General features: G+C 39.8%; 11 protein-coding genes and 3 long non-coding RNA genes across 21 annotated transcripts; 7 read left to right on the forward strand and 7 right to left on the reverse strand.

Annotated features, from left to right (window-relative positions):
- Nucleotides 1-3349: 3349 nt before the first annotated feature.
- On the reverse strand, nt 3350-3700 carry LOC121972207 (AP2/ERF and B3 domain-containing transcription repressor RAV2-like). The gene has a single exon (XM_042523902.1). It carries the CDS (start codon nt 3698-3700, stop codon nt 3350-3352), a length of 351 nt encoding a protein of 116 aa, XP_042379836.1.
- Nucleotides 3701-6896: 3196 nt separating this feature from the next.
- LOC121973097 (uncharacterized protein At2g34160-like) lies at nt 6897-8446 on the forward strand. Its single transcript, XM_042524682.1, has 5 exons — nt 6897-7043; nt 7656-7704; nt 7809-7871; nt 7950-8014; nt 8082-8446. The coding sequence occupies exons 1-5, from the start codon at nt 6921-6923 to the stop codon at nt 8331-8333; spliced, it is 552 nt and encodes a 183-aa protein (XP_042380616.1). The 5' UTR covers nt 6897-6920; the 3' UTR covers nt 8334-8446.
- Nucleotides 8447-12552: 4106 nt separating this feature from the next.
- Nucleotides 12553-14594, forward strand: LOC121969436. The gene is made up of 3 exons (XR_006108562.1): nt 12553-12728; nt 12879-12939; nt 14008-14594. It is a non-coding gene; the product is annotated as an uncharacterized LOC121969436 (long non-coding RNA).
- A 63-nt stretch (nt 14595-14657) lies between these two features.
- On the forward strand, nt 14658-16388 carry LOC121969435 (AP2/ERF and B3 domain-containing protein Os05g0549800-like). Its single transcript, XM_042519542.1, has 2 exons — nt 14658-15001; nt 15088-16388. Exon 2 carries the CDS (start codon nt 15273-15275, stop codon nt 16275-16277), a length of 1005 nt encoding a protein of 334 aa, XP_042375476.1. The 5' UTR covers nt 14658-15001; nt 15088-15272; the 3' UTR covers nt 16278-16388.
- Nucleotides 16389-17158: 770 nt separating this feature from the next.
- On the reverse strand, nt 17159-27031 carry LOC121969437 (transcription factor HHO1-like). The gene is made up of 5 exons (XM_042519543.1): nt 26947-27031; nt 26734-26870; nt 26369-26614; nt 26197-26273; nt 17159-17579 (listed from the first exon to the last, which is right to left on the reverse strand). The coding sequence occupies exons 2-5, from the start codon at nt 26861-26863 to the stop codon at nt 17358-17360; spliced, it is 675 nt and encodes a 224-aa protein (XP_042375477.1). The 5' UTR covers nt 26864-26870; nt 26947-27031; the 3' UTR covers nt 17159-17357.
- Nucleotides 27032-38115: 11084 nt separating this feature from the next.
- On the reverse strand, nt 38116-41225 carry LOC121969439 (LEAF RUST 10 DISEASE-RESISTANCE LOCUS RECEPTOR-LIKE PROTEIN KINASE-like 2.1). 3 transcript variants are annotated; one of them, XM_042519546.1, is made up of 3 exons: nt 40393-41225; nt 39937-39984; nt 38116-39282 (listed from the first exon to the last, which is right to left on the reverse strand). In XM_042519546.1, the coding sequence occupies exons 1-3, from the start codon at nt 41138-41140 to the stop codon at nt 38246-38248; spliced, it is 1833 nt and encodes a 610-aa protein (XP_042375480.1). In that variant the 5' UTR covers nt 41141-41225; the 3' UTR covers nt 38116-38245. The 3 variants fall into 3 exon arrangements, with proteins under 3 accessions (XP_042375480.1, XP_042375479.1, XP_042375481.1); XM_042519545.1 differs by having other exon boundaries at nt 38116-39288; XM_042519547.1 differs by lacking the exon at nt 39937-39984 and having other exon boundaries at nt 38116-39288.
- Nucleotides 41226-43697: 2472 nt separating this feature from the next.
- LOC121969440 (LEAF RUST 10 DISEASE-RESISTANCE LOCUS RECEPTOR-LIKE PROTEIN KINASE-like 1.2) lies at nt 43698-52807 on the forward strand. Of its 4 annotated transcripts, none has more exons than XM_042519548.1 (5): nt 43698-44579; nt 45191-45256; nt 50783-50830; nt 51351-51599; nt 51673-52807. In XM_042519548.1, exons 1-5 carry the CDS (start codon nt 43781-43783, stop codon nt 52608-52610), a joined length of 2100 nt encoding a protein of 699 aa, XP_042375482.1. In that variant the 5' UTR covers nt 43698-43780; the 3' UTR covers nt 52611-52807. The 4 variants fall into 4 exon arrangements, with proteins under 4 accessions (XP_042375482.1, XP_042375483.1, XP_042375484.1 ...); XM_042519549.1 differs by having other exon boundaries at nt 51354-51599; XM_042519550.1 differs by lacking the exon at nt 45191-45256.
- A 1109-nt stretch (nt 52808-53916) lies between these two features.
- Nucleotides 53917-60762, forward strand: LOC121969441 (vacuolar protein-sorting-associated protein 11 homolog). The gene is made up of 5 exons (XM_042519552.1): nt 53917-54366; nt 56256-56429; nt 56598-56921; nt 57030-58805; nt 60095-60762. Exons 1-5 carry the CDS (start codon nt 54145-54147, stop codon nt 60464-60466), a joined length of 2868 nt encoding a protein of 955 aa, XP_042375486.1. The 5' UTR covers nt 53917-54144; the 3' UTR covers nt 60467-60762.
- A 528-nt stretch (nt 60763-61290) lies between these two features.
- Nucleotides 61291-61848, forward strand: LOC121972208 (zinc finger protein 6-like). The gene has a single exon (XM_042523903.1). The coding sequence runs from the start codon at nt 61291-61293 to the stop codon at nt 61846-61848; it is 558 nt and encodes a 185-aa protein (XP_042379837.1).
- A 13825-nt stretch (nt 61849-75673) lies between these two features.
- LOC121969443 lies at nt 75674-84027 on the forward strand. Of its 3 annotated transcripts, none has more exons than XR_006108563.1 (12): nt 75674-75874; nt 77721-77913; nt 78012-78097; nt 78682-78766; nt 79662-79740; nt 79940-80067; nt 80324-80410; nt 80526-80638; nt 81468-81598; nt 82580-82693; nt 83299-83494; nt 83758-84027. XR_006108563.1 is itself a non-coding variant. In XM_042519553.1 (12 exons), the coding sequence occupies exons 2-11, from the start codon at nt 75819-75821 to the stop codon at nt 82690-82692; spliced, it is 1071 nt and encodes a 356-aa protein (XP_042375487.1). In that variant the 5' UTR covers nt 75685-75725; nt 75804-75818; the 3' UTR covers nt 82693; nt 83299-83687. The 3 variants fall into 3 exon arrangements, 2 of the variants coding, with proteins under 2 accessions (XP_042375488.1, XP_042375487.1); XM_042519553.1 differs by lacking the exon at nt 83758-84027 and having other exon boundaries at nt 75685-75725; nt 75804-75874; nt 83299-83687; XM_042519554.1 differs by lacking the exon at nt 83758-84027 and having other exon boundaries at nt 77737-77913; nt 83299-83687.
- A 1101-nt stretch (nt 84028-85128) lies between these two features.
- Nucleotides 85129-90573, reverse strand: LOC121969444. The gene is made up of 3 exons (XR_006108564.1): nt 90447-90573; nt 86305-86365; nt 85129-85178 (listed from the first exon to the last, which is right to left on the reverse strand). It is a non-coding gene; the product is annotated as an uncharacterized LOC121969444 (long non-coding RNA).
- A 350-nt stretch (nt 90574-90923) lies between these two features.
- Nucleotides 90924-91752, reverse strand: LOC121972209. The gene is made up of 2 exons (XM_042523904.1): nt 91039-91752; nt 90924-90950 (listed from the first exon to the last, which is right to left on the reverse strand). The coding sequence occupies exons 1-2, from the start codon at nt 91750-91752 to the stop codon at nt 90924-90926; spliced, it is 741 nt and encodes a 246-aa protein (XP_042379838.1).
- Nucleotides 91753-91889: 137 nt separating this feature from the next.
- LOC121969445 lies at nt 91890-93996 on the reverse strand. Its single transcript, XR_006108565.1, has 4 exons — nt 93904-93996; nt 93736-93796; nt 92519-92608; nt 91890-92028 (listed from the first exon to the last, which is right to left on the reverse strand). It is a non-coding gene; the product is annotated as an uncharacterized LOC121969445 (long non-coding RNA).
- Nucleotides 93997-110525: 16529 nt separating this feature from the next.
- On the reverse strand, nt 110526-111856 carry LOC121973098 (adenylate isopentenyltransferase-like). The gene has a single exon (XM_042524683.1). It carries the CDS (start codon nt 111805-111807, stop codon nt 110701-110703), a length of 1107 nt encoding a protein of 368 aa, XP_042380617.1. The 5' UTR covers nt 111808-111856; the 3' UTR covers nt 110526-110700.
- Between the last annotated feature and the right edge of the window lie 1514 nt (nt 111857-113370).

The raw sequence follows: 113370 nt of genomic DNA on the forward strand, positions 1-113370 counted from the left end.
ACTCATATATTCGTCGGATCTGCCTCGAGTATCGGGGTACCGGGGGCCGGGTCAACCCGGTCGCTGGCTGCATGTAGCGTTGACTAGAGGACTTCTGAAGACTCGGTCAACACGGGAGCCATCTCAGCACACCCCCCTCCGGGACGTCGCGACTTCGTCAACATTCTCGACACCTCACCCGACAGTCCATCCGACTCAGCTTCCGGATCGGATCACTCATACTCCTAAACCAAACGTCATCTAGGTATTTATTTTATTATGGTGATGATTTTTTTTGCCATGGAGAATGATCGGGTCTGAGATCGAGACGTTGGATCATCTCTATTGACTTTTGCTGTGTCAGCCACTACTGAATAAATCTCTAGAGGAGCAGCTTCAGTTGGGCAAGCTTCTAATTGTTCAACTTAAAGTTGGTTTGCGTTTAGTAGGTTGGTGTTAGATAGACATAATCCTAATGAGTCGTAATTAGAGATTGGAGGTTAAGGCGCACCTTGGTATTACCCCTCCGACGCTTAAGTTAGATTTAGAGAGAAGAAAATGGAGAATAATAGAACTATAGTGTCAAGTATATTTGTGTATGCCTCTGCCTTACTAAAATTGCTACCATATATAGATAAACTACCATATATAGATAAAAATAAGAAGAAGCTTTGGATCAATAAAGAATTTTCTCTTTCGAATAGTTGCACCCCTCCCTTTAATTTGGAGTCATCATTGCGGACGGCTACGTGACTTTATGTGTTTGTAATTGATGACACACCTTTCCCGCCAATGCTTGACAAGATAACCAACAATCCTTTTGATCTGGTGTCTTTCCCACAATAGACGCGTTTTTGCTTTGCCATACTTGAAACCTTACCTTATTAATTTGTTGGACCAAACCTTCTACTAACTCGGCCTAAACTTTGTTAGATTCGGCAAAGTTACTAAGCTCTGATTAATACCGAATTCTCCCAAGTACAACTGACCTAATCCAAGGTAATTTTAACCTAATCCGACTAAATCAAGTGCAGTGGAGACTCCAAGTGACTCAGATCTATGCTGATCAGATCAAAGTATAACCGCGTGGAGTTTATATTGACCGAGTTAAGGACCTGCCATACATCCATGTTAGAGAAAATTTAAATCCACAAATATAAATTTGTCAAACAACATATGGATTATAGTTAATTTCAGATGTCCAACATCCAAAGAAGTGAGTGTGATGATCTTAACCTTGCAGCATAGTGATCGCCTAGAACAATGATCTAGAGGATTGCAAGGCAGGCAAGGCCAACTCGATGAAAAAGTGAAAGAAGGAAGAATAACAAGTATTGGGAGGGAAGGAAACTCATGCATGTAACTTCCCCTTGATGATCATCTCTTAAGCGGATATGCAAGAATCGGTACATATGACATAGCATTATTGTTAAAGTCACCATTAATCTTCATCTAATTAATCCTCTCAAGATGCATGGAGGGGCTGCAAAGAAGTTGCGATCTTCTATGTTCATCAACTTGAATTCCCATAAAGAACTTCACACCTTGAAATACAAACTGACATGGACTGCTAACTAATTGAATCCCATCTGTCCAAGAATTAAGTTGATCTTCTTGATGTTTTAACTTATTTTCTTTAAGCAAACACGCGCACCACAAAGATAACGATCAAGATTAATTAATGACTGCGACCCACCCTCAACCAGGACTGGCAAGAAGAGGTCAAGAACAGTTTGCGTAGAAGAATTGACACCGACTTTGATTTAAATTAACGTGAATATTGCTAGAGAACCCGTCGCTGATGATGCCAACATCTGAGAGTGAGATCTTTGCTACCTCTTATTGCGAGATATATTGAAGTCATTTTTCTCTGTTTTCCATGAGATCGACGTGTTGGTTTGGGAACCTACGATCTTTCTTTCTGAAAGAATGGGTGTAAATTTATCACACGCTGCTTGTGTGGGAAAAGAATGGTTATCAGATTGGGAAGTCTTTCTTCCATTCATAAGCAAATATACTCATTGAAAAGACTGTTAATACAGATTGTATTAATTTGATTGCTTGTTTCATTTACGTGTTTCAGAAATTCCGGAATCATGAAAGGAGAAGAAGAATGAGAAGCCCAGTGGTTCGTCAGAGCAGCAGTCCTCAGCCGGCCACCACTATAGTGGCGGCGGCAAAGATTACCGGAAATAATCTTGCACCGTTTCTAACTCTGAGCTCCTCATTGCTGCTCCAGGATCAAAATTCCAAACTTACCAAACAGGCTGGGTCAACAGAAGTCATTTCACGAGTGTCTTTTCTGAATGATACATGTCTTGTTGGAGCATGGGCTCAACTAGTGAAATGGGAGAGCTTGTAGAATTCAAAGCTTTTGAGTTTATTAGGCACGCCCAACCTTTGACTACTGTAAATCAAGTCTCATTACTTCTGGCTTTGATTTTTCTCACGTCGGCCATGAGATTGACAAATTTCTTATAAATATATCTGTAGAGATGCATGGAAGACTTGGTCTCAGTGATTTATGAAGGCTTATCGTCAAAGGTTTGCATCAATGGCAGCAGTTCATCAGCTTAAATTAATGCGTATGAACATGAAGCATATATATATATATATCATGAGAATTGACCTTGACTAGTTCATCCAACTGCAACCTCCTTCTTCTAACATGATCGTTCAGGTCTCTGATGCCATCAAACTGATAATGACTGAAAATCAAATTGGAGTGGAGTTTATTTTGGGTTTAAAACAAATGTCAAGGTGTTCTTTCCGAAGTGGTCGGTCATTACTAACTTTAAGCCCAAAGAATTAATTGTATAATTAAACAAAGGAGTGTTTTTTTTTTCTTTTTGACTGACGGATAAAAGTAAAGTGAGTTTACAAAACTAAATAACCTGATAGAAAAATTAGGTGCAACATCTATTTGCGCTTTGGCCATTGACGATAGCCAGCTGCAATTGTCTCATTCTTCTGTCAAGCAACAGTAAAACGTGAAATAAGATTGCTAGTGTAACGTCTAAAGCCTAAATATTCTAAGTTAGATCCTGGCAGAGGGGTCGTCTTTGTTCTTTGTCAGTTGTTGGCTGCTTCGTCTAGATACCACTTTGAGTATTTATTACTGATATCAAAGTATTTCTTAGTATCATCTGCATCAGATTCATCCATTTTCTGATTCTTGATGAGGGGTGAAGTAGGTGAAGAACAGTGCAGTTATACGAAGTACTTGACGATCGAAAGGCAAAATTTGTGATGCTATGAATTTCGTTCTTCGAGACTCGAATTTTCCGTTTCTGCTTTGTTATAGACAAGATCTCGAAATGAAACGCTTGGGAAAGGAGCGAAATTTCTAGCCTAATTAAGCAAAATATTGCTAGAAAGCTTCTACGCGCTGTTTCTTAATCGGCGGCGTTGGCGTCGGCGGCGGCGAGGGGATTAGCTCCGCGTTCTCATTGTTCCTCTTTCCTGTTCCAGCATGCAGCGGAGGCATAATGCTTGCGATCTTGACGCCGAAAAGTCTCACGACTTGGGACTGTGGGATTGCCGCGCTGCGGCGGCGGCCGGAGGCGGCGACGGCATCGATGAATAGTTGTTTTTCGAGGCCGGTGGACCGCTCGAAGGAGACGACGTCGCCGGCCTCGAGGCCCTTCTCCTTCACGAAACGGCTCCAGCCTTTGATCAGCACGTAGCTCTGGCTGCAGTATGAATTCCGGAAGCGCCACATCTAACCGGCGGCGTTCTCGAAGTTCAACGGAATATTAAAATACGGAATATTAAAATTTGATCTTAGGAATGGAATATTAAAATTTCATCTATAATTTATGACGTAATTTTAATATTATTCCGTCTATAATTTACGATGGAATTTTAATATTCCGTTTCTAATTGAAAATGTAATACTAGAATTCGGTTTATAATTGGAGACAAAACATTAATATTTCGTGATTAGATATTGTTATACTAGTAATTTCTTGGGATAAATTAGCGATGGACCCTTAATATTCAGTCGCAAATTAGAGACAAAATATTAAAATTCCTTCTCTAATACCTAGAAATTCCAACCGTCAAATTTTGTTTTTGTATTCGTCTATGTTTACATTTCATATTAATCTAAATCATCACATATGATAGTTTTCAAACAACACAATACGTTCACAATTAGACAAACACAATACAAAATAACATATGAATGTGAATATCGATCCAACCATAAATATAATATTACAACATCTTCAACAACAATAATCCAAGCAGAAAACTAAAACTAAATATCCAATCAAAAAACAAAGATAAATATCCAAATATCTTCAACCATAAACATCTGAATGTATAATACTACAACATTTGAAATTTAAAAACACAATACAACACATTCGAGCAAAGAAAATCCAATCCTAAGCTAGTGAATAGAAATCAATCTTGTAAAAATTTTAATATGCTAGATTATTAATAAAACTCTGGTACAAACTAATACATAATTATGAGTAACATATTAAATTTAATATTATGAATTTATTTTACACACCTGAATGTTAGTTTCGATTTATGATGATGGTGTTGTATAGATATCAAAGTTCCTGAAAAGATATAATACAATGTTAGAGATAGTTTTATTAGTGAACAAAAAAAAAAAGTTAAACGTCAAGATACCTATGGCAATTTATTGATTGGAAAGGGGGGGGGGGGACGTCAAGATACCTATGACAATCTATTGATTGGAAGGAGGGGGGCGGTTATTTGGGTCTTGTGTCTCCTGAGAGACAAAACAATATAGTATTGTACTCATCTGAGCCAAGAAGACCTGCTAAAATTCTACAACTAGCTAAATTAGGTTAAAATGAACCAGAATAGAATCATATGTATACTTGGTCCAATAGAAATTAATAATTGATTAAAAATGTCTATAGGACCTTTTTGTAGTAGCTAAACTGGTTTTGTGTTTACAAGAAAGACCATCTTATGAATCCCTAAGATAAGGTATGCCATTTTCAAAGTCCTTGGTCCATTTTCATAATCTTTAAGTTTTGTAAGAATTTTGAGCAAAATCACTCCACATTAGAATAATTTTGGTCAAAATTATTACACTATTAGCCGAAAATGAATATTTTCACTATGTGGCACTAAACAAAGAAGAAGAGATGATATTTGAGCATTTTGAAGATGATTACTCAAACAAGGAAGAAGAGATAGTACAACTATTATAGACAATTCCTACGATCCTAAATCAATAAAAGCATGATGATAAACAAGCTAAAATTTTCAATATCTGAATCCCCCAATAGATCTGAATCTCTTGCTAGAATTACCCATCAATTCAATAAGATATGTAATCAAACATTGTGTAATCCCGAACATAACAATAGAGCATCATAAAACACACCAGATCTACCATTCTAGTAGTTTGTAGACATAGAAACAACAATTACACTGACCTTATTCCAACCTAAATAATCGAATCGACCAAAAATGATGACGACAAGGGAGGAATACATAGATATGTGAGGCACTATATATTAGACGTCGAGAATTGTTCAAACAACGATGTCAACTATCACTAAGGCGTCGATTTAGGAGAAAACAAAACGTATCAAATAAAATGACAAGAGAAGCATGAAAATAACATTAGACTCAATACAGATCTCTTAATATAGTCAAAATAGAAAGTCAAATAAGAATAGAAGAAAAAAAATCCTGCCCACAAGAGCGCTGGCCAGAGCTCAGTGCCACCCACAGTCGCTAGCGGAGGTGGTCGCAGAGGAGAGGGAAAGAGAAGAGTGTACCGAGAGGTAGAAAGTGTCGAAGACGGAGAGGACGCCGAAGTGGAGCGATAGAAGACGGGATCCCAAACCTAACGATCACTTCTGTTAGACCACGCATGAGAGAGAACCTCTCCTCATACATTTGTTCACATCATTAAACCATGTGAATCAATATAAACTAACCAAAATGCCTTAAAACTCTCAATGTGGGACTAAATTCTCATTCACAATGGAGCTTCTTTCCTCTTCCACCTCATCTCCATTCACATATATCCAACAGGCGGCAAGCATTGATTGTGGACGGCGTCGAAGTCGGTGGCATATGTCAAGAAGTGTTCACAAGAGTGAGACGGTCTTCGTCAACATGAGGCAGCAGTACTTGAGAAACACAAAGAACTCCTCTCCTCTCCTCTCCATCAACAATGCCCTAAATCAAAGGGCTACAGTAAAATGCCCTAAATCACCCTCTTGCCTACGTGTCATCTCCATCTCACCGTATCAATACTAATATACTGATTCTAGTTAAATGATATTGAATTTAATATAATAATGAGTTATTCTATTTTATAAAAGTAATGATATAATTTCTTTTGAATTTTATATCATTTAAATAGAATCGAGTATAGACAGAAAAGAGGCGTACTCAATGTGATAAAAAAATATATTAGATTCTATTTTAAATGAGCTGAATTTAAAAGAAATTATATCTTATTTTTAGACTTTTTATATATATATATATATATATGAGAATTGAATAGAAGAAAAGTTTAGCTGATGTATAAATTGAGGAGAAAGTTGAATTCGCATGTAAGAAGTTTAAGATACTTATCTTAACTAATTAATTTATATATACAGATTAATCGGATAAAAATTGAATACTCTTCGATCCTCCACCACACACCTTTGAAGCTAAGGTGGGGGGCTGCCTTTCAATCTCCTTCTATTGCGTAGCGCTGTGCAACAATAAATACGTTGAACCGGATCGGGTTCGGAGTTCGAACCGCCATCCGATTTCATTGGGCCGTTGCGGAAAGGACAATTTAGTCATGTTGAGAGTTGCAACTACGAACCGTGGCGACCCCTGGTTCATCTGTCCACGTGGCGGCATATCTTTGGTTGGCCGAACGCTATATAACACTTGAGCGAGCGAGCGACCTATCGAGATTCGAGAGTATAGAGAGCGGGATGGAAACGACGACAGCGGCGGCCGGCGACGGAGCAGTGGTGGCGGTGGGGCGTGGCAAGAAGAACCGGATCCAGGTGTCCACCAACAAGAAGCCGCTCTTCTTCTACGTCAATCTCGCAAAGGTATCGCCTCGTTCCCTCTTCGTACGTCTCCCAAATTAGGAATTAGGGTGGGTTTCCTCTTTAATCGTATGCGATCTGTTTTTTTTTTTCCTTTTCACGGAAATCTCTTCTTGCGTAATGCAGCTTGGGATTGGTCTTGGAATTCCATTGCCCACCTTATGTTTTTCTTGTTTAAATTCATGAAATTAAACTAGACTTGCAAGATTCTTTCTGCGAAATTTTGGATACTTGCTTCTTTCATGGGCGTCTGTGCCTGGATAGTTTGCTTCATCTTAGTTGGTGAGTAATTGTGCCCTTGTCAAGGCGTCATTGGATCTGTTCTCTTTAATGCTGCATTTGGGTTCTGTGAATTCCCAAATTTGATTTTTTTTTTTTTTTTTTTTGAAATTTACATCAGCATAAATGATGTAAAAAACCAGATCTGGTAGTTTCCAGGGATCATTCCATTTGATCTTTTATTTATTCTTTACAATGGAAACAGGAAATGGTTTAGTATGATTGTTTGTCCTTCATTCATGAACGGATCTTTCATCTTTGTTTACCTGCCACCGTTATGATTTTCTTGATTGTTCATTCTTTATTACTAGTTGCGCTTGATATAATTAAATGCAGAGGTACATGCAGCAACACAATGAGATTGAGCTCTCAGCTTTGGGAATGGGTAATCAATCATTCCCTTTCTTTGGATCTTTAATTAATGCTGGTAAAATGAAACAAGGAGCATTTGAGGAACTGATAGTGTTTTTAATTTTCTTTCGGCGATAGCTATTGGCACCGTAGTCACTGTTGCTGAGATTTTGAAGAACAACGGACTCGCTACTGCGAAGAGTAAGCACTACACTGTACATGCATCTCATTACACATCTTCCATGGACTAAACTCACAAAATCGTCGTGATGAAAACAGAGATCCAGACATCTACAGTCGGCACAAAAGACGAAGCAAAGGGACGATTGATTCGGAAGGCAAAGGTTTCTCACATCTGCAGCCATTCCTTTTTAACACCACTACTTTTTTAACACAATTCTCTCTATGCAGATCGAGATCTTACTCGGGAAGACAGACAACTTCAACGACATCGTGGCTGCTGATAATAGAACGAAAGACTGCTCCAAGGACATCAATAATTCTGCTGGCAAAGTGTCTCACGGCGCAGCTGGAAATGAAAAACCTGACAACTCCAATGGCATTGCGTTTGCTGACAAAGTAGCTCAAGATGCAGTCGAGGATGTCATCGTTTCTGCTGATCAAGCAGCTCGTGAGGCAGCTGAAGATGAAAAAAAGAAGTGATGGGTTGGATCATGGATGTGCCTTTGGATGTTCTGTAAATATAGCTCTTACTGCTTAAGAAATATGTGTTCTTTGCCCAAAAGATAAGTGAAATAAATAAACATTTAAATGTGTCTATTTTTCAAGTTATTTATCATAATTTTTTCCCCTTTTAATAAATATGATAATACAGAATTAATTATATAATTTATCATGTTTTAAGAAATAAAAACAATTACGAGTCAGAAGTATTTCTTATCAATGTAAAAGTAAGGAGAAGGCCCAAAGTTTTACTACATGAATCGAACATTCTCTACTGCTCCTCTCGATCTTGCATCTCTCATGGCTTCCTTTTCCAATCTCTTCCTCCAATTCTGACCTAATTAGGATCGCCAAAATCTTTGCTTTCCCCTGCAACGACTATGACCCCCGCAAGATGCCCACTCCCGGTGGGCAGTCGGGCGTCAAAGTCTCCACCTTTGAGCTCCAATCGCAATCCCTCTTCGTGCCTGTCTGCCTCCTCCAATTACTCTCCCTCTTCCGACGACTCCTCGAGCCGCTGCGAGGGGCTCGACCTTCTGGTGCTCGCTGCGATCGAAGTCTTCGGGGACAGAGTTTTCGAGGAGGAGGAGCACGCTGGAAGAGGCGGAAACGGCGAGGCGGGGGCGAAGCAGGAGAGGAAGGAGGTGAGGGAGGAAGGAGTGGGCGGCGGAGTTGCAGAAGGATTGAAGCGGAAAGGGAATCGAAGAGAATCGGCAATGCCTTCTAGGTTCAGGGATTCTGTGCTGCAGCCATGGAAGCGGAGCACGCGGCAACGGCGGCGGCTGAGCGCGGGTAAACGATTGGATTCGGGATAAAAAAAAAAGTCGATTTGATCACTGGCTTTGCAAGTTGCGAAGATCGGATTAAGTTGAGCGATATGGTTAATGTGTTTATGAGATTGGCAACAATGTCCTCTTTCCTTCATTATCGTCAATGACTTTGCTATTTATTGTCAAAGTTTGGATGATTGAAACTTGAAGGGATCAGAAAATTCAGGTAGATATGGAACTTTGTTCCTTCATGTCTTCCTTTACTTGGATATCTGACTCCTCCTTTCTTCTTCAGACAATATACTTCTCAATTATCAAGCTCAATCAATGGAATACATTTGCATCTTTTGATTTTGGGATAACATACAGTTGCATATATATCATCACCCTTTTTATTCAGTAACTCAGATTGTGAGAAGCTGTAACAAACCAGTTAAGCTTTGCTGGGAAAAAACATTCTTTTATGATCCTTCTAATAACAATTGTGCGTTAATCTCTCTCTCTCTTTTCTGCATATTCCATTGTAAATCTGTGTCTGATGCTTTCAGAAGGATGAATGAGAGGTTGATCGACGAGATCTTCATTGCTTCTTCAATCTTTCTTTGTGTGAATGCAGTCTATAAGCAGAAAAATGGAGATTTCTATTGTTTTAAACAGGCTTTTCTCATCGGTTACTTCTCAATGAATCAATCAGTTTATTACCTTCCAATTCTCCACAAACCTAGTCGTATAGTAGCTTCTTTTCAAGAAAGATTGTCAGTTTGAAGTTTTTTTTTCTCGATCAGTGTCGTCCATCGTTGAGACCTTCAAAAGTGTTAGAATAAACTGAGAATATTAACACACAATAATATTTTTCTAGTATGATTTACTGGAAAACTACAATCTTTTTTAACATCAATTGTTTTACTTTGATTGATTGATTGTTTGCTTGCAAATGGTAAGCATCTTTAAAATCATATTTAACATAATCATACTTACAAATTGCTTTTACAAAATGTTAGTATAAATTATTATGCTCATTTGTGCAAATGTTAAAGAAAATTATCAAATTTATTCATTCATCTTATATGCCAAATGAATATGTTGTCAATCAACTTAAGGATGATATAATGGAGCACGGATTCTCTGGTCTGTAAATTATGGATCAGAGGATGATCTACTCTACGAAATGGTCCATTTTAATGGATCCCATTACTTAAATAGATAGAGTCCACCATAATCCATCAATCACAAGTAGTGGAGCATCCTCTGATCTGTAAATTACGGATCAGAGGATCCCATCCGGATATAATGGGCTCGTTTGACAATTAATTTTTAAATTTATTTTGAGCTTATAATTTTAAAAATAAAATAAAATAAGTAAATATTAAAAAGAAAAGTTTGTTGGCTGGATCAGGAAAATAGATGCCTTTATTGGGCTTTTTCGAATTGAGCCGGATAATTATTCGGAATAAATTGGATGGTTTGAATGAACCGGTTCGATTGAATCTGAATTGTAGGAAGTTGGGCTTATATAAGGAGGCGGAGCGTGCTGGATCCTTGTGGCCCGAGAAAAACAAAGGCGGATCGGCGGCAACTTCCGGCGCTTCTTGAACGAGCAGAGTGGCAATGCGAGGGACGCGGGTGGTGGAAGCGATGATCTTTTTCGCTTGGCGGCGTCGAGTTCCGCGTAGCTGAGGACATGCGATCGAGAGAGGCGCGGAAGAAGCTCTCATAGAGTTCAATTCCAGAGTGCATTTGTACGTTCAAGTTATTTTTTTTGCCCTTTTTTCCCCCGGTGGATTGGAAGATTTGGCATTTATCTGTGTGTTTTGTGTTGGTTTGGTTATCTTTAGATAATTTTAATGACGGATGATTGATCGATCAACAGTGTGATCGATTGTTGTTTCCGGCGTCGAGAACTCTGTTGGTGAGTGCTCAGATCGAGTTACTCTGTATTTTTTTCTTTTGCAATTAGGTCTTATCTTGTGAATGCTCCGCGCGGGGTCAATTATTGCCACGTTTAGGCTGCGGCCTGGGGCTCTTGACTACTTTAGTGAGCGTGATGGAGTAATGCAGCGACTATGCTACGGTTTTTGTGCTTCAGCGAGAATAGTTGACCGGTTGGATGCGAGGATGGTCGGCTTCAAGTCCGAATCAATAGCTCAGTGAGTGTTAATGATCGTAATCGACTGGGTTAAACTCTTGGCAAGTAATGTGAGAGAAGAGTTTGTCCTGTTGTATGCATATCAGAGAGTGAAACAAAGGAGTAGCAGTTTGCTGTAAAACTTTAAGAGATAATATGGGAATGAAATCGTTAGCATGGGGGAACTAGGTAGGAGAGAGGGATTTTGTAGGATGCAGAGAAACCTTGAAAATATTTCTTCTTTATTTTTTTTTTCGGTATGCTCTTTTCAGTTATACTCTTGTTGCTGTTGTTTATAGATTGTACTCGTTATATTTCGTTTTTGGTATTTTGTTTTAGTCATGGCTATTGATTTTTGCCTTTGTTGCACAGTTGATATCATGTTTATTCTTACGCTATATATATATTATGAAAGTCATGTTGTCCTCGTATGTGGTGGTTATTTATTCTAGTAGGATAATGTTCATGCTGCCATCGTCGTACGACACTGTTGTTGCTAGCTATTGTATATATGAACCTAGACATATAGTTCGTCGCAAGCACGGGCATTTTACAAGTGATGCATTCTAGTTGTTAATTCTGGGTGTTGGAGGCATACTGTCATCCTCTGAGTAGGCATTTGGTACCAATTACATGTTGGTAGCAGTGTATAGGAAAATCCAATGGTCAAAATACGCTCTCGATTATCTGATTGATTTGGGATTGCATTATTAGTACTGAGCTGACATTTTTTCACTTGTAGTTGTGGATAGTTACATATACTAAAATATTATGCATGCATTAATACTTTCCTTTATTGTTTTACTTTGATTGATTGATTTGTTTCTCTAGTGTCAAAATTGAGCTGGTCTATGTGCTGGTTCGGGAGATGAATAACAACCTTGATTGGATTGTGAATGACAGGAGGTACTGATATTTTACAATGTCTGCTGCTACAGGCTTCTCATATTGCAGTCATGTTTAAACTCCCATTACGATGGGTTTAGTTATTTAATTCATCTTTCCTTGTTCTGAATCCTATCTTCCTGTGTGAAATTCAGTAACCTGTATTACCAACAATTAATATTTTCACAAATTTGTTGGGAAGTGAGGATTCGATGATCTTAATTCTCTATATGTTTTGACAAAATTGAGTTATTCTTTTGATATGTGATGCTTGCAACTTCTCAGATCTCATTGCAGGAAAGCCTCAATTTTGTCTACTAGAATTAGTGTTCATTGGCAAATCAGACCCCAACAAATTATGCATCTCTTAACTGGAAATATAGTAGATGGTATGCTGTGTCAGGAAGATTTCCTATTATAGTGTCTCATTTGTGTTTGTTCATGATGTATAAAAGAAATTTCTTTCTAGATATTACAGTCCAAGCATGACTACAAAGGAAAAGGTCAACTGTTCCTGTCGTTAAGGAAATACCCGGAGGGGCTGCAAGTTGTGGATGTCAAAGATGCATATCTTCTGTCCTTCAAGACTTGCAGGTAGCTTTCTACTATTTCTCACCATTTCTCTTAAATGTATCAAAGAATGCCATGAAGCCTGCTACCGACACTTCCAAGAGGGGAGCAGTAGCGGAGGTTCATGGCTTTGACTCCGACTCAAATCCATAGAATAATCATGAGATTTCGCAGAGGACCAAGTCAAACAATGCCCATCTCCCTGAGCTATTCCAGAACACCAATTCAAGAGGAGGTATGTATACTCACTACATTCATGTTTAGTAGAGGCTAGAGAGCAAGTATTAATTCCTATGTGCTATTGCTACTTCAACTTGTTGATATTTTTAATGGGGAAAAAAATTCATATAATGAATTGGTCCATGATAGAACATTGACTGAAATCACCAATAGTCATCCCATGCACACTAGACCTTTTTGTGGCCAGCAATTAAGTTCCACTGCAAGTTGCAAAGTGTGACATTTTGACCATTACCTTGTTTTTAGCAATCAATTTGTTGTCCCAAGTAGAAGCAAACTATTCCGATCGAAGTATTAGTTTATTAGAGTAAAAAAAGTCAAGTTGCAACTTCGGCCAGGTTTCTGTTGACTTGGAGCACGCAACCAAAATTCTTATGGCGAATTGATGAACGCCGTACAATGAAAATTATGGCGACGGTACCACGCGATTTGAGCCCTGGCTGAATTCAAACAGTTGGAAGCTCGAATTTTGCTTGATTGGGGATGAGAAATACTATGCAAATGGAAACACGGGCAAATAGCAAATAAAGTAATGACAGGGATGACTGGAGGGACACATGAAACACCAGCTTAATTGTTGATAGTATCAACCAGTTAGCCAGTGGAGAAAGGGACCAAATGAAAAGGGCAGAAGGCACAAATAAAACCACGTTGCACCACTGTTTCATAGTTGGAAATTGGAACTGGTTAGGAGAGAATTTGGTGGACGAAAAGGATCGGTTCCGTCGCGAGGTAGGCCAAGAGCGAACTGGTTCAATTAATTCCCATTTGTGAGTGCCACACAAAAATGCACTGAAAATCTAAAAGAAAAATACGATATGTTTAGAAACCGTCAACAGTGTGTCTTCTTCGGGGTGATTATACGTACATTTAGGTTGTCTTATGGTCCATGTTGCTGTTCATATATTGTTTCTTTTCTTAAATGAAATTGTTCTGCCTATTTACATTTGTTTCTGTCTGATATCTGCCTCAAATTCTAGAAAACTAACTTTCTTCAGAAGCAACATACAACTTTTGACCAGATGATGCTGTTGTTTTTTTCTTTTGGAAACCTGTGGTTCAGAATAACGTAGACAATTCTAACCATGCACGAGGAACATGGAATCAGTCAATCAGTTCTTTCACTGCCTGCCCACGTGGATGTGAAGGATATCTAACCAAGGACAAGATTAAAGTGCCCCCAAAAGATTCCCAAGAAACTTATGTTTCTCTATCAACGTTGGAAAGCATGTCACATTCATCATTCACAACTCATCAAGATAAGCTTCGTCAGTACGTCCTAAGAGATCGAAAAGAAAGCAAGCAGCCGTGAGCAAACAGGACAGAAATCAATTTACTTTCATTTCCCCCACATAATTCAGGAAGAACAATATCAAGCTCATGGATTTGCAATCTATGGACACTCTTTTCTGTACGAAAAGATTGAAGAGTAGTATGTAGTTCTAACAAAGCCATGCTTTAATTATTCCTGAAAAGGGTTCTTTTTCTTCCATCACTGCCATTTTCTCCCCTTTTTTTGCTGCTTATTCTTTTTCCTCAATGGTCAGCATTTTGTCATACTTTTCTTTTCTGAATAATCTACTGCGCAGGCCCACTCGATCTATTGCTATCATGGAAATTATGCAGAAACACAAGTTGGTACCTACCCGATCGAAGTTCCTCTACATGTGACGGATGAGAGGATGTCCGAGTTTATCCCCTTCCATGCCACAGCATGTTTATTTTGTGGCAATTTCATGTGACCTGAAGAACCTTGCCCCTCTTATTTTTCCTGTTTGTTTGTTTAATCCTCCGATGATTTCTTAATCTAGTGGAAGTACAAGTGGCGCAGGAGAACCCAACATAATGAGATAGGCCCTCATTCAGATTCAGTGCTGCTGAAATATGTGGAATGGAGATCACTAGCCACTTCAGCAGCAGCAGCAGCCATGTCTGGAGCTCAGGGGGGATGAACTTTAAATAGATAAAGAGAAGCTTCTAGCAGCATGATGGTCCACACTTTTTCTCCACCATTTGCTCAGCAACTTGCCACCACCGGCCCCATGCAAACTATTAATGTAAGTTGTCCTTCGCCATTGTGTATAAAGATTTGAAACTCAGCCACCAAAATTAATGTGATGAAAGACGCTTCTTCTCACCATAGATGAGTTCGAGTTGACCCACAGAAGCAGTATATATCCCACCAAAGCCACTGCACCACAAGATCCACAAGAAGCTGCCTGGCTATACATTATATTCATTATATTTACTACACAGGGAAGCTCCTATGATCTTAAAAGCAGTGTTCGTGTTTCCGGTCTTTCGTAGGGGCCTTGTAGTCTCCACGGGATGGAATTCATGGAAGTAGCCGGAAGCGGCGCGAGCGTCGTGATCGATCCGGAGGCGGGCATGGAGGCGCATTCGTCGCGCGGGAAGCTGCCGTCGTCGCGGTACAAGGGCGTGGTGCCGCAGCCCAACGGGCGGTGGGGCTCGCAGATCTACGAGAAGCACCAGCGCGTGTGGCTCGGCACCTTCAACGAGGAGGCGGAGGCGGCGCGGGCCTACGACGCCGCCGCGCAGCGGTTCCGCGGCCGAGACGCGGTGACCAACTTCCGGCCGCTGAGCGAGGCCGAGGAGGAGGACGCGGCGGAGCTCGGCTTCCTCTCCTCGCGCTCCAAGGCCGAGGTCGTCGACATGCTCCGCAAGCACACCTACCTCGACGAGCTGAGGCAGAGCAAGCGCTCGGTGGGCGGTCGTGGCGAGAAGGAGGTGGTCGCTCGCGGTGAGAAGATGGCGGCGCCGGGAGCCTCGGGGGCGGAGAGGCGGCAGCGGCTATTCGACAAGGCGGTGACGCCGAGCGACGTGGGGAAGTTGAACCGGTTGGTGATACCGAAGCAGCACGCGGAGAAGTACCTGCCGCTCCCCAGGACCGGCGGCGGCGGCGGCGGCGGCGGGAGCGAGGACGGGAAGGGCTTGCTGTTGAACTTCGAGGACGCCGCCGGTAAGATGTGGCGCTTCCGGTATTCATACTGGAACAGCAGCCAGAGCTACGTGCTGACCAAAGGCTGGAGCCGTTTCGTGAAGGAGAAGGGCCTCGAGGCCGGCGACGTCGTCTCCTTCGAGCGGTCCACCGGCCCCGAAAAACAATTATTCATCGACGCCGTCGCCGCCTCCGGCCGCCGCCGCAGCGCGGCAATCCCACCGTCCCAAGTCGTGAGACTTTTCGGCGTCGAGATCGCAAGCATTATGCCTCCGCCGCATGCTGGAACAGGAAAGAGGAACAATGAGAACGCGGAGCTAATCCCCTCGCCGCCGCCGCCGCCGATTAAGAAACAGCGCGTAGAAGCTTTCTAGCAATATTTTGCTTAATTAGGCTAGAAATTTCGCTCCTTTCCCAAGCGTTTCATTTCGAGATCTTGTCTATAACAAAGCAGAAACGGAAAATTCGAGTCTCGAAGAACGAAATTCATAGCATCACAAATTTTGCCTTTTGATCGTCAAGACTTCCTATAACTGCACTGTTCTTCACCTACTTCACCACTCATCAAGAATCAGAAAATGGACGAATCTGATGCAGATGATACTAAGAAATACTTTGATATCATTAATAAATACTCAAAGTGGTATCTAGACGAAGCAGCCAACAACTGACAAAGAACAAAGACGACCCCTCTGCCAGGATCGAACTTAGAATATTTAGGCTTTAGACGTTCCACTAGCAACCTTATTTCACGTTTTACTGTTGTTTGACGGAAGAATGAGACAACTGCAGCTGGCTACCGTCAATGGGCAAAGCGCAAATAGATGTTGCACCTAATTTTTCTATCAGATTTAGTTTTGTAAACTCACTTTACTTTTATCCGTCAGTCAAAAAGAAAAAAAAAACACCCCTTTGTTTAATTATACAATAAATTCTTTGGGCTTAAAGTTATTTATGACCGACTACTTCGGAAAGAACACCTTTGACATTTATTTTAAACCCAAAATAAACTCCACTCCAATGATTAAAAAAGTCGCCTCTTTGATTTTCAGTCATTATCAGTTTGCTGGCATCAGAGACCTGAACGATCATGTTAGAAGAAGTAGGTTGCAGTTGGATGAACTCGTCAAGGTCAATTCTCATGATATATATATATATACGTTTCATGTTCATACGCATTAATTTAAGCTGATGAACTGCTGCCATTGATGCAAACCTTTGACGATAAGCCTTCATAAATCACTGAGACCAAGTCTTCCATGCATCTCTACAGATATATTTATAAGAAATTTGTCAATCTCATGGCCGACGTGAGAAAAATCAAAGCCAGAAGTAATGAGACTTGATTTACAGTAGTCAAAGGTTGGGCGTGCCTAATAAACTCAAAAGCTTTGAATTCTACAAGCTCTCCCATTTCACTAGTTGAGCCCATGCTCCAACAAGACATGTATCATTCAGAAAAGACACCCGTGAAATGACTTCTGTTGACCCAGCCTGTTTGGTAAGTTGGAATTTTGATCCTGGAGCAGCAATGAGGAGCTCAGAGTTAGAAACGGTGCAAGATTATTTCCGGTAATCTTTGCCGCCGCCACTATAGTGGTGGCCGGCTGAGGACTGCTGCTCTGACGAACCACTGGGCTTCTCATTCTTCTTCTCCTTTCATGATTCCGGAATTTCTGAAACACGTACATGAAACAAGCAATCAATTAGTTAATACAATCTGTTTTTAACAGTCTTTTCAATGAGTATATTTGCTTATGAATGGAAGAAAGACTTCCCAATCTGATAACCATTCTTTTCCCACACAAGCAGCGTGTGATAAATTTACACCCATTCTTTCAGAAAGAAATATCGTAGGTTCCCAAACCAACACGTCCATCTCATGGAAAACAGAGAAAAATGACTTCAATATATCTCGCAGAAAGAGGTAGCAAAGATCTCACTCTCAGATGTTAGCATCTTCAGCGACGGGTTCTCTAGCAATATTCACGTTAATTTAAATCAAACTCAGTGTCAATTCTTCTACGCAAACTGTTCTTGACCTCTTCTTGCCGGTCCTGGTTGAGGGTGGGTCGCGGTCATTAATTAATCTTGATCGTTATCTTTGTAGTGTGCGTGTTTGCTTAAAGAAAATAAGTTAAAACATCAAGAAGATCAACTTAATTCTTGGACAGATGGGATTCAATTAGTTAGCAATCCATATCAGTTTGTATTTCAAGGTGTGAAGTTCTTTGGGAATTCAAGTTGATGAACATAGAAGATCTCAACTTCTTTGCATATCAGTTTGTATTTCAAGGTGTGAAGTTCTTTATGGGAATTCAAGTTGATGAACATAGAAGATCTCAACTTCTTTGCAGCCCCTCCATGCATATTGAGAGGATTAGATGAAGATTAATGGTGATTTTAATAATGGTGGCAAAAGGTGAATACGTTCGTCTCCAGTTCCCCCGCCAACCGACCCCAGGGCCTAGCCTTTGGAATAATGACTAGCATATAAAGGAAACATTTACCTCAATTTTACCGAGATTCAAACTTCAGATCTCATGATGACAACACCTCATATGCTAACCACTAGACCATCCCAAGAGAATTGACTTTATTAACAATAATGCTATGTCATATGTACCGATTCTTGCATATCCGCTTAAGAGATGATCATCAAGGGGAAGCTACATGCATGAGTTTCCTTCCCTCCCAATACTTATTATTCTTCTTTCACTTTTTCATCGAGTTGGCCTTGCCTGCCTGGCAATCCTCTAGATCATTGTTCTAGGCGATCACTAGGCCAAGGTTGAGATCATCACACCCACTTCTTTGGATGTTGGACATCTGAAATTAACTATAATCCATATGTTGTTTAACAAATTTATATTTGTGGATTTAAATTTTCTCTAACATGGATGTATGGCAGGTCCTTACCTCAGTCAATATAAACTCCATGTGGTATATCTTTGATCCGATCAACATAGATTTGAGTCACTTGGAGTCTCCACTGCAGTTGGATTTAGTCGGATTTGGCCAAAATTACCTTGGATTAGGTCAGTTGTAGTTGGGGGAACTCGGGATTAATCATAGTAACTTTGTCGAGTCCAACAAAGTTTAGGCCGAGTCAGTAGAAGGTTTGGTCTAACAAATTAACAAGGTTAGGTTTCAAGTATGGTAAAGCAAAAGACGTGTCAATTGTCGGAAAGACATCAGATCAAAAGGCTTGTTGGTTATCTTGTCAGTAGTAATGAGCATTGGCGAGAAAGGTGCGTCGATTACAAACACATAATGTTATGTAGCCGTTCGGGATGATGACTCCAAATTAAAGGGAGGGGCACAATTATTCTAAAGAGAAAATACTTTATTGATCCAAAATTTCTTCTTGTTTTTATCTATATATGGTAGCAATTTTAGTAAGGCAGAGGTATGCGCAAATATACTTGACCCTATAATTCTCCTATTATTCTACATTTTCTTCTCCATTCTTCTCTCCAAATTTGACTTAGGTGTTAGAGGGGTCACACCAAGGTACACCTTGACCCCTTCTAATCTCTTGTTTGTCTCATTAGGATTCTGTCTATCTGACGTCAACCCACTAAACGTAAACCCGCTTTAAGTTGAACCATTAGAAGCTGACCCAATTGAAGCCACTCCTCCATATAGTGGCTGACACAACAAAAGTTAATAGAGAATGATCTGACATCTCGATCTCAGACCGGATCATTCTCCATGGCAAAAAAATTTATCACCGTAACAAAACAAATACTTATATTTTTAAGAATCAATTTCTAGATTTGTATAGTGACGACTAATGCAAAGTGTTAACTTTGAAGATGTCTCGTATTTGCCCTACATGGGATACGACCATGCCAAGAGGCACGGCTAGGCCGTGTCAGCTACTAAAGGCACGGGTACGGAATTGCCAGGAACCATAGTCGAGTCGTGTCAGTCGCTGAGGGCACAGGCACGACACAATCATGCTAAGAAGCATAGCTGAGTCATGTCAGCCATCGAAGGGATGGGCACGACCTTACCATCGAATACGACTTGGCCATGTCCGGATCTGAGGGGAAAAATACGGTCGGGCCACCAGACATGACCTAGCTGTGTCTGAATCTAGAGGAGAGGGTGCACCCATGGCATGGGCATGCCTGGGAAATAACCTGGTTGTGCCCTGTGCTGGAAGCGCTAAGAGTTTTGAGTTTTTAGGTTTACATGGTATTTTAGTCTAAAATACCATGTACTGCTTGGGTCGTATAAATATGATCATTGTAACTCTAAACATAATTCTAAGAGAGAGTTATTGGTTGTTTGTGGAGTAGGCATATCGCCGAACAACGATAAATCTTTTCTTAGTCTTTCTTCTTCTCTTCTCCCAATTACTTTTCGTCTTCTTCTTCGAATTTTTTCTTGATGGTTCTTCACTATTATTGTAGTATGATATCAACAATTGTTATCAAAGCAAGACATTATATATAGGATCTCTTCTACAAAGTTGGTTATTCTAAAGTTCGACAGAACTGAAAATTTTAGATTGGGGTAAAAGAGGGTTAAGGATAGGGGTGCAAACTGTTGGTGTAGTTTCGATCATACACAAATGAATCGAATCGAGCCAAAAATATGAAAACATTGATATTTGAATTCGAGCTCGAAAAATATATATGATATTCGAAACTTGAAAGTATACATAATTTTGGTTCAAGCTCGATTGTTCGAACCTTGATTCAGGCATATTAATGACTTAAATTTGAATTCAGTTCAAATTATTGAAACCTTACTTTTAATATATTTAAATTAAAATTATATATAAATAATTAAAATTCCATTTGAAAAAAAAATGTGGAACCGCCACATCAGCGGCCCCCCTAGAGCCGATCCCACGGATATGGAGGGAGGTAAATGCAGGTATACAGGTGGAAAGTGCATGACGGAGATGTTAACCCCAGGCAGTGACACCCCGGGGATCGACCCCTGGACCTTTCAGCCACAGAACCATGCACTCCCCATCTGTGCTACGCCCTGGGGACATTAAAATTCCATTTGAGTTTGGCTTGCAAGTGGCTTGTAAACAATTGAATAAAATATTATAGGTTCGAATTTGACTCGAAAAAAATATCGAACATGTTTGAGTTCAGCTTGAATTCAATAATTTTTAGTATGAATCAAATATTTTCCGAGTTTGCTAAAAAACTCACGAACTGACTCAATTTATTTGCACCCCTAGTTAAGGATTTACTAGTGCAACAAGACATGGTGAAGGCGCTATGTGAAAATAAACTGAAAGCGATGGAATGAACTATAATGGATGACGTGATGTATCATATTATGGATGGGTAATCACCAGTGGCAGTTTGACAGAAACTGGAAAGCCTTTACATGTTTAAGTCGTTGACAAGCAAGTTTTATTTTAAGCAAAATTTGTTTGGGCTTAAGATGACAAAGAACACATATATGAGCCAACATATCAACATTTTCAATCAAATCATAAATGATCTGAAACGGATTGATGTGAAGATCGAAGATGAAAACAAGGCGATGATGTTGCTAAATTCTCTAATGTCGTCTCTCACATATGAGAATTTAGTTATGACTCTTATGTAGGGCAAGGAAACTCTCAAGCTACGACAAGTCACAGGTGCTCTTTTGGAATTTCATCAGTAGAAAAAAGCTAATTATGAGATATTTAAAGGAGAAGGTCTCATGATGAGAGGTAACCAGGAAGGGTGTTGGGGAAAAACTTGATATGGGTCAGACAATGATAATAATGCTTGATCTAAATCGAGGAAGAAGAAGGTCACATGCTACCAGTGCAAAGTAAAGGCATTTTAAGAGAGATTATCCAGAGAAAAAGAAAGTCATTGTAGAGGTTAAAGATATTTCATCGAAGTCTACAAACATAGCAGAAGATGAAAATTCAGAGAGTGACAATGGTAATATACGTTTAATTTCATCTAGTTCAAAGCAATTGATAGATTCTTAGATCATTGATTCAACATTTTTTTTTATCACATGACGTCTAATAAGTATGGGTTCGACACCTATAAATTGGTGAATTATGAGTCTATTATGATGGATAACAATGTATCCTATAGAGTCATTAGAATAAGGAATGTCTGAATCAAGATATTTGATAGTGTGAGTAGAATATTAGGTGATGTTAGACATGTATCAAATATGAGGAAGAATCTGATTTCATTGGATATGCTGGATAGTAGCGGTTGTTAGGGATGACAATGGGGTGGGGCGGGCGCGGGTTTGCCATTCTCATCCCTGCTCCGTCCTCATCTTTTCGGGTTCGGGGATTCCCTGAACCCGAACCCACGGGGATCAAACCCCCATCCCCGCCCCATCCCCATATTTAATTATTATTTTATCATTATTATTAATGATAATGTTAATATCAATATTATTAATAATAATATTATTAATACTTTAAAAAAAACCTTATTATTATTTAATAATAATAATAATAATATTCGGGGTGGGTTCGGGGATGGGGATAGTATTCCCATACCCCCCCCATTCCCATTTCGGATTTTTCCCGCGGGGCCCCGAACCCACGGGAAAAATTGTCATCCCTAGCGGTTGTTACTACAAATCTACGAGTGGAGTAATGAAAGTCAATAAAGGTGCTCTGACGGTGATGAAAGGATAAACACTAGCAGAGAACATTTACAGGTTGATAGATACTATAGTTGTAGGTGAAGTTGTCACTCTGAAATTTCAATCAGATAAAACAGACTTGTGGCATATGCAGCTAGGTCATATGAGTGAGCGTGGGTGCTAGAGTTTTATAAAAGAAATTTATTGAAGAGTGTCAAGATATGCAAGCTCGAATTCTACAAGTATTGTGTTCTTGGAAACAAAGCAAAGTGTAGTTCAAGACAACCACACACAAGATGAAAAAAAGTCTAGACTATGTTCATACGAATATTTAGGGACCGATCAGTGTTGAATCATATAGAGGACAGGTGTACTTTGTGAGTTTCATCGACAATTATTCACAGAAAGTTTAGGTATGCTTCTTCCGTTGCAAGTCAGAAATTTTCTCAAAGTTCAAGATGCAAAAAATTGAAGTAGAGATCCAGACTTGAAAAAGATCAAATGTCTTAAATAGGATAATGGTATTGAGTATATGAGTTCAAAGTTTCAAGAATTTTACGAGCAGCATGGAATCAAGAGACACTTCATGGTTCGCAAGACATCACAACAAAATGGTGTAGCCAAAAGGAATGAACATGACAATAATCAAGAGAGAGGTTGAATGTTGGGCTTGTGAAGAACTTTTGGATAGAGACAGTAAACATGAGTGTTTCTTGATAAATCGATCACTGAGGGCAGCACTAGTTGGCAAAGTTTCAGAGAAGGTGTGGACAAGAAATCCGGTTGATTTCTCAAGTCTAAGAGTATTTGAGTGTCCAGCCTATATGTATGTTTCTAGTGAAGACAGATCAAAGCTGGATGTGAAGTCTATATAGTGTATTTTTCTGGATTATCAAAAAGGAGTAAAAAACTTCAAGCTTTGGGATCCAAGACTAACAAGGTGATGTTTAGTAGAGACATGGTATTTGATGAAAGAGTTATGTTACATCGTACACAAAGGGGAAGAGAAACAAATGCTAGAAAATAACAACAACAAGGATGTTATGCAGGTGGAGCTAGAGATCTATGTTTCTAATGGGGATAGCTCAAAGCACATGGAGTATCATACTGTAGTCAGAAATAGTACCAAACATACAATCAAACCACCTATGAGGTATGGTTTTAAGGACTTGGTTTCTTATGCATTCATCACTAGCAACGGAGATCTTGCCACTTTTCAAGAGGCAGTACAAAACTCAAAAAATGACAAGTGGATAGGTACTATGACTGAGGAGATAGGGTCTTTGCATACAAATTAAACATAGAATCTGGTGGAACTTCTTGAAGGAAAGAGGGATATAGGATGCAAGTGAGTGTACAAGAAGAAAAAATCCATCTAAAAAAGGAGTAAAAGTTCAAAGCTCGGTTAGTAGCAAAGAGTTTCTCACATAGGAAAGTGATTGGCTATAATAAGGTATTTTCTCCGATGGTTAGACATACATCTATCAGGCGCGGTGTTGGCTTTAGTAGTGCATCATGATTTACAATTGAATCAAATGGATGCAAAAATAATATTTCTTCATGGTGACTTGGAGGAGCAGATTTTTATGTTATAATCAGAAGGATTTAATCAGGTCGGGTAGGAGCATTTAGTCTATAAATTGAAGAAGTTATTTTATGGGCTAAAGTAATTTCTAAGATAGTGGTATAAACATTTTGACTTATACATGATTCAAAATGGGTATAAGAGATGTGAGTATGACTGTTACATTTATATGAGAAGCCTTAATGATGATTCACTTATCTTCTTAATACTTTATGTTAATGATATGCTGACTAGTGCGAAGAGTTTAAACTAAGGTCAACAAGTTAAAGAAGATCCTGAGTAAAGAATTTGAAATGAAGGACTTGCATGCGGCCAAGAAAATTCTTGAGATGGAGATACATAGAGATCAGGTCTCTAGAAGATTATGGCTATCTTAGTAGAGTTATATTGAGAAGATGTTACATATATTCAACATGGGAAATGCGAAGTCTGTATGTACACCTCTGCACATCATTTCAAATTATTTCTTGCACAGTACCCAAGGATGGATGAAAAGATCCAATACATGTTTAAGGTTCCCTATGGCACTGCAATTAGTTGTTTGATGTCTATCATGGTATGCACAAGACCTATTTTGGCACATGTTGTTAGTAAGCAAATTTCTTTCAAATCTTGATCGACAATATTGTGATGAGGTCAAGTAGGTTTTCAGATACTTGAGAAATAGGATAGATTATGTCATTATGTTCAGTAAACAACAAGGTGATTCTTTAGTTACAAGATATGTAGATGTAGACTATGCAGAGGATATAGATGGCAGACGATCTACTACAAGTTATGTGTTCACTGTAGCAGGAGGACCTATTTGTTGGAAGTTCATGATACAACCTATAGTTGTATTGTCCACTACTAAGTCAGAGTATAAGGCAGTAGCTGAAGCAACCAATGAAATGTTGCGGCTTACAGTGTTAGTCAAAGAACTAGGTGTTCAACAAGGTGGAGTCAAATGTATTCTGATAGCCAGAGTACTATCTATTTTGTGAATAATTAGTTGTATCTTGCGATGGCCAAGCATATTATTGTGAGATTTCATAAAATTAAAGAGCTAATTTCTTCCACAGAAATACTATTTGTGAAAGATCATACTTCTGAAAACATTGTAGATATGTTGACAAAGCCAATTACTGAAGAGACGTTCAAGTATTATTTGAACTTGATCCATTTCTCTAGTGGTAGAGGAGGCATCCCAAACTCAACGTTCTAGATAGATTTCTTCTCAGATGATCTTAGTTCTCTTAAGAGGTGGTTACTTGTCAAAATGAAGATTATTGAAGATGACTCATATTTAGCTACACGGGACACAACCATATCAGAAGGTACAATCAGATCATGTCAGCCGCTAAGGGCACGAGAACAACCATACCAAGAAGCACAACCGAGTCGTGTCAACCGTTGAGGGCATGGATGCGACCATGCCAGGAAGCAAGATTGAGTTGTGTGATCAATCGATGAGGGCATGGGTACAATTGTGCTACCCGCCACGGCTTGGCCGTGTCCAAGTATGAGCGGAAGAGTATGGTCGTGGCATCGGGCACGACCTAGCCGTGTCCGGGTCTAGAGGAGCGAGCAAGCCTTGGTACGGTCGCACGGGCATGCCCAAGGGCACGACCTAGTGGTGCCTTGTGCTGGAAACATCGAGAGTTGTGAATTTTGAGGTTTACATGATATTTTTTTTATCTGAAATATCATGTATTACTTGGTCAGTATAAATCAGATCATTGTAACTCTAAACCTAATTCTAATAGAGAGTTGTTGGTCGTTTACCGTGTAGGCACCTCGTCAAACCACAACAAACCTTTCTTCATCTCTCTTCTTCTCTTCTCCCGATTCCTCTTCGTTTTCTTCTTCAGTTTCTCCTTGATGGTTCTTTGATATTGTTGTAGTGAGATCTCAAGGGTGAACTCCATTTATACTTCATAATTATCCCTCATGTATCTTACTAATCAACAAACAGCATACAACAAAGATCTTCAAAATGCAATGGATTATTGAAAAGCATTCTGAAAATTAACCATCGAAGCACCACTAAAGCTATAAGTGAATTAGTAAAATTAAATAAAATCATTAACTCTGAATGCTTTACTTTCTTTCATCGAATAAACTTTGGATCGTATAATTACCTGCAAATGGCTCTTGATCTCATCGCTGGTGAGCTCTTCCACCTTCATCAGTTTCCGGATTTTCTTCGGCGTCGCAACTGCAATAACACAACTCAATAATCGCACAGTTCGCAGTTTCTAAAAAAGGAAAAAAAAAATTGAAAAACGCTTAAATATTTTTTTATATATTTACCATGGCATCCACCGAGCTTGTCAAGTGCATGCAAGAATCTCTCATGCAGTTCTTCCGACCAATATCGTTTCATTTTCCTCTTCCTATGAGGTTTATGGCCATTTCTATCCTCTCCAGCAGCTGAACCCTCTTCATCTTTCTCATCCAAATCCTGATCTCCAACTGGCTTTCCCAGAAGATTAATCACATTATTATTTTTATTATTCAGATCAGCACTGGCCATCAACTTCCTGTAGCTCTCGATCGCTGTTCATTTCGTATTTTGTATAAATTCAGTGACTAATTAGAGAATAAGTAAAAGGGGCAAACACTATCCATGGTTATAATTAAGATGAACAATGATAAAAATTGTTCTTTTTCTTTACTTTGGTTGAGGAGATGGAGGCTCAAAGGAAGCTCTCTTTGGAAGACCTCCACCTTCTGCCTTTCCTCCTCCAGAGCCCGGATCAGTTCCCGGAACCAGCAACTGAGTCCACCACTGCTCTCCATGCACATCGATCACCTGATCAGAAGAACTCGATCGATCTCAATTTAAACGATGAAATTAAAATAAAAACAAGGGACGGAGAGGAAAGAACAAAGTCGAGGCGTCGCATAATTAATTGCTTTTGTTTTCATTTTCAGGAGTGAAGTCAGCCATTGCGAAGAGATAAGATCGAGGATGACTTTTGGATTTTTCTTTTGATTTTTTTGTAGGGGATTTGGTCGTTTTGGAAGAGGGTGGATTTTCATTATTTTTTTTCTACATTTTTAAAAGAAAGAAATGAGTAAAAAATGCGTGGAGATTCAATGGATATGTTAATTTATTTGGGCAGCCAATTACTGTTTTGTTTTTTTGTTATCCATTGCATGCAGGGAGACAACTGGCGTTGTCCTTATTTATTATTTATTAAACTAACTCGAATTGAGATGGAGTAAAATAAAATGAGCTCATTTACAAAATCTAGTTGATAAATTGAATGTTAATTTAAATCTGAAAAAGATACTGATCCTATTCAATGAATGGAGCCATGATTAGGTACTCGATGAACGTAGCCACTAGGAAATGTGGGATTGCTAAACTGATTGTATCTAGCGATGTATCTGGTCCTTTTCTTTGGCTCTATGCGCAATGTTAAGTTCGAGGAAGCGTACGTAATTGGATAAAAATTAAAAGAGCTTTTTTTATTTATTAGAATTGTCAAATAACGTTTTTTTATTATCGAAACAACAACTCATTCTGTCTCAATACATTTTTATTTTCAAAAATATTTTATTTTTGAAACGGTTGTAGTAAGTACCGGAGTATAATTGCTACAGGATCAAAACTTCAACTTTGATTAATATTAATCAAAGACAGAGTTAGAAATTTCATATTGGAAAGACGAAAGATGTGTGTTTGTTTACGAGGATGATCGTGTCATTCACCTTCCATTTATATACCTCTACACTTCTTTCACTTAAAAATAAGGGGTGATCATCTCCGTCACCTATGGTTACCTCTTTGATATTAATAATACTATACTGTAGTAACTACAATCCATAGTTGTTATAATATGAGTACTTTATATTTGATTAACCTAATCAATATTATTTTATAGCAACTAATTACTATATGATAGACATTTTATTTTTATCAACATTGATCAGTATTATATTGCAGCAATCATAGCTACTCCATAGTTATGACAGTTACTCATCTTACGATCTCCTCCTCCTCCTCCTCCTCCTCCTCCTCCTCCTCAATCTCAGTGTGATGCAAGAAGATCATCGAGGAGCGGATCTATTTCCTTTTGAAGGGCTAAGGTGAGGTGGTGAGGGCATAAATGTTAGATAAAATTGGGAGGAGGATAAGAGGACAAGATAGACAAGTGGAACACAATAATTTTTCCACTTCAAAATTTATAAAACACGTTGCCTATTTATAAACTACTTACATAACTCATGAAAAATCACTAACTCCATAAGTCTACCCCCACTAACTCAATATTCTACCCCACTAACATAACTAATGAAGATACATTGAACATAGATATTTTTCTTTAACCACTACGTAACACTACTTCCCCTAATTGTCATCTCATCACCCCCACTAACTCCAATATTAATTTTGAGTCATTTTATCAACACTCCCCCTTGATTTAAAATTATAAACACCAAGACATGATCTAAAATAAATAAATTTGTCTCTTGGAAGTGACTTCGTCAAGCTATCTGTCACTTATTCATGTGTGTTGTAGTGCTCCGATGTAATTTCATTATTTGCAACTAAGTCTCGGATGAAATGTAGATAAATATCAATATGTTTAGTTCTCACATTGAACCGGATTTTTTGTCATTACAATTGTTGCCTTGCTATAACAAAATAATAGTTGCATCTTTTTATTGTTGGTGAAGATATGCAAGTGCTTGACATGCTGCTGAAGGTGCTGCTACATATTCTGCTTTTGAAGAGGATAAGGCTGCAGTAGCTTGCTTCTTTGAACTCCATGAAATTTACTCCTAATCCAAGATTAAAAATACTGGCTGAGGTGCTCTTTCGATCATCCACTGAACTTGCCCAATCACTATCAGTGAATCCAGAAAAATCAAATTTTGAAACGCTAGTGTACCAAATTCCATGATTCACGATTCTAGCAATATAGCGTAAAATCCTTTTAGCTACTCCAAGATGATGCTTGTAGGATTTTGCATAAATCGGGAAATTACACCAATAGGAAAAGTAAGATTTAGTCTAGTATGAATTAAATAAATTAAACCTCCAACCAAGTTTCTGAAATTTTTTCCATTAGCTTTCTTTGAACAATCTTCCAATTGCAACTTCTCATTTATATTTATGTGCATAGTAGTTAGATTGTAATTGAGTAAACTAAACCTTTTAAGAAGATAAGTTGCATATTTTCTTTGTAAAATAAAAATCCCATCAACTCTTTGCTTCACTTTATAACTAAGAAATTAATACAATATTCCCATATCTGACATCTCAAATCTCTTCATCATATTAGATTTAAAATCGTTCAATAGAGAATTAGAAAAGTTCATATATATTATATGATCGACATAAAGGCACACAATAAGATAATCTTCTCTACCTTGTTTCTTCACATAAAGAGTGCATTCGTTTTCGCTTATCGTGAAACCATTTTATCAAAAATAGCCATCAATCTTGCTATTTCATGCCCGTGGGTCTTGTTTTAAGCCATAAATTGTCTTTCTCAATTTGTATACTTTCGTCTCTTTACCTTCAATTATAAAACCTTCTAACTAATCTACATAACTTCTTCTTGCAAATCGTCATTCAGAAATACATCTTTAACATCACATTGATAAACAGGCCAATGCAATTATGCAACTAATGCTAGAATAATTCTTACAGTTTCAAATCTAGCAACCAGAGAAAAAGTTTCTGTGAAATCAATACCTTTCTTTGAAATTAATACCTTGTTGTTGCGAATATCCTTTTGCAACAAGTCCAAACTTGTGTTTCTGAATGATTCCATTGACATGATATTTTGTTTTAAACATCCACTTGAAATCAATCACATTCTTGCCTTCGGGTAGATCCACCATCTCCCATGTTTTATTTTTATAGATTGAAATTAACTCTTCTTTCATCGCATTCCTCCATTCCTCCTTTGTTACCGCTTCTTCAAAGGTTGTAAGATATGTAACAAAAAGACCAAATTGACTTGACTCATAGATTTCTCTCAAAGGTCTAACCATTACTGGAGGTGTTCATCAGAAGATTCTTGTAAAGAGGATGAACTGCTACTTCTTGAATTTGATGGTGAGTAAGCTGGTGATCCCAAAGGAGATGATTCAACACCTTCTGTTGTTGTAGTTCTATTCTTCACTAGGATATGAACTTGAGTCTCTTCACCTTATGTATTCCAATTCCACCTTGAATCTTCATCAAAATCTACATCTCTCTTTATAATTAATTTATCAGTAAGAGGATTATACAATCGATATGATTTTGATTAATTGCAATATCCAAAAAATATGTATTTTTCATGTTTCTTCTCAAATTTATGATTAAATTGAGAGTTAATCAAAACATATGCAATACAACAAAAAATTCTCAAGTGATTTACTTATGGTTTTCTACCTCGCCATGCTTCATATGACGTTTGATTCAAAATTATCCTTATTGAAGAAATATTTAGCAAGTAGACTGATGTCGTCACTACTTCAGCCTAAAAAAAAATTGGAAATTCTCTAATATTCAGTAAACGTCTAGCCATTCTACAACGGTTTGATTTTTTCATTTGACAGCGCCTGCTCTGGTGCATAAGAAGTTGTCAACTCCCTATGAATACCATGTTCTTCATAAAATTTATTAAATTCTTTAGATAAGAACTCACCTCCTCGATATGTTGGAAGGGTTTTTATTAAGGTACCCTTCTGATTTTCCACAAGCACCTTGAATTTTCTGAAATTTTCAAAAGTCTAATTTGTCTGCTAGAAAATATATCTAACTCATTCGACTAAAATCACCAGTAAATATTAAAAGATATTTACTTCCACCAAATGATGTAGTTCTCATAGGACCACATAAATCAATGTGAATAGCTCAAGGCATTCTGAAGCTCTCCATGATTGCCCACTTGGAAAAGACTTTCTTTTTTGCTTTCCTAAACACATCCTTCACATAAACTAAGAGAATTAATTTGAGGCAATCCAAAGACCATACCTTTCTAACTGAAAATTTGCATGCCTTTGATGTTGAGATCCTCATATTTCAAGTACCACATCTTGGAATCATCATCTTCACTAGCAATAAAAACTTAGTTTCCCACATTAGAAATCTTCAGCGGAAACATCTTATTTTATATCATTTGCATGCTACCAATAGACTATTCAGAATATTTGTCAGAAATAACACAAGATCCATTATCAAATAACATATAATAGCCACCCATCATCAATGCCCAACACTTAACAAACTATGTGTCAAACTAGGCACAAAATAGACATTGTAAAGCAATTTTACTTTGTCATCGCTAGTCTCCACGGTAATAGTATTTTTGCCTTCAACTTGTATATGCTTATTATCTCCAAGTCTTACTAGCATCTTCTATGATTCATCAAACTCTTTAAATAATGACTTATTACCAGTCATAAGATTTGAACATCCACTATCTAAAAATCAAATATCGTTTTGAATTTCGTTAGAATGAGAATGAACCATAAATAACTTACTTTCTTCATTTTTTTCACATAATTTGCTTGTGTGTCATTTCTACAATTTGCCTTTATATGCTCAAATCTTTTGCAACCATAACACTGAATGAAATTTTTATTCCATTTTTTATCTCCATTGAATTGTTTTTCTTGTCTATTAAAATGATTTCTTCCTCTACCACGTCCTCTACCACAAAAATCTCCTATTCCACAACCTTTGCTAGCGAATTCTTCTTTTTTTCTATCTCCCCCTTCACTTGAGAAGCTTGAAATGTCTTTTCTTCATTCTTCTCAGCATGCAAATCTATTTCGATCGCCTTGCCTCATGAGCTTACAAAGAACCCATTAGTTCATCAAAAGAGAAAATTGAAAGATCTTTAGTCTTCTTAATCGTGGTTACTATGTAATCATATTTAGGAATCAAACTTCGCAAAACTTTCGAAACAATAATTGCATCAACGATCTTTTCTCCATAAGATCTAATTTGATTGACAATATAAATTACTTTAAATAAAAAGTCTTGTAAAATTTTATTATCCTTCATAAGCAAGGTCTCAAACTCACTTCTGAGAGTTTGGAGTTTAATTGCTATCACTCTAGAGGAGCCTTAGAATTCTTTCTATAATATTTCTCATGCTTCTTTGAAAATGAGGCAGTTACAATTCTTGAGAAAATCATCTCATATACTGCTTGTTGAAGAATGAAAAGTGATTTTGAATCTTTCTTCAATTCTCCTTAAATTGACCTTCATCGACATCCTCATTGTCAAAACCTTTCTCTACTAAATCTCAAAAATCTTGAGATCTAAATAGAGTCTTCATTTTGCTATTCCAAAATTCGTAGCACTCGCCTTTGAAAATGGGAATGAGGAGTTGAGAATAAAAGAGATAAAAGAGAATTACCAGAATTGACTAGATCAAATCATCAAATCAAATCAAATTAGTTTTAGGATTATTCTAATAATTCTGTTATAATTATTAGAATAATTTTTAGAATTATTCTGTTATTTATTAATTGGTTAATTGACCGAGTACTTGTTTAAACCCTATATATTGTATTGTCTTGAGGGCAAATATCAACAAACAATAAGATTAATTATTACTCTCCTATTTTATCTTCTTTCTATTCTTCTTTTAACATGGTATCAGAGTCATGATCCTTCGTTCCTTCTCTTTCTCTTAATTCTCCCTCACAAATCCTCTTCCCTTCCTTTTTCTACTGCCGCCCAAGACAAAAGAGGAGTTTCTTTTTTTTTGAAACCGCAAAACAAGACGACAAAAGGACTTCTCCTTTTGTGCTACCGCCGCTGTCCACCGAACGCCGACCAAAACCTCGACGTCGACAACAAGTGGTTGCTCCAGCCAAGACTTCTATTTCCTCCAAGGGGAGTTTCTCCAGGCGAAAGACCCCCTTTCCGGCGATCCAGTCTCTCTATAAGATAAGTTATTTTACTTTAGATGTCAAATACTCAACACTATCAAGGAGGCCAAAAACAAAATTTAGTCCGATGTCAAATTTGTCGCATCATTGGCCATACTGGAAATCTATGCCCTAAAAGATTTGATTACTCTCGGGTAAAATGTCAAATTTGTCACATCATTGGTCATCCTAGAAATCTATGCCCTCAAAGATTTGCCTCAAATTTCATTGGTAGTTTTGCAGTTTTAAGACAATCGTCTATTTCACAAGCATATTCTAAAGCTCTCTCATCTGTGCTTACTTGCGGTAAAACCCCAGAGTTTTCATCTACTGATTGGTATATTGACACTGGAGCAACTCATCATGTCACATCGGATTATAATATCCTTACAGACATAATGTCATATTATGGCTCAGATACGGTTCAAGTAGGCGATGGCTCAGGTTTGCAAATTGCTAATCTTGGAAACACATATATTCATTTATCTAATCGAACTTTTCACATGCGCAATATCTTTCATGTTCCATCTATCATTAAAAATTTACTTTCTACCCGTCAGTTTTGTCTTGATAACAATGTCATTTTTGAGTTTCATCATAATCATTATCTAATAAAAGATAAAGGAACAAATGCTATTGTGTTTCATAGGAGAATCAAAAAAGGCCTCTACTATCTTCAAAGTTCTTCAATTAAAGCTTTTGTTGGTGAACGCACAAATAAACCAGCTTGGCATGCTCGACTTGTTCATCCTTCTCTTCATATTGTTCAGTCAATCATCAATAGGTATGGTTTACCTACTTCCATTACCTCCTCTTTATCTCATTCATGTAGGGTCTGCATGGAATCTAAAAGTCATAAGCTACCTTTCTATTCATCCGATTATGTTTCTAATTTCCCACTTGAATTAATTCATTCTGATGTTTGGGGCCCTGCACCTGTTTTATCTAACCAAGGTTTCCAATATTATGTTACCTTTATTGATCATTTTAGTAAATATACTTGGCTCTATCCTATGAAAAAAAAATTTGATTTATTGGATATATCCTGTAAATTTCAAAATCAAGTTGAATGATATTTTAATCATAAAATACTTTCTTTTCATTCTGATTGGGGAGGTGAATATCAAGCTCTCCATCGTCATCTTGTCTCTTGTGGAATTGTTCATCGAGTCTCTTGTCCTCACACTCTAGAACAAAATGGCTTTGCTGAGAGAAAACATAGAAATATAGTCGAAACTGCCTTAGCTCTTCTTCATCATGCATCAGTTCCACGTAAATTTTGGGATGAAGCTGTTACCACTGCTGTATATCTCATAAATCGACTCCCTACTCCATTGCTCAATCATAAATGTCCTTTTGAAACACTTTATAATCAAACTCCTAATTACACTTTCCTTCGAATTTTTGGTTGCGCATGTTATCTTATGGTTACGCCCCTACTCTAAATACAAACTTGACTCTCGTTCACTACAATGTGTTTTTCTTGGTTACAACAATTTGCACCATGGTTATCGTTGCCTACATATACCAACAGGTCGAATTTATATTTCACGATATGTTACTTTTGATGATACTCTATTCCCTTTTTCAGTATCTTCTTCGATCTCTCCTACAGATACAGGTGACACCTTCTTAATACCACCTAATATTGTCAGAAATGATGGCATCTTAGGTCCTGCTCCGCTCTCTAATAACTCCCCTATACCATCAGAATCACCTCAGGATGCTGCTCCAATCTTGAAAGCCTCGTCGGTCGAAGATAATATGCTCTCTAGTTCTGAATCCTCAGATAATGCAAGTCCGCCATCTACATCACCATGTTAGCCTACTTCCTCATCACCATTAACAAGTGATTCAGATGATAATGCTCCTCATCGTATGCTTCCCATTAGTGACATTTATGAACGTTGCCCACCAAATGCGACTCGATATCCTCTTCCACGGGCTCTAGTGGTTTCTTCAAAATCTATTGAACCAACTTGTTTTACGCAAGCAAACAAGGATCCAAATTGGCGTAGTGCGATGGCTACAGAATTTGATGCACTTCTTCGCAATGGAACATGGAGTCTAGTTCCACGCACTTCCTCAATGAATGTTGTGGGCTCTAAATGGGTATTCCATCTTAAGTATCGAGCTGATGACTCTCTTGAACGATACAAAGCTCGACTTGTAGCCAAAGGTTTTAGTCAGCAACCAGGTATTGAGTTCAATGACACTTTTAGTCCAGTCATCAAGATTACATCTGTCAGACTATTATTATCGATAGCCGTTAGTTCCAATTGACCTGTACGCCAATTGGACATCTCAAATACGTTTCTCCATGGTCATCTTGAGGAAACTGTATTTATGGAGCAACCACCTGGGTTCATTCATCCATAATTTCTATCTCATGTTTGTCAACTTAAGAAATCCTTATATGGTCTTCGACAAGCTCCTCGTGCATGGTTTCATCGACTATCCAATTGGTTACAATCTCAAGGATTTTCTGGATCAAAGACTGATTCGTCTCTATTTCACAAATATAATGATGGGTCTATGATATTTTTTCTTATTTATGTGGATGACATCCTGATAACCTGTAATGATCACAAGGGCATCATAACTTTATTAAGTCTTCTCAATCAAGAATTTCCTATCCGAGATTTGGGCATTGCTCGTTTTTTTTTCTTGGTATTGAGCTTATTCCACATGAGTATGGCTATCTTCTCTCTCAGAGCAAATATATTACTGGACTTCTTCAAAGAGCCAAAATGGATGGAGCACGTCCGGTCTCTACACCAATTGCTATAAACAACTCTCCATCTTCATCCTCTCTTGCTCTGTCTGATCCACAGATTTATCGAAGTAATGTCACTATCACATGCCCTGATATTACTTTTACAGTAAATCGTGCTTGTCAATTCATGAATGCTCCAACTGAACAAAATTGGGATAATGTAAAAAGAATGTTTCGCTATCTCAAAGGTACTATTCTACATGGTCTTCTTTTATATCGTCAATCGTCTCGAGATTTACATGCCTATAGTGATGCGGATTGGGCAAGTTCTCCTGAAGATAGACGCTCTACTAGTGGATATGCAATATTTCTTGGACGAAATCTTATCTCATGGAATTCGAAAAAGTAACCTACGGTATCTCATTCAAGTACTGAGGCAGAATATAAAGCTATAGCAAATACAACATCTGAAATTATTTGGCTTCAATCACTTTTCTCTGAACTTCATCTTGCAGCAAATATTCACCAAAAATTTGGTGCGACAATATTGGAGCAACATATCTCACAGCAAATCCAGTCTTTCATGCTCGTACAAAACATGTGGAAATTGATTTTCATTTTGTTCGTGAACGTGTGACAACTCAACAATTATCCGTCTCTTATATCTCTGCTGAGGATCAAATTGCTGATATCTTTACTAAGTCATTATCCAGACAACGTTTCAACAAGTTAACAAGCAAACTCAACGTCAAAGATCTCCCGTTAAGTTTGTCGGGGGGTAAAAGAGATAAAAGAGAATTACCAGAATTGACCGGATCAAATCATCAAATCAAATCAAATTAGTTTTAGGATTATTCTAATAATTATGTTATAATTATTAGAATAATTCTCAGAATAATTTTTAGAATTATTCTGTTATTTATTAATTGGTTAATTAATCGAGTACTTGTTTAAATCCTATATATTGTATTGTCTTGAGGGCAAGTATCAACAAACAATAAGATTAATTATTACTCTCCTATTTTATCTTCTTTCTATTCTTCTTTTAACAGAGAAACTCCGTTGATTATCATTGCAAACAAATTAAGACAAGTCAAACCTGACGCTCTGATACCACTATTAGATAAAAATCGGAGGATGATAAGAGGACAAGATAGATAAGTGGAACACAATAATTTTTCCACTTCATAATTCATAAAACATAGCCTATTTATAAGTTCTTTACATAACTCACGAAAAACCACTAATTCCATAATTCTACTTCACTAATTTAATTATTCTAACAAGAAGAGCACTACTTCCACTAATTACATTTCATCACCCCACTAAATCAAATATTAATTTTGAGTCAGAAATGGGGATCCAGCGACGAAGCGGGCGATGGACGTGGAGCGGTCGTCGCTGTGCAACTGTGTGGTGAACTTCCTGCTGCAGGAGAACTACTTGCTCACCGCGTTCGAGCTCCTTCACGAGCTGCTCGAGACCGACGACACGACTAGGCCATCCGCCTTTGTGACTGATCCTGTCTGAGATCGCGGACCCTTCTCTCTTCCCTCCGGATCAGATCTCTCGCTTCAATGCCCTCCGAGGTTTGATCCTCCTATCACCTCGGGATCGATTGTTTTTTAAATGTGTGCAATTGTGTGACAAACTCGTTGATTATTAGGGCTATTACTAGGGTGATATAGTAATTCTAATAATTAATTAGTCAGTTGTTTTGATCTTTCCAGCAAGAGATCTGAATGAAGTTTCCAGCATATGAAGAAAAAAATCTTTTGGGGTTCAAGCTTGCATGCCCGATTACGAGCTTTACAATGTCATTACTTTCTCTGATTTTTGGAATCCATTAGCTGGACCTCTTCATTCCTGTTTCAGTAGTTCGTTGGTTTAAATATTCTAGACCATCCTAAACATTCTTGGTCTAGGGAAGAATTTTAACTAGAAATAAGTTTAGTCTCACTTGACTCCCATAAAGATTTAGATGCATATTTCTACCCCTGAAAAGTTTACAGATCCTATAAAAATTCATTGGCTTAATTCAATCACAGTTTGAAATTGTTCCTACATTCAAGTTGTTGCTAAACTATTTGCCAAGAATTTCTCTTTGTTGTTACTTTGTACAAACAAAATTAGAGGTAGACAGAATCTCTTCACCTCTGCAATCAATATGATGGAAATTAGAATGAACAACTACTATCTCTTCACCTCTGCAATCAAAATGATGGAAATTGGAAAGAACAACAACTATCTTTCCCATATAATTCTCTAATCTGAATGGACTATCTTATACTGTTGACTGTTATGGGTGCTAAAGGGAATATATATCTCCCTATTACTAACTTGGCATATGATAAACAATTATTTGTGCGACTCTTTTACAACATTATGAGGTCAACAACCATTTAAACAATATTTGTTTTCCAATATCATCTCACCACACAAAACAGAATTAAGAAATTACTTTGATCATAGATTACATTCAAGCCAAATGTTGTACATGCTTGATTTTGTTTTATTGTTCAGAATACTGTGGGAAAAAAAAACAATATTACATCATTTAATAATCTTCAAATGTCACTTTAATTGAATTCTGGTTTTGGTGGCATTTGCAGGTCCATGATGCTTCCTTCCAACATGTTGATAACCATGCTAATTGAAGGTCTATTTTCTGACTTTATCTGTATGCACCATAACCCCACTATTATCATCTTTTTTGCAATTTCTTTAGTCTTAGGATTAGCATCAGTCTCAGGACTAACAAGACTGGCATCATAGTACTTATCAAAATTGTCATAAACCCAGTCTGGAAAATAAATTTCACTGCTGTGGTCTGCCATTGATTTGAAGTTCTTTCTCCCTCCAACCATTTCTAATATCATCATTCCGTAGCTATAAACATCCGACTTACTGGATATCACTCCAAAGCTTCTAGAGAAGAGTTCTGGAGCGATATACCCTGGAGTTCCCCTCATAGCCATAGTTGAGATAATACTATCCTTTCGTAGGCACATCTTGGCCAATCCAAAATCTGAAATTTTGGGATGAAAATCTTGGTCCAATAAGATATTATGGGGCTTTATATCAAAGTGAACGATGCGGGTGTTGCATCCTCTATGCAAGTACTCTAGACCTTGTGCTATGCCTTTCGCAATATTATATAACTTCTCCCAGCTTAGTTGGGTATTTTTCATATCTGATTTGTTGCTAAAGATGAACTTCTCCAGGGATCCATTCTGCATGAACTCGTAAACCAGAGCTCTCTTTGATCCCTTTAAGCAAAATCCAAGAAGACTAACAATGTTGACATGGGAGGTCTGACTGATGCTCGCTACCTCGTTGATGAACTCTTGTCCATCGCCTTTGGATTCACTCAGGAGTTTCACAGCAACCAAATGGCCATCTTCGAGTGAACCTTTGAATACAGAACCATAACCTCCTTTCCCAAGCATGTCACTGAAGGAATTTGTCATTCTTTTTATTTCTGAATATGTGTATCTCTTTGGAGTTGACTCATACTGAAGTACTATGGCTTCGATAGCTTGGTTTTCTTTCTCACCTTGCTTTCTAAATCGTAGAAGCCAAATTGAGAGAAAACTTGAAAGGGCAACCATTATACCTGCAGCTGCCATGCTCATCATGATTATTGAAAATGAAATAATGTGCATAATTTTATATAATTGTATACTGATTGATCTCTGTTAAATAATAATAATGAATATTATGTTTATATAATAAAGTTTTATAATATATTTTAGTATATTATTTCATATTTCAAAATTTAATGTTTAAATATTTTATGACCAGAAATTAAACTTAAAACTATGTTATGATATGGTAAATTATATATATATATATTTTTTTAAAAAATCTATTTAGAAAATTAAATATTACTTATATAGAATATAATTGATACCAATAAAGAAATAAAGAATATTAAATCATTAAATAGGAAAATAAAGCAGTGCCAATGTATTCAAACTGTTTGAATATTAATAACAATCAATCAAAAGATATTTATATTTAAAAATATTATCATTATATTATTCAAACACTATACATTGTAAAATTATTCTGTAAAACAATTTTTATGTTTTGATTACCAAATACTAAATGACAACTTAAAGCATATTTTGTAAATCATCTTTTGACTTGTAATTAAGTTCTAAATTATGTTAACAAAGTGCATTTTAGTATAAAGTATTATTTTTTTCAAATGTAAATTTAATCCTAAACTTAATCGAAGATGGTGAAAACAAGTGTTAGAAATTACCTACAACAACTCCAATTATCAATACTTTATTAGGCTTCCTCCCACCACCTGCGCCATATACAAATAATTTCCTTTATAAACCAACAATTTATCACAAGAAAATGCAGTCTTTGACCCATTAACTTTTATTTATTCCTTAATTGAATCATTGTTTAATTTTTTATATCTTGTGTGCACACATCATTATAATCTAATGTTAACATTACATATATATGTTATAGGAGATGGATGTTCTCTAAGATTCAGTTCTTGTTTAATCTTCCACATCAGGGTTTAAATTCTCTCTTATATTATAAATTTTAATTTGATTCTTCACACATGCATTGAATTAAAATGAGAATGACATGCATTGAATTATATATACTAAAACCTCAAGAATGTTAAGATTCAATTTGGTAGTAGTACGTGCAATTGAAAGCAGAAATGAAAAAACATAAGATTAGGGAAAGTGTGTACCTTGGTAGTCAATTTTCCCGTCAAATCGAAAACAGGCGGGAGCGAGGTCATAGTTCGTTTTATTATACCCACAAAGGCCACCTGAGCTCTGGCAGTTAGCACAATTTCCGTTGGTGTCGTATGACCAATTTAGTTGGAATCCCAGCCGCAATACTGATGCATAATCTCTTCCAAGCTGACCCGGATCTGCTAGATTTGATCGCAGGACCGGCAAAACGAGTATTTCATCGCAGTTCTCAGGAACGTATTCCATATTTTCTCCAAAAACATAATTTTTGCCGGGATTAGCGCAAGAAATAGAGTTGTTTTGTGATTCGCCGTCGTCGCAGTTGAAGAAGAAGGTGATATTGACGTCGTTGTTAGTGTAGGACAAAGATACGTTGGAAGACAAGGTGACGTTATGCAAGCCTCTGGGACAATGATCTGATCCGCGGTTGAAGATTTCGGCATCTGCAAGGGAGATTACTCTGGTTTTGTAGTCGATGCCTAAGACAGTGTAGTCGTAGTCCCCGAGTCGGAGGATTGGGAGGGAGTCAGGCTCGCAGGTCACGTTGAAGCCTCGGTAGCCGCAGTAGGGATTGTTGTTCTGGAGAAAATCAGATGATTTCCAGAAGGGGTAGGAGATGTTGACCCCGCCGCAGTTCGCCGGCGTGGAGTTTGGGCAGGTGTACTCGCTGCGAGAGGGGACAGAGAAGAGCACGAGGAGGAAGAGCAAGAAAAGAGGAAAAGATACGGCTTCGCCCAACATTTTGGGAATACTTTGCCGAGGAAGGAATTGCTGATCACCAGTTGTCGCAAAAGGTTCATGATTTGCACAGGAAATTACCCAGGCGTGTCATTCGGGACGGACGACGACTTGTGAAGTTGCCTAGTTGGACTTAGACTCGCGAGTGATGACAACAACAAGGTGGGGTCGGGAGGCTTGGAAATATCTTGGAAACGACATGTGTATTGACTTTGACTAATCCAAAGAGTCTGCCACAATAATAATTTAAGGGTAAATTTACATGCACTCCCCATTGATAAACACAACTTTACATGCAGTCCTCATCCATGAAAAATTTTCTTTTCACTCCCCAGTCAAACATATTTACCTAATTGCCCATGATATTTTTAGGTTCAAAAAGTCCAAAAATCAGTATAAATGCTCTTAAATTCAGTATATTAAATTAGAATCTAGTATATTTTCTATTAAATTGAGTACGATTCTTTTTTCACCTCAAAATATACTCGATTTTAGTTTAATGTGCTGAATTTAATAGAAAATATACTCGATTTTTAATATAAAGTACTGACTTTAAGAAGAATTATATTTATTTTCGGACTTTTTGTACTCAATTTTTGACTTTTTTACCTAAAAAATATGGGTTAATTTCAATAGAAAATATACTCGATCCTAGTATAGAGTACTGAATTATAGTGTAAAGTGTTGAATTTAACAGTAATTATACTTATTTTTAGACTTTTTATACCTAAAAAATAAGAGGGATAATTTTGATAGAAAATATACTTGATTTTTAATATAAAGTACTGACTTTAAGAAGAATTATACTCGTTTTCAGACTTTTTGTACTCAATTTTGAATTTTTTGTACCTAAAAAATCTGAGGGACAATTTAGGTATCAATATTTGCATGAGAGAGTTGAAATAAGTAAAATACTTTGCATAAACATGAGGATTACATGCAAAGTTATGATTACTATTGAAAATTTTTCTCTAATTTACCGATAATTTAAAAACGGTAAATCTATATGGCCAGAATCTGGTCAGCTAGAAAATTAATTAAATATTATTAATAATATTTATATTTAATAAATTACTAATTAGCCCTTACTTAAAATATTACTTATTCTTTTCTTGAAATTACTTAAAATTAGTTGGAAAATTTATTAGAAACTTGAAATCAGTCAGAGAATTTATTGGAAACTGGCCCACTAGATTTTCTTATAAAAATTAATAATTAGTTCTTAATTATACTACTTTTAAATATTGTTACTAATATTTATATATAATAAATCAGTAAATCTTGTTTATTAGAAATCATTTAGAGAATTTATTAAAAAAGGTTAATGATATTTCCCTATAAAAAATTAATAATTCGTTCTTAATTATACTATTTTTAAATATTATTAATAATATTTATATATAAAAATTACTAATTAGCTCCTAAAATAAGGATTGATTTTATTCAATAATCCGTATTATGAGATGTTACATATTATGGAAATTTGGATTGGATCCATAAATTATGGAGGTGGCCCTATCACATAGAGAAATATCTCATAATCCGTATCAAATTTATATAAAAAATAATAACATTTCAAAAATAAGAATAAAAAATAATATTTATTGGCAAGGGGAAGGAAACGATAGAATAGGATATTGAGGATTAGATTATTGAGAGAATGAAATTTTTAGAATTAGCGCCCAAGATGAATTTCTTAATGATAGCATGGTCTCCCATATATTTTGATTTACCATTGCAAAACATACGAGACTCTTCAACTTCAATTCATTAAGAATAAAATATGTGCAACATTTCATATTCTTGAAAAGTTTTAAGATTTTTGAAAATTCTTATTTATAAAGGATTCCTTTAATGAATGAATATCTCTTAGAAATGCATGTTATCTTGGAAATATAATTAGTTATTAATATAGAGAGATAATTTGCATGTCTCTTGTAAATACATGTCATTGGAAATGTAATTAATCATCAATATCAATATAAAGTGATAATTTTTAAAAATTAAATATTAAAATAAGTGGAAAGGGTATAATTGACCTATAAAATATGATATTACTTACATACCCTTAATAATAACCCTTAAAATTACTAAAAGGTCCATTCTAACTGGCCAAATTCTGACTGTTTAGCACTGTCCATTTAAAAATTACTTTATAACCATGAGAATTATTAAAGTTGGTAAGTTATGAATAAAGACCTGAGGTTTATTCAGCGGGTATCGTTCACGTCATTACGTCAATAATGACCCAGAGCCAGAAGACTTTAGAGATCCAGATTTAATTGGTCGTGAGTCACGCAAATAATTAAGAAAGAAAATCTCTCAACTCTTGTAAATAACAAGAACACGCACTGCGCTCTTCCTACATAAAATTTTCGATTTACCGTTTATTGATTGATTTATTAAGGAATAATTTATCATCCTTTTTTTTAAAAAGAAAAACCTTGCAGGGCCAAAAGTCAAAGAGAAGGTAAAAAACAAATTGCATTTGTTTTTTTTTTTTAAATGTAGCTACGGAATCAAAAAACAGGAGGCCGCGTTAAATTATAAAGTTGCCCAACTCGTCCACAAGAGAAAACAAAGTCGCCTCTTTTTCCCCCAATTTCAGTCTCCTTCCTTCCGAACCACCCACCCCAACAGCCGATGGCTGCTGGATTCCGGTCACGGTCGCCCCCTCCGCCGCGTCTGCTTTCCCTCCTCGTCCTCGTCCTCGTCCTTTGCCTCCTCGTGCTCTTCTCTGTCCCCTCTCGCGGCGAGTACTCCTGCCCAAACTCCACGCCGGCGCTCTGCGGCGGGGTCAACATCTCCTACCCCTTCTGGAAATCATCTGATTTTCTCCAGAACAACAATACCTACTGCGGCTACCAAGGCTTCAACGTGACCTGCGAGTCGCCTTACTACACCCCAATCCTCCTCCTCGGGAACGACAGATACAGGGTCTTAGACATCAACTACGGAACCGGAGTCATCATCCTCGCAGATGACGCTTTCATCATCTCCATCGAGTCAGAGTCTTGTTCCAGAGTCAATCATAGCGTCACCTGGTTTTCCAATTTGTCTTTGTCCTACACTGACAACGACGCCAATCTCACCTTCCTCTACGACTGCACCGAGGATGGTGAATGGACCAATAACTCGATTTCTTGCCTTCCTCCCGGCGAAAATTATGTTTTTCGATCAATTCCGGAATCCTTTACTCAGCGTTGCAATGAAATCTTCGTTTCGCCGGTCCTGCGATCACATCTACCGACAGATCTGGGTCAGCTCAGAATTGACTATGCACAAGCATTGCAAAGGGGGTTCGAACTAAATTGGTCAGGTGACGCCAACAGAGATTGTACTGACTGCCAGAGCTCAGGTGGCCGGTGTGGGTATAATAAAACGAACTATGACCTCGTTCCCGCCTGTTTCTGCTCCGACGGAAAAATTGAACAATTCCAATGTACGTTTCCATATCTTGCCCTGTTATTTTACTTTTTTCCGCTTGATCGTTTTAGAAATTTCCCCTGCTATTGTTCAATTAGTGAAATATAGTCATACAACTAATTTCTCATCTGCTCATCTGAATACTCACCAAGACACTATGGCTAGAGATTGCAGTTTCAATTGATGATATGACGGTAACTTCAGTTCCTGTGTAATACGTAGACAGTTAGTGCTGTCCTTCCCGTTTTTCATGTTGCTCTTTGTAGTTCATCTGCTTTTTCATTTTTGTCTATATAGTTTAAAATATTATATTTTACTTCTCATAGTTTACAAAATAGAAAATATTCTCCCCTCCATCAACACTAACTGATAGAACAGTATTCATCTATGTTCAGTGCACATGGACAAGACTGAGTAGGAGACTGAAAGCATAAAATTATGATTTCATCTTACATTCGTTTGTTGAATTGTTCGACGTGTTTCCTAACTTTTCTACTCTTCAACATTTTTTTCCTTAAAACTGTTTTAGTCCTCTTCTAAAACGAGCAAACATCTATAAGAAAATCTTAAAAGTGTTCCTTTAACTCTTTTTATTTTTTCTGTTTCTTCTTTTCTTTGGTAATCTAGGTATCCAGACCTTCGGTTCGACTAATCCTGGAGGTGGACTGTCCGGCCCCACATACCAACCACTAGGTAAATCCAAAAAGCACGAGTGGGTCTAGGCATGACACCCCTTTTGTTTTTCTTCCTTGATATAAGATTTGGTTGCATAGTATTTTTCATTGCATGTTCCATTAATTCGAACAGAAGAGGCATTTTAGTTGTAAACACCTCACTTGCTCATCGCTTATTGAATGGTAATAATGCATGATGTTGGATAAAAGAAACAAGATCTCTATAGACCAAAACTCTAATCGTCTACCCAATTAATCTGACCATTTAAACTTTTGTGAATATACCCTCAGCTTATTGTCACATGCGCAACGTATGTGACAGAGAAGTTATTGTTTGTATGGGAAAGAAATGACATTAAATTCATGGAGTCTTTTGAAAACCATAAGAGGCAATATATATATTAAAAGGTAAATAAATCATGGGGAGTACGCATTTAAAACAAGTGATACTGTTGGCTTTGGTCAGGGGGAGGGATTAAAAAGTAGATAAATCATGGGAAGTATGAATTTAAAACAAGTGGTACTACATGCACATAGAAAAATGGTCTCAATGCCCAGCCATTCTTCCAAAGCCAGATTTTGGCTTTGGTCAGATTTAGAATACTGGTTATCAGTTTTTGGTTATACGTGTAATTTTGGAAAACAATTGGTATTTGAAGCTAGGTTCTAACTTCTATGCAGTATACACATGTATACTAGTTTGAGAAGGATGGCGTTGGGAGGTTCTGGTTGATGCACTGGTTGTTTATTGCCGCAATGCAAGTTATTGAATCCGTTAATTCGCTCACGAATACCTGAAGCAATCATCTACAACATGTTGATTCGAAAGGGAATACCATGAAATAGGAAAAACTCGACGTTCCAAGAAGGAGATGACAGTTAGAAGTAGTAATAATCAAAATTGTTTCAAAACAACTAAATAGGACGAAACTTAATAGCAAGATGACAATACCAAAAATACCCTAAATACCAAAAATATGAAAATTACTAAAAATAGTAAAAAAGATGTTCGGAACCTCCGAAAAGACTCTAAACGATATTTTTGGATTCGAAAGTTGGCGGGTTACGGGTTCCACCTGGTAACAAATCTAGGTCTATGAACGAGCTTCGATTCAAGCCAAACAACTCCTCGTTCTGATACTCGAGTCAAAGTTAACTTCTTACTTCAGTTAAGGTCTTCAGTGTGGCCCAATCTTTTACTACTTGTATCTTAGCTTTGTTAACTTCCAAACCCTCTCCTGAAATCATATACCCCCAAAAACCACCTTGGGACCATAAACACACACTTCTTTATAGCAACATAGAACTTTTCCCTGTGCAACACACTAAAAACCTCCCTCACATGTTGTAGATGTTGCTCCGGAGTCGCACTATATATCAGAATGTCATTAAAATACACCACAACAAATTTACCAATAAACGACCGCAACAATTGAGTCATCACACGCATGAAGGTACTAGGGTTATTGGATAAACCAAAAGGCATCACAATCCAGTCAAACAACCTCTCCCTAGTCTTAAAAGATGTTTTCCATTCATCCCTCTGCCTAATACGAATCTGATAGCACCCACTCTTCAAATCCAATTTGGTGAACACAGCTGATCCACTAATCTAGTCAAGTAAATCATCTAGACGAGGAATGAGAAAATGGTACCTTGATTTTATTGATGGCCCTGCTATCCACACACATATGCCAAGATCCATCCTTTTTTTATACCAAAAGAGTAGGTACAACACAAGGACTTATGCTTTCCCTTATATGACCCTTAACCGGCAAATCTTCAATATGTCATAATTCTTCATGCTCATTTGGGCTCATCTGGTAATGCAATCTATGTGGTAGAGATGCCTCCGACTCCAAATCAATATGATGTTGAATATCTCGAGGAGGCAACTCGTCAAGTAGCTCTTCAGGAAAAATATCACCAAAGTCCACAATCCGTGCGTCCACTAAATTTGGAATAGTACTAGATTCAGACACTTCCTTGCCCAACCCCTTTTCTGTCTTCTGCAACTCTTGTCCAACTGAGCCATGGATAATAAATCTGGCACTTCACCGATTTTGGTTGCTCCATCGCCTATCGGCAAGGTAGAAGTACAATTTTGATTCATGCAAATACAAAACTATAAGTATTAGCTTGTCCATTATGATGCACCTCTCTGTCATACTGGCAAGGTCTACCTAACAATTAGTGACAGACATCCATCGCTATCACATTACACCAAACAATATCTTTGTATTTCAGATAAAAAGAAAGAACTCTTCTAGACACTGATACCACACCTCCCTTCTTAAGTCTTACTAAGTTATAAGGCTTGGGATGATTTTCAGTTTGAATATTTAACTTTTGAACGGCTTCAGCAGATATAATATCTTCACAACTTCTTGCATCTATCACAAAATGACAAACCCTACCTAGAATGTACATGCCAACTAAAAAATATTACTACGCGACCAGACATCATCTACCGATTTCGGTGTCAAACAGGAACATCGCACCACCAATGTTGTCCCGATATCTCCTTCCAACAACACTTCGTTACCGGCCTCCTCATCATACTTGAGGTCATGTGAACTCTGCTACGTCATCTTCACAATCTTCGTTGTCCATAAACAGTGCTTTCTTTCTTGGAGCCTTCTTACACTCTGACTTCCTGTGTCTAGTCTCTCCACAATTGAAACACTTTAGGCTATCAATTATGTCACTTCCTCTATTAAATTGTCAAATGCCTTTATTGACTCCACATCGTTGCTATTACCAAAAATCACTATCCTCAGAACCCTGCTAGCACTTTCGTACGGAAAATTCCACTATTTCGATGTGCATGTTTCTCCCAAACCAACGCCTTCTGATGTGCAACATACACTTAAACATGGTCAAACATATTGACAATGTCTTGAATATGGTATTTCAAATCCTCGATATACCGCACCACCCACTGATCTTTTGTCTCTTGTATTTTGTTCCTTGCAATGAGTTGAAAAAAATCTGAGGTACATTCTTCCACTGACTGGGTACCTTGCTTCAGATTCTACAACCGTTGATACGCAATCGCTGGAAATTGTATGGTAAAAAGGTTTCTCGCATGAACTTCTTCTTCTCCTAATTGGTAACTTTTGCCACACCCAATCTATTTTGTGTCAATTTTAGTTGTTGCTGCCATCAATAGTGTTCTAAAAATCGGCCTAAGCGGTCACCTAGGCGCCGCCTAGGCGCTAGGCGGCCCGCCAGCCTCATCGAAAACATGCTAGTCAGCTAGCCTAGGTAGCTTGGCGCCTAGGCGGGATTAGACGGCCCTAGGCGCCATGGAAATAGTGTAGGTTTTCATGATTTGTTTTAATTTGGATTTTTAAATTTAAAGCTCAATTAAAAAAACTGAAATATAATATTGAGTTTGTATTCGATGAAGAACAAATTGTTGAAAATTATGGAAAACAAGAAGTAGAATATATTTGTGATATTTTATTAGTTGTGTAATTTTGAACTCATTTTAAATTTGATGTTATTGTGTTGGAGTTATAAAATGTGAGTTATTACGTAATTTATATTGATATCGTGGAATCTACCTAACGACGCCTAGTCTCCGCCTAGACGGCCTGGGCGCTAATCGCTAGTCTAGCGCTCGACTAGCGCTTAGCGAATTTTAAAACCTTGCCGCCATGCAGTCGCTCTTCCGCACAATCTAGTTGCAACCAAGGGCACACACTTGTCTTCAGGCATCTCTTTAAAATCCAGGATTTCCTTCGTAGAGGCCAGCCAAAGCAAGAACACCTCTGGTTGTATACTGTCATGAAACTCAGGAATTTCAGTTCTCATCCCCATCTCCCAACGCGTACGATCATCCTCTACTATTGTTCTGCATCGCCTGTGGGGAACCACTTCTTTAAAAGCCTCCTCTCTGTCATCCGTTTCCACATTCGAGTTTGCCCAATGATGGCATTGGACTAGATTTCTTCTATTTAGGTTTTCAAACATCGCCGCCATCCTTTCCACAACCCCTACCATCTGTTCCATCCATGCATCTATACCTCAACCTGTTGCTCCATATCACGTTCGTACATGTTGTTGTCAACGCATTGTTGTCTCCTCAACGACATGACTTCACAAGATTAGTTCGCCTCTGATACCAACTGATGCAACGCAAGCTATTGAATTCATTGATTCGCCCACGAATACGGGAAACAATCGTTTACAACCTGTTGATTCGAAGGGGAATATCAAAAAATAGGAAAAACTTGACGTTCCAAGAAGGAGACGACCGCTAGAAGTAGTAATAATCAAAATTGTTTCAAAACAATTAAACAAGACGCTTATATAAACCTAAAAACCTAATAACAAGACGAAAATACCCTAAATTCCAAAAATACAAAAATTACTAAAAATAGTAAAAAGAATGTTCGGAGCCTCCAAAAAGGCTCTACACGATGTTTTTTGGATCTGAAAGTTGGCCGGTTACGGGTTCCTCTAGGTAATAAATCTGGGTCTCTGAACGAGCTTCGATTCAAGCCAAACAACGCATCGTTCTAATTCCCGAGTTAAAAGTTATGGTCTTTGAAAGTTTGCTCAGTCGAACCCATATCATTTATCTTGTTGAGAATGCTTCTGTTGGTATTTTCTTGTAGAAGCTGTTTACTTTTTGTTTGTGCCAAAAAAAGAATCAATTATGTTTTTGTGTCTAATCACGCCACTCTTAACTCCAAGTTGGTGTAGAAAATACATTTTAGTCTTTCTTAGGCTTCCATTCACTTCGACCCTGCACTCCCTATCGTGAAGTTGAGTCGAAGGTTGGATATAAGGTTAACTCATGAAACAAGCTTTATTCGGAACTATCTCCTTTTCTTTATGGATTTTAAGGTGAATATGTTGTCTTGTAGCAAAAAGGACTGGCAGAAAAGATAAAGAAAAAAAAACTACTCTTCTGGCTTTCTTATGAATATGGATAACAATTTTGATTTTATGGTTATCCTAGATGATGCAATGTTCCACTGGGCTGAGATGAAGGGTTGTATGTGAGCTAACACATAGGAAATAAGAAATTACTTCACCATGGAGATTTTGGAATGAACCAATCAACCTAAATTATATTCATTTGAATATAGTGACATTTATGTTGTTATCTGTCTATACTTTTAAATGATGCTTTCCAGTAATATATTGAAACAGAAAAAAAGGTCCAGTTATTAGACTTTCAAAGTTGATCATTATTTCATTACTAAATTCAAATTTCCTTGAGCTTGGGATGTTGCTGTCTCCTGTAAAAGCTTAAAGCGTTGGACTCTCTAAATCATGTACGGCCTTGGACTATCAAAATAGTTTAGTCTTGGAGTTTGTAGTGTCAAATACTTGAGCCTACTTGTCACTGTTAGTTATTTGAGAAGGATTTACCCTTCAAACTCAATTTGGACATCTACTTGAGAAGGATTTCTTGTTGTTCTTGTTGTTAGGTTATGCATATTAAAGATTTAGAATGATTTGCCAATCTTCTTAATCGACATTATTGTTTCTGACGTTCTCAAAGAAATTATCTACTTGTCACTTGCAGGTCGACGGCCGAAGCACCACACAGGATTGATAATTGGAATTGCAATAGGCAAGTAACAAGTTGACTTAAAACTAATTAATATTCTTATTTAAGTTTCTAGTAGCTGTGAAAATACCTTTATTGAATGAATATTAATGGATAAAATACAACTAGTAAATTTCATGCTTCATTTAAGATAACTGTTGACAGCATTACAAATTCAAACTTAAAGGATAAAGATTGATTAAAATTGATAACTCATTCTATTTTATTAATCTTGAAAAAAAAGTATAATTAAAACTTTACATAGCTCTTACTATCCTCCTTCCATTAAAGAAAAAGTTATTTTCTTTAGCAGTAGGGGAGGAAGAGCTGTTTGATAATTCTAGAGAAGATGAATATGATCCTCTTTTTAATGGTGCATTAGTTAATGATCTTATTTGTTACTGTGATTTTATTTTTCTATAGATTGGCTTATTTCAGGAGATTTGTATAATTTGCAGTACTTAAAGCCTTGTCTCTTATTTATTGTACAGTCTCTTCTAACTCTATCTTGCTCAGCATTGCCTCTCATGTTCATGATAAATAGCAGGTGCTTTTGTCGTAGTTGGACTGCTCGGTGGTGGCATTCTCTTCTACAGGTACAAGAAGAAACGAGACTATTCTGCGTCCATGAAAAGCTTCATTAGAAGTGCCTCTTCGGGGCCATCCTCCAGGGACCCTGAAAAGTATAGTGTCCATCTCCAGTCCTACATCTTCTCATACGATGAACTACAGGAGGCTACCAATGGCTTTGTTAATGAACTGGGAGATGGAGGCTTTGGCACAGTCTATAAAGGTATAGAAGAAAACAGATGTCTTTAAAATTGTCTTACACAAACTGTATACATATCTCAAATGTTTCTCTCCAGGCAAGCTTCAAGATGGACGTGTCGTTGCAGTCAAACGTCTATACGAGAACAACTACAGACGGCTAGAGCAGTTCATGAATGAGATTGAAATTCTATCCCGTGTTCGCCATCAGAACCTAGTTGACCTATATGGCTGGACCTCACGCAACAGTAAGGAGCTCCTGCTGGTTTACGAGTTTATGCCAAATGGCACGGTGGCCGATCACCTCCACGGATCCAGGGCTAGAGAGGGGATACTAACTCTGCCAATGCGCCTAAACATTGCCATTGAGACAGCAGAAGCCCTTGCCTACCTTCATGCAATTGACCCCCCGATCATACACCGAGATGTCAAAACTAGCAACATTTTGCTCGACAGTAGTTTTCATGTAAAAGTTGCAGATTTTGGGCTTTCACGTTTGTTCCCAACCAATGCCACACATGTCTCTACTGCTCCGCAGGGCACGCCGGGATACTTGGACCCTGAGTATCATCAGTGTTACCAACTCACCGACAAGAGTGATGTGTACAGCTTCGGAGTTGTACTGGTAGAGCTTGTATCCTCCAAACCTGCAGTGGATATTACTCGGCCTAGGAAAGAGATCAACTTGGCGAACTGGGCACTAAATAGGATTCAAAATGGTGAACTTGACCAGTTGGTGGACGAATTCCTGGGATATCAATCGGATCAAGCTGCAAGAAAGACGGTTACGATGGTCTCTGAAGTGGCATTCAGGTGTCTGCAAGATGATGGGGACATGAGGCCACCCATGAAGGAGGTCCTTGAAGCATTGCTAGCAATTCAGAGCGAGGTATGCAAAGTATCAAAGGGAGGAAAAGAGCCTGGTGACAATGAAGACGACGCGGGATTGTTAAAGAATGTTGTGCCAATGTCGCCGGATACTGTCATGAACCAGTGGGTCAGTAACTCCACTACACCGAACACTAGCAAGGATTAAGTCGTGTAATGTTTCTCACCAGATTTTCCACAACAACATATTCCTTTGTGGATGTGCAGCACTGCGTTGTGTTTGATGGAGGGAATGTACATAGTTAAAAGAGTTTTATCTATGTTCTACGTATTGACATATATTTCCTTGTGGCAAAGTTTGATCTATGTTCCAGTATTTACGTATGTGTTTCAGATTTTATAGAAGAATTTAAACAGTTTGGATAAGAACGAAACATATTGAAAATATCGAAACTCTCCATTGCAGAAGCTATAAAAATTTTATGCAATTGGTTGGATTGTAAAGGAAATAAACGTTTGTGTTAGAGTTTGTTTATGGTTGTTTAACATTCAAAAGGGAATAAAATCAGTAAGTTTGAATAATTAAATGAACATGAACAAAGATGATGAAATATTTTACCGATAAAACTTATGAATGGTAAACTATCAATCACTTACTATCTCAATTAAGTCATGGAAACTAAGGATGTAAATGAACCAAACGGTTCGCGAGTTATTCGGAGCTCGGTTTGATAAAAATCTCATTCGAGTTTGTTCGTTTATTTTATCGAGTCGAGCTTGATTTCGAGCTCGACAGTTCTATCGAGCTGAGCTCGAGCTTAAGGATATTCGGCTCGTGAGCTCGCGAACATGTTCATTTGTAGGCTCACGAGCCAAAAAACGAGCCTTAAATCGAGTAAAAAAAACGAGCTTCAAAACAAGCCAAAAAACGAGTTCTAAAACGAACCTTAAAACGAGCTTTAAAACAAACAAAAAAACGAACTTTAAAATGAGTCCGAAAATGAGCCCGAGCTCGCTTAACGAATTAGGCTCGTTAACTATGATAATCAAACTAATAACGAGTCGAGTTCAAAATGTTCGCGAACTTGATAATTCTAAAATGAACCGAGCTAATAAAAATTCGATTCGAGCTCAGGCCGAGCTCGAGCTCGAGCTCGAGCTCGAATATAACTTAAACTAACCGAGTTCGAGCCTAATACTGTTCGACTCGATTTGACTCGTTTACATCCCTAATGAAAACCGTTAGTTTATCAAACAAGTCGATAAAAAATGACTGCACTCGTCCTTAGTGCCCTCATCAATCCATTCTCGGGCCACAGATAACAAATGATGAAAGTATTTACCTCAATTTACCTCGAGTTAGTTTATCAAACAAATTTAAACTTCAGATAACCCGAGTTATTTTTTGATATTGAATTTTGAAAAACTCTAAGCCCGAACCCGAAATCCATTTGAATAAAGATCCGAATTTGACAAATTCTATTTCCTCAAAACGCCTTTTTTTTATATTTTTTTTCTTTCTCTCCGACGAGATTTCCTGTTTACTTATGGAAACTGGAAGACAGATTGCCGGGTTATAGAAAATTCTAGCGAACTCCGGCGACAGATCGAGACTGTGGCAGTTGTCGTCTTTCCGTCTCCGACGCCGATCTACTAGAGAACGGTGCTGAGCTTTCAAACCTGCTTTAAAGCTGCGATTCGGACAATTAGGGTCCTGAGACCGCCCCCTTGATCCCGGAGACATGTACCAGTGGCGGAAGTTTGAGTTCTTCGAGGAGAAATCCGCCGGAAAGGCTGCGATCCCGAGTGAGGTCAGCGGAAACATCCAGTGCTGCTCGAGCGGGAGAGGACGAATTGCCGTCGGCTGTGATGACGGCATGGTCGCCCTCCTCGATCGAGGGTTCAAGCTTTCCTACGCGTTCCAAGCCCACGGGACCTCCGTCCTTTTCATCCAACAGCTCAAGGTTCGTTCAAATCTCGCGTATGCTTCCTTAAATCGTGAAATACGTCAGATTAGTTGCTAGTCGGATGATACCAAGGGGAAAAGATCGTTTTTTTTCCTTACTTTCTTGGTTGATAAAGATGAAGTATTTAGATGAACCAACTGAATTTCAGGCATCTGTATGGGCACTCAATGCATTCAGGAAAATAAAGGTTTTATTTTCTGGAATGGTTGAAGATTTCTCTATACCTTGATTAGAAAATGAGCATCTAACTGGAAGCCGTAGACTTTATCATCAACAAAATATTGATTTCACTGATACAATCAAGCTTATGCAATTGCCAGCTTTCCTATTCATCCTTCTTCCCATCTTATTATGTGTTCTTTTTCAATCTGTACATAACTTAGATATAAGTTGAATCTTTAAATTCCTTGTTATTGTGTTATCCCAACATTCTTTTTTTTTTTTTTTTGAATCAACGATAACAAGTTCAGTTCTAGTTGAAGGTTTAGGTGCAAAATTCAAGGATAATGTACATTTAATATCAAAATTATTTATCTTTTTATTAATCACGATGAATTAGCTATAAGTGACACCTCCAGATTTCTCTCTCATATTTTTTGGCAGTTTCATGGTATAGATCTTAACTTAATTGAAAGAATTGACCTTGATTTTACATAAATGTTAAGGACTCATCAGATTCGTAAACTACTTTTAGCAATTTTCTTCCTTTTTTCCAAACGTCTCCGCAGTATCGGGAAATGCTTACTTTGTTTTCATTGGGTTTTGTATGGGGAAAGGTCCCTAGTTAAATTAACAAAAAGTATCCATCTTGCCTTGGTCTGCCTATGCACTTGCACTTAAACCTAATGTACTCACCTTATCATTAATAAGCCTGATGTGGATGCACTATACCTCTCTAAAGTGTTTTCTCTAATTTCATCCTTCTAATAATCTTGATAGTGAAGTGAAGTTTCTAGTAAACATGGGCTATATAAAGACTTATATTTTTATGTTAGTATTTAAGTTTTGTTATTTTTTATGTAGCTCTAGTTGATTAGTTAATGTAATAAAAAACATTTAACTACTATGAATATTATTAGGTACATTAGCATCACATAAAGCTCATGTAGTTGATCCTCAATAGTGTGGATCAGCACTGCTTCATGATAATGTATTGAGATACTTGAGCATAATGTAAGGGAAAATGAGACTCTGGAATCAGTCTTTTTTTCCTTCTTCAAGGATGAGTTTGATCAGTCAGATTAATCTCTTTGATGCTGACATCCTTCAATGATGTTTGGATCTATTAACGTTGAGTTTAATGAAAAATGTGTCATCTCTTTGTCCATGATTGTTATTCTATCAAGATGCTTGTTCCATCTTGTATTGTAATATACTTCATATTGAATTTTCTCGTTTGAATGAAACTTCCAAAAATATGAGATTGTTTGTGTTTAATAGGATTAGTATCTCAACTTCGTTGTACTTTTTCAATATATAACTTTTACTGCTAACACTTGTTTCCATAAGGAATTCTGCTTTGAGTATCCAATTACCCTTGTTTTGTGAATGTTCAAATGATGTTACTTGTTTGTAGGTATTAGTTGGTAATTAGAGTGGTGCCTACTTTTAGCATGTTAATCTTGTAACCATCCGTATGTGTTACATGTCTTGCTTATTTTCTTGCTGAAGAGGTTACACAGGAACAAGCTCTTTATGCCTTTTCTCTTGGCTGTTGCAATTTTTTAGTCATTATAACAGTCTATTTTCTCTAGAATGGGCCGTTTTAACTATTTTTAAGATAGAAAACTATGTCCAAGTAACCTTAGATGATAAGTGTAATTAATTTTAATACAAGGGATTACTAGTTATACCAAAGCCTTATGATGTTTTCGTCTATGCAACAGCAACGGAACTTCTTGGTTACAGTCGGAGAGGATGAGCAGGTATCTCCCCAGTTACCCTCAATCTGCCTTAAGGTTTTTGACCTCGATAAGATGCAGCCAGAGGGTTCAAGCACAACACGTCCTTTCTGTGTGCAGATTGTGAGAATTTTTACCAACCAGTTTCCTGAAGCAAAGGTCCTTCATTTTCATTTATCTATATTTTACTTTGAGCTTATTTCATTGTATTATCCATGTATTATTAAGTTCTTAATTTCTAACACATCAATAATGGAGATATTTTGGTTAGTTCTTCATTTTTTATTATTCAAAGTATTAATGAGAACATGACCTCTGATCTCGCAGATCACATCGTTTTTAGTCCTTGAGGAAGCCCCTCCAATTTTGCTTATAACAATTGGATTAGATAATGGTTCCATTTACTGCATCAAAGGTGATGTCGCCCGTGAGCGTATTACACGATTCACCCTGCAGGTAGAGACTGGTGCAGACAAAAGCGTTAGTTCTATTACAGGACTTGGTTTTCGAGTTGAAGCTCGAGTTCTTCAACTCTTTGCTGTCACTCCTGCTTCCATAAGCTTGTTCAATTTGAATGATCAGCCACCCAGGAGACAGACCTTAGATCAGATCGGATGTGATATCAATGCTGTCACAATGAGTGACCGTCTGGTATGCTGATTCCAATTCTCACGTGCCAAATTCTTTCTCTTAGTTACTTTTCTTCTTTTTTGTTTCTTTGGTGTTAAAAGTACAGCTTTTCCATGATTAATTGTGCAGGACCTGATTATTGGTCGTCCTGAAGCTGTATACTTCTATGAAGTTGACGGTCGAGGTCCTTGTTGGGCTTTTGATGGTGAAAAGAAGTTTATTGGATGGTTTCGTGGATATCTGTTGTGTGTTATTGCAGGTCAAAGGAGCAATAGGGATATGTTTAACATTTATGATTTAAAGAACCGTTTGATTGCCCATAGTATGGTAGTTGGGAATGTTTCACACTTTCTTTGTGAATGGGGCTACATTGTGCTCATAATGAGTGACAAAAAGGTTCTGTGCATAGGAGAAAAGGACATGGAGAGTAAACTTGATATGTTATTTAAGAAGAACTTATATACTGTGGCAATAAATCTTGTACAAAGTCAGCAAGCTGATGCTGCAGCTACTGCTGAAGTACTACGGAAGTATGCTGACCATTTATATGGAAAGCAAGACTATGATGAGGCCATGTCACAATACATTCTCACTATTGGTCATCTAGAACCTTCGTATGTGATCCAGAAGTTTCTTGATGCACAACGGATACACAATCTCACAAATTATTTGGAAAAGTTGCATGAGAAGGGATTAGCTTCCAAAGATCACACAACTCTTCTATTGAACTGCTATACCAAGTTAAAAGATGTTGAAAAATTGAATAAGTTCATTGAGGATGGAGATGGTCATAGCGAACACAAGTTTGACGTGGAGACTGCAATAAGAGTTTGCCGTGCTGCTGGATATCATGAACATGCCCTGTACGTTGCTAAGAAAGCTGAGAGGCATGAATGGTATCTGAAGCTTTTGCTTGAAGACCTTGGTAGTTATGATGAGGCTTTGCAGTATATTTCTAGCCTTGAGCCAGACGAAGTGGGTGCTACCATTAAAGAATATGGTAAGATTCTTGTAGAACACAGGCCAGCTGAAACTGTTGAAACACTACTTAGGCTCTGCATTGTTGATCAAGACTCAACAAAAAAGACCAAAAACAGTATGCACTTAGTTATGCTACCCTCTCCAATGGACTTCATCAAGATATTTGTTCATAGCCCAAAATCTCTGATGGAGTTTCTTGAGAAATATATAGGCAAGGTCAAGGATTCACCTGCTCAAGTGGAAATTCATAACACACTACTAGAGTTGTACCTATCTAACACTCTAACCTTTCCGTCAATTTCACAAGAAAATGCTGAAGAAAGACATGACCTTGATGTGGGAAAATTTAAGCAAATTGCTAATGGTTCAAAGATAGAGAACAAGGGGAAAATGAATAATGCAAACAAAGATGTTAAAAAGGATAAGGATCATATTGAAAGACAGGACAAAGGATTGGCCCTTCTTAAGAATGCATGGACCTATGATATGGAGCAACCTTTATATGATGTGTTTCTTGCTATTATTTTATGCCAAATGAATACTTTTCGAGATGGTCTGTTGTTTCTTTATGAGAAAATGAAGCTTTACAAAGAAGTGATTGCCTGCTACATGCAGACTCATGATCATGAAGGTTTGATTACATGTTGCAAGAAGCTTGGGGACTCGACCCATGGTGGAGATCAATCTCTTTGGGTTGACGTACTGAACTACTTTGGTGAACTTGGTGAAGATTGCTCCAAAGAAGTAAAAGAGGTTCTTACATACATCGAAAGAGATAATATATTGCCACCCATTGTCGTCTTGCAGACATTATCTAGGAATCCATGCTTGACTCTCTCTGTAGTTAAAGACTACATTGCTAGGAAGCTTGAACAAGAGTCAAGGTTGATAGAAGAAGATCGTAGGTCTATTGAAAAGTATCAGGTTATTATCGAACCATAGTCCTAATTCTGATTTACCTTTTTGTCATTGATTGACATTGATAATTTGTTATGTTTCCTAGCTGCAACTTGAATTTAATTGTGATCCTACTACACTCTCATTATGACTGCTTTATGTAACTTGCACAGTGACAAAGAAATTGATTGACCATGGAAATTTAAAGAACTTTGCTTTGACTGCTCTTTTGTTTCTGATTTATGGTTCTTCTAGCTTGGGTAATCAATTTCATAATATCAAAGAGTTGGCTATATAGAATCCACAAATGGCCTTTTGGTTTAATACTGAAAGAACTTTCTTCTTGGTGATTATTGCATTTGTTAATGTGAAAACAGAAAAGAAATGATAAAAGCAATTTGTCATCATTCTTTTCTTGATGGATCTACTTTTCTCAATTAGATTTTACAGAGATAACACATTCAAAACAGTTATTGCAACCATATAGAACCTTTGAACTAAACAAACTGATCAACTTTTTCCAGAGTTGGCTTAGTTTGTTTGAACTGCTGCAGTTATGAAATTGCATACTTCAAAATGCTGCGGCATAACTGCTTTTGGAAATAGAAAAACTGATGTTGTGTTTGATAAAAGTGTATTAGAAAAAAACTTTGGGTTAAATTCTTTGGAGAAAATTTTGCATGTATCAGTTAAATTTGTAAAAATTCATGGCATGTATCAGTTAAATTGCCATTAGTTGGTACTAAAGTAGTAAATCTTAGTGATTATGAATTCAATTACAATGAGATAATTTATTTAGGTTATCTTTTAAGGTACTGAGGAGTGATTTTTCACACAAAAAGTTGTTTGCTAATTCAATTTATTATAGAACCTGCCTAGCTTCTACTTCAAAAGGGGGAAAAAAAACTCTTCAGAATTACATTTTTTCTATTGTGCCAAAGACACCCATGGTTTGGTTGACAACCAAACATTTTATAACAAGTTTTTATTTTTCAAACTCGAAATCTTGCCATGATGACCGTGGATTCTTATCTTTTTAATTGTTCTCAATGGTAAGTTTAATCTCATAAGTTTTTGCAACTTGATTTTCTTATATCTAGTGTGCCTCTGTGTTTGCTCATTATGGGACCTTTTATCTAGATACCATATATTTACAACTTATTCTATATGCTTGCAATGGCTTGATTGTTATCTTTATGAAATATTGGCATGATAAATTAGCAAGTATTTTTTGTTGTCAGTGTCTATGTTGTCTGTTCAACAAATGTTACTGTTCGTCAATTCCTTTATTTAACTAGTTTTGATGAATGATGCAGGAGGACACTACTTCAATGAGGAAAGAAATACAAGATCTCAGGACAAATGCAAGGATTTTTCAACTCAGCAAGTGCACAGCGTGCACCTTCACCCTCGACCTTCCAGCAGTGCATTTTATGTGCATGCACTCGTTTCACCTTCGTTGTCTTGGGGACAACGAAAAGGAATGCCCAGAATGCGCACCCGAATACAGATCCATCCTGGAGACCAAGAAGAACTTGGAGACAAATGCAAGGGATCAAAACTTGTTTTTCCAGAAGTTGAAGAATTCAAAAGATGGGTTTTCCGTCATTGCCGACTATTTTGGGAAAGGCATAGTGAGCAAAACTACTATTACCTCACCCGAAACTCCGCTGACGAACAATACGTAGGAATTATCGGCTTGTCACCCATACTGGCTGGTTGTTTTATTGAGTTCTAATCATCTAGCAGCCTTGTAAAGGCCTTGATTTGTTAAGCTTTAGGCTTTTTCCTGCAGATCCGTCTGAGTTGCTTGTCTCCATGATCGAGAATATCATCAAACTGTGTTCCGTTATTCCTTAGTTTGTGTGGATAAAAGTATCGGTGAGGACAAAAGGATTCCTTTCGATTCCTACTGCTGAATCGAGTTCGTGTACCGAATGATAATTTTTAATAATGTTGTTCAAATGGTCGACAATCAAACACACCTCCATATTTGTCCATTTCTGTGTGAGAAAAATCCTGAAAGATTTGATTCCATGTACTCAGTTTTGTTCTTTATCTGCCGAATCTTCTCATAGCAGTAAACACAATCTTAAAAGATGGAAGAAAAAACAAAAATTTTACAGACTCAAGATGCAAAAGAGAACGACTGACGGAGAAAGATTAACTGAAGAAGGGAAGAACAGAGATTTACTATCATGAAACAGAGATTTGAGAAAGAATTTTCGTAGGTTCTGTCAAAAGGTTTCAATCGTGTGGAAATGTATTAGAATATAAATTATCAATAGGAATAAACTTTTCTGATATATTTTTTTTTTCCAAAATTAGGCATCTCCATTAAAATATTCTACAACTTTTCGTAGGTCTGAAAGATTGCCTTTGCCTCTACGTTATAAGTACAAACACCTTCAGACTCGATCCGATGCAGAAATTCATGGGATGTTCCCTCTCTCTCTCTCTCTGACGAGCGTAGGTGAATCTAGTTAATTGAGTAGAAGGATCCAAAAAGAACATGTCGGAGATCCATCGGCAGAAAGCTTCCAAGGCCACCGCGAGCGCGAGCCTCAAGCTCTTCGGCTTCCCCGTCGTCGATTCCAACGATGTTCATGCTGTCGACGTCTCCGCTTCCTCCGTCGGCGGCGACCGGCGGAGGTACGAGTGCCAGTACTGCCGCCGCGACTTCGCCAACTCGCAGGCGCTGGGCGGCCACCAGAACGCCCACAAGAGGGAGCGCCAGCGGCTGAAGCGCGCCGCCCAGCTCCACCGCTCGCCGCCGGCCGTTGCTTTCTACCAACATCGGACTGCCCCCGCCTTCGCGCCGCCGCTCCTCCTCCCACCTCCGCCTCGGCCGCCGCCGCAGCCGAGCTGGTTCTACTACCCAGTCGCCTTCGCGGCGCCGCACCAGGTGCACGCGTCGAGCCCCTGCCTCGTCCCAAGACTGCGCCTTCCCGCTGACTACTCGTGGACCGGCGACTTCCACCGCGGCGGAGCCGCGGACCGGGCCGGCGAGCGAGTTCCAGAAGCAAACGAGTTGGATCTCCAACTCAGCCTCGCCCCCTCGAGTTCGTGACTCGGGGCCAGCCAGTATATCCGGCATGCTTCATATCTCCATGAACAAATTCTCCCTGTTACCTTCCATGATTTCTCTTCTGTAAATCGCAACTTCTCACTCGATTCCTGCGCCTCAATTCTTCGTAAAATATTCCAAATTCAACAAGAAAAAAAAAACAATGAGCGATCGATCGATCGATCGAAACCGAGTCAGCACTGAGTCAGCTCGCCCGATTTTAAGGTCGAAATCAAGGGCTCCACATTGCGCGTCCCCATCCGCTTCCCCAGCCCGATACTTACCCTCCACCCCCCAAGATCTTCCAGCTTCGTGAGTTAGATTTTGCTGACAAAATCTCGTACGGCCTGGAATTTTAAATAGGATCGAAGTCATCGTCCTCTACAGGGCAGAGTTGTTCGCACACAGCACATTGTATTGAATCTCAATAGATGGGACTGTTCCTTAGCCACTGCCACAAGAATACAATCAACTTCAATATGGGAGCCAATTTTTCTTCCTCCAGTGGGACCTTAACAAATAGCCTCGACCCATCTTTGTCAAGACTTAGGTTGCCTTTTCCACACGAAGCACAAAAATCTAAGCCCCGACGGCCCTACCTCAGCTTTTGATGGCAAGGGCCTCAGGACAAGTCACCAGACAATGTGACCCCTGTGGTTGTTCCTAATTGACTTGACCTGCCAACTACACCTGCAAAATTCTTCGAGCACAACTGTGCATTCAGACCGAACTCCTATCAGACATCAGGAACATGTGAGGTGATCAGAGTGCCAGGAATCTGAAGAATTCCACGACCAACGTAACTCCTCCTCCATTGGAAGTAGGAACGTTCCTGCCTAGCTAGTAACAGTTGTCGAGTGAGCAAGTTGCGACAAGGTTGGAATGGGTCGCTTTCTGTTGCATGGAGGATGCGCACTGAAGAGGCATATCTACAAAGGCAAGATATGCACTGAAGAGGATGCTCGTTTCAGAATTAGGTGCAGTAAAGTGCAGTGCAACGGAGACGAGACGGGCCCTCGTGGAAGACATTCTGGAAAGACTCGAGTGGTCCAGAGAGATGGGAGGAAGGATTAGGCAGCGGAGGCTTTCAGTTTGACGCGCACGGCGCACGCCAATGAAACATGCAACTCCAGTCAGAGAGAGAGCTCTGAGAGGATAAAAGAAGGGAGTTGCTTGTGTGTGCCGACATGCATAATCCTGCTAAGAGGATTGGCGTGAACACACGCTCTTAGGCTTTTTATTTTTTTATTCTCATTTTTTTTAATAAAGATTTTAAATAAATAGATTGAAAGTTTGATTGATTTATTTATTTTATAAAATATGATTTTGTAATCAATTTGTATGAATCTGCAAGTTAGGACCTCATAATTAAAATTGCTGAAAACTCAGATCGCATAGATAAGTTTTAAAATTACTAATACTCAATTATGCTTTTATTCCTTCCTATTCGCACATGCCTACTCTAAGTATAGTGCAACAATCAATTTGGCATATTATTCTGTTTGTAAACATGGATTGTTACACGGTAAGTCGGTAACAATCAATTAAAATAATTAATTTGTATTAAAAAAATTATTACTTTTAATATGACGTTTTAAAATGATATTTAAGATCATGAATATAGTCAAGCGAATTAGATGAGCACGTAAATTGATTTAGTGTAACAGTCAATTCAAATGTATTTATGTTTAAAAAATTATTGATATATAGAAATAATATTTAAGGGTGTGAATATAATGATATTAACTAGATGAACATATATATATATATATATATATATATATATATATATATATATATATATATATATATATATATATATATATATATATATTTTTAGTCCTTTATGACTCAAGATTTTCTGACAATGATAAGGCAATTATTAGACTCATTAAAGTAGATATGAATAGCAATTTAGGAATTATCTATTTCTGTCCAAACTTCAATATGACAATCCCGAACTTTATAGAACATATTAAAATTTCAGTATAAGCCAGAGGGTATGGAGATTTTCAAAGACATAATATTCAAATAGACATAATCTTTCTAGGAAAAACTATGATAAATATTAACAATAGTTTTAAAGTTCAAATTACTAATGTTATTGAAACCCTTACGACAAAAGGTATTTATTTCCTCAAACCTAAGGACTTCTCATCAACACTACTTGCAGGATTGGATTGGACTCTTAATCTAGAATTAAACAATAACCCACAAACCTTACAACCAACAGAATCCATTATTTATAAAGATAGACATGGAAGCTCTATAGTAAGATTTCATAATTATAAACCTTCAACATCACAAGAAGAAGATAATGAAGAAACTCAAACTAATATGAATTTAATGAACATTGAATATAGCATACTGGACACTCCTATAAGCAATAATGCGGAAAGTAATTATTTATTTTATGACGATCTAAATGAATATGTTTACATTCCCTTTCTTCTGATGGACTATGGACTTCTATACAAAGTTTGGGTATATGATCCAGATTCTGTTAAAGACTTTCCTAAAAAGCTTGGTACTATTATTTCTCTGGCTCTCGAAGAAGAGGAAACGTTTGTTCTATGTACTTTTGACAGCTCTCCACCGGAATGACTTAACCTTAATATTGAATCAGCCAAACATCTGGTTAAGCTGGATATCAATGAAGTCGGGGGTATCCAAACAGAACTTGAAGATTACCCATCTGACCTCGATCTACATTGGGAAGCTCTCCCTACTATTGAAGATCAATTAAAGCATTGGAGAGCATCAGTACAAGGAACTAATTGGGCTTGGGATCGCTTGACAGATCCAGACAATTACTTCCTAATAGGAGAAACTTACACTGAGAAGATCTATTGGCCAAAAGATATGGGAACTAGATTCCTCCCTTTCTCCTTCAAAACACAGCATACGACATTGCTTCAACATTATAAAAGAAAAACTGAAAGATACTGTCAGAAGAGACTAGCCAGCTCTGTCCTCTCTACCAGAGCATATAGAGCCGCACTCAACAGAAGCATGCAGCCAGACTTAGCCGGAAGTTCACAAACTCCCTCTCTGGATCTTACCAGTGACAATAACCTCGACAACTTAATGGAGACTTAATAACGTCATCCATGACGTCCTCTCCCATAAACACAACAATACAATAACATCTACCAAAAACGTCATTCATGACGTTTTTTCTGCCACCTAGCCACTATGTCCACTCACCTAAAACGAAGCCATCTGTCCCCCCAACTAAACCCTTCTTTTGCCAGGCCCCCTTTTCATTTCTTAGAAGCCTTCCACTTGTCCTTCACCAAGCCTTCTCTTCCAGGCCCCTCTCTTTCTCTGCTTTCCTTCTCCTCCAAGAAAAGCTATCTCCTCCTCCTATAAAAGGACCCCAAAACTCTCTTGCTGAAGCATCCACTTCCCCCACTGCACTCACTACTGTCCATACTCTTCCGTTGTTCTTCAAGTTTGCGCAAGTGTGATTGTAAGTTCTCTCTGTCAAGTTATGTAAAAATTCGGTATCTTTATATAATATATGTTGTTTTCTATGTAAAGTTATCTTTATGTAAAAATTTTATGTAACTCTCTGTAAAAATTCTCTACTAAATAAGATCTATGATTGTTGCTTGTTTTATAATGATAATCTAAGTTTAGACTCAAAAACATTCTGTCTCTCTCGTCTTGGTTCTTTTCCTCAGTCCTTGTCTTAGTAACCGACAGGTGAACAGTAACTGTATCAGGATTAACCAAAATCATATAAGACCTGTGCGGGCTAAGTAAGAAGGGTAGTAACCCAAAATCTTACGCATAAGCCGGGGCACTGATTGAAAGGTGAGGTCCTGAACAGGTGAGGCTCCCTGGAAAACAAACAAGAAAAGAAAGCAGTTTAAAAAAAAAATAGTAAAAATTTAAAAAGTCAATATATTTAATCATACCATCACGGTATTGTGACTATCTACTTTATTTCTGCACTTCACTATTACTGTATTTTTCTTTTACTATTTACTGTTAACTATTACTGTTTTACTATCACTATTTACTGTCAAGTTATCTTTATTTGCTGTTAATCTATTTATGTTACTATTTACTGTTAATCTATTTTTTGTTTACTATTAAAAATAAAAAAAATTAAAAAAAAATTGGTATCAGAGCCTCAAGACCCTCTAGGAACCTATAATTTATGAACAAACTACAATTCAGAAACACTCATTACGAAGAAGCTATTGAGTTTTCCCAACAATTTGCTAAAAGTAAAGAAACTGGTTACAGTAACGTCTCATTAGTAAATCAAGGCGACCAAGTACTAGTACAACAAAATAACACCATACTAACACTACTTACTTCTTTACATTATAGGCTTACGGTATTGGAAACTCAATTACTTACTCTAGAAAATCATATCTATAAAGATACTCACACAAGTAATCTAAAAGAAACTCTTGAAAGTATTAACAAAGACCTTACTAAATTGTCTTTAGGAAAAACAGTTACCCGACAACAACCTACTACTTATAAATTTCTTACTTATAAGACTCAAGATATCATTTCAAATGGATCTACGAACAAAGAAACAAACTGAAAGTTTTTCTGGATAATCACAAACTTTAAGACAACCAAATAAAAACTTATCCATAATACCCAGGAGGTCCTCAACAAATATTGTCACTTATCAATTAGAAGAACTTATATACATAGAGCATAATTTAGACACTTTTTCTAACGAACAATTAAATACCTTAAACCCAAAAAGAATATATAATCAAGAACTATTATCCTTCTCTACATCACTTTATAGACACCACAGAACACAACCACTTCATCTACCAGATGGAGGTGAAGAAAGATTTACACTCATGACAGAAGAATCGGCAAGAACACTTTTACAAAGAAAACATCACTACATACATCTAGGATTAATAGTGTTTGGACTAAGAGGACTTACTAGAAAAAGTATAGGAGCTAAAGTATTTTTAGTCCTTTATGACTCAAGATTTTCTGACAATGATAAGACAATTATTGGACTCATTGAAGTAGATATGAATAGCAATTTAGGAATTACCTATTTCTGTCCAAACTTCAATATGACAATCCCGGACTTTATAGAACATATTAAAATTTCAGTACAAGCCAAAGGGTATGGAGAGTTTCAAAGACATAATATTCAAATATATATATATATATATATATATATATATATATATATATATATATATATATAGGAAGGTAAATGTATTATGCTACTAAGACTAAAACAATACAAAGGTCTACAAAGCGCCAGACATGAATTTGAACTTTGTGAAACATCCTCTCAACACAAGGTACAATGCCCTCAAAACGTGATCGATTACGTGCCTCCCATATAAAATAAAACATCGAAGATACAGCAAGATATCGGGCCTTGACTTGTCGCCCTTTGCCTTCATAATGCCGCTGAAACACATCAAGTAACTTGGTCATGCTAGTTGATCCGGTATTAAGAAGAGGGGGCCCCGCTTTAAGGAGGGTCCTTGGTCAGGATCAATCCAAAGGTAAGCCGATCGAGTAACGGCCTGGTTAACCCGACCGGCTGGTCCGAGCGGAACCAAAGATAACCCGGCCAGGGGCTCAGGTTTCCGACGCAAGGAATTAAGTGGCCGAGCGGATGGACCGCTCGGCCGGGACATAGGGAAAGAAGGTAGAGGCCGAGCGATTAGACCGCCTAGCCGTTCCACAGGGAAACAGGGGAAAAGGTGTTCAAGCACTAGAGGTCTTCTAAGCCAGGCCGGCACAGGCGTCCGGTCGGGAGGAAGGCTTCAGCCGGGCGGGTCAGCGCTCGGCTCAGGAGGAAGAAGCCCACATGCTCCGTGGTTAGGTATTATTTGCATTCACGAGGAGAAAGGTTTAGCCGTCCCATCAAGGGATGGCCTAAACTGTAGGAGTGTGGCCTCAGATATGCTCCCCTGACAGGACCATACCGCAATATGCTCCCCTGACAGGACTATACCGCAACATGGCACAGGGCATGCGGGCCTCCCGATGTAGTTACCTGGTGTTCCTTGGGTGCTCTATATAAGACCTCTCATTTCTTCATCGGAGGTACGCCAGTCTTCATCCTGCAGCCACCTTCTTCATCTGTTCCCTGGCTTGACTTGAGCGTCGGAGGATTGTCGCCGGGAAACCCTTCCCGGCTCGACTCTGTGCAAGTGCGCCGAAGGTTCTTGCGGGAGATTGGAGAGCGTCACGTGCCCAGCGTCTATTGAGCTCGCATTCGGACAGGATCACTAGTGATATCAAATTTGATGTCCATCCATCTCACAACCCTATCAAAAAGAGACTTGGCAGTTGCACACTCAAAGAAAATGTGTCTATTGGACTCATGTTGCTGACATAAAGCACACATCTTGCTTGACTCATATGACAAACTGTCTGCTGTCCTTAACTTTCCGTGAGCAAGCAACCAAACTGTGAATCGATGTTTGGGCATTAAAATTGGCTTCCAAATCACTGAAAACCAGGGGACTTTGAGCATTTTCGGCCTAAAGAAGTCATAGGCCAAAGCTGTCCCGTTTTCCCCTTCCACGAACCATTATGTGAGCTTCATGTTTGCTGCTCCAATTGAGGTTGTGCGCTGTAGGAGAACATCCCTAATCTGAAGTAAACATTTGATAAGGGGAGAATCTGAAGGTTTACCCCTCCGATGCCAAAAACCCGCAAAACGAAGATAGTGCTGATGAATCCATCTCACCCAAAGAGAGTCCATCCGGCTTTGTATGTTCCATAAGGTCCGACATAAGAGAGCCATATTCCATGCTTGCAAATCCTGCAACCCATAACCTCCTTCTTCTTTTGGTAAACATATAGTTGACCAAGAGATAGGAGGGTGCTTTGTAGACCAAACAAAGGATCGAGAAATGCCATAGATCTTATCTATCACTCCTCTAGGAATAGGGAGAATGGATAATCAAAAACATTCAACACCTTGGAGCACCGATCTTATTAGTTCTATCCGGCTGGCATGTGATAAGGTATGCTTCGCCCAAGAGATTACCTTCTTTGTGATTGCCTCAAGGAGTGACCCATAGTTTGTGATGCGTAACCTCTCCGTGGCTAAAGGTATACCAAGGTATCGAAAAGGAAAAGCTCTTTGCTGGAAATCGGTGATGTGAAGTAATTCTCCACGTAATTGCTCATCAATTCCAGCAACATATAAATTGGATTTCAATGGATTTGCTCTAAGCCCTGCCTTATCACCAAAATCTATTAAACAACCCATAATGAGGTTCAATGTGGAGGCATCCGCCCTAGCAAACAATAATAAATCATCAGCATATGTTAGATGGGTGAATTCCACCTCCGCACACCTAGGATGATAGTAAAATCCGTCTAGTCTTGATGCCTCCTTCATAGAGCATGAGAATACCTCCAAACATAACCCAAATAATAAAGGTGAGAGGGGATCACCTTGCCTCAAGCCCCACTAAAGAAGTCATACAATCCTCCATTGAGACTAACCGAATAAGAGACCGTGCTTATGCATTCATGTATCCATCCATAAAATTGTTGGAGAAAACCATAACCAACAAGTGAGGACATGAGAAAACTCCAATCAACCGTATCAAAAGCCTTCTTGAGATCAATTTTAATCATGCACCTTGGGAAAATTCGCTTGTGAGCATACTTCCTCAATAATTCTTAGGCTAGATGTATATTCTCTCCAATGGACAGGTCCTTAACAAAGGCTACTTGTGCCGGATCCAACAAGCTACTCATAACATTTGTCAACCTTGCCGACAATACTTTAGAAATGACTTTGTAGAAGATCGTGCAACATGAAATTGGCCTATAATCAGTGACACACGGAGAGTGATCAGATTTGGGGATTAAAGCAATAGAGGTATGATTCCATTGCTTTAAGAGCTTTCCATGATGAAAAAACTCCTTTACCGCCGCTATAAAATCATCTCCTATCTTGTCCCACGTCGCAGTGTAGAATTCCGCGTTGAAACCATCCGGGTCGAGTGCCTTGTCGACCCCAATATCAAAAAGGACATCTTTTATCTCTTCATTAGTGATTGGGACAACTAGTTCTTCCCTTTGAGCTTGAGATAAGTGATTCCCAGAAATACTATTGCTGTCCAAAGGAGTACTTTGTCCGGTTTTGCCCAATAAGTTTTGGAAATACAAACTCCTCGGCAACTTCATCTAGACTAGTTGTTTGATCCCCGGATTGCTTGGTGAGTTTGATGATTGCATTTCTTTTATTATTGCGTTTCACCAAGTCATGAAAGAACTTTGTACATCTATCACTATTCTTGAGGTAAACACTCTTTGCACGTTGTTGATAGAATAGTTTTTCCGCCTCCGCTAACAATGTTGCCCTCTTTCTTATCACTTCATAATCATTTGGAGGACCGACCTCGGATAAAAGGCTTCGTTGAGCATCCTCTAATATTGATTTTATCCTTAAAGCTTGCTCCGAGATGTGCTGAAAATGTAATTTATCAAGTTCTCGCAGCTTGCCCTTTAGTCTTGTAAGTTTTGCCTTAAGTGCAAATTGAGCATTTTTGGAAATAGGCTCATCCCATGAACTTGCCACCAAATCTTGGAACCCCTCATGTAATGTCCACATATTATAGAATTTGAAAGGCCTATTGCATCTCTTCTCCATGCAAGTGTTGAAACAATACCACAAGAGTGGTCCGATAGACATCTGGGTGGTGTAAATTCCACATAACTCTCATAATCCGCTATAAGCCAGTGGGAGTTCACCATAGCACGATCAAGCTTTGAAGAAACTGATCCATTAGTCCACTATAGCCGGCATCCGATGGAACGAAGGTCTACCAAGCCACAAGAATGAACAAACCGCTCTAAACCATGCAACTCATAGTTGGAAACCGGTTGCCCACCTTCTTTGTCTTGTACCATCGATAATGAATTATAATCTCCCATAATGAGCCAAGGCACTGCTATATTCTCACCAAGAAGTGTGAGTGAATTCCATAGAGGTCGCGTTGCCATAATAGAATGAAAACCATACACAAAAGTAGTCAAGAAAGTCCGATCCGTAATGGAACAACGCACCCGACAATACATGCATTGACTTGTTGTCATAAGAACATCAAAGGAAACCCTGTGCATATCCCAAAGGAGTAAAATACGACCTCGATTAGAATAATTGAAATTATTTGTCATTCCCATACATGAGAATTTCCTTTGCATAATAATATCCAACGTATCGTCATCGAGTTTAGTCTCTATCAACGCCATCACTTGAATTTCTTTTTGTTTGAAGAGGTGTTGGCCCCCCCCCCCCCCCCCCCCACCCCATGTTTTAGGGCTTTATGAAAACCCCTAATATTCCATAAGGCTATCTTCATCGTCCACGTGCAGAGCGGGCTGCTTGAACCCGTGATTGCCACCCATTTCGGTTGTCGGTTTGCATAGTCAATGGTGCTTTTGAACTTGATGCTTCCCGCCCTTGTTCAATATCAATAGAGCTGCTACTCTCCGTGTTTATGCTAATCGTATCCTCCGTGCCTAAAGTGACTGAACCCAAAGAACTTCCTTCAGATTGTTTAGATTGCTTAGCTTGCTGATTTTGTGTAGTCCCACTGCTCCCAGCTGCAAATTGGCCACTGTTTTCCATGCGTGGCCCCTGCTGAGGTTCGGTAGGTGACTTGGGTGATGAAACACTGTTTTCCACAGCAGTATCTCCATGTTGCAGCGCTGTTCGTGGTTCTATGGCCACTGGGAGAGCCTCCTCCACAATCGTCAATGCCATTGTAGGAGCATTTGCCACACCTAGAGCCATTGGCGAGGGGTTGCAGGGGCGGATCTACATTAGGACATGAGGGGGCCACGACCCCCCAAAATTTTTTAATAACATAATTTTATAGAGAGGTTTTTTTAATTTTATTATTATATATATTATTTTACCCTAATTTAAAACATATGTATAGTTGGTGTAATGGTAAGTTTTATTTTTATTTTAACATACCTCTTGAGTTCGAATCTTTGTAGGACTGAATTTAAGTTTTTTTTCTCCTTTATTTTTCACATTTCAACTAAATATACATTATGCATTAGGGTGTGCATCCCCTTGTGTGGGTTCCCGACCATGTTTCATACAAGCTTCCTTTCGATGTCCGAGCCTTCGACATTCCTCACAAAAGTTGGGTATTGATTCATATACTATTTGTAAATCAAGTTGAACTTCGGTTGGCAATGTTATTGGAACCGTTTTGACCTTCTCTCCAATGACCGAAACTTCAGCCAAGAGGCGAGCATATGTTAATCGTTCCCTTATTTGAGTTAACTTGTCGGTATACAAAGGTTTTCCAATTTCTGAACCAATGAGACCAAGTACCTTCGAAGTCCAACAATCCGGTGGTAATTTATGAATTTGGATCCAAGCGGGAATATACCGTCCATCCTCCTCAAATACGAAGCATCTCAGCATGAACTTCAAGAATAAAGGGATCCCAAAAGCAAAATATGGACCACCACGTAATACTTTGTCCCGATCTTCCGGCATGTCGAAGCGATAAACTACCCATCCGCTTTTATGCATATGGAATTTGTAAGGGACACGCCATCTAGAGGCAATTGCGTGTACACCATTTCTCCCCGGATGTCTCCCCATGAAGCATCCAACAAGACAATAACCAACTGAATCCTCAACCGTTTCAATGTCTTCATAATGAAAACTCAGTCTTTTTCCTGTGGGCTGAGTTTGTTGCAAAAAGTTGTCCACTTTGTTCTTCGATTATCTCTAAAAAGATTTGCCCATGTGCCACGCCTCTCCTGCCCTTGTTACCTGTGGAGCATGGGCTCGATTTTCTTCAGACGAACCACCATTTGGAGCAGGATGTACAAGATTTGGGACTACAGCAGGGGCATCGACAGCTGCTGTAGGAGGCTCTATTTCTTCACCATTTGCAATTGTTCCTTCAACATTTGGGTCTGGAAGTTGCTGACATGGAGGGCCACTTGACACCTCAGCTCCACATGAAGTTTGATCAGCATCCATGACACGTTGCTAGGCTGGAGGTTGCTGGTGATGAGGCAAAATCTAGGCAGCATCAAGTACAGCAGTTCCTTCAACCGTTGCCTCCAAAGTCAACACTTCCACCTCTTGTTCAACCAATGAGGTGGCTTGAACATCTTCTTCTACTGGTTGTAGAGATACAGGTCCAGTGATTTTGTCAGAAGTAAACCCTTTGGATAGGCCCTGTGGAGATTGCTTGGATCTCTTTTTCTTTTTTCCCATTGGAGGAAAAAACAGCTTGCAGGGATCCTGGATATGCCGCCCAATATTGACCAACCAGAAGCTTTCCCCACCCAAACAGATTTCGTTACTACCCTTTGATGTGTCAGCCAGCCACCGGTGGCCGGAGGACCTCACCGGAGGCCGGAAAACTAAGCAAACTTCAAAAACACGGTGCTATAGGCAGAAAAACGGGACTGTGCAGAGCAGTTCCTCAGCTACAATTTTAAGGCAGTAATGAAAGAAGACTCTGGTGCTTTGGCCAACTAAAAACACGTAGGAGATCCCTTCTTCTCCCTCACAAAGTTCAGTTAGAGGGAGGGGACAAAAGAAGAAGAGGACAGCACAAGAAACGTGGTAGTAAAACAGACTGCAAAGAAAGAGAGGGGAAGAGAACTGGTTTACCGATGAGTAGAGGGCTCAAACCAAAACTTGCCGGAAAGTAACTTGGCCTTGGAGCTTGCCGGAGAGAAAAAACCTTAGGGGAGAAAGAAAGAACCAGCCAACAGCTCCCAACCATCAAGGAAACTACTCGCAGCAAGCTCCCATCACCTGAGCACAAGGAAAACCAAGAAAATCCTATAGAGAAGTTGGAGCTTCTGTCACTAAACCTCCCGCTCTCCTCCACTGAGAGCTCTTTCCACAACTAAATGAACATATATGATTTGATTCTATATCATTTCAAACTCTTTAAGTCTATCAGTCAATTTTAACTGAATTCGACTGATGAACTTACAAAGTTCAGAATGATATAAAATTAAATCCCATGTATTCATATAATTCTTTTGATATTTATGTACTCAAATATCATGTCTATACATCATATTAAGAGTCGTAATTTTTAAGAAGACGGATTGATTTGAGATATTACTATGTTAATGAATAGCGTCTAAATCATTTATTATATTACAGTAATTAAATGAGATAAACACAAATGAATATGGAAAAGTAAAAGTGAAATTAATACATAATTTAATAATTTTAAAATATACTTATGTGATTTAAATATTTAATAATTTTAATGATAAATTTAGTCATGGGTGACCAATCCAGTTATAGGATAAATTAAAAAATAAAAAATAATTTAGAAACTCATATATCCTAATAAAAAAAATTCAATAAATTCACCGGATCAGATGTTCGATAATTTTAACTAGTTATTCAGTAGTTTGCCGTTTTTGAATTGAGGGGGCGTTTGGTTTACGAGAATAGGAGTGGAGAATGAGAATCATTGATTACCATTGTTAATGTTTGGATTATAGGAATAGGAATACAAATAAGGGAATGAATCCTTGAAATTGGGTAATGACTCATTCCCATGTACCTCCCATTCAATGAGTCATTACCCTATTTTCATCAATCAAAATATTCCCTTATTCCAAAAATACACTTAACCTAAAACTAAAATTCTCTCCCTGAATATCAAATATTAATATATATATATATATATATATATATATTTTCTTTCATATCACTTCTCTCTCCTTATTTTCTCTCATCATTTTATCACACACTTCCCCTCTCCTTAATCTTTCATATCACACTCTCCTTCCTCTTTTTTTCTCATTACACTTTCTCTCTTATCATACTTTCTCTCTCCTCAATCTATCCCATCACACTCATTTTTTTTTCTTTTTTTTGTCATTACACTTTCTCTCTCCTCAATTTCTCTTGTCAACTCTCTCCTTTTTTTCCTCAATACATTTTTTTTTTCATCACACTTTCTCTCTCCTCAATCTCTCTTGTCAACTCTCTCCTTTTTTTTTCAACACACTTTTTTTTTCATCACACTTTCTCTCTCCTCAATCTTTCTTGTCAACTCTCTCCTTTTTTCTTTCCTCAACACACTTTTTTTTTCATGATATTTTCTCTCTCCTCAATCTCTCCCATCACACTCACTATTCTCTTTTTTTCTCATCACACTTTCTCTCTTATCATATTTTCTCTCTCCTCAATCTCTCTCATCACATACACACTTTCTCCTCTTTTTTCTCATTATATTTTCTCTCTCTTCATCCTCTCTCTTCATATTTTCTCTCACATCGTATTTTCTCTCTCATCTTCTCTAACCATGCTCTCTCCTATCACACTCTTTTTTCTCATTTTCTCTCATCACACTTTCTCTCTATTCATTCTTTCTTATCACACTTTCTCTCTCATCATACTTTCTCTCTCATCATTCTCTTTGATCATATTTTTCTCTCACATCTAATTTTTTCTCTTTTTTTTCTTTAAGGGTAAAAAAGGAAATTTTGATTTATTTCGATAGAAAATATGTAACTAATCAAATATTGCCTTTAGAGTGGAGAGCAGATCTTCTGGTCCGCAATTTGCGGACCAGGGGATGGTCCACTACATGTGGACCTTTGATTTGAATGAACCCCACTTATTTAAAGATGGGGTCCATTCAAATCAAAGGTCCAGATCAGTGGACCATCCCCTGGTCCGCAAATTGCGGACCAGGAGATCCCGCCCCTTTAGAGTGATATCCATATTCATACTTATTCTTATTTCATAATACAATGATTTTCATTTTGATTCTTATTCCTATAAAAGAACCAAAAGTCCCTGAGTATTTCGGCTCCGGATTAATCATAGGGCATCGACCGGCTTCGGAGTTCGGACCAGTTTAGTTATCGAACCGGTTTGTTCACTCTCGATCTGCTCCTTCACTTCTGCTTCGCTTTTTTGATTGATCTCTTGACCAAATCGAGGAGCTCAGGTCGCACGAGTCACGATGATGTCTCCGAAATCTCCCAGTTCCGATGCGCGCTCGGTTGCTTCCAGTTCAAGGTGAGTCCCCTCGCTCTCGTTTTGGAGGATTTTTTTTTTGTTTTTTGGCGTTAGGGCATCAAATAAGCGTTTTTGTACTCAGGATTTGTGAGTGTTATTGTATGCCCTTCGATTGACCTTATGCAGCAATCGTGTAATTGTTGATTGAAACCGTATGAAGAAGCATTACATTGGGATATGCGTGCAGTGGGAGAGGGGGAAAAAAGAGGAAATCACGGAACTTGACAGAAGAAAGCATAAGCCGTTACACTTTAGAGGCACTTCTTTGCCATAATTTTCTTCTGCAGGGCACCTCGATTGACCTTATGTGACAATTATACTATATTTTGGAGGTCCCATTCGGGGTTGATTTGTTTTTGATTCTCTAAGAATGTTGATGCTAGGAAATTTCTAAATGTATTGGTCTAATGATTCTTGAAATAGCTACCTGCATCATGTTTTTGATTGTTTAGCAGCAGTCGTGACTATAAATAACCTTATTGTTCTGAAATTGATGCTCCAAAGTCAAGAGTTTACTATTTGAAAATTGATGATTTCTGTTGCCTCTCTGCTTGCTAGGTAGAACTATGAAAAATGGTCTTAGATTCTGCATTGTGGGACCTCATGGGCATAACTCTTTCTTCATGAGAATGTGCAAGTGAAGCTGGAGCTATTTTAGATCTGTGAGATTGGGGCACTTTTTTTGATGGACACTTTCTGTGCTAAGGCCTACTACAATTTTTGGTGTGCAGATAATTCCAAATTCGAGTTGGACTGGATTGAATTAGTGCACTTTTTTCATAGCTTGAAATCAGGAGTGATTGCCAGTCTAAGCCCTTTGGTGTTGTCTGATGCTGATTTTTATAGACAACCATGTTGAACTACTATTGTCAATCTTGTCTAGGTCACATCAGAATTACTGAATCACCTTTGGCAAATTTGTTGGCTTCGTTTTTTTCCTGCTCATTCCATCCTTCCATAACAATACATAATATTCCTACAGGTTAGTATGTTACTGACACAAGGAGCGTTGCTGAAGGCTAGACTCTTTTATGAAACACACTGCTGGAAATATTCACCAGAGATTTCTTAGAGTTCCAAAAATCAGAATTGAGAAACACACATAATTTTATTAGGGTTAACACAAACAGTACAACAAAAAACACTCAAATCTGGTTAAAAAAACTCTCTCCCCTAGCCAAAGCCAGTGCTCTTTTTTTTGACAATAATTCTCAGATCCTCCCCCCTGTAACATCACACAAACTTATAATCACACACATAGTCTAAAACATGCTAACATAACTGCCACAAAGATATAACTACTCTAAAACATAAACTGTCTACTATATATTAATTTTGTTCAGGCCCCTTTTTGTTTTGCCCCTCCTGGAATATACAAGCCAAGCATCCAACACCTAGTCCACATGTAGAACTTGGTTCCTATCAAGATTCTTCTAATATAAGGAATACTGGGGTCCTTTGTAGAGGCACAGTGAATTTTTTGTGGGCAACATTTTTATTTGTTTTAGCACCATAATTCATAGAATGCTCAATTTAGAATTCCTAACTAGTGTGCAGTAGCCATTAACTTAGCATAGTAAATGGTGATAAGTGATTTTGAATATTGCTATTAATAGCCTGGATTTAGTTTAATTGAAGGATAAGACATATGTAGCCAACTCCAAATAGTCGGAACTCACTTGACAATAATAATGGTGATGATGATTACCTGTTTGTATGATCTTGCCATAAATGAACCTTTATGTATATATTTTCTTACATCTTGTTTGCTAATGCTATCTTCTGCTTGAAATAGACTCAAGTAACAAACTTATCCTTCATACTTTTTTGGAATTTGCTTTCTTAGGCAAGCTCCCTTGCAGATAATACATGTTGTTGGGAACTTCATGAGAATATGGTCTGTTTACTCCTTGTACCATTATCTAGCCCATCACGGAGACAGTGTAGTAGCTTTCATTTTCAGTTGCCTGGTTCCAGCTTCTGTTATATTCCTAGTTCTGCAAAAGCCTTGGAAAGGGAGGCCTCTGCCAAATTCTCAGGTGATGTAAGATGCTTTTTCATTGTATGCCAAAAGTGAGCTACCTACTTATCTAACTTCATGAATTCGTTGTTAGTCTGACTTTTAGCCATCTTTCAGGTAATACCAACTGTGATTAACGGTGGGATTATGGCATCATATTTTGTACTATGGGGAAAGGGACTTCAATCATGTGGGCCACTGATGTATGCTTCAGCTTAATTTAAATTTTGTTTGAACTATTTCTTGTGTAGAATTCTGCTTATGACTAGCTGAAAAACAAGCAAAAAAATGTTTTCTAATTGTAGAATTGTACCTAACTGTAAAAGGATGAAAATTGATATAAGAAATACTTGGTTTCATGATAAATAATGGAAGTTTATCTAGGTAAACAAGTGCATGAAAAATAGCTAATTAATTTTAGCTTACAAAGTTCAAGCTGAACCCATGACACAGGAAACCTAAGCCAATCTTATTCTGTCATGCATGAAGGTCTAATCAGCTATCTTGTTGAATTAGGCATTTCATAGATTTTTTAAGTTATCATCTGGTCATCCATTTGAAATCTTTGTTGGAAGTCCAAAATTATTATTATTATTTTTTGTTTTTAGCAAACAAGAACATTTTTAATGAGTCGCCATTGCCATAAACAACTTCTGTGTTAAAGTATCTATTGCCAGATTTGTCTTATGACTCACCCCAAACTCAAATTCTCAACACCTGCTAAACTCATTTTATTTCCATGTTCATTCCTGTGCTGAGATCTTATTGCTCCTCTTTTCAATTTCAGTGCTCTACTAGCAGAGTATGCAGGTGCTGTCCTTGGGGTCTTATCTGCAGCATTATATGGAAGGAAAGTACATATTTGGAGAAAGGTTGGTTGCCTCCTTTAATATTAAGAACTCCAAATAGTCAATACTGGAGGATAATTTTTTTGCCACTTGTTCATTTTTTTTACTTAACAGTTTGACAAAATCTTGAGTGAGTACTTGCTGAAGAAAGACTCGGTTGGCAAATTCACTACCTGATGCATTTGAGCTAGTACTTAGTTTCAATAAATGGTTCAATATGCAGCTATGTGATAAGATTTACTTTTGATATGTCTTCTGAAGTTCTAGAAAGATAAGAAGCTCCTCAAAAGCGAACAATAAGAAGGGGAGAGTAACACCTAAGGTTTCTCACCTTCTGTTCTTCCATATGTCAGTAAAGTCTTCACTTTGTTAGGATAAATTATTTACCACTGTCACCTTGAATCCTAACAGGATTACAGGAGTGGTCGTGATCAGTTCTCTATTTCTAATTTAAATTGAGTTCAACTGCTTTCCTATTTATGGCAAACAAAGGTCCCTCATTAGCTGATTGCTTCACATACGGTTTCATTCTTTCTTACTGGCTATCCATATTAATGTGTGATTAGGTGGCCAGGCAATTAGGAGATAGGTAACACTTTAAAAAATTCCTCTTCAAATGGCTGGCAAGGCTCAGAGTTTGATTAGCCCAGTCTAGGTTAGAGTTTGTGTCAGGAACTCAGGAAGAACGTCTTGGTTGTTCCATAACAACATGCCAGATGCCTTGCATGCACATTATGATTTTGTTTACAATTATTCTTTTGTCTGGCATAAATTCAACAAATTTGCACAATAAAGTCCATGGGTGTTTTCTGGGAAAATTACATGCAAACATCTAAAACATGAAACCTTTCTCTTAGGTAGACTGATATGCCTTTCTGCAATTATGTGGTATTTGCTACTGATGTTTCGAACTTTCCAGGTGGGTGGACTCTTTGCAATGTTGGCATCCTACTATTTACTCTTGAAAGGGTGGGCTACAAGAACAAATTCACCATTTTGTATCCATTACAAACTGAATATTTTAACTTAACCTTCACCTTCTTTTGTTTTGTCTTTTTTGTGTGTGTGTGTGTGTGTCTCTCTCTCTCTCTCTCTCTCTCTCTCTCTTGAATTGTAGCATTATAACATGGTCATTACTTTTTATAGAAATTTGATGAACTAGAAGCAAATGCTGCTTGACTTATTAATGGCACTCAGATAGCTTTAACAAAGAATCACTTGGACAAGCAAAACCAGCTTTAGAACTCAAAGAATTAGTGGTGCCCATTTCGGCGGGTATTTTATCAGCATTGAGGAGGGTCATTGCACGGCGTATATCTCTCAAGGTACTATTAGTTTGTCTTTATAAGGAAAAAATCGTTAGCTCTTAAATGAAAACTATTTGTCATCTTTATTTTTTTTAAAAAAAAAATTATCACCCTTGCTAGAATTTTTTTTGTATTCTGTCAAAAGTGTAATTTTACTAGAAAACTATTTGCCATTTTTATTAAAAAAAAACATTTACCATCCTCATTGATCTTATATGTAACTAAAGGTTAGAGAATTTCATTATAGCTAATCATTTATTAATATTTATTGTAGAATCAACTTAAAAGGAGACTTCATGCAATGAGTGTTGCTTCTGCGACATGCTTTCTTTTTCCTCTTGCCATGTGGGACACAATATTAGTAAGTGTTAACTGAAGACAATCATGTGTTTTTGTGTGGTATTTACACCAAAGTAACCCAGAAGTTGTGTTTTGGTTTGGTCTGTTAATATTCACTTTTAATTGATTGGCTGCAGGGATCAACGTCTGATAGTATTATTAAGTTTCAGTTTCCAAGCTGGGCATACTTGAGTACAATCATTTTTGGAATTATTTTCATATTCTATGCCGATAACATTGCTGAAGAAAGGTAAATTGCCTATGGAACTTCTTCACAATAATACTACCCTTATAGAAACTCTTAATGATTAGCTATCACTTAAAGGTCATGTTTATCTGGGTTCACAAGATGTTTGCATATCTTATCTTTCATTCTTTGTATGGAAATTTCTAGATTGTCCATTGACTTTGAAGTGCAAAAAACTGAAATCTCTTGCCATTGTGGGGTCTTGGGAGAGCCAGTCTGCAATGTCCTCTTAATTCACTGCAAATAAAAAGAAACATCAGGGTTGTTGTTAGAGTTGGACATATCAATGTCCTCCACAAGCTTTGAGCCACTGTATTTTTCTGACTTTTTTTGCGGACTTAAACTGAAAATAATAAAATCACCAATTAAAAGTTGAGATAGAAAATATTTTGTTTTAGTTATGCTAACACCTATAATACTACAAAGTTAGCTAATTGATAATATAGTTCATTATCAAAATAGACACTGAAATAAAAAATAACGAAAGTATTGTAACAGCTTAGGTGAACAAGAATAATCAATCATAATTCAAAGAACTTAAGATATTACAGAATCTATGTTAATTCTGAATCAGTCAAGCTAAGTTCAATGACTATTGCTGTATGTTCATACTGCTATAATTGTTTTATGCTATACGCATGATTGACAATAGAACACAACCAAGAATAGTAATGATTTTCTTAGTTCTCATAAAAGATCTGTGGCTGAACTGTGAGTGTCATTATAATGGTCTATCATGGGTCTTTCTTGTATTGGTCAATGATCTCTCTCCTGATCTTTGTTTTGACTTTTGCTAATACCTGTCCACACTTTTTTGTTGAACATTTCGCAGGCTGCATCTTGTTTTTTCTTCTCCAAGGCATCTAATGATTTCAGGAGGAGGAATCATTGTCATGGAAATCTTGTATCAAATGGATTTTTCTCTTATGGGTTTTGTGATTTGTTGTTCGATTTTGGGATTTGGTATGCTTCAATCTCTCTCTTGTTATAACATACTCCATTTTCATACCGTATTTAGTGTCTAGAATGACTTCTTTTGTGATTAGAAAGCAGACAAAGTTTTGAGAAGTTGATATATGGTCCAACAGATTGGTGTCTTATATACAAGGATGCCCCTGTATTTTTTATACAGTATTCAAAGGATTAAGTTCACAGAGAATGCACATGTCTTCAGACAGAATTCACAATGATCCCACTTATAATTCACTAGCTTTTCCTTTATGTGTATGTGTTTTTGTGGTGATATCACATATATTCCTAAATTTAATGTGATCAAGACCAATGAATCATGCTACTTAGGCAATGCCACAATTGTGTTCCAGCACCATAGTTTTGTGTGCGCGCACGTGCACACACATGAAGTTAACATAGCAGAGATGAAAATATTAAAATAAATGTGTTGAGCTACTAGAAAGAATATAATAAAAAATTGAGAATAATTATATATAGCTTCAATAGATAATAAGATGAGAATATAATAAAAAATTGAGAATAATTATATATAGCTTCAATAGATAATAAGATGAGAATATAATAAAAAATTGAGAATAATTATATATAGCTTCAATAGATAATAAGATGAGAAACAATATGTTGAGATGATATGAACATGTTTAAAGGAGAGTAAGAGTGTATAGGTCGAAGACTGGAATCTATGAGTCTAAAGTGCATGGAGCAAAATAAAACATTAGTTAATGTAATAATGATTTAATTGATTTGAATAGTGATATAACTTTACGTGAACTCAACAGAAGCTCCATATGGAAGGATAATATTCATCTGAGCTGGCCCCAATAATTAAGACAAATAAGGCTTGATGATGGTCACTTGCTATTTTGTGTCACTAGCATGCATAATACACAGTTGAAATGTATGAAGTTGAGCCGCCAGTCCCATTTTGTTTAACAATTTTCTTTGATCATGATCATGTTAAAATATAACTAGGTATTTTTGAAGCAACTTCACTTGGAAGATTTAGAAGAGGTTCTTTGGATTCTCAGCCTGGATCAGAAGGAGCACTACAAGAAAATATTCAGATGTCTCCACTTCCAAGCTGATGTATGTTCATCCTTATTTAATCTGTTACGGAATGACTTTATTTTTTGATCTAGTATTTTTTTCCCTTGTTTAATCGAAATGGTTAACTAGTGATATTGTGCCTTATAAATTACAAGTCTATTTATTGTAGGAAGATTTGGCCTCCTTTACCATATATTACATATAATGAATGACCAGATGCAAGCTATTTCTCAATTCTTTGGTGAAAAAAATGCAATTCTTAAAACATGATGTTGAGAAAGCTGATTTCAATCCACCATTTATGCCTTTTGTTGTGTGTTGGACTTTTTATTAATACATAGACACATATAGTTGGCTCTGTCCTCCTGTGCCCTACACTTTCTCACTGAAATATATCCAGTTGAACAGCTAACCTATCTTGTTTACTACTTAAGCTTTTCTTCCTATTTTGAGCATCTCGCCCATATATAATTTAAATCATCAGTGGCCTTAAACATTCAAGTCAGCAGCATCGTCTTCTATTGTATGTCTTGTATTTCTTTAATCTGGTATTTAATGTTATGCTGAAGGAGTATTTCTTTCTAGTTTAATCTTGTATAATACATATTTGCTTCATTATTCCCTACAATTCCTTCCCTTTGCAGAATCAACCATCCATATCGATCGGGTTCCCCTCGGTTTAGATGGACTCGATGGGGTAGCAGCTAGTTGCGAGAGAGTTTCTACAAGTCACTGCCCATTACCTCAACGTCAGCCATGACGCTCAAAGTCTGTTGGAAACTAGAAGAATTTCAGAAGATTTTTTCAACAAATTCCTCAAGATTGCTCAGATTAGAATTGGTACTTCGATAACGATTGATGCAACTTTTTGTGGTTCTCATGTAAACAGCCATGCAATGTAAATTGCTTTTTACTCGACAATGCTAACATTCATATACACAGTGAGTTACTTTATGATGTCCAATTAATCCCCATGATTGTACAGTCGTGATATATATATATTATCAAAATGAATCATTTTGCCTTTTGATTTTCCTTTGATTAGATAGATGCATTGTTACGGCTGTGTATATTCTCCAACTAATGATCATTTGACTTTTCAGTGTAGCTACTTTACGTGATGGCGATGCCCCCACTCCCAGCAGACTGAACCTGATCGAGTCCTTTTCAATAAAAGTGTTGGCCTGCAGTTTCCATCAAAATCATCGTACAGGGAGTGGGAAGAACTGATGAGCTCACGATGACAAGAGCAACAAGTTTTCAATCAGTATTCATGTGTTTTAGTTGAGATGAGAACAAGAACCATAAAATGAAATATATAAAATTAGGATAGAAATTAAAGATACTATTGTTTGAGTTTGAACAACAGATTGATTGAGATTAAATTAATTTGACGATATGAATGTGGATTAATATAATCATTAGGCTTATTTTTGGATAAGTTAATGAGTTGAAAAGGCACCAAAAGCTGAATTATATACATAGAGTAATGTTACATTGCTGATGCAGATCAATATAAGAGAACTTAATTTTTAATGAATCGTAACTTTTGATTTAGAACTCAAAATCAAGTTCTGTCACGTTTGTGTGCAAAACTTAAAATTCTATGTTTGTTATTAGGGAATCTATAATAGCCAAGTTTCAAAATAAAAAAAAAACATTTAGGACATTTTCGGAGGATTCAATTTTTTTATAATTTTAGTAATTTTTATTTTTTAATATTTAGGATATTTTTTATGTGATAGATATTTATGGATTAAAATTTATCTATATAAATATTGTGTGTTTTTTGTTACAATTTTTATTATAAATTTTCCTCTTTTGCATTGCAATCTATATATTAGGATTATTAAGATTTCTTTCCATTCTGTCTTTGAGTCTAGAATTTATATAAATATATGTTTAACTGTTTAAGAAGTAATCATTGGTTATTAAATAAAATTTTTATTTTTTGAAAAAAAATGAAGGATGATCCTGTCCGAGCGGTGAGTCGATGGATACTGGGGACGTGGCACTCTCCGTTGTCTTCGACTGGTGATGTGGATCTCCGGCGAATCTGCAAAGAAGCCGAGCCGGGAGGGGTTTCCAGACGACGACCCTCCGACGCTCAAGTCAGGCAGCGAAGAAGAGAAACGAAGTAACACTACTGTGGCTGTCACGCCCCAGAGGAGTCCCTGCCAGACAAAAATCCGACAGCATCTCCCCTGTACCGGTGACAATATAAAGCATACATACATACATCACCATATATAAACATAAACAACATATTCATCAGCCCACACGGCTGGAACATACATAAAATAGAAACAACATAACCACGAAATGTATCAATTATATATATATCTATCCATAGACTACAATTACTATACAGATAAACGACATCTGTAACAAAAGTGAAAAATGTAAATACAGCGAAACCAAAAGTAAAACAAACCAGAAAATCAGCACGTCGAGATCTCTAAGCAACTCTATATGAAAGTCCAAAATCAACAGTAATATCAAAAGGATCCCTGTGTCTGCAAAACTAGAGACCATGGAATGTAGCAAATTAGCCAAATGGCTAAGTGGATACTCAAGAAAGATGTGCATGAATTTAATCTTATTGAAGAAGTCAAGGAAGTAGAATAAATCATCATCTTTTGTTACAACTTTAGGATTATTCTTAAAGTTCTACCTTTATACATATATATGTATAATCATCTTCTCATTATCTATAATCAGGTAAAATTTTTAGATAGAGTTTGGGATCTTCACCTTATCATCACTTGTCATCATTAATAAAATCAATTTTTCAATCTTATTATTTAATCACTAAATTATAAGTTATCATGGTAAGATCAACATATATATCAATAGTCTGAATCTGATAAATCAACTAAAAAGTGAATCACTGGAGCCAATATCATCAGAGTGAAATATCATATGGATAGGCTAAAAGCCTCCTAAGAGTATAAAACTGTCGCATACGTCATCTGACGTACGGGCTATCAGCCCTCACCGGTGGAAGACATAATAAACTGACCGAGGGCTACATCACGCCAACACGCCTCGGGTGTACGGTCAGGACTCTGGACCGCGGCCGCCGCGCTACCACAATAACATGTGGGCGGTCCAGTACTCTAGTATAGAGCTCTGGTATAAAGCTAGGCTCATAGTCTTCACTTTTTAATTCTTCATTTACTATCTTTATTATTTCACCTTTATGATTATATTCATCCATTTATCATGTTTATTCTCTTTTCATATTGAATGGTCAATCAAGGTAATATTTTCGTATCAAGTCTATTAATTTATCATTATAGGGTCCACAGATAAAAAGCTACAAGTATCAACAGATAGAGTATCAAAAGCATGAAGTATGAAAGGTCAAGCAAGTCAAAAGAGACAAGGTATCAACAGAAGAGAAATTCAGAATATTTCTTTAATTTAAAAAAAAACAACCCTTCCCATATCAATCCCTATATGAACCCACATGTGAACAAGAAATAATATTAATTATTTACCCTCCAATAATTTTAATATTTTAACCCATTTCGCTATTTATAATATCAGTTTAATCCCCATTTTGAAAACAATAATATAACCTATACATATTCCAATTTATATATTTATTCATGCACAAGGAAATAGACAAGAGTAGATGTATCCACCTTATATACAGCAAAAATCTCCGAGTATCGGCAGGTCACCGTGCTCCACTCGAGCTCGGATCTACAAACACAATATCAAACATAACTTAAATAATCAAAATACTATCTAATAATAATAATGACCTAAAATCTACACATTAACTTAACCCAAAGCAACCTAAAATATACCTTCTAAGGGTTTTATGTGGCTGCTGGAAATGAGGACAGCAACTAGGGTTATTTTCCCTTCGTCGTTGGCCGCCTCAGCTAGCTCCGCGAGCGGTCCGGCGAAGGCACAGCGGAACCTGCGTGTTCGCTGAAACAACCCAGAAACACGTCACCAGTAGCAACTAGGGCTTTGTTTTCCCCCCTTTCCTAGTGGTCCGGCGAGCTCCGGCACACTCCGAGGAGCTCCGACGATGTTGCCGAGAAGCAGGACAGCAGCAAGGAAGAGGAAGCTTGTTGCCGTCGGAGAAGAGAAAAAGAGAGAAGGGGGTCGCAAATCTGGAGAAGAAGAAAGGGAAGGGATCTACCCTTCGTCACCACCGGAGAAGAGAAAGGAGCTGCTGCGATTTCTCCTTTTCTGCTGTTGACGAGAAGCAAGGAAAAGAGAAGAAGGAGGGGTTGCAAGGTTCGGTGGGGGAAGGGAAGAAAAAAGGAAAAGAAGGGGGAAGGGGCACGTGGACAGGTATGGCTTGTTGATTTTTTTTTTTTTTTTTTTTTTTAATACCTAACATTCTCCCCCACTAAAAGAAATTTGGTCCCCAAATTTAAGTAATTGAGGAGAATTGATACCTGAGGTAAATAAATGAGGATATCCGATACGCATATCCTCCTCACGCTCCCAAGTTGCTTCTTGATCAGAGTGGTGCTGCCACCCAACTTTTACGAGACGAAGGCATTTGTTCCTCAACCGATGTTCCTTGCGATCTAGAATACGAACAGGGAATTCTTCGTATGTCGCATCAGACTGTAGGGGAACTACAAGATCTTTCAAGACATGTGTCGGATCCGGAACATACTTCCGCAGCATAGAAACATGAAAGACATTATGTACTCCTGCTAAAGCTGGGGGTAAAGCAAGTCGATATGCAACAGCACCAATCCGGTCAAGAATCTGGAAAGGTCCGATAAATCTGGGTGCTAACTTCCCTTTTAACCCAAATCTCTTAACTCCCTTTATGGGTGAAACACGAAGAAATACGTGATCACCTACTGTGAATTCTAACATTCTTCGTCTTTTATCTGCGTAACTCTTTTGGCGACTCTGAGCAGTCAATAGTCTCTGTCTAATAGTTCGTATAAGCTCAGCATCATGCTGAACACTCTGAGGGCCCAAGAGTTGACGTTCACCGACCTCATCCCATAAGATAGGAGATCTACATGCTCTGCCATAAAGTGCCTCAAACGGTGCCATTTGAATAGCAGAGTGGTAACTGTTATTATAAGCAAACTCTACCAAATGTAGGTGGTCCTCCCAACTACCCCCAAAATCTAGCACACAAGCACGCAACAGATCCTCTAGAGTCTGGATAGTGCGCTCCGACTGTCCATCAGTCTGAGGATGAAAAGCGGTGCTAAAGCGCAGCTCGGTTCCCAACGCCTTTTGGAAACTTTGCCAGAATCTCGAAGTAAAACGTGGATCTCTATCAGAAATAATACTGAGGGGAATACCATGGAGTTTAATAATTTCTCTGCAATATAACTCTGCTAGACGATCTAGAGATTCTGTCTTACGAATCGGTAAGAAATGTGAGGATTTAGTTAACCGATCGACAATCACCCAGATTGAATCATGTCTCCTCTGGGTCCTTGGTAACCCCGTGACAAAATCCATAGTGACATGCTCCCACTTCCATTCCGGTACTACAATCTTCTGAAGTAACCCGGTCGGTCTCTGGTGTTCTGCCTTAACTTGCTGGCAAACTAGACACCGAGCTACAAAGTCTGCAATATCTCTTTTCATACCTTTCCACCAATATGATCGCTTCAAGTCTCGATACATCCGTGTACCACCAGGATGAACTGCAAATCTCGATCGGTGGGCTTCTCGAAGAAGATCCTCCTTAACAGGATGTACCTGTTGGTGCAATCGACAAGAGATCCATCCATATCACGTGTGAATTCTGGCTTGGGGCCTAATTCCAACTCACTAGCTATAGATCTGAGATACTGGTCTTCCATTTGACTTTCCTTAATCCGCTCCACCAATGGGGACTGTGCGATCAAGGAGACCAGTATACCACGCTGTGTTTGCCCTACTTCAGTTAAATCTAACTCTGAAAACTGTCTGACTAGATCTGTAACTGCCACCCTGTGAGTTGCCAATACTCCTCTAGACTTCCTGCTCAATGCATCTGCGACTACATTAGCTTTTCCAGGATGGTAGTTGATAGTGCAGTCATAGTCTTTCAGAAACTCCATCCACCTTCTCTGTCGAAGGTTTAACTCTTTCTGAGTGAAAAGATATTTCAGACTCTTGTGATCGGTGAATATCTCAAAGGTAATACCGTAGAGATAATGTCTCCAAATTTTAAGGGCAAAAATGATGGTCGCTAATTCTAAATCATGCACGGGATAATTCTTCTCATGATCTTTTAGCTGACGAGAAGCATAAGCTACTACTCTATCATACTGCATCAAAACTGCCCCTAATCCTTGAATAGATGCATCCGTGTAAAGAATGAATCCATCATCTCCAGAGGGAATAACTAATACTGGAGCACTCACCAATCTCTGCTTGAGCTCTTGGAAGCTTGCTTCACAAGCCTCAGACCAAGTAAACTTGACTCCTTTTCTAGTTAATCGAGTCAAAGGTGCAGCAATACTAGAAAATCCTTCCACAAATCTCCGATAGTACCCAGCTAATCCGAGAAAACTACGAATTTCCTGCACTGACTTTGGTTGTTCCCATCGGTCAACTGCTTCAATCTTCTGGGGGTCTACTGAAATCCCTTTACTAGAGATTACATGCCCTAGAAATCCCACAGAAGTAAGCCAAAAAGCACATTTACTAAACTTTGCATATAAGCGTTCCTTCCGTAAAGTTTCTAGAACTATTCTGAGATGTTGTTCGTGTTCCTCTTCTGATCGCGAATATACCAGAATGTCATCAATAAAGACAATAACAAACCGGTCTAAATATTCTAAGAATACCCGGTTCATCATATCCATAAAAGCTGCAGGAGCATTGGTAAACCCAAACGGCATTACCAAAAACTCATAATGTCCATACCGAGTACGGAAGGCAGTCTTCTGAATATCTGTATCTCTAACCCGTAACTGGTGATAGCCTGATCTTAAATCAATCCTTGAGTACACACAGGTACCTTTAAGCTGATCAAATAAATCATCTATTCTAGGTAGAGGATACTTGTTCTTGATAGTTGCTGAGTTTAACTGCCTATAATCAATGCAGAGCCTTAAGGATCCATCCTTTTTCTTAACAAAGAGCACCGGAGCACCCCAAGGAGAAACACTAGGACGGATAAAACCCTTGTCTAGCAACTCCTGAAGCTGGATCTTTAGTTCCTCTAGTTCTCTTGGCGCCATCCGATATGGAGCTTTCGATATTGAAGCTGTGCCAGGAAGCAACTCAATGGCAAACTCTACCTGTCGCCGAGGTGGCAAGCCAGGAAGTTCTTCAGGAAATACGTCGGGATATTCACGTATTATGTGGACATCAGAAAGCTGGACAAAACTATCCACATTGGAATTTACTAAAGACAAGAGATACCCCTTGCATCCCCGAGCCAACAACTGCTGAGCCTGGAGAGCTGAGATAATAGATACCCCTCGATCATTGATCCCAATAAATTCCCATGATGATTGATCTAAGGGTTGAAAAGTCACCACTTTGGCTCGACAATCGACAGTGGCATGATGCTCTGACAACTAATCCATACCCAAAATAATATCGAATTCAGTCATCTCTAGCACTTGTAGATCCCCAGTAAGGATATGACTATCAAAAGTTAAAGGGCAACTCTTGATCTCCTGATCTGACATCAATACTCCACCTGATGGTGTCACTACTGATAATCCATAAGGTCGAAGAGTTGGGACCCTCCTAATCTTGCATACAAACTCAGGAGAAATAAAGGAATGCGAGCTACCCGTATCTATCAATATATCCGCAGGAATATTATAAACAGAAATAATACCTCGGATAACAGATCCTCCAGCTCGCTGTGCCTCCTCACGAGTCAAAGCATAAACATGACCCGGCTCAAGACCTGATGGCTGACCCCTCTGGATAGAAGAAGAGGGCTGACTCTGATCCTGCGAAGGTTGGTATGACTGGGTCGAAGGCTGATAAGAGAATGGTGGCTGATACTGCTGGGGTGGAGGTAATAAGTACTGCTGGGGTGGAGGTAGCAGGTACTGCTGGGGTGGAGCCACCAAATACTGCTGAGATGGAGCTGGCAGATACTGCTGAAGTGGAGGTACTGAGTGATACTCACTCTCCACCTGGGACTGCAAATGATAGAGTTGTGGCTGGTGAGCAGACTGTGTAGGTGGGGGATTTCGTGGCTGAGACTGCTGGGATCTCTGCGGGCCTTTCTGCTGCCGAGACTGTGGAGGTCGTGAGGTAGGTCGAGCCTGCTGAGACTGTGATCCTCCTGCTTGATGTTGTGCCTTCAAAGTGCAATATTTCTGCATATGTCCTGGCAGTTTACAATAAAAACATATACTCTTATCCAGTGGACATTCTGATGCCAGGTGATTTGGTGCACCACATTGAAAACACTTCACCGATATCTGGTCCCGCTGTGATGGAACTGGGCGACTAGATCCCTGTGATACTTTGGCCACCTTTCGTGACCGTGAAGATTCTCTAGTCGTATCCTGACCACGAGATCGACGACCTCGACTCTGCTGTCTAGAGTGTGAGCTCTGCGAGGTCTGTCGGCTGGCTTCTCTTTCTTGAGAGACTTGCTGCTGAGTCATCTCAATAAATATGGCTCGATCAAGTGCCTCTCGATAAGTAGTAACAGGAAATCCAGACATCCTGATCCGAATATATGCTGTCAGTCCCTGTGTAAAGTGAAACATACGGTCTGAGTCCTGAGCAACCATATGTGGGCAAAACTCAGCAAGTCTGCTAAATTCTGCACTATAGTCTAGCACGCTTCGGTCACCCTGCTTGAGACTCATGAATTCCTGGCGTCGAGCAACACAAAATGCTGCAGGAAAATACTGTCTCTCGAACGCCTCTCGAAAAGACTGCCAAGAGATAATCTGATCCCCAAAGACTGTCTTTTGCATCTTCCACCATGTGGATGCTTGCCCTCGAAAATGATAAGCGGCTAGCTCTACCTTCTCTGTGTCTGAACAGGACATGTATCCAAAAGTGGCCTCAATATCCTCCAACCATGTACGCGCCACCCAAGGATCGGTGCCTCCATGGAACAGCGTAAAACGATCCTTTGCTGAACTAGCAAGCAAAGGAATACGGGCCTTTTCCATAATAAACGATGCTGTAGGAATGGCTGGCACGGCTACCTGAGCTGCAACAAGATGAGGTTGTCCCTCAGTCTGACCACCGACTCCAATACTGGGACCAACCTGAGCTCCCGGTACCAACTCAGATGGTGATATAGGAGCCTCATCCAAACCAAGATCAGTAGTAGTGGCACGCTGACATGCACGACCACGACCGCGACCACTACCACTGTCGTAACCACGCCTGCGACTACGGGCACGGCTACCGCCCCAACCGCGACCACGGGCTCGTGGCATTGCCTATAAAATCAGATGAAAATTTTCAATAATCATTTATAATCAAGATAATTAAAACAAAGAATGACCCGTAAATCCTATAGCTCAGTGATACAACTCGACTTGTATAAAAATGTCTTTGATCGAGAACTACATAAATCGAAAAAAATCTTGAAATAAAACCAAAACCCACGAACAAAAAATGAAAAACTGAGCTCTGATACCAATAAAATTGTCACGCCCCAGAGGAGTCCCTGCCAGACAAAAATCCGACAGCATCTCCCCTGTACCGGTGACAATATAAAGCATACATACATACATCACCATATATAAACATAAACAACATATTCATCAGCCCACACGGCTGGAACATACATAAAATAGAAACAACATAACCACGAAATGTATCAATTATATATATATCTATCCATAGACTACAATTACTATACAGATAAACGACATCTGTAACAAAAGTGCAAAATGTAAATACAGCGAAACCAAAAGTAAAACAAACCAGAAAATCAGCACGTCGAGATCTCTGAGCAACTCTATATGAAAGTCCAAAATCAACAGTAATATCAAAAGGATCTCTGTGTCTGCAAAACTAGAGACCACGGAATGTAGCAAATTAGCCAAATGGCTAAGTGGATACTCAAGAAAGATGTGCATGAATTTAATCTTATTGAAGAAGTCAAGGAAGTAGAATAAATCATCATCTTTTGTTACAACTTTAGGATTATTCTTAAAGTTCTACCTTTATACATATATATGTATAATCATCTTCTCATTATCTATAATCAGGTAAAATTTTTAGATAGAGTTTGGGATCTTCACCTTATCATCACTTGTCATCATTAATAAAATCAATTTTTCAATCTTATTATTTAATCACTCAATTATAAGTTATCATGGTAAGATCAACATATATATCAATAGTCTGAATCTGATAAATCAACTAAAAAGTGAATCACTGGAGCCAATATCATCAGAGTGAAATATCATATGGATAGGCTAAAAGCCTCCTAAGAGTATAAAACTGTCGCATACGTCATCTGACGTACGGGCTATCAGCCCTCACCGGTGGAAGACATAATAAACTGACCGAGGGCTACATCACGCCAACACGCCTCGGGTGTACGGTCAGGACTCTGGACCGCGGCCGCCGCGCTACCACAATAACATGTGGGCGGTCCAGTACTCTAGTATAGAGCTCTGGTATAAAGTTAGGCTCATAGTCTTCACTTTTTAATTCTTCATTTACTATCTTTATTATTTCACCTTTATGATTATATTCATCCATTTATCATGTTTATTCTCTTTTCATATTGAATGGTCAATCAAGGTAATATTTTCGTATCAAGTCTATTAATTTATCATTATAGGGTCCACAGATAAAAAGCTACAAGTATCAACAGATAGAGTATCAAAAGCATGAAGTATGAAAGGTCAAGCAAGTCAAAAGAGACAAGGTATCAACAGAAGAGAAATTCAGAATATTTCTTTAATTTAAAAAAAAAACAACCCTTCCCATATCAATCCCTATATGAACCCACATGTGAACAAGAAATAATATTAATTATTTACCCTCCAATAATTTTAATATTTTAACCCATTTCGTTATTTATAATATCAGTTTAATCCCCATTTTGAAAACAATAATATAACCTATACATATTCCAATTTATATATTTATTCATGCACAAGGAAATAGACAAGAGTAGATGTATCCACCTTATATACAGCAAAAATCTCCGAGTATCGGCAGGTCACCGTGCTCCACTCGAGCTCGGATCTACAAACACAATATCAAACATAACTTAAATAATCAAAATACTATCTAATAATAATAATGACCTAAAATCTACACATTAACTTAACCCAAAGCAACCTAAAATATACCTTCTAAGGGTTTTATGTGGCTGCTGGAAATGAGGACAGCAACTAGGGTTATTTTCCCTTCGTCGTTGGCCGCCTCAGCTAGCTCCGGCGAGCTCCGGCGAGCTCCGGCAGTGCTGCCAAGAAAAGGGCAGCAGCTAGGGCTGCTGTTGGAGGAAACAAAAGGCAGCAAGGTGCTGCTGTTGGAGGGGAAAAGGAGAGAGCAACTAGGGCTTTGTTTTTCCCCCCTTTCCTAGTGGTCCGGCGAGCTCCGGCACACTCCGAGGAGCTCCGACGATGTTGCCGAGAAGCAGGACAGCAGCAAGGAAGAGGAAGCTTGTTGCCGTCGGAGAAGAGAAAAAGAGAGAAGGGGGTCGCAAATCTGGAGAAGAAGAAAGGGAAGGGATCTACCCTTCGTCACCACCGGAGAAGAGAAAGGAGCTGCTGCGATTTCTCCTTTTCTGCTGTTGACGAGAAGCAAGGAAAAGAGAAGAAGGAGGGGTTGCAAGGTTCGGTGGGGGAAGGGAAGAAAAAAGGAAAAGAAGGGGGAAGGGGCACGTGGACAGGTATGGCTTGTTGAATTTTTTTTTTTTTTTTTAATACCTAACAGTGGCTACAGTAATCAAGATTGCATACCTCCGTCGAAGTCTGGGGGTCCTTATATAGGACCCCGGAGAGGCGTGGGCACGCTTCTCCAAACATACCTCGATAGGATTGTGTCAAAAAAGCATGTTTGACGTCATTTCACAATCATCCGAGCATATCCCGGATGTGACGGTGGAAATTTCCGCCATACGATATTCTGTCCGCACCGGCCGCCGACCGTGCTGTTGTCGGCGGCAGATGTCTTGAGGATGAAGCTACCAGCTGTCCTTTTTGTCTCCTAGCGCTTTCACTTGCTCCCGGGCCGAGCGGACCAGCCGCTCGGCGCTCATGGTCTCCGGGAATGCGCCCACCTTGGCCCGGGCGGTGAAGCCCTACTCATGCGGCTCGGCCGAGCGTTCCGCTCGGCCCATAGACTCTACTTGAGCATCGAAAACCCAACCCCTGGTCGGGCTGTCTTTCGTCCGGTCGGCCGGATGCTTGGTCGGCCTGCCAGTCCGCTCGGCACGACCTCGGGGTTGACCCTCTTGACCGTTGACCTCCCGCCAACGAGGGTCCCCCGTCCTTACCACCGCATCACATGCCTCCCCCTTAAGTCTAGTCGAAGGAGACGCTAAGTCCGACTGACTGGACTGCGTCTGATTGGTGTGTCCGGCCGACCGAGGACTATGCAAGTAGGTAACGCCGCTTGGCGTGTCCCCGGTTGGTACTTGGATGGTTTCGTTTGCTTGCCGTTGTCCCGCCGTTCCGGCATCGGTCACGCTAATTATCCCTAGAAAATTCCTCGGTATTTGTGTAAATCATCGTCATTAATGCTCAGCACGTGGCCACGCTCGCATGATGGTGCTCATTAAATGCGACCTGTGAGCGAGCGCCACGTGGTCGCGCATTCGTCATCATTCACTCGAGCCGTTAGGTCTGATGTAACCTTCGGCTTTTTCGAATTTGACGGTCAAATCCCCTCCTTAGATCCCGTAACCTGGATCGGACGGCGTCGGTTGATCGCGCCCAATGTTTATAAACATCTTTCTTCTTCGACCGCTTCACGATATTGCGTGCACATCCGAAAGCTTCTCCTTCTTCTCGTCCATCACTCTGACGAGCTCGCTACTTCGCTTTCTGGAGATCCCTCATCGCCTCCTTCGGTCCTATCCTTTGTAAGGCCCTTTCGCCCTTTTCCTTTCAGTTCCTTTGTGTTTTTCTTTGTACTTCTCGCTATTTTCGTGCTCGTTTGGCCACTGTTCCGACCATCTTGCTTGTCAAACTTTGGTTTCCTCTGTGTCGTTCTTTGTCTTCGATAATGGCCAGTTCTTCTCGTCCCTCCGACCTCGCCCCTGGCCTCTGGTATACCACCACCGAGAGGCGATTCGATGAGAGGGATGCGCTGAGCCTTACCCGAACCTTTGAACTTCCCTCTGACCACGAATTGATATTTGCCACACCTTCCGATCGGCCACACGACCCTCCGACCGGCTCTGTTTGTTTTTTCCGAGGCCAATTCGTGGCCGGTCTGCGCTTCCCAATTCATCCGTTCATCCTTGAGGTGTGTAACTATTTCCGCCTTCCGCTCGGCCAACTTATCCCCAACTCCTTTAGGTTGTTGTGCGGGGTGGTTGTCCTTTTTAGGCTGCACGACATCCCCTTAGTCCCTAAGACCTTCCATTACTTTTACTACCCCAAACAATCCGAGTGGAGAACCTTTCTCTTCCAATCTCGGATCGGTTTAGTCTTCTTCGACAAGATGCCGACCTCGAACAAGCATTGGAAAGAAAACTATTTTTATCTTCGTTTTCCCGAGCGTCCGTCCTTTCGCACTAAATGGCAAACCACTGTGCCGAGCCCGTCGGATCTTGGTAAATATAAGAGCCAGCCAGACTACCTTCACGCAGCCAATTTGCTAGCTGGGCAGAGATTCAACATCAACAAGCTGCTCCACGAAGGGGTACTATATATATTCGGACTGAGCCCGATCAGAATGAAGCTCCCGAGCAGCATGGGTAAGCATTTTCCTTGCTCCCCTTTCCTTTTGGTCTAACTGATTTATTCTTCTTTTATGCAGTTGACATCATGTGGCGCGCCAAGGTTGCCGATCGGCTAAAGTTGAAAGCTGTCGAGGTGGAGGCAGCAGCCGCGAAGGAGATGGCCGATCTGGGTATTGAACCGGTCGGCTCACACGAAGGGGAAAGTGCGGAAGCTTCACCTGCGGTTGGAGAGTCGGCTGCTCGGACTTCTGCAACTGCACCGGTCGGTGATGCTATCTCGTCCGCCGGACAGCCTGTATCAGAAGAAGTAGGGCACTCGACCGAGGACTCCCCACTGATAATACGCAAACGGCGCCGGACGGATCTCCACACCCAGTCAGCTACATCTGTTGAGCCAGCGACTGAGCCGACCGGCGTCCCCACCGTAGCGATTGCCTCGGCCCCTAGTCCAGTCGAGGCCATTTCTTCAGATCGAACTCCTTCCCAGCTTGATCTGCCAGTGGCTTCTCTTGGTGTGCCGCCCGTCAGTTCCCAGCCCCGAGCTCCTCTTCGGCTTAGGCGTTTGGGAATAATATCCGCCCCGCCTCGGCGAGTCATCCGGGCGCCAACCTTGGCTCAATCTGATCCGAGCGGCCGTCGAGTGGTTAAGGCCGTCCTCCACCTCCCGACGGAAGAATTTCTCCTGGCGGCTGATCGGCCAGTCGCTCTTGAGCATCAGATTACCATCCGCGGACCACTCGCCAGGATATGGGAGGATGCGTGGGCCCGAGTCACCTTGATGACTCCCGGTCAGCTCAGTGATAGTCACTTGCAGCAAGCTACCGGGGTATGTTTCTTCACACCATACATCCCTATTTGCCTTAGTCCGTAATATCGTTTCCTTTGTGCGCAGACTTGGGTAGAGAACATCGCGGTCAGCAACCGCCTGGCTGCACTGGAGGAAGAATTAAAAAGGTTTCAAATTTTCGGAGGGGCTCCAGCTCAGGGGCCCTCATATGCCACGCTCCGAGCCGAGTTGAGAAAATCGGAGAAATTACTGGCGGTCGAACGGCACAAGTCCTCTGGCCTGGAGACCAGGGTAGCAGGCCTTGAAGCCCAGGTCAAGTCTCATGACCGGGAGATGAAGCTGGCGACCAACAGAAAAAACACAGCTATCTCCGATTTAGAGGCTAAGAATGTGCAGGCCCGAGCGCTGGAGCAGCGCGCCAAGGAGTTAGCCGATCTGCTTTCTGCTGAGCAGGCGGGCCGATCGGCCTCCAAAGCTAAACTGTAACTAGACAAGAAAGATCTCCAAGACGCTCTTGATGCTTCCCGAGCCGCGCTAAAAGAATATCAAGATGGTGAATCAAGCCGCTTCGAGGCGATGAAGAAAAACTATCTCCGCTCGGACGAATTCGGAGAGAAGTTTAGCGATCGGCTAGTTATATCCTTCGAAGAAGCCATCCGGGCGACGACTTATCTAAAAGCTCAGGGCCACATCCAGGAGACAGCCTTCATACCTCCCAAAGACATGGCCGGCCTCTTAGAGACCATTCCCGGACCCATCTTTGATCCACTGGAGTGAGGAGCGTCTCTTACTTGTCTCTGTCTATGTATTGAAGTTTTGTCTATATGCTCGCCGTTCGACGAGTTAACATTATCGTCTTTCAATTTGACCTTCAACTTACTTATCTGCGCATTTCTTGACGATGGGTCAATGAGACTTCGCTTCTGTTGACGTTACTTCTGTGACCATATTCTTTCCAAGCGGCCTTCGGTATTTTTCGGACCGGCGCGTTTATAGTTGCCGATTTTTTATCTCAGGGATTTAACGTCGCCGCTCGATGGTCTTCGAGCCGAGGGGTTTATAGTCGTCGGTCCGACTCTAGAGTTTAATGTCGCCGCTCGACGGTCTTCAAGCCGGGGGGTTTATAGTCGCCAGTCAAACTCTAGAGTTTAACGTCGCCGCTCGACGGCCTTCAAACCGGAGGATTTATAGTCGCCGGTCCGACTCTAGAGTTTAACGTCGCCGCTCGATAGTCTTCAAGCCGGGGGGTTTATAGTCGTCGGTTTGACTCTAGAATTTAACATCGCCGCTCAACAGTCTTCAAGCCGGGGGGTTTATAGTCGCCTGTCCGACTCTAGAGTTTAACGTCGCCGCTCGACGGTCTTCAAGCCGGAGGGTTTATAGTCGCTGGTCCGACTCTAGAATTTAACGTCGCCGTTCGACGGTCTTCAAGCCGGGGTTTTTATAGTCGCCAGTTCGACTCTAGAGTTTAACGTCGCCGCACGACGGTCTTCAAGCCGGGGGGTTTATAGTCGCCGGTCCGACTCTAGAGTTTAGTGTCGTCGCTCGACGATCTTCAAGTAATTTGCCGTTCGGCGAATAACGCTCAGACTCTTCGCAATTTTTCTTATCTTCAATCCTGCAGCCAAAGGATACATACGAGCGGAACATACATGAAATGAATTACACTGGTGCACCTTTTATCCAGCACGGTACGGTTGGAGGTGGTTTGCGCTCCATGGTCGATCTAGCCGTCGTCCGCCTTCATCTTCCAGGTAGTAGACACCCGATCGGAGCTTCTCGACAACTCTAAAGGGCCCTGCCCATGGAGCTGCCATTTTGCTCACATCGCCGACCGGCTTCACCTTCTTCCATACAAGATCACCGACCTGGAATGCTCTGGGAATTACACGCCTGTTGTAATTCTGCTTCATTCTCTGCCTGTACGCCATCAGTCGGACGACTGCTTTAGCTCTTGCTTCGTCCACCAGGTCCAACTCCAGCTGCCTCCGCTCGGCATTGTCCTCATCGTAGCTTTGGATCCGATCAGACTCCACTCCGACCTCGACTGGGACGACCGCCTAGCCGCCGTACACCAAGTGGAACGGTGTTACTCCCGTTCCCTCCTTTGGGGTTGTGCGGATGGCCCATAGTACGCCGGGCAGCTCATCCACCCAGCTTCCTCCTATGTGATCGAGCCGAACCCGAAGTATTTGCAGGATCTCCCGATTGGCCACTTCGACTTGACCGTTGCTCTGAGGATACGCCACGGAAGTGAAGTGTTGTTCGATGCCGTATTCTTTGCACCATTCTCCGAGCTCCTGACCAACGAATTGTCGGTCGTTATCCGAGATGAGTCGACGAGGGATGCCGAACCGACAGATTATATACTGCCAGATGAACTTTTTGACCATCTGCTCGGTTATCTTGGCTAGTGGTTCGGCTTCGACCCATTTGGAGAAGTAGTCGACTGCCACTAGTAGAAACCTCCGCTGACCGGTCGCCATGAGGAAAGGTCCTACGATATCCATGGCCCATTGGTCGAACGGGCAGGATACTGTGGACGCCTTCATTTCCATCGTAGGCCTATGGGAGAAATTGTGGTACCTCTGACAAGAAAGGTAGGTAGCAACGGTCCGAGCGGCGTCTTCCTGTAGAGTTGGCCAGAAGTAACCGGCCAGCAGAATCTTCCTAGCCAAAGACCTGCCGCCCGGATGACCTCCGCAGGATCCTTGGTGTACCTCTTGGAGAATGTACTCTGCGTCCTCCGAGCTGACGCACTTTAGTAGCGGCCGGGAGAACGTCTTTTTGTAGAGTTGATCCCCGATGAGTATGAACCGGTCGGCTCTCCTCCTCAATAGCTGGGCTTCCTCTCGATCGGACGGCGTGGCCTCTAATCGTAAAAATTCTATTATGGATGTTCTCCAATCGCTCGGGAATGTGAGACCTTCCATCCGGTCGATGTGCGCCACCAGGGACACTTGCTCGATTGGTTGCTGGAGGACTGTCGGCGAAATTGAACAGGCGAGTTTGGCTAGCTCGTCTGCAGACTGGTTCTCAGCTAGGGGGATCTTCTGTATGACAACCTCGACGAAGTTGGTCTTGAGCTTTTCAAAGGCCTCCGCGTAGAGCCTGAGCCTCGTGCTGTTTATCTCGAAGGTCCCTGAGAGTTGCTGAGCAGCTAACTGGGAGTCTGAAAATAGTGTCACCCGGCTGGCTCCCACGTGCCGCGTGGCCTGCAGGCCGGCTATGAGGGCCTCATACTCCGCTTCATTATTGGTTGCTCGGTAGTCCAGCCGGACGGGCAGGTGCATCCGCTCTTCTTGAGGGGAAAGCAGCAGGATGCCAATTCCGCTTCCGAGCCGAGTGGACGATCCGTCCACAAATACTTTCCACATAACTTCGGGCTCGGGATTTTGCACTTCGGTCACAAAATCTGTCAAGGACTGTGCCTTAATCGCCGAATGGGGTTGATAATGAATGTCGAACTCACTCAGCTCCGTTGTCCACTTGATGAGCCACCCGAACGCTTCTGGATTCAGGAGCACCCTTCCTAGTGGGTTGTTCGTCATTACGATGATTGCATGCGCCAAAAAATAAGGACGGAGCCTCCGTGCGACCAGGACTAGGGCGAACGCGAGCTTCTCGAGACCAGTATAGCGGGACTCAGCATCTTTTAAGATATGACTCAAGAAATACACTGGCTGCTCTTCTCCGCCTCCCTTTACCAGTGCCGAGCCGACAGCATGCTTGGTTGATGACAAGTATATGCGGAGCGGCTCGCCCACGTTTGGTTTAGCCAGTACAGGTAGTGAGTTGAGATAGGCTTTTAGCTCTTCGAATGCCCGATCGCACTCCTGATCCCACTGAAATTTGATGGCTCGGCGTAGGATCTTGAAAAACAACAAGCTCCGGTCGGCTGTCTTAGAGATGAGTCTTGACAATGTCGTTATCCGGCCGGTGAGGCGTTGCACTTCCCTCAAATTCCTGGGGGGCGACATGTCTTGTAGCGCTTTCACCTTGCTGGGGTTCGGCTCTATGCCCCGCTCGGTCACAATGTAGCCCAAGAAACGCCCGTCTTTTACTCCGAACAGACATTTTTGGGGGTTCAGTTTGACTCCATACCTCCTCAGTGTTCGGAAGGTTTCCTCTATGTCTATGAAAAGGTCGGCCGCTCGGAGTGACTTGATTAGCATGTCATCTACGTAGACTTCCAGGTTGCGCCCGATCTGCTCCCGGAATACTTTGTTCATCAGTCGTTGGTAGGTAGCCCCAACGTTTTTGAGTCCGAACGACATCACGTTGTAGCAGTAGGTGTCGTCCGCAGTAACGAAACTCACTTTGTCTTGATCCTCCCGAGCGAGCGGCACTTGGTGGTAGCCCTGATATGCATCCAGCATGCATATTAGCTCGCACCCTGAGGTAGAGTCTACCAGTTGATCAATCCGGGGTAGAGGGTAAAAATCCTTCAGGCAGGCCTTGTTCAGATCCCGTAAGTCAATGCAGACTCTCCATTTGTTCCCTGGCTTAGAGACCAGCACCACATTTGCGAGCCAGCTCAGGAACTGCACCTCCCTTATGTGGCCGACCTCCAAGAGCTTCTCCACCTCCGCTCGGATGATGATATTCTGTTCGGCACTGAAGTCCCTCTTCCTTTGCTTTACCGGCCGAGCATCCGGTCGGACGTGAAGTTCGTGCTGCGCTATGCTCGGCGAGACTCCTGGTAACTCGTGGGTCGACCAAGCGAAAACGTTGCAATTTTTCTGGAGGCATTTGATCAGCTTTTCTTTCTGGCTTGCTACCAGGTCGGACGCTATGAAAGTAGTGGCCTCCGGTCGGGCAGGGTGGATCTGCACCTCCTCCTTTTCTTCATAAACTAGAGAATGTGACTTTTCGGTTATAGCGTTTACCTCGACTCGTGGCACTTTCCGAACGGATTTAGCCTCAGCTCAGACCATCTCTAAATAGCATCGCCAAGCAGCAAGCTGATCTCCTCGGACCTCCCCACCTTGGTCTTCCACCGGGAATTTGATCTTCTGGCAAAAAGTGGAGACGACCGCTCGGAACTCGTTGAGAGCCGGACGCCCCAGGATAACATTGTACGCCGAGGGAGCATCGACCACGATGAAGGTGGCGGTCCGTGTTCTTCTGAGTGGCTCCTCTCCCAGCGAGATAGCCAGCCGGACCTGTCCGACTGACAAAACTTCGTTACCAGTGAACCCGTAGAGGGGGGTGGTCATCGGCAGCAACTCGGTTCGGTCAATTTGTAATTGGTCGAAGGCCTTTCAGAAGATTATGTTGACCGAGCTACCTGCATCAATAAAGATGCGGTGAATAGTATAGTTAGCTATTACCGCTCGGATGATGAGGACGTCATCATGCGGGACTTCGACTCCCTCGAGGTCCCTTGGCCCAAAGCTGATCTCGGGCCCGTTCGCCCGCTCCTGATTGCAGCCCACCGCATGGATTGTCAGCTGCCTGGCGTGCGCCTTCCTTGCCCTGTTGGAGTCGCCTCCGGTCGGCCCTCTGCCGATGATGTTAATTTCACCTCTCGACGCATTGCCTCTGTTCTCCTCCTCCCGAGCGGATGGTCGGGGTCGTTCATGCGATGCTTGAGGAATGGTCCTGTGCTGCTGGTTATGCTGCCGCTCGGGAGACCTCCTCTCTGTATGCCGAGCGGGACTTTGGTGCTGATGTCATCGATTTGGGGAAGGTGATCGACGACGATAGCTCCTCGGTGTGGGATGAGTGATTGGAGGGAGGCTCCGACAGTCGCGGGTGTTGTGAGTAGCTGACTGATGGAGCGAACAAAACATGGGAGTCCATACCTTCCCTTTCGGTTTAGGCCGATCGACCGCTACTTGTTGAACGGCGTGCGACCTTATTTGTTGATGAGACCTGGCGACTTCTGCACGGGGTCCTCTCGGTGGTTGATAATTGGAAGGCGGCTTCCGTTCGGCTTGAGCTGGTGGCTAGGCTGGTGCTTCATTTTTCCTCGCCATTTGTGCTTCCTCCATGTTGATGTACTCGTTGGCCTTGTTCAACATTTGGTCGTAGCTGTGAGGTGGTTTTATGATGAGCGAACGGAAAAACTCACCGTCCACAAGCCCCTGTGTGAACGTGTTCTTCATAGTTTCCGAGGTGATCGTCGGGATATCCATGGCCACCTGGTTGAAGCGTTGGATGTAAGCTCGGAGCGACTCCCTCGATCCCTGCTTGATGGCGAATAGACTGACGCTGGTTTTCTGATAGCGTCTGCTGCTCGCGAAGTGGTGGAGAAATGTCGTGCGGAACTCTTTGAAGCTTGTTATTGATCCGTCTGGCAGCCTCCGGAACCACCATTGTGCCGACCCCGAAAGGGTGGTGAGGAACACTCGGTACTTTACCCCATCTGTATATTGATGTAAAGTGGCGGTGTTATCGAACTTACCCAGATGGTCGTCCGGGTCAGTAGTCCCATTGTATTCCCCGATCGTCGGAGGCGCGTAATGTCTTGGTAGTGGGTCGCGCAGGATGGCTTCGGAGAACTATCTATTGATCCGCTCGGGGGGACGAGTCTGTCCTTGGCGCCTTGCCTTTTCTATTGTCCCACGCGGGGACTTCGTCTGACGAAGATCCTCGGTCGAGGTTGGCCTGCGCGACCTCTGACGGCGATTGGAATAAAGCCCGATGGAACGGTATCGGGGCGGGCGGAGCTTCCACCTGAGTGCCGGTCAGACCTTTGTTCTGGCCCCATATTGAGAGCTGCTTTGGCCGGTCGTCTAGTGCCGCCTGACCGCCTGATGCTGACGTTGCCTGTTGCGCCAGCTGATCGGCTTGAGCCTTTTGCTGCTGCTCGACTATCTTGGCCTCCCGCGCTTGGATGAGCGCGTCTAATTCTTCGGGGGAGAGCGTCACCATGAGCTGGCGTCCAGCTTCTTCCATCTTCTTTGCTCGGATTCAGGTGCGTTCCCACAGACGGCGCCAATTTGATCATGTCCGAGCGCTGAGTCGACGGACGCTGGGGACGTGACACTCTCCGCTGTCTTCGACTGGTGATGTGGATCTCCGGCGGACTTGCAAAGAAGCCGAGCCGGGAGGGGTTTCCCTACGACGACCCTCCGACGCTCAAGTCAAGCAGCGAAGAAGAGAAACGATGTAAAATATCGAACTAGATAATAATTAAATAATAATGTTTAATAGGCTAATAGCCTTAACATAATTTTTAGGAATTTTTAGAAATTTTCTGAGAATTTTTCGGAGCTCATATGACATATTTTAAGGGGATCAATTATTAGCTTGTAGGAGAGCCCGTTTGGATATCCCAATTAAGTGGGAGTTGATTGAGAAATTAATCTAGGGCTTAATCAAAGATACCTAAGTTTATAAATCCTTTTCTCTTCTTTACCCGTGACTAAGCCCTTCCCCACCGTCGACTCTCCCGATCCCTTCCCTCTCCCTCTCACGCTGACTCCTCTTTCTCCCTCTCTTCCGCACGATCGACGCCGACGACCCTCTCATCGTCGACGCTGATCCGCCCTCTTCGGTCATGAGCGAGAAGTGGTCCCTCTCCGAGCTTCCTCGCGCCATCACAGACACCGCAGAACGCGATTCTGGCCTTTCCTTTGCCCTAGCACCAGCCGCCGCATCTTCTTCCCCCGAGCCTCACCTCGAGACGTTGCCTCCGCTCCTTCACCGGGCCTCTTCTCCCCAAGCCGTCATCGGTTCTCTGCTGTGTCGAGCCATAGCCGCCAAGTTCTCGCACCTGAGCTGGCCTTTCCTCCTTGCATGAGCACCCCACAGCCGACGATCTCTTTCCCCTCGAGTCACCACGCCGACGATCTCTCCCTTGTAGGTATGGATTAGTGTTTATTTTGGTAAGCTAGCATAAGGATTCGGGTGTTGCTGGAGGAGTCTTGATCTGTTGAGCTTTTGGTTTCTTGTTGGATTTGCTGATGAGGAGGATTACAAGTGATCTTATATTCGATTCTTTTTCATTGTGCTAAGTTCTGTGAGAGAGGGATATGAGTTGGATGCAAGGGGTGGTTGATGGATTTGGTTTTTAATGCTGGGTTCTTTTCTTGATCCGGTTCTTTCAGGTTTTCTGGGTTCGTGTTTGTCAAAAGGGAAGTGGAGTTTCCAATTAGATTGTTTCATGTTGTATCGGTGATGTTGAATCAATTTGGTTAGGGAATTGGCAATCAATTTATTTGCTACATTGAGAGGGATCAAATTGTAATATTGAATTAGGTGGAATAATCAAGGGATAAGATTGATTTCAAGTTAATTAGTTGTAATCAATTTCATGGTTAGGTTGTGGTAGTCTAGCCAATTGTTCAGTTGGTTAGAGATAAATGTAGTATTTGATCTATTTTATGTGTGGGATTAGTTGGTGTTACATAATTAGATTGAGATTAGGTTTTCTATTTGATGTATGGTAGAACCTAGTTATGATATATATCCTATATTATAGGGTTTGATTCTGATTTGAAGCGAACTCTAAGGTGTGAAGATATTCCGGCACGATCTACGTATAAAGGCGGGTACTTCTTGCTTTGTGTTTCTTTTAGTACTTTGACCTTAGTGCATGAATTATTTTGGATAAGAACTGTTTACCTTGACTCCACTCTTATTTTCCTGCGCTTGATACTTCCACGCAATCTTTGAGAAATTCGTTTCTATATCTATACAGTCTCTTGTTGTTGTCCATGATCAGTAGCAGACACTAGATACCATGTTTGTATGCTTTGACTGTTGTTTATTTATGTACTATATTGAGCATGCTGGCTTCATGTAGTATAGCTGTTTCTGCTTATATATATATATATGATGACTGTTGCATTGTTCACATCATGTCATTGCATGCATGTCGCATTCTCGGCCACTCGAGAGAGTGGTAGCTGGAGTTGATGCCGCTTGTCCTGTCGTGCCGCACTCGGCCACTCGTGTGAGTGGTAGCTGGAGTACGAGCAGCAGGGACCCCGTCGCAGATGTAGCTAGTTAGCTACTATGCAACTGTCCCCTCGGCCATTCGTGTGAGTGGTAGCTGGAGTGGTGTACAGTTTGTCACTGACCCGACCTCTCGACCATACAGGGGTCATGGTGCGGAGAGGTGGGCGGGAGTGATCATCTGTGCATACGCTGTTATTATATTTGCTTGGGCTGCTGTTGTTCATATATGCTATTATTGCTTACTTACTGTTGTTGTTCACATATGCTGATATGTTTACTTATGTTGAGATATATTCTCATCGTAGATGTTTAGTCATTGTAAATTTGTATATACCTTGCTTATTACCTCTGTAGTTCTGAGCAGTACTGTAGCAGGTTAGTATCAGTTTTGACCTATTATACCTGGCCTAGGATATGATTTCAGGTATGAGCATTTATCTTGGTTTTATTGTAGTATCTGCTATTTCCCTTATGAGACTGTATACTGTTGACACTCTCTACTTATATGTCATGTTCATGCACTACCTCTTTCTTTACCCGCTGAGTTTCAATACTCACCACCCCACAAAATGATTTTCTTTCGCCAGGTAACAGATAGATGAGTCATGGATGCTTGGAGAGATGTCGGCTGCCAGTCCTGGATCCTACGTCACACTCGAGGATAGTTTCTTTTGGGTCTTGTCACTGTTTGGATGTATATTAGTTTTGCGTATTTTGGTTTTGAACAAGTCGATGTGTTTTTTTAGAGTCTAGTCTGGTGGTTATAGGTATTTTTGTTAGTGTCGTTGTTAGTTTTACGTTCGTATTATTTTATGTCTTCCGCTGTGCATGTTTCCAGTCGTGTGGGCTGTTGTTAACTGTGTGGTTATTATTTTTTATTTATTTATGTTCAGCCGGGTAGACTATGTATATTAATTGCGTGGTTATATTATTTCTATTGTGTATATATTCCAGCCGAGTGTGGCTGATGTATATTTTGTATGTAGTAATGTTTCAGATTGTCACCCGTACAGGGGAGATGCTGTCGAAATTTCCTCTGGCAGGGACTCCTTTGGGGGCGTGACAAATGAAGTAACACTACTGTGGCTACAGTAATCAAGATTGCATACCTCCGTCGAAGTCTGGGGGTCCTTATATAGGACCCCGGGGAGGTGTGGGCACGCTTCCCTAAATATACCTCAGTAGGGTTGTGTCAGAAAAGCATGCCTGACGTCATTCCGCAATCGTCCGAGCATATCCCGGATGTGACGGTGGAAACTTCCGCCGTACGATATTCTGTTCGCTCCGGCCGCCGACCGTGCTATTTGTCGGCGGCAGGTGTCTCGAGGATGAAGCTACCAGCTGTTCTTTTTGTCTCCTAGCGCTTTCACTTGCTCCCGGGCCGAGCGGACCAGTCGCTCGGCTCTCATGGTCTCCGGGAATGCGCCCACCTTGGCCTGGGCGGTGAAGCCTTGCTCATGTGCTCGAATGGAATTGTGCCTTTTTGTCATGCGGCTCGGCCGAGCGTTCCGCTCGGCCCATAGACTCTACTTGAGCATCGGAAACCCAACCCCTGGTCGGGCTGTCTTTCGTCCGGTCGGCCGGATGCTTGGTCGGCCTACCAGTTCGCTCGACACGACCTCAGGGTTGACCCTCTTGACCGTTGACCTCCCGCCAATGAGGGTCCCCCGTCCTCACCACCGGATCAGAGGACAATGATTTTTTCCTATTATTTTTTTTTCTCAATTTCCACTTCCAATCAACCTGTAGGATAATTGCTATCCAACCTTGCATAGTTAGCCGACTCTCCATGCATGACTCTACTGCTACTGACTCATACTTCTAGATGCCCTGCACACTTAGTCAGTCATGGAAATTGGGCACGGAGACTGAGCAACATATCAAAATCATGTGTGTGCATATATATATATATATAGTGTTTTGTTATATTGGGCGTCGCACGTGGGCGGCAAACTCACGCGGGGAGGCGCCTCCAATGATGCGCGTGAGAGGTGCCCATGCACGTCGCCCATCATATCAAAACTAATAGATATTTAGAATGATACCTTGTATAACTTATCTGAGCGATGGTGGGTGACATCCAATGTTGATGATCTAACGCAACCAAAACTCTTTTTTTTTCCTCTCTCATTTGCATACAACGTTTTTCTCTTTCCTATATACAAGCAATTTTTTCTCTCTCCTACATACAAGGTGGTGGGTGCTGGTTTGTACAAACTAACACCAGCTGGTGTAGTGCTTTGAAACCAACACCGGTGCTGGTTTGTACAAACCAATATCATCTTGCATGCAAGAGAAATAAAATAATTGCGGGTAGGAGAGAGAGAAAAATATATTACATATAGATGATAAAGATAAATAAAAAAAAAATTTGACTGCGTCAAATCATCCACATTGGATGTGGCCTACCACCACTCAGAATAAGTTGGAGAGGGTATCATGTGTCTTTTTATATATATATAGATATAAAAGAATAAAATCAGGGCTTTTAAATTATTTTTTTCCATAAGATAATTACATTCTCATCAACATTTAGATAATTTTCTTGATGAATTGTTGAACGATCAAATTTATTTTATATTAAATTTACAGATATGCACTGATCTTGATAAATTCTTTAAGGCCATTTAGGTCATCTCTCTAATCAAAATATTTAATCTTTGTGTTAAAAAAAATAATTTTTCCTTTCCAATTTGACACGTTCAACCTAAAATAACATAATTATTTTTTTAATTCGGATATTCTAACTATTTAAACTGATTAATCATATAGATGATTGACCGTTAAATGACAAGCGATGAATAACACAGTTAACATATAGCCAACCATTAAGTGATTAAAGGGTGAGAATAATTTCTTTTTAAAGACATGTGCCCCTCGAAAAATGAAACCCTTGTCCTATTGTAATAAAACTGACATCTTCTAACTAAGAGCATCTACATCAGTTACCCTATCCAAATATTTTACCTTAAATTTTAGATAGGATAACTAAAAATTTTCTGTATCAGTTACCCTATCCATTCCCTAAATTTAGATTTGATGAATAGTGATTATCTAAATTTAGGGAATGAAACCTCTACCCTAAAAATAAAATAATATTTCTTTTTAATCTCTCTCCTTCCACTCAATCTCTCTCCTTCCACTCATTCCATAAATATAATAATAAAAAAATAAAAGAAAGAGAAGAAAATAATAAAAAAATTAGGATGATGTAAATTTTAAGGTATTTGATGTAGTGTGTAATGAAAAGTGATTATCTAAATTTAATAAAGTGAGTCATTTACCCTAAATTTTAGATATAGTAATAGAGAACCTGATGTGGATGCTCTAACTGTACATTATGTTATGTGGAAATAAAGATAATACAATTGCTCCGCAAATCTTTGTGCCCAAGATTAAGAGATGGATTAATTAAGAATCGTAAGAAGATTTTCCAATGATTCTCGCACATAAAAATTATAATTTTCATGCACCATTTGATTTCTACACTTCTGACAATTGCTTCTCGCGGAGCAACGAGATCTTTCAAGATCCAAGAGATTTCCTATGGATCACACCTTTCACAATGTACGAGAACATTTCAACAACAACAAAAAAAAAAAACAAGATATTGAAAAAAAAATAATTAAGTTGAAAAAAAACAATTATTGTGTTTTAATTAAATAAAATGTGGAAAGAATCTTCTCGTGGCAATAGCTACTAGCTAGCTGTTATTTAACGTTTATAAATGGGCCCCAATAACACATGAAAATATATCATAAATGGAGCTAAACTTGGGGAAGGGAAGGGAAATTTTATTCATATGGAACATTGAGTTACAAATCCATTAAATCTATCATTCTACCAACAGCTGTACATTGCCATAAATTCCAAATTATTGATATTCATCTAGCTACATTATTTTCAATCTATAAATTCCCTAAATAAATTTGAAAACCGAGAAATATTAATAAGATCGTTATTATTAATATGAACACTATTGTTTTACAACACTAATCAAGATTAATATAAGTTAATATTATATTATAGTATTTGAAGGGGAGTCTTGGCGCAATAGTAAAGTTGTCGTTATGTGACCAGAAGATCATCGGTTTGAATAGGGGTGAGCATTCGGTTAATTTGATATTAATTTTGTATAATTTTTTTTTATTGTTATTTTAAACAAATTTAATTAATTCAGTGTTAATTGAAATAACTACTTCGATTAATTCAGTTTTAGTAAAATTTTGATTTGATTCGGTTAGCCAACACTAAATCAGTTTTCGGTTAATTTATGGAATGAATTAACCGAATGTGAATCTTGTAAGAGGTAGAGTAAGGCTGCGTACAATGGATCCTTTTCGTACACTGAATTATCTTTTTTTTTTAATATTATATTATAGTATTTATAAATTATTATAATGCAGGGATCATAGCCGTTACAATAGTAATTCCTATACAGCTATTTCTATGCTATAGCTGTGCTGTGTCTTGTAATTGCTAAAATAGCGCCAAAATCCATGGCAGTTTCGTCGGCGGAGAAGAAGACAAAAATTTGAACTAAGTGAAGAGCAGAGGAGGTTGTACGGTGCAACGGTGGCCGTGATCGTGACGCTGGCTGTTGACTTCGCCGGCTTCCTCGAGGAACTGATCCACGGCTGCGGCGGCGGGGACCGCCACGTCCCTCTCCCACGCCTCCGTCGCGGACCCCACCACGGCCGCGGTGGCGTCCAGCCTCCGCAGCGGCCACCCCATCTCCCCCAGCCGCTGGATCTTCTTCACCTGATCCTCTGCTAGGCGCCGTGTGTTCGCCTTGACGGCTGCCATCGCGGCCTCGAATGCCGCCGGCGTCCCCCGCCCCTTCCCCTGAAAGTACTCCCGGAACTCCGCCACCCCGATGGCCTTCCCTAGCCCCGGGTGCCTCCGATCGCCCGCCGTCGACGCGGCCTCCTCCTCGAAGTACCTTCTCAGCTCCTCTACCATCCCCGCCGCCGCCATCTCCTCCACCCGCCGGTCGAGCTGCTCCCCCAGCTCCGCCGCGTCGACGTCCACCCACAGGAAGCAGCAGCGGTACCGCAGCGCCGCCGCCGCCGCCGCCTTCCTCCTCCCCTCGCCATCCTCGAACGGGCTCCACTGCGGGTCGAAGCTTCCGACCACCGCCGCGTGTATTAAGGAATTCGAGCCTCCGGCCATCACCGGCAGCCTCCCACGCCCCGCAATCCCATCGACGGCGCGCGCCGCCATCTCCCGGAACGCTGCGGGAGGCAGCTCGCCCGCCGCCGGATCGAGCTCCCCCAACAAATGGTGCGCCACGCCGCGGCGCTCCTCCATCGGCATCTTATTGGTGGCCACGTCGAGACCGCGATACACCTGAATCTTATCCGAGTTGACCACCTCGCCGGCGAACTTGGTGGCCAGCTCAACAGCTAGCTTCGACTTTCCGGTGCCCGTGGCCCCCATGACCACCACCACGCTCTCCTTCCCCGCATCGCCATTGCCTCGAACGCAACACCCTCCCGGGCGGCACGAGCTCCGGCGCCAAAGGCTCTGCTGCGGCAGCAACGACGCCGCCGCCGCGCCGACGAAGAAACCGCGGCCGGAGGGAGACGGCCGGCGCCGGAAAAACAGAAGCGATTCGCTGCCGCCTCTACTGATTAGAATTCTCATAAAGCCCGCCCAGACAACAATCAGCTGCGATGCAAAGACGACGATGGAAGAGAAGAACAGAGGCATGCCACAAGAACAGAATGGGAAACGATTTCGGGGATTCGAAATGGGAAACGGCGATCGATCTTCTCAATTGAATTGCTGCTATATCGTGGTTGAAGGATCATTTGCTGCATTCTGCCTCATGCTCTTATTTATTCAATGAAATGCCCTGCCTCCTTAATTTAATTTTTAATTAATATTAATGATTGCACCTCGCCGTCTCCATGCCAGATCAGGCCTACCACTAGCTTCAAAGTCATCTTCATAAACAATTGCATCAAAGAGTATTATAATGCTATCAAACTAGCTATATGTTTACTGACTTGTATTATAATGCTATATATTAAAAAACCTTTCGAATCCAATTCATTTGGCATTAAATTAAGCAATTAACTATTTGTCAAGATATACAAGATTTAGTAAACCCGATCGCATGATATGATCCACACACACATACATATAACTGCAGCTTGAAGTTACTTATTTTCCACTTCAAATTCATATTCTGACAAACTAGATACAGAGTTTCTGAATATTACGCTATGTATGGCAAACGGATCACACTTTGATTATGTTGTTAAGGAAAGGAGATAATCATCCTTATCCTAATGAACTAAAGAAATATAAATAAAAAACACTGTAAATGGCTATAACAAATTAATTAATGCTTCAACTTGATCAGGATCCTTCCATCTCTTGAAAAGTTGGTGGTGCTGCAAGTGCACAGAATTAAGCCACTATGCATATCCCTTCATGCATGATCTTCGATTAGTGCATGCATGAATGTGGACCTCTACCATCAGTTTTAAGTATCTCCATTTTTGGCGGTTCAGACTTGAGCTCCATCTGCCCATTTGATCTAAAAAAAGAAAGTTTTAGGTGGAAGATTGTCTTCTAGGGTTTTGGTGCACTGCATCTGATCTCAACCACTAGACACTAGTTTTCTGCTCGCCAGTAGCTGTTTGTATGTGTTTAGCTCACTCCAATTATTAGCAGAAACTAGACAGGGAGAAAGATGATGATTAGTGGCGCCCTCATGGTCATTATGATGCAGTTTGTCGTTGTTAATTATATTCTTACGTGGAACGTTGACTAATAATTATATTCGATCCACGTATGATTTGTTCATAACATTCTTAATTGGAAATATTAGAACAGTAATTATTTGACTTTGGATTAGTTCAGCTCTTGAAATATTATATGGGCCTGGCCCATGGGCTTTACGAGCTAATATTATTGGTAATACAACAAAAATAATCTAAAAGAGAGAGGGGGAGAGAAATGTGGAAGGACGCGTGTCAGCTGAATAAATGCTGTTGACTGCCGCTTTCAAATTTGCGCGGGAATGCATTCTGGCGGGAGATGGCTTCGCGCGCTTTCTGGTTGCGAGTTGCCACCGCGGCGGCGCGATTGGCGGGAAACTGGTAAGACCCCTTGCTTGGGCCCCACGCCACCTGCTCGCCTTCCGCGACGCCGATGCTCGCTCCATAATTTTAATTAACCGACGTGGGAAACGAGGGC

Source organism: Zingiber officinale, chromosome 4A (assembly GCF_018446385.1).
Source record: "Zingiber officinale cultivar Zhangliang chromosome 4A, Zo_v1.1, whole genome shotgun sequence".
NCBI classification, from domain to species: Eukaryota; Viridiplantae; Streptophyta; class Magnoliopsida; order Zingiberales; family Zingiberaceae; genus Zingiber; species Zingiber officinale.

Excerpts from the sequence above, each read along its gene's own strand:
- LOC121972207 (XM_042523902.1), bottom strand. The coding sequence starts at position 3,700 with ATGTGGCGCTTCCGGAATTCATACTGCAGCCAGAGCTACGTGCTGATC.
- LOC121973097 (XM_042524682.1), top strand. The coding sequence starts at position 6,921 with ATGGAAACGACGACAGCGGCGGCCGGCGACGGAGCAGTGGTGGCGGTG. Across the intron at positions 7,044-7,655 it reads TCTACGTCAATCTCGCAAAG|AGGTACATGCAGCAACACAA; the intron begins GTATCGCCTCGT and ends AATTAAATGCAG. Across the intron at positions 7,872-7,949 it reads CGGACTCGCTACTGCGAAGA|AGATCCAGACATCTACAGTC; the intron begins GTAAGCACTACA and ends TGATGAAAACAG.
- LOC121969435 (XM_042519542.1), top strand. The coding sequence starts at position 15,273 with ATGGAATTCATGGAAGTAGCCGGAAGCGGCGCGAGCGTCGTGATCGAT.
- LOC121969437 (XM_042519543.1), bottom strand. The coding sequence starts at position 26,863 with ATGTGCATGGAGAGCAGTGGTGGACTCAGTTGCTGGTTCCGGGAACTG. Across the intron at positions 26,274-26,368 it reads CAAGCTCGGTGGATGCCATG|TTGCGACGCCGAAGAAAATC; the intron begins GTAAATATATAA and ends GTGTTATTGCAG. Across the intron at positions 17,580-26,196 it reads AGATCAAGAGCCATTTGCAG|AAATTCCGGAATCATGAAAG; the intron begins GTAATTATACGA and ends TACGTGTTTCAG.
- LOC121969439 (XM_042519545.1), bottom strand. The coding sequence starts at position 41,140 with ATGTTGGGCGAAGCCGTATCTTTTCCTCTTTTCTTGCTCTTCCTCCTC. Across the intron at positions 39,985-40,392 it reads CGGGAAAATTGACTACCAAG|GTGGTGGGAGGAAGCCTAAT; the intron begins GTACACACTTTC and ends TATATGGCGCAG. Across the intron at positions 39,289-39,936 it reads GATAATTGGAGTTGTTGTAG|CTGCAGGTATAATGGTTGCC; the intron begins GTAATTTCTAAC and ends TGAGCATGGCAG.
- LOC121969440 (XM_042519548.1), top strand. The coding sequence starts at position 43,781 with ATGGCTGCTGGATTCCGGTCACGGTCGCCCCCTCCGCCGCGTCTGCTT. Across the intron at positions 45,257-50,782 it reads CCCCACATACCAACCACTAG|GTCGACGGCCGAAGCACCAC; the intron begins GTAAATCCAAAA and ends TGTCACTTGCAG. Across the intron at positions 51,600-51,672 it reads CTTTGGCACAGTCTATAAAG|GCAAGCTTCAAGATGGACGT; the intron begins GTATAGAAGAAA and ends GTTTCTCTCCAG.
- LOC121969441 (XM_042519552.1), top strand. The coding sequence starts at position 54,145 with ATGTACCAGTGGCGGAAGTTTGAGTTCTTCGAGGAGAAATCCGCCGGA. Across the intron at positions 54,367-56,255 it reads TTTTCATCCAACAGCTCAAG|CAACGGAACTTCTTGGTTAC; the intron begins GTTCGTTCAAAT and ends TCTATGCAACAG. Across the intron at positions 56,922-57,029 it reads TCACAATGAGTGACCGTCTG|GACCTGATTATTGGTCGTCC; the intron begins GTATGCTGATTC and ends TTAATTGTGCAG.
- LOC121972208 (XM_042523903.1), top strand. The coding sequence starts at position 61,291 with ATGTCGGAGATCCATCGGCAGAAAGCTTCCAAGGCCACCGCGAGCGCG.
- LOC121969443 (XM_042519553.1), top strand. The coding sequence starts at position 75,819 with ATGATGTCTCCGAAATCTCCCAGTTCCGATGCGCGCTCGGTTGCTTCC. Across the intron at positions 75,875-77,720 it reads TCGGTTGCTTCCAGTTCAAG|GCAAGCTCCCTTGCAGATAA; the intron begins GTGAGTCCCCTC and ends TTGCTTTCTTAG. Across the intron at positions 81,599-82,579 it reads TTGTTCGATTTTGGGATTTG|GTATTTTTGAAGCAACTTCA; the intron begins GTATGCTTCAAT and ends AAATATAACTAG.
- LOC121972209 (XM_042523904.1), bottom strand. The coding sequence starts at position 91,752 with ATGGAAAAGGCCCGTATTCCTTTGCTTGCTAGTTCAGCAAAGGATCGT. Across the intron at positions 90,951-91,038 it reads CACAGCGGGACCAGATATCG|GACATATGCAGAAATATTGC; the intron begins GTGAAGTGTTTT and ends GTAAACTGCCAG.
- LOC121973098 (XM_042524683.1), bottom strand. The coding sequence starts at position 111,807 with ATGAGAATTCTAATCAGTAGAGGCGGCAGCGAATCGCTTCTGTTTTTC.